Source organism: Sinohyriopsis cumingii, chromosome 17 (genome assembly GCF_028554795.1).
Source record: "Sinohyriopsis cumingii isolate HCF-2022 chromosome 17, ASM2855479v2, whole genome shotgun sequence".
Taxonomy (NCBI): domain Eukaryota; kingdom Metazoa; phylum Mollusca; class Bivalvia; order Unionida; family Unionidae; genus Sinohyriopsis; species Sinohyriopsis cumingii.
The window spans coordinates 84796948-84941126 of NC_142977.1; the positions used below are offsets into that span (position 1 = coordinate 84796948).

At 35.4% G+C, this 144179-nt stretch overlaps 1 long non-coding RNA gene across 1 annotated transcript; it reads left to right on the forward strand.

Moving 5' to 3' along the window:
* The first annotated feature begins 70014 nt into the window (after positions 1 to 70014).
* Positions 70015 to 97672, forward strand: LOC149779350 (uncharacterized). Its single transcript, XR_016415398.1, has 3 exons — positions 70015 to 70458; positions 83112 to 83244; positions 97066 to 97672. It is a non-coding gene; the product is annotated as an uncharacterized LOC149779350 (long non-coding RNA).
* Positions 97673 to 144179: the final 46507 nt, after the last annotated feature.

Consider the following 144179-nt stretch of genomic DNA (forward strand, 5'->3'; position numbering starts at 1 on the left):
GTCATTGTTATGTTGTGTGAGAAAATTTGCTAACAATTTCTGCCTCATGTTTAAAAATGTCTTCTGATAGAATTCGTAATTCAAAGTACTTTGGGTAATGTCAATACGTGTTATATAATATTACGACTTTAGACCGAGTCAGAAACAAAGAAAATATGTCCTTACCTTAGCCATTGCGTTACGGTCAAATTCGCGGCTACTTCAATGAGAACCTGCTGCGGGGTGAACAATTATGTTTATTTTGCCATCAGTAATTGCTGTCACCGGTCGGCTTAGGCTTAGAGACCGGAAACCCGACATTATAACGTAGCATTGCTACTTCCCCATACAGTTTTCAAAGAGACCACTGGTATCGAATCAGAACTAAGATAGTCAAATTTGGGCGGGTTTCTCACGCAGCCAGACCTTCCCTTGTTACATTCATTGTGAAAGAATCGGTGCACGTTTGGACGTGGAATGAGCTGGGTACACTAGACATAACTCCGCGAACAAACTAGGAAATCTTAAAAGAGTGGGAAAAGAGTTCTAGGAACTTCAGACGAGATGTGGAACAAAGGCTTCTGAGGTAAAATATCTTTGCCCTAATCTTTCTCACTTTCCTAACTAGGTGTCGTAAGATTTATACGTTGTTATGTGCATTTAATTTAGTATAAATTTAATTTGCTATGTATAGCGGAATTATCCACATGTAAAAATGTAGGGTATAGCAAATAAGTAATATTCAAGATTAATGTATGAAGTTGTTAGGATAAAATCGAAGTGGATGGTGTAATCTGCTACGATGTATTATCGTGGTGCATAACTGAATTTATTTTAGGGAATAGTATTAGACCTTGAACTTGTTTTTATTTGAATATATATTTGTGCATTGTGCAGAGTTAGGCATTGTTTGCCTTGTGCACGTGTAATTATGCATTTGATAGTTGTAAATACTGTTGATGTTGATAGTGTATTATATAAAGAATTAGGGATATATGCGTGTATGTATCAGAAGTCGTGATATTATTGTCGTTGCTATAGCCATTATTACAGAACAAGCGTGCGTGGAATATTTAGATGTGGGTTTGTCAGTTGACTTAATTGCCATTATGCTGATGAAAAGTCTGTGAGTCTTTTAATTCTCCTATGTTTGAACAAGAAGGCAAAATTGCACGTCCCTTCTAATTCACAGGAAGCTGTCCGGGAGGGATAGGACGCTACCCGAATATTAGAGATTTGTGAAGACATGGAGGGCCAGGAAATAGACAATAGTGCGAAGACCGACAAGTAGGGCCGGGAGACGGAAACAAGGGTACCGGAACTACCGACAATGAGGGCCGGGAAAACGGAAACAAGGGTACCGTGCGTACGGACAAATGAATTCAAGGAGGAAGTTACAGATGAGTAACATAAAAAAAACACCAGAAGGAAACACTATCACCTTTAATTTGACGTGATGGAATAACTGGTAATTTGAACAGGTCTTGTATTGACTGGAAGCAATTGCATTGAAAAATTGTCCTGTAGTTGTTGAATATCATGATATAGTTATTAAATCGTTATATCTTTCACCTTATTATTTTTAAATACTTAATACACCTAGACCGTTGGCTTTGCTGACTGGAGGCTCGGATCTATTTAACCTTTCAATTGTCCATCCTTCTAACGTGTTAGTAATAATTCCGAAGGGGGTATGTGACAGTAACAGAACAGAACAGTGTGAGGCACCGTAACAAAGATTATCTGGACTGGCATGTTTACCATTTACTAAACCAACGTGATTTCGGTGAGTTAGGTATGACTTAAACCATGATAAAGCAGTACCGTGGATGGCAAAAATATGCTGCAGACGATGAAGCAACATTTTATGGTCAGTTATATCAAATGCTGCAGATAAAGTAAAGAGTGTTAGAACTGAAATCTTACCATTATCCGCGGCGAAGAGAAGGTCATTAGTAAAGTTTAGGAGGGCAGTCTCAGCGATGTGATCCGAGCGATATGGCGCCTTGGAATGTTTGAAGAGATTACAAAAATTTAAGTGAGATTCTCTTTAAGACAGAACTACTTTTCTAAGACTTCTGACAAGAATGAGATTAGAGGCAGGGCGATTGTTTTTTTATGTTAATCTTAATCTGATTATAGGATGTTGGAATTTCCCCATGAATAAGCCTGTCGTACCTGATGTTTGTCATGTTTTTATTATAATGTTAGTAATAGACCTTAAATTGTTGACAACATAGAATATTCTAGAAACGAAGTCTTGATCCTCAGGCTACCTCTATTTCCGTTTGTGTGTGAGTTCAAATATAATGTTGTTGACTTGAGAAAGTATTTTGCCTTGCTTTAACATCCTGAATTAGAAAATCAGTCGTATTATTGTGTAAAGTTTTTCAGCTGGATGGAATTATTTATTCAAATACAAAGCCCACATCAGTAATATTCTTGGACCAGAACAATAACTTAGAATCACAGTGAATTCAAACAGTAGCATTTTAAAATTATATTAACGAGATAATCAAACCTACGTTAAGGCGTCACCATACTTCTATCCATTAGCACATTACTACATTGGATACTACAGGCAAGTCAACACATTGAATGTTGGAATTTATTTGGAAATCCACTGGAATGCAATTTCAACTTTACACATCTTGTCTTGTGATAAAATGTTTAGGAATATTTGGGATTTAATTCACGATATTTTAAGCTCTTTTTAAATTTCACATTGTATTCTATCGAAATAAATTATTTGTTGAATTTTACTAATCTTGTTGGTTTTCGCTCTTTTATCTTACTTTAGACCCTAGAATCGTAACCCAAGTCGTTGGGGACAATGGCTGGCTTTTCAAAAGGGGTTTACAATACCCTTTTTAAAAGGAATGGAAAAAGAACACAAGGAGAAAGAAAAATATTATTACGTCAGTACATACAAACACTCAAACAGCAGTGATGTAAGGATTGGATCAAGTTCACATGATTGGGGTACATTTTGTAGGACTATTCACGGAGAAAAAAAAAATGACCCAATTGGATTCGATTTATCTTCACCTTTGAAAGAAAACCTCAAACGGGCTTTGCCTAATTAGACAGTTCTAACAAATACAGCCGGGTAAAGAAAACAAGTAGAACACATTACACCCCGATTGTCTTAGATACATGAGGACGACCATCACATATTGATCACAGAGAAGGATCACTAAGCGGGGAATAAACCAGCCGAATTGTGAAATGCCTGAAGAAGGAAGTACAATCCGTTTTTTTAAATTAAATTTAGGCTTCGGGATGGAACGACTGGAAACCAGGAGCAGCACAAATGGCGAACAGACTAATTTTGGAGCAAGTCGTCTTCGAAAAGTATACTTCAAGCGCAAAGAATAATACAAAATCAATAACGTCAAACCGAAGCCTGTAAATGACCGAGATTTTCTCTAATTGGGTTAGCTCATTTTTCTACTTTATCTTTGTCGTTCGTGTTTTCAAATTTGCTTGTGTGTTTTGTTGCATTTTGGACACATATTTGGTCGCATCCTCTCTGCTGCTGTTTCTTAACCAAACATTGTATCAATATCGCTACCAATGATCATGTACATTTATTGTTATAAATTCGTGTGGGGTAGATTGCTCTTTGGGAAAGAATTTTTGTTTTGAGCTCAATCATATCCATGTCCCATGAACAGTAAGTCTGATGAATATTTCGCAAAGTATGTTTACAACTACATTAAACACGTCTAAAATATTACAGTTATCTCTGATCGCTTTACGTATTTGTGTATATCGCTGAGTAACAAAAATCATGTCTATGTTTTTGTGTCTGCCTCTTTTATAATATATAATCCTCCTTTCATAACTTTACTAATTACTTGTCTGCCAAGATATTTTTCGATTTAATTCTCCAACTCAGTTCTATCAGGATTTTTTCATCATCAGAATGTTTCTTTTGCAGTGGTAACCAAACTTTTTTATGCGGACTATATTATATTATTGCTTCACTTGCAGTTAACAATAATAGCAATTTTCACATAAAGCATATACCGTAATAATACTGATGGTGTCCATAATTTTTCTGAAAAATGTTTGTCAAACCAGACATAACAAGTAAAAAAAAAAGACCTTCGGCAAACTTAAATGATTCGATGCAAGTGAATCCGGTCAGGTCAAAATCTGATAATGTTCCGCTTATAGATAATCTGGTCATCTCGTGCTTTGGATGTCCAAATAGCTCAAAATATTCGAAAACTCTCCCATTCCAAGAAAACTTCCACGCTAACATGCAGCGATATTAACCGATATATCATCCTTATAATCGTGTCTAGTATTCCATAGGCCACCTTGTCCGTATTCCACACAACTGCGTTTTATTTCCTCAAGGTTTCCATGAATTGTCCTTCTGAGCAAAATGAGCAGCAGGTGTCGGACGGGTAAATCAATTACTCAGTAATTGTTCAGTACCGTCATGGATATATTTCACCGCAAGACTTTTCATTTCTTTGTGAAGAGATTCTGTACAATAAATATCTCCATTAGGTCGTACAAATTGATCATAATTTCCATCATGGGAACTTTCAAACAGCCATACAGATAAAAAAAAAATATATCACCGTTATAGAACTTAACAGTTAGATTTCATGGAAATATTGTTATAGCCGATGTCCATGGAGCTCCTTTCAATTTATATTTCAAATGATACAAAATTTATCCGGTTATTGTTTTTACCGTTATTGGAACTTTTAGTGTTGTTTCTAACTTAGCAACATCAATTGTTGCATCATCTTTATCTTTGACTGATTCAGCCCATTTTTTATTTTTTCAGGTCATAGATCTGCTACTTTATTTTAACATATCGCGTTTGAAAAGCATTCTTTAACTTGTTCGGCTGCCCTATTTATTTTCGAAAATTTCATTAGTGTGAGATTATGAACGCTAGGTTTATTATTTATAGGATATATTGCATAAATAGCTGTAGACACACGAAATACTTGTTCATAATACGATTTATGTAGACCAATCCACATTCCTTTCTTGAATTTTTATTTAACGTAACAATAGTTCCAGTCCGAAGATGGACAGAGATATGTTTGTCAATCTAATTATAGTCTTTCGCGATATCTACCGCTACAATAAATTGTATTCTAAAAAATATCTTTGATTCTCGATATAATTATTAATTGTCGCTGCTAGTTGGTCATTCATTATAGAAATAGATAACACTTTCAGTGTTGCGTATGATTATGAATGTTGACCACACATAAGATGCACCATCGTCGCGAAATTCTTTCTTACCATCATGAATACTTTTAATCAGAGTTTTCGTCGGATCAATCAGAGCTCTCCTCGCCATGTCAAGGGTTCTTCTGTCAAGATCGAATCTAGATTCAGAAGGTTCTATTGCAGATAATCTCTCAAACTCTTTCATATTATAATTAAGACAAATATATATTTAAAATGAAATGCAATTAGATAATTCACAAAAATAATAACTGTAAAAGGCTAATGATAGGTGGTTCTACAATTTCTAGTAACAAGGCTTGCGTGAACGAATTTCGTGGATTTCACCTACAAAGCGTGCATCGCGGAAGTCTGGGACCAAAACAGTGTTTGAAGTGTGGTGTTGGGTTAGAGAAGAAATGCCGTTGTTTGTGCAATGAAGTGGTGAAAAATACAGACAGCTGAAATGAATTTATCCTAAACAATAACGCTAATGAATCTCCCATAAAATACGTTAAAGTCTATCTAGCCAGATTTTCAAAATAATTATTTAAACAAACGATATTATTATAGAAAATGGAGAAAAATGAATTTGTTAAACATCCTATCATCAAGAATTATGAAGCGTCTCGAGATGGTGTAATAAGCAATTGTCGACTAAAAAACAGTCACTATTGTCAATAATACTGGTTATCTCTTATTAAAAAAAGAGAGAAATACAATTTATCTTTGTCATAAATTTATATACATGTGCTTCCACGAATTCAACAAAAATGGACTTGTGATTGATCATATCAACGTCAGGAAGCTCTGTCATTCATTGGGTAATTTACGAGGTGTTACACACAGTCAAGATAGCAAATTTGGTGTTATTGGTAAACACTGTACATTTGCAAGGAAGTCGATTAAATCTGAATGTAGAAACTTCTGAAGAAATAATATTGCAATCAATAAATGCAGCTGGAAAATATTTTGATATTTCAATGTGTTCTGTACATTATGTATCAGATAATATTACCAGACAGGTTTCTTCGATGAAATATAAACAAAAAAAAATACATTTCTGTATCTCCCATTTTGATAGATACAAACATATAAAGGGCAATACTTCTGTCAAGCAAAGCTCTCTCTGGCAGAGTAATTCATTAGTTACCCCGCTTATTACTGCGTAATATTATGTGACCGATTATTTATTTTGTCATCATTCAGTACCTAACTTTCAGTGTGTAACTAGCTGTTAGTGGAGTAACTTAATTTTGTAATAGTTCAAATTAGTAGAAGGGTATTTACACCTTTTAATTTTGTCTTCGTCATCGGCAAAGTCAAAACAGACAAACAGTAAACCATAATACAGCTAAGTTAATTTTAGATCTCCTGTATAGCAACATGTGTCTTAACTGTTTATTTTATACGACGTGTTCTGGAAAATGGAAATAAATCCACGCTGCAGTTTACAACAATTATGATTTACTCAGTATAATAATTATCATTTGTAGGAATCCAGCACAGGTAACTTCATAATAATTTCTGAAACACATATCAGCAAGGACGGTCCGTTGGTACAGTGTTAGCGTGGCTGATTCTCATACTCGATGTCTGGCGTTCCAATCCCTGGCTGACAAATGTCGCCGGTGGCTAATATTTCGCGGCTTTTTCATTAAAAACGTGGGGGCTCAAGTCCCAAAGGGATTTCATGTATACCTCTCATCACGTTGAACAACGCTGTGAGTACGTTTTGCGTCCTCCCCGGGGATTGATGGGGGGGGGGTGCATGAGTTTGACAACCCTCTAAATCTCTAAAATTTCGTTTCATTTAGGGACTCGCTGAGAGTATCTATGCAAGAATCTGTGGAGCCTCCAAACACAAACAGTAGCTTGAAGTGAGCTATCAAACTCATTGAACGGTACCCCAAACCACAAATTCTGAGAGAATGTCAGCCAAAAAGAAAAGCTTCGTTGGCTGTCAAGAAAATCACAAAAATGTCTCACCAAAGGACACGTTTGAGAGGCAGAAAGGCAAATATGATGGGACCCCATGGAGTAATAACAGCTCATCATGCTACAGTTATTTTTTGTGTGCTAAAATACATTTAATTATATATTTATTATCTTGCATTATTATTACATAATGAATTTCAAATATGTTAATGCTATTATTTCTTCATTTAAAAAATTACAATAATTGGTCAAGTTTCATAAAAGTATATGATGAACCTAATCGTGAAGAAATCATTTGTGATTTTGAATACTTTGCAAGCAGAATACCGATAAATTAAACTAATTCAATAATCTGTGTTTCTATCCTTGGCGACAGTCAAAGATATAGACGTTGAAATTTCGTTTCTCTCGCACGCGCAATTAAAAAAATTAAATCAGTTATTATCTCACGAATACGAAGTAAAATAGATTATTAATACAAGCGTAAGAAAACTGAGAAAAATTGTTTCAGATCGTGAAACTGAAAGTGCTCTCACCAGTGACCATAGTGATTGTGAGAGTGAAAGTAGTGAAAATGACATAGTTACTAGTAATTGTGAGAAAAAAGTGTTAATACCAAATAATAACACGTGTAATATATTTTCTAGCTATAATATTTATTATGATTCAGATTTTTCTGATAATAATATTTATTCTTATTCAAATGTATTTTTATTCTGATCATAATATTTATTCTGACTCAAATTTGTTTTTCTTTTGATTCTGATTCAAATTTATCTTTATTTTATTCAAGTAATATTTATTCTGATTCAGTCCTATAACCCTTTTTAGTAACATTTACCCAACAAATTATGAAATCAGTCCTATACTTATTATGTTTCGTACCATTACCCCAACAAATTATGAAAACAGTCTTATAATTAAATAAATTTAGTAACATTTACTCCAACAAATTATGAAATCTGAATGATTTTCACAATTTTAACATTGCTGTATCTGAATTTATAACAGAAAGTGATCAGTATTTATAAATAACATCATCATCTCTATATGAACGACAGATTGTCTAAGTAAATCTAAATTTTCCAGCTATAAGTAATACTTCGGATAAAACGTTGTAAAATATTTGTGATATTTGTAAACCAGAATCAACATTCTAAACTTCATCAAACGATGATATGCACGCGCTACATGATTTTAATCAAATTTTAACAATATAACTTCAGATGATTCTTGATGTTCGTTTATCCTTAATGAACTCTCAGTAATACTGAGTTTGACAAATGAAGTTATGTTATTATTTTGATCATTTATTCGTGCGATATCTTGAAATGCGATGAATACATGTCTTGCTATGATGTTATATGCCATCATATGAATAAACCATTAACTGCACTTTGAATGCTACCTGTAGTCATTGTCAACCATGACAATGTTGATTTGCCGCCTTGACCCATGAATGATAACAATCGTTGTTCTTCATTAATGGACTGAGTCATCACTAGCATCCACAATGAACGGTTTGTCAATTTTACTTTACCTTCATCAACTGAACACCAAATTGCATTATTGTCTGTTGCTTTTCTTACAAGTGCAACAGTATATTAACTAACTTTTCTAACATCTCGACAAAATAAAAAATATGAGAGAATGGAATTGCGCATGAAAATCTTCTACGATCACCTTTTAACACTGATTGACAAACTGATAATCCTAAGTTAAAATTAGGATTGTGTCTGATAATTATCGATTCTACATCGGTGTTAGCATTATCTGGTCGTTTTATTTCATACTGTCTGTTATCAGAAAAGTCAGAAGTATCCTTAACAAATATCATTGACGGATCAGCTGGTCTTGATTAATTATCTGAATATCTTGCTAGACCTATTATCATCGTGGCAACGTAGAGTCTTTATGAATTGATTAAATATTTCTTCCGCGATGATATATGTGGCGCCGTCAAACAATGCCATAATGCCATTATTAACAAAACCAATTCTATCAATAGCTCCATAGTCAACATTATCTGTTTTTATAATTTCACCTTCTACTTCAATAAATGCTTTAGCGGGTAATACTGATAATCGCGCATATATTCATCTTTGAGAACTGGCTCATCCATGTCAAAAACTGTATCTTACATACGCTTGAACATTTTATAATAATTGTTATCGTCCAATACGAAGACCACTTCCAGCTATCGGACTAGCAGTTATATTTTTTCTGTTTCACCAGCCAACTCTGCTATTTTTTCACTTGCGGCTTGATTTATTATTTTGCTAACATTTGAAGTCATAACTTCAGTACTGGGCAATATTAGTGGTTATGGTTTTATTCGTATTAATCGTGCTAGTCTATCCTTGATTGATGAGAATGCTTCACTAGCAACATCACCAACAGTATTAATACCTTGTCACGAACAACGTCAATAGCTTTCATTCCCAGTTGTTTTGCACTCGGTATTGCTTTTGGGGCTATCTTTTAAAATAGACCCCGAACAACATCCATCACCGTATAATGCTTCGTATGTTGTTAATCGCGAATTTATCACCCTGACCAATCTAGGTCTAAGTTGATATCATATTACTTGAATACAAAATATTTTACTTGAATAACGTAATATATGCTGAGTTAAAGAAAACATGTCGCGACCCTAAAGGAAATTGGAGTCCCTGTCCCAATTAAATGGTCTGTTCATTACTTCGTGTAAGTAATCTAATGTTTGTAACTAAAGGGATTGATTCCGCTAACACTATGGCTGATACACTGTCTAAAGACATTCTGTTGACATTAGAGAGCTTAGACGTTTTGTCGCTGAAATGTACAATCTATCTACATTATTGATATACTAGGCTGGGATACCTTGAGTGGGATGCCAGTACCCGGGAAGATATTCATCAGAAAGGTCCAGTAAATAAGTACGCTGAATCAACAAATAAGAAAACATGTACTTGACTAGATAAATTACGTAAGAATCAGAAAACAACTTCTCTATCGAAAACCTTAGGATAATTGTATGTCCCACAAAAGGAATGTACTTAATGCATTAACATAAATTACTGAAAAGGCTATTATTTGCTTTGATTGTCCGAAAGTTTCTAAAAGTTGAATTAGGCCCAAATAAAACTCACCATATCCCACTGGCTGCCATGTTTTAATACGTGGTATTTGTCAACCATGTGATTATAGGTTCAAAACATATTCATTTTTGCAATATTCGGAAATAGTTTATTACAAATAATTTTGTATACAAAAGTTAATATTTTTCATTAATTACTTTGTAACGGAGATTGAATTCATGCTTTCATTAAATCCGTTACATGATTACTGGAGAATTTCTGCACATTCATTGATGAGGAAACTACCAAAGTACAGGTCTAGTTGATATGTAGTGTTGTACGTAGAGCGGAAACAAAATATTGCGGTAAATAGATATACATGTACTTCACACATCTAATCGGCGTGCACATTAATTCACTTGCTAGGCAAGCGGAATTTAACATACAAACATATGCCTAAATCTAATTGATTTCTGTTTAGAAATGCAAGGTGCATGCTAGAAAATTATAATTATAAATAACCAATATGTACCAAACAATGGAGGAAGTGCTTATCCGTGGATGCAACATTATACGTCTGGATATATGATTTTGTAAAAGAATTAAAGTAGAATGAATATAAATATATAATTTGTGCCAAACATAAATCGAGCTCGTGAAGCAATGAATTTCATCCACTGGCAATCCTCTAATGGTCATTCATCACTGTAAAAATGGTATGAGGTCGGTGGCAACGACTCAAGATTCACAGGAATTCACTTGCTACGTGAACAGAATTTAGTATTCAGGTGTGTGCAATGGGTTTCTAGTTTGCTTCCATCACGTAAAATAAACTGTGTTGACATTAGACGGCTTGTTGTTAGGAATAGGAAGTTGCACTATTGATATAATAGGCAGTGAAACTTGAGTGAAATGTCAACACCCAGGAGAGAGAGAATTTATGTACAAGAACAACTGCTGTTCTGAAAATCTTCGGATCATTCTGGGTCCTATACAAGATTTCATGTACTTAACATATTAACATAATAATAATGTTTGAATTTATACAAGGGTAATATATTGTCCACAAACAAACAATAATAAAAAATGTTCGTTGAAACGAAGAATGAATATACTTACATGGTAAACGTTATTTCTACCAGCATTCTTCTTAAATAATAGCATAAGCTGCTTTTTATTCTGGTTATTCTTGTTTGTCAACTTCATTAATTTAGGATGAATATCAGCTGTTGTCCAACCTTGTCATTTAAACTTTGGTGACATGATTGCAAATAGTGAAACAAATATTATCTCCGTACAATAATTAATGATGTCGGAGACAATTCTCGTCTGTAAAACTTCTTCATCTATAACTCACTCTGATTATTTCATAAGAATGTTTCTATTTGATCCAAAAACTGTTAGAAACTTTAGATGGTAATACTTGATCGTAATTGAGATGCAAGGTACCAATGAATGCTGACGAACATAAATTGTTTTCGTGATATTATAGTTATAGGTTATTAAAGCATACAATTATATTATATACGTACATGTAATTGGTTTTTATAATATTTGAAATTAATTTGTGTCAAATGCAACTATTTTGCAAACTGAATAAAACCTTTTGCAACTATTTTGTCATGAGGAAATGAAAACCTGCCTAAATGTTTAGCGAGATTACTGGAGATTTCCGTACATTCTTTAATGATGAAACTGTCAAAGTACTGGTATAGTGGATTATATTGAACTTGCAGACTTATTACACACTATCATGAAGCGCAGAAGAATCGGTACGATACAAGACATAATGTTCCAAAATGAGTTTAGTTTGTATTGATATGACTATATATGCATTTAATTACATTACTATAAGGAAGAAATAGCACCTCTACATTATTTGATGTATTTTGTTTGGTTCTTTTCAAGTAAATTCATTTAAGTTAACTAAGCAGGGAAATCCTTGAAACAGTTTAAGATCTGACTGAGCTAAGCTAATGACTGAGTGATTCATTCAAATGCTAGCAATTAAATGTACACCGAGCACTCCTTCTCATTCCCGTTCATTGATGTACAAGGAAACACGGACCACATACTTTTGTCGAACATTCATAGTATACGACTAGAGATCTTCACTTATTGACATTATTTTAAGAACAGCACATACATATACATAGAAGTAATTCAATTGAACGTACATACTAAAAGAAAATTAATTCATCTCCAAACAAACATACGAGCAATAACAAAATTCATTCTTCACATAGACTAAATTATAAAGTAGTTGCAACTAAATTCAGTAGTTAGTTTAAGCGTATGATTTCTAACACAAAGATCGATGGTTTGACACACAAGTTTGCCAAATATTGTGCATATTAAATTTCGCATCAACAAAAACCACAAATCAAAAACATAACAAAACAAGAATAAATATTAAAGTTGCTGCTTAATTGAAGGAACATCATTATTATGTATAACATTAGGAAAAATATTGTCTTGCGCACAAAGTATATGCATTTGGAGTCTCATGACACAATGCAAAACAACCAAACAGACAGCTGAATTAGTCATCATGAACCGGTCAGTCCTAAAACACCAGTAGGAGCTGGTCTTGTGTATGACTCGTATAAAGAGCAGCTTGGAACTAGCAACCGAACATTCTGACGACAAATTATTACAGTGTTAAGATAAATATTTGCAGTAGTATCTTCTGATAGTAAATTATTTATGCTTTGTTTTATAGCGACTGAGATGGGTTTAAGGTACTGAAATGTTTTGGTTTTGTTGAGTTTAACGCCATTTTTTCCGCACATGATAGGTATACATTGGTGGAGGAAGAACCAGCGAGGACACCGGTAGAATTACCGATCCATGGGAAGCTACTGTCAAACTCTCGCACATACCCATATTGGTTGAGACTAGAACTCACACGAATAGAGGTGATATGTGTGAGCTATCTGTTAAGGCAAGCTCCTTAGACCACTAAAATGTTTAGGAAAGTTCCAGACAATGGTCGTCTTACGTCATCGTGACGACAATGCTGGTATTGACTACACGTTTAAGCACACTAGCGACATGAAGATTACATTAATTTCATTTGTTGATGATGAAGCAAAACAAGATGATAGAAGTTCGTCGGCAAAAGAATTTTACATTAGATCAAAACTTTGTACTGATGAACGTGTTCCACTTTGATGTGTTCTGTCACAATTTTAGAGTGACCGAGGAAAGCAAAAATACTTATAAGCCCAATGATACAACGAACGATACACCTGACTTGTTTTTTTTTTACTCTCATATCAGGCGTGTATCATTCATTTGTCCTCCAGACTGTAGCATGGATTAAAGGGGTGCGATGTAGACCTATTTGTAGTTTTTGACGATACTTCGAGACCATGAACCTGTTTCGACCGTACTCGCGCTCCCTCATTTATACTATGTATTATCCTTGACTATGTTAACTCTGGCGTCATTGGTGTGATTGTTCTGGTCTCGGTGAGAATAACAAACAAGGCATCCACTAAATATACATCCATGCAATCGTACATGATCTGTGGGTTTTTTAAATCACAACGATCCGTGCAAGATCAAATCTTCTTTTCTTTCTAGCATTTTATATCTACTTATGGTACCTACAAATTATTTCAATTGTTTTTTCTGTAAATTTACTTAATGTATATTTTACAGACGCTGATGAACTTTCTTCCCAAAAGAACGTTGATATAGGCACCTATAGCATTCTAAAATAAAATAAGTTCTATCTGATTCCCATGTAACAGAAATATAAATAATATGCACATAAATTACGATCACTAAATAGGTTACAACAATATTGTTTAATGTTTTCATATCAAATTAATCAGCAAACCATATTATTAGTTAGATCATTCGATAAAATAATGTTTTGTGACACATTTATGCAACTCATTAGCTAGATGTATTGTCCATTTCGGCTTACGCGCCTTTGTCCGGTTTTTTATTTATCCACCCACGGATCCCATGTTATGTTATTTTTGCTATTATCATTTTGACTATAGTCTTGGCAGTCTCCCCTGGAATTATTTTCTGAGTATGCTGAGTACATTCTGACAACAACTGACTATCGCACTGTCTATACATTATCTGGCCTTTTATCCTATCGTTAATAGTGAGTCTCCGATATACTATTACATTTGTTAATAGGTATACTTTCTGGACTTGGTATCTCATTTACTGGACATTTGCCTTCATAATACATTTATTGGCAATTTTGTTGACCTCGATTTGCCATTTCCGTTTTAATGAGATAGCTCAAAGGCCAACGTCCAATCGAAACTTGGTGCGGTTAGTATTTTTTAAACTTTTGTTTGCCAACTCTCGTTGATTATCATTTTTGATGTTGTGTTAAGCTGTATCCAAATTCCTTGCATTGCATATTATTATAATATATTTTATTAACGTAAAAGGAATTTTAATTCCAAACTCGTTTCGTTCTAATACCAGACCCAGCTTTGATTTCCCAATGATAACAAGACTTGAGGCAGTTAACCCCAATGTACATTAAACAAATCTCGAATTTTTATAATGTTTTTGTTTCAAACGACTTTGTGAACGTCAAAATAAAACCAAAACCCTCCTTGATTAGTTAACTTGGTTTTTCGGGGCTTTTGCAGCTTGAATAAAATCGTACTACATTCATAGGAATTAGAAAACTGCATTGTTTCAGAAATAATTAATCTGTACCGTCATAAAATTGTTTTATCTCCAATACTATTTCTGTTGCTTGATTGCTGGGTGGAAACTGCTACAATATGTTCTTTTCCATACTGTGTTAAATTTGAAAATTTAAACCTGAAACTTAAATTATGATCTTATAACATACCTTTATATAATAATATTCGACTGGCTATCGGATGCAGTCGGAGGTTTTGGCTTTCCACCAGACTCACTATTCATAAGCAAATCTATGACGCCGCTAAGAAGAATGTCACAAATATAGTCCATGCAGCGAAATTAGCCCACTACACTAATAAGATCATGGAAAGTTCCAGCTGCAAAGAGCTCTTCGAGATTACTAACAAGCTAATGTCGAGGAACAAATCTACACCACCTCCAACTACCTTCTCTCCAGTTGACCTTCTGGACATATTTGCAAATTTCTTCCGTGATAAAGTACAAACCATTAGAGATAAGTTTGACATCACAATTTCAATTGACTCGTCGTCACCATACAGTTGGGATACAGAATTTGAGCGGCAACCATTAGCAGTATTTGAACCTGTCTCTATGGATTTCGTATGTACAACCCTGATGAAGAGTGCACCAAAGTCATCTGAACTTGATCTAATTCCAACATCACTGCTGCTTGAGTGCTTAGATCCAGTATTGCATTCACTAACTGATGTTATTAACAGTTCTCTCATCCGGGCAATTCCCATCATTTTTCAAAACTGCCATTTTGAAGCCTCCGCTGAAGAAACCAACAATAGACCATAACGATTTAAAGAACTACCGCCCAGTTTCTAATCTCCCATTCATATAAAAAATCTTAGAAAAGGTTGTTCTATCCCAGCTTGTATCTCATCTAAATTCAAATAGTCTTTTTAGCAATGTACAATCTGCATATCGCCCTTGCCACATTACAGAAACTACACTTCTAAAACTAGTTAATGAAATTCACTGCGTTGGATAGCGGAAAGATTACAGTCCTTACCCTCCTTGATTTGTCTGCAGCATTCGACACAGTAGACCATGATATATTACTTCACCGTCTCCAGCACATATTTGGCATTCATAATAGAGCTTTACTGTGGTTCAAGTCCTACTTGGTCAACAGGACACAAATTGTATCTTCAAATGGAATACACTCCAGCCCAGTTGATCTATAATGTGGTGTTCCACAGGGGTCTGTTCTTGGACCCGTTCTCTTCATGATGTACTCTCAGTCGCTCTCAAGTGTCATAGATCATCATCCAGTGTCTAACCAATTGTACGCTGATGACACCCGAATATACAAATCTAGCCACCCAACTGAAGTTGATGCTACCATCCAAGGTGTATAGAGGTGCATTTCTGATGTGAAATCACGGATGACATGTAACAAGCTGCAGATGAATGATGATAACACTGAGGCCATTCTGATCACAACACAAAGACTTATTCATTTCCATCCTTTACCTCAAACAATAAATATCAGCAACACTAACATTAAATTCACACAATCAGTACGAAACCTAGGTGTTACTATGGAGAGTAATCTCACATTGCACCAACATGTTACTCTGGACAGTAATCTCACATTGTACCAACATGTCATGAACATATGCAAGGCTGCATATCTTGAGCTGAGACGCATCAGCTCAATTCGCAAATATCTTTCAGTTGATGCCACTAAAACACTTGTGTGTTCATTAGTACTTTCAAGACTGGACTATTGTAACTTAATTTTGTCTGGTTCATCTCAATATCAGCTCCAGGAACTTCAAAAAGTTCAAAACACAGCTGCTCGGATCATACTTAGAGTACCAAGATCAGAGCACACCTCCCCGCTGTTCTGTACCCTACACTCGCTATCCATTCGATCCAGAATCAAACACAAAATTTGTTGTCTGTGCTACGTTTCACTGTCGGACTCTAGTCCAACATACCTATCCGACCTCACCCATGTGCACACACCAGCAAGATACTTACGCTCCTCTTCTAACAATCGTATACTCACTATTCCCACTATGAAAACAAAGTGTATGGACAGCGTTCTTTTGCATACCAGGGCCCAGCAACGTGGAATGAATTGCCCACTGAACTTAGACACAAAGACACAGTGATCACATTCAAGAGGGCTCTCAAAACTCACTTATTTCGACTAAAAGAACAAACTTAAAAGACCTAATAGTGTTTCCTACCTTAAATATTCTCAGCATGTTTTTTTTAATGTTTTCTAATTTCATGGTGTTTGGTTTTGTAATCATATCATTATCTTTTTTATGTTATAGGTGTTGTCTAATGATGTAAAGCGCTTAGAGCTTCTAAAGATTAGGCGCTATACAAATTTCTCATTATTATTATCATTATTATTAGATATAATAGACAAACGTACAACAGTATTGTCCAAGCTCCTAATTAATCCACCTGGTCACCATTTCATTTGCTTCTAGACTGACTTCTAATTTCGCAAAATGTATATCATCCCTTTGGAACTGGTTGTCAATGAATTTTTTTTCAAGAGTACTGACATTAATATTGTTACGACTCTATGGTCTTAAACTAAGCAAAAGAAATGATCAAAAACCAATACATTTGGAAAATTCAATAAATAATGTATTTCCAAATAGCACAAAGTGGAGTATTCAGGTAATAATTCTGCTTTTATTTATGTTAGGTATATGTATGCGTCCGCTCTTATGTTCTCTTTTTCCTTTTCCATTTTCCTGTACCATGTTTCTTAATCGCTTTATTATAAGAATAATGAATTATGAATACAAGCATCCGTGACGTCACATACTAGGCGAATAAGTCCTCTCAACTCATTGTGTTGCATTCAGATTCATGTCGCTACACTATTCAACCAGTTCAATCAAAGCCATTTGAAGGTGCACTTTTAGAGATACATCTTTACAAGTTACTGGTTAAGGTAATAAGTACCATGTTTTACTTCCATTACATGCAAACATTACAGTTTACAGTAAGTGCCTTGAGGATGATCTGATAAGTAGTTCAATATTGATACCGTAAATAGCAATGTCTGTGTCATCTTAAATTGAGTTAACGTTCGCGTTATATATATATATATATATATATATATATATATATATATATATATATATATATATATATAAGAACTACAGTTCAGAATATCATTATTATATATAACTGTAGCAATATTGAATCTTATATCATTGCAGATAATACCTAAATAATACTTGTTTTCGCCTTTCTTACAAAACTCAATTTACAGTTAAAACTGAACATATGTATATTTAATTTGTATTGGGTGACTTACCTCTGTCCTTATTTGAGGGTAGGAATTGGGGCTTACCTGACTAATGTCATTTTTTAAAACATGTTTACTTGCTCTTGTGTTCATGACCATCAGTTTAACTTTTTAAATTATATTGTCTGCTTGATTTGTGACATGTGTATAATCTATAGGTTGTTTACTGATATCTGAGTTCAAGGCCAAGCATTATAAAGTTCCGGAATCAAACTTATGAACCTCATCATACTCCTCTTAATATGTCTTAGGTTAATATAAATAAAGTATTAAAAAATATTATTCATTCCTATTTTAATATCTGCTTTCGTGGAATCATTTTTACTTGTGCTCAAATGTAATTAGGAGGGACTTATTAAATTATTCTTTGGAAATTGCAAGATTGCTCATTGAATTTGAATTAATTCACTACTTTGTGAATTCATTCAAGTATAGTTGGGACTGCATCACGAGTATATCAAGAGTTACGTATACCTATATTATGTACAATAATATTGATATAGTGATTATTATGTCATGGGGATTACTTTGGAACTCTCTCGGATTACTCCAGCAAACGGACAAAAAGTAAAGGGAGGAATAGTGCGTCAAATAAGAGTATAATATCATAATTTATGTCCGTTTTAGGTGATCAAGTAAATTATTATCTATGGTATATTTTGCAATTACAACATTAAACTAATATTTATTTTAAAATAAAGAAAAAGAAAAATCTGATAATCTTTTAGTCACACAGATGGCCAAATCGAAAGTGTTAGCGAAGTAGCTCGCTAAAGCTGGAAAAGAAAGGCCAAACAGGCAGCCGATGCTGTTAAACGGTTGGCTAAGTTATCTAAATTTATGGAAAGACCTCTTAGATGGGCAACGTACAACCCATACTGAAAATGCCACAAACATATCATTCCTGAACCTCTAAAACATGTTTATAGATGCGTTATTTTAAAGATAGATTGCCATTAAAACACTTGAAAGATATTATTTGAGAGGCTATTCCAGACATTAACTATAGTACACATCGTGTTCTAATACAATTAATCAGAATCCATGTGAAATATATTGGTTTTTTTTACTGAAGTTTTATTTGGATAATTTTCTTTAATATTGTTCTTTTTTTTTTTTGTTCCCTCACATACGCTTCTTAGAGGCAGTTGGTTATTCTGTCCTGTTATTCAACTCATGTTCATACATTTACTGTGTGTACATGTTACCTTACCTATTATACAACTAAGAACACAATGATGGTTGTCATAAAGATATCAAATTAAAATCATTCATGGAGCAGAATATATTTGGAGAGAAAATCATGATGTGAAATAGCACTGGCAGAATTCTAGGAAATATTATATATATATATATATATATATATATATATATATATATATATATATATATATATATATATATATATATATATATATATATATCGTTTCCATTGGACATTTCACTACACTTCCATTAAATTTCAGTTTTCCACTTTAAGAAGTAAATCGCTCAAAGATTATAGATAGTTTTACTTACATTTTAGATATTTTGCATAAGGTGTTAAGACAGCACTCGTTAGGCGAAGTCAAACAACTTAATTTTCATTTATAAATGCGATCTTCTTACATATTTATAAAGAGTATCCTGGTTAGCTAAATGTGCTTTGACAAGATTATGTTTATAACAAACCTGCACATTCTTTACGTTGCATGAGATTGTGCCGGATGTTTATGAACACTTGCCAAATATTGACTGAATCCTTGCGTGGAGGAAGTCGTGACAACGTTGTTAGCATTACCGGTGCATATCATTAGACACAACCAAAAAAGTAAACTTCACTGATAACGCCTGAAAAAAGTTTCTGTAAAATGCAGTACTATATAATACAGTTACAGACCGTGCCACAATAGCTCAGCGTGGAACTTTAACCAGAGAAGATGAAAGGGGCCTTGCTGATAATTTGGGTTCTGCTGCTAGCATCAATGGGTATGTTTGCGAATTTATTGCGTAAGGGGATGTTCACACATTATCTGACTTCAATTTAAAATTAATTTTGTAATTTCGTCCACAAAATAGGTTTCATAATGAAATAACTAGTGACCTTGTCTCCACTTGTATGTTTATACTTCCCATTTGCATCGATGATTGTATTTTAAAATCCCAAAATATTTTAGTAACAGGAGGACTTTTAGGTCTTGTGTAGTATATAGTATTATGATTCTTGTTGCAAATATTGTCTATTCATTAATAATAATAATAATAATAATAATAATAATAATAATAATAATGATAATAATAATAATAATAATAATAATAAAAAATAAATAAATAAATTATTATTATTATTATCCGAATAAGCATACTCTCATTGCTTTGATATCAATTTCCAGCGTCTGAGAGACTCATATTTTTAGAAATATCAAACAGTTTTCTAGTGTTTCTTTATAATGACTCTCGATCGCTAGATCGATCAATCATCGAATTTACAGCAACAATTTAGACTGGATTAAAAAAAATCGCACACAGTTTCATAATATCTTTAAAATGACACCTAAAGATTATTTATACTGACTTCATTACATCGACCTATAATGTAAATCTTGTTAATATAAGGTATTTTGATGTCTTAACAGCGGGTTGACCTTTCTCTTGTTTAGATTTAAGAAATACCACTACTACTAATAATAATAATAAAAATAATAATAAAAGTAATAATTATAAATAACGTGCGCGTGGTATCATATGTATACCAGTTTATCGCCGTATTTGTTCTGGTGGTACGTGCGTTTTACTTTAATAGTGTTTCGTTTGTTTCTTAAAATATACTGAAATTACCGATGCTTTTTTACGAATTTTATCAGCGTATTTGTCAATCGTTTCATAAAATAATTTTATAAAGTAAAAATTTTGACATTTTTTTTCATAAACGAATTTAGAATGGTAGTGAAATATGTGCATTTATGAACCCTTAACCAGATGCTTCATATGTGTCTCATATGAAAACATGGCAGCTGACTGCGATGTTGCGAATGAAATTCAGGCAATATCCAGGTTTTGGAATGAAAATCAACTATTATCTTTTTTCAGTGATTTGCTAACTTGTGTTAATGTGACATATTCATGCACTCCTTGATTGGACAGTTTCTTAAACGTATTTTGTCAGGAACGCATTTGTTTCGGAGTTTCAGTGTTATGTAATATCCCTAGTGCACTAATTAGTTTGTTGTTGGTCAAGTTAGAATCATTGTTTTATGTTTACTGGTTCTCTCTGATAAATAGCTTGCCTGGGTGCTGGCTCCCCACTAAAGTTCGTCTGTCCGTTAAATCAATAATGTAGCGAGGAGATTCTAGACTTCATTTGTCAGTACTTCCCATTTTGATCAACACTCTGTCTGACATCAGAACAATGTCTCTAACGGGATGTGAGCTATTGTATAAGCTGAATCATCCCATATACCTACCTTGTTTAAATGACAATATAAGCAACAACTGAAATATACTCAGCAAAAATTCATCTAACAGAAGGTATTGGCCATTTAAGTGTGGTTAACTAATTTGGGGTGGCGGTAGGTTCTCCGATTTCCATTATAGCCGGGATATTTTTTTTCTTCATCAAGAAAACAAGTTAATATTGTTTTTCATTTTTTTCAAGTAAGGATCTAAATAAACATAACAAGGTTTATTTTTGTTAGTGTTTTTTTTTTTTTTTTGCTTGAAATTAAAACAAGACTATTAGAAAGCTCTTTTAGGGCTGGAAACTGAAAAGCCAACAATAAGATACTTCCTTTAACAATTAAATATTTTAATCCCTCCGATAATAAGAATATGCTGTTGTATTACCCCGGTATGTTCAGAGACACGTGGGATGTTGAGGTACAGAATTTATCATATTACCCAACTATGATAATAATTCTAACGAGGTTTGCTCAGTTACAACACAAAAGTATCTGCCTCCCTGGTGTAGAAAATAAAATAGGTTAACTACTTCACAAGCTAACAAGTAAGTGCTATATCCTTATGCAACTCCGAACATATCTATAAGGTTTAAAGAAAAACATAGCTCAACATGCCCAAGAGAAAAGCTGTTAAAAGGAACATGACTTTAATTGATGTAATGAATTATAGAAAGTATTCAAAATCTTTTGCTTGAAGACTTGCACAAAAGTGGCTAATATAACTGGACGAATTCCACATCGTTTCTCCATAATATTAATACTACATATAAATTGTTCAGCATGTAGTTTTGGAAACTTCATATGGACATGACAGGTTGACCTTAAAGCAAATCTTGCTTATTGTTTCTAAAGGACTCTTAGGGACAGTTTTCCCATATTGTCAAACAATGGTAACTAGAGGTGTTTCTTAAACTTAGCAATAGCATTTGTCTCATATATACAGCTAGGTAATAAGTTTATCCCATTTAAAATTACTTTTTAAAATCACCATTCAAAGATTTTCGTCCATGTGACAACCATGTTGCTCTTTGTAAAAGTGTGAGAATGGATTACATTATGCTGAGGGGAAAGAAATGCGTTTTAACATCACAAGAGGTAGTGTTAGTGGGTGTGTGTGTGTGTGAGCGTGTTCATTATTAGTATTAAATGTCGATAACTTAATAGCATTCGTGTATTTTTCGATGTTGGACTTCGTGTCTTGAGTGACTATCGCCTGTCCGAAATACTCACCCTCTCCTATCTTAGTTTAAGCCATGTTTATTTGAGCAGCTTTATAAAATGCAGCATATGATTTGGGGGATTCAGTAGAAAGTACTTTTTGGCACTGTCGTCCTAACGAGAATAAAAAAGAAAATATGATATCAAAGATCTCGATGCCGGTACCAAAGGTGTTACAGAAAATAAGCACACACTTGCATACATACCCAAACAATCAATAAAAATAATTAATTATGATTCAAATTATTGTGAGTCCAGTCATTTAATTAAATCTCTTGCTCATCATAATATAATTTTGCACATATATGCAAATCACGACCAGCTTTTTGTGGGAATATTTGGACTTACGAATTTAATATAAACAAGTGTCTAAAGTGTCCTTGAGAAAAATTATAAACCTTATAGAGAGATAAATAAATGGTAATAAGAGGCAATAAGAAACACCGAATTAATAAAAACCCTCTTGGGCAACATTTTCTCATATTGTACAGTCATTATCACTGGTATCAAATTCAAGTCTATAACAGACCTTCCGATTAAAATGAATGAAATATGTAACAAACATATCCAAACTTTCGGCTTCTGTCTGTTATCAAGTCTGGATGTATTTACGACACTAGCATTACATAGAAAGTATTTAAGATAACATTGGCGATTGTTCTACGCAAGATAAAGCAGTGGGTGATTGGTGCGATTCAGAGAGTTGCGTCAGTGAGAATATTGCTGTAAATTGTGTGCTGATACAAACCGTAAGGCTAAAGTTGACCATCAATGCCGGTACTGCTGCCCATGTTGTGGCTCGAATAACTGTTTTTCCTTCATGGTGATTATCACCCCATTCCACACCCAGGTTTCTTTCATTTTTCCATCTTTTTTTCAGAATTCTTGCTTGTTTGGCGATCGTAGAGCATGTTTGTCAAGTCCTCATTTAAGTACACCTTAGATGACAGATTGACCGTGCTTTCATCATTTTCAGGATTTTATAATAGTTTAAGAACTTAAACAAAGTTGGTCTGTTATTTTGACTGGATGGCCCTACTCGATGATGCATGTTTATATCGTCTATTGTCAGTTGTATTCCGGTATCCTTTGCAAGTTTAGGTACAATTAAGTCTGTATTTTCTATTTCATTTGCTCTTTTCGGGTTGCTCTCTTTTGCTTAACTGGCATCGTTATCATCGCAGTCCTCATGTACATCACATATTGGGTCAGGGTTGATGCTTTAATACCGAGTAGATTCGTGCACACCATATATGCGAAAACTCTGCCCTCGTGAGTAGTGATGTATGTCATCAAACTTTCTGAAGCGGCTCGATCTTTTCATTCTTTTTTTAGTCTCTGCATGAACTTTAGCAACTGAAACTTTCAATCTCTGAATTTCACTTGAAAATTCTTTAATTTTTTTTATCCACCTCAATCCTCCTCACAGCTTTTGCAATAGATGCGGCAACAATTTTTGGTGTCTGAAGGAATGATAAAAAATAGTAACAAAATTAACTAAGAAAGTTCACTTAAAACTATGTATGACGCCATTTTATTGGTGATGCAGTCAGTGGCGGATTCAAGGAAATCGGAGTAAAAGTAAAAGGAATTTTTACTTGCCTTATTCGCTTGGCCTTTCATAAGGCTACTCGAACTTTTAAGGTCCTTTTCCTTCTTGTCATGAATGTATAAATGTTTGAACAGAATAACATCCATGCACGACCGCACACAATAACATAGCAAACCAGGCACCTTAAATACTTCAATTCTTTTAAGTTTCTTCACTCAATAAATACTTCAAAGGTATTCCTCAGATATTCATGGAAACATTTTGATGAATGTAGTTAAAAACATCCAGCTAGATGATGCTAGAAAATTCAATTTATACCAGAGTACACACCTAGCCACCAGTCATGCCAGCCGCCAAATCTAACCACCAATCATACCAGCAGCCGTCGCCTATCTACCGTCGACTAGGTGTAGGAGACTTCGTGACAATATATACAAATATTTGCACCATGCATCGTAAAACATTTTTGAAAGATATAGTATTTACAATACCTTTTCAATGATTCGATGATAGAGTATTAAGGAAATTGTCATCATGACAATTGCAAATCTCTTTGTATTTCATAATTTTGGTTAATATTCAATTTAGCCACATATTTGGTAATGCATGAGGAGAGTTTATGTATTGCTAACACTTGTACACAAACTTGTGATATATTCTAGTTGTCCTGTGCAGATATGTCCACTAATGTTTAACTTTTCTTTGTGAGTTTCGTTGGTCTGTCTATGATCTGAGTGCACCTGATAAACTTCATACAATCCAACCACTTCTGAGGCGGTGTATTGAAGACGTCTTCTTTACAATCAGCATTTGTATTGTTTCATAATCATGAACTTTTATTCAAAATGCTACAATCCATTTGGTTTATCACTGTGTGTCTTCTCTTCATTGGATGCTATATAGGTCTTAGCGGATAATAATTATATTAATGTATGCAGTAACCTCATTAAAGTGCAATATAAATTAGAGTGTTTGTTTTATTTATACGAAGGTAGTATAATTTCCTAAGAAGTGATGCTGCAAAACTAACATGCTCTTTCGCTTGTGAGCCGATTTGGAAACATACCAAGCACTGGCATATTTCTTATTTGGTGTGCATTTCTTTATTTACCAAATAGCTACTCTTCGCATCATAGTCGAGCAATCGTTGGAGTGGAATTCTTCGCTCTACATCAACTTTGTTGATTATGAGATGGCATTCGACAGAGTGGATCGAGAGACACTCTGGAAACTTATTCGCAACTATGGCATCCCAACAAGCTGGTGAACCTGATCTAGAACACTTATAATGGAATGTCCTGCAGATTCGTTCATACAGGACATCACGCCTACAGGTTCCTAGTGCGGACGGCGTGAAGCAGGGCTGCTTGTTGTCGTCGTTTCTCTTCCTTCTCGCCATCGACTGGATTATGAAGACATCGACCAATGGGCGGATAAATCGGATCAAGTGGACACTGTGGAATCTACTTGAGGCCCTGGACTTTGCCGATGACCTATGGCTCTTGTCCCATAGACACCATCAGCAACACCAACATTTGGCAGAGAACGAACCAGCTTCCAGGACAGGACGAGATCAAGAAGACGAGGTGGTATTGGATAGGACACACGCTACGTAAGCCGCTAACCAACATTACCAGACAGGCATTGAGGTGGAACCCTCAATGCAAGCGGAGAAGGGACCGACCAAGAAACACTTGGCGACGCGATCTTGAGGTGGACATCACTAAGTTGGGTCACACCTAGAGTCAACTCGACGGGATGGCACAGGACAGAGGCCACTGGTGATCTCTTGTGAACGGCCTATACCCAGGTATGGGTGACGGGCAAAACTGAAATGAACTGGCCTCTTTATTTTTCCCCCGCCCCCTCTTTGGTGATTTTACTTTTAAAGGATTTGAAATTGCCTTGCTCTTGTGACAAATACGAATCGTAATCGCAAGATCATATCATATTTTGCTTTTGTATTGGAAATATTTGAGAGGTTTTATGAGCTCATTAAAATATTTGAGAGGAGCGTCTTCCTAGTCCCTCATCGTTTTCAAATGTATTATTTGTATCGACCTACACATATACTTTTCACGCCGAAATGTACCGTGTTTGTCCTGAAAGATAAATTAGGCTAATATTCATAAGCACTGTTGTATGACCCTATTGACGTTATCCGAGTTATGGCCTTAATAAAAATGGATACATTGCTATATGTGATTAACCTTGTCTGATCTGCCTGGCATCAAGAAACTTCGTACAACTTTTGATTTGTCAGCACTCGCGCATATTGTGTATGAAAATGTGACTAATAAAATCTATGTTAGTGTTTGTATCGAGAAGCAAATCTGAGTCAAGTGGTTATAGTATTGGTCTCCCCATGAGGCTCCAACATATTTTGATTTTCGTACCCAATTAGTCCATTCAAATTAAAAAACACTGCAGTTTTGCAACATAGTTAGCCCATTTAACTCGCACAGCGTTTACCATGAACTGTAATTGCCTCAAGTTTTGTATATAGATCATCCGGTCTCGTACTGTTGTATAAGTATCTAAAAAAATGAACTCAGTAGAATCTAACTATATATGCTCCTCTTTGAAGAAAAAATCAAGAAAAGAGGAAACATTTATAATTATTACGTATTGTAAGTATTGCACCATGATCGCGTCGCGCAACGTACTATTTGTTGAAAACACTACACATTAATACAATTATCTTAATGAGGGTAGGTACAATTATTTCCTAACATATTTTATAAAGGTCATCAGGATTTATTCTTGTTCATGACAGTTTTTATAATTCTATTAACGAAAGTCTACCTAAATCAGAAAACGAGAAAAAGAGTATATATATATATATATATATATATATATATATATATATATATATATATATATATATATATATATATATATATATATATATAATTCGATCTTTCTTCGTCATATACGGATTCTTTCAAATTCTGCACATAACCAAATCATTATATATTTTTTTTTATCCTCATATCAGATTTGCCACAAGCAGAAGCAGGTTTTGGTTGTAATGGACCCAACCATCACAATCCATATCAGTGCAATAAGCATTGCAAAAGCAACGGATTTACTGGCGGTTACTGCAACGGATGGTATTTGTGGTACCGGTGTGATTGCTATAAGTAATAGGCTAATAGCAATGTAAGTAATGTTTTACCACTGAAAAAGTTTACTCTGAAAGTTTATTGAAAATACTTGGTCATGCTGCTTAAGTTACCAATCCAATCATTTTTTTTCTTTCACTGGAAAAGAGATTTTCATTTAGTCATTGATGACGTATTTTGTTTGCACATATTCAAAAGAAACGCGGAAATGTTATTGAAGGACCTGTTGGTGAAAATATATGGCGTAATGGCACTTCGCCGAATGCATGTAACAATGCTTTTTGTGCTCACATTGAATCAGAACTGTTTAGATTTATAACCTAGGGAGTACAAGCATGTCGTTCAGGCAAGTACATTGTGACTTAGGAGACGGTAGATGTGCAATATCTAACCATGTTAAATGGACTGTCACTAAACGGAAGTCAATTAGCAAAAGCGATAGCATTAATAAGAACGGTCGATAGGATAGATGATTGATCCATATTAGGATTTGTTTGCATGCATTTGTGTGTTCAACCGTGAGCATGGATGGATGGATGGACTTAATAAATGTTTCCACGTATGTTACTAACATTAAATGAATTGACTTTTTTCAATTTATTTTTAGGTTTCAATCAGATGGGCTGCTGAAACTGCTATAAAAAGACTTCATCCAAGTTGTCACCTTGAACTAATGACACCGTTCCACCTATTTGTATAATTAATAAAGGTGACTATGCGTGTTCATAAGTGTTTCTTATGCTTGGAAAGTAAATATGGGACATGAGAATGATCCTCATTTGTAACTGATAGTTTTAGTTTTATTTAAAGCATGTTTAAACATTGGCAATAACAATATTCTCTGCATAACGGTTGACAACCGTAACTGATCACTAAACGGCTTCTTCGTCATATTTGTTCTTTATAGGATAAACTAAATAGACCCATCTTGTGATGGAAACTTGAAGACAATGGCGTTCATGTCGAATTTTCCAAACAAAAGATTGAGGAAATACAGATTTATTTGATGTTGAAAAGTTTATCTTGTGATAAACATTAATATGATTCAATTAATTTGAAATAAAAATGACAGTACCATTTTTGTCCAGCCGACAATCCAGTCTGAACCGAAAGTTCATCTCTTTAGTCTGCAAATTTGTCACATCTATACATTGTGAATGGTCTGAATGCACGTTCAGTTCTGGTAATGCACGCAACTTTGGAGGCTGCAGCTATGCTCGTTTCAGTGGAAAGATACCATAGTAAGGCGAAATAGTATTGCATGAATCTATCTATAATATTTTACCATTCCTTGTAGCACAATTCAGACTGCTTACTAATGCATCATCAAACGCATAAATCCAGAAGTTATTAGTTTATTACATCAGAAAAGATCTACCTTCATCACGATTTTCCAGATTTATATATTTAGCCGGATAACCATATAAAGGGTAACAGTGACCGATTCTTATCACGTGTCAGTAAATTCTGAAAACGTCATTTTCAGACTGTTGGTTTCAAGGTCGTGAAATGACCTGTTTAGTGTAAACTAGCGATTGTTTTATTACATTGATATTCAATTACTTTTATATATCACATACCCTAAGTATGCTACAATAACTGCATACATACATAATGACTGTCAGACATATGCATAAAAATACGTTCACTGCGTTCACGCACACCGTTTGGCACTCCTTACCTGTGGAGGAGACGCAACACAGTTGGTGTGGCGTCCAAGCTGCAATCCATTGGAAACCTACACATGCAAGCCTTTGTTTGTGTCTGGGAAAGGCAGTTAGCTAATATTTACTTAGCAGGATATAGCGAATAATATTGTTAAAGTACCGCTATTACCAACTAAAGGTCTGTATATATTCATATTCAGTTTTTTTCCGACTTTTCAACCTTATATATTCTGTCTACGATATAGGGACTAGATTAGTCTTCGGTCAGCTAAAATTACGTTGGTAGGTATGTGAAGGATTTAAGGATCGTCAGAGCAGATAAATGGAAACACGCTCTACAATATCCTTGGTAACCGTATTCAACTTTTGTTCCTCCTGCTAGAGTATGATAAGCATAGGGACAAAGCCAGTTCTGTTTGACCTCATTCTCATTGCATAACTTTTAGTAATTTATAATTCGCTATGTATCATTAAAACACCCCGTGTATTCAGTTTTGTTTCATTTTTTTTCATTAGATATCGACCTAACATTGCATATTCCATCTGCAATTCTTGAATTGAAAATCATCAACTTAACACAAAAAGAAGCAAGCTTAAAGCAAAGTGTTGCATATCTAGCTACCGACATAGATACATATGCCTAGACACATATACATGGAGTTTGAACCCATGCGCTTCTGATGGACGCTATAAGAATTATACAGGTCAAAAAGTTAATAATAGAGTTATTCATTTCAAAGACGAGTTTGAAGAATGTCCATATTATGTTCAACATGACAGTTGTGATCCATGAGAATGTGACACTCTCACTTCACTAAATCTTAGACAGCAACGATGTTTCAATCAAGTTTCTTTAAGTCATTTTTATGAGGAACATTTGACGTCAGCTTTGCAAACTGGTCGTTAAAGCATTCTTGGGCAAGATGAATAGTTTCGTGTGTTCTGAACATTTTAAGAACATCCAGTTATTAAATAGTATTTTTGATTGCTTGCAGGGATATATTATGAGAATTGATCGTTCGTGAAACAATATATGTACTGTATGCAAAAACATGCAGTATAAATAGTATGCATTACGTCCAAAGATTCTAGCAAAGTATAATTGAGGCTTGGACGAAAATTAGAAAGTATAGTTGTCGATTTTCATTTCAATACAATTTTTGCGATTGAAATTAAGATAAAATTTCTATAGATTTTTCGCAATATCTGTGGACTGAGTCGTATACATGAAGCACTTGGAGGCGAATCTACCATATATCTCGTTGTGTGGTATATTTGTGGAGGAGGTGACAATGTTTCGAAAATGATGGTTGTATAGTACAGAGGGAAGAATAACTATAATGAATGAAATTTGCGGTAAAGTATTATATGCGTGAATGTAATTTAACAAACATGTTGTATGCATGTCATATATATACGAAATTGCTGTATGCATTTCAGTATATGCACAAAACCGTATAAAACCGTATGTACATCAGTAGATACGTATGTACGTGTGTGTAAGTATGTACGTATGTCTGTTTTCGTATGTATGTGTGTGTATGTATGTATGTATGTATTGTATGTATGTATGTATGTATGTATGTATGTATGTATGTATGTATGTATGTATGCATGTGTATGATCTTTCAAGAGTCCAGTCTTAGACCTCGTTCCAAAGGAAGAGTTGGTCGATATAATAGCATTAGAGAACACTGTAATAAGCATATGATATTATATTTACTGGAGTAAAATTACAGTTTGATGTAAATCATATCTATTCAAGGGAATATACGAAACATTTTTATGAACGGACAATGTTATTAATTCATTACGAACAATACGCCAAAAAATATTTTTTGTGGATTTATCAAACTCGGTGATACTTTTTAAAATTATAGGGACGAGAACTGATTTTAGTAATTTCGGTGACGAGTACAGAGAAATCCGTTTCTTTCTTCTTTTTTAATGTCCATTACTTCCTATATTTTTTTTAATTCATTGCAATGTTTTGTTTATATAGTGCTCTTTCCTCACAGGGGACCTCATGGTGTGTCAAAGGACCAACAAATAGTCGAAAACTTTATTTCGAGTAATCTATCAACTTCTACTTTGTTAAAGGAAATTGATAGAAAAATGTCGCGAATATTTCTCTGCAGTCCCGACAAGGTTTGTAAATGCCTTAAATTGCCTTAATATATTTGTAATTGTCTTGTAAATGAAAAGTTTCGCAGACGGAGTCTCAATCTAATTTATTTTTAAGAGCAATAAAGTGTTCTTTGCAAATTTTGAATATCTCTTCAAACAGATGGTCTAGAAAATGATGATCCGGGTCAGGGTCAAATTATATCAAAAACAATAAACGTAACTTAATAAGATATTTATTTATATTGTCATTAACAAAAAGGTTAAATCTAATGCAAAACTAGAGCGCATAAAATCCAACAACGGATTTAACGAAACTATCAGCACTGACTTAAAATAGTGATATACTATAAGCAATTCTTTTAATAGCTTCATAAGATAATGATCACAGTAATTCTCTTTTTACTACTTATTCTCTTAATTATAATCAGGGTGATAAAAGACAATCTCTAGTTGTCAAAAAGGATCATGATCATGAGATCTGGTTGTTTCAAAGGACTGGTAGCGAACTATTAGCCACACAAGTATCAGCTTGTTACTGTGTGAAGAAATAGAATTTATATGTGGTACGCGCTGTTGTTGAGTGGTCAGTAAGCTCTCAAATTGTTCCTAAGAAATATTGTTGCATCTATATGGTCACATACTTAAATAACATAATAGAGACAAAACCACCCAGTTTTATCAAACTTGACAAACAATTTAATTATCAAAGTTATACATGAAAAATGTGAAGGAACTAACGTTATTATTTAGCGAATCCATACTAGTCCTTATAAAGGTATATGAAAGTTCGAAATGAATAAACAGTTCCTTATAAATTTCAATACCGGAAATGTACTGGTCCTCCAAGAACCTTGACGTTGTCAAGATGGCGTTGTCCAGACTTCCTTCAAATAATATAGAACAGCTCCAGAATAATAATATCGTCCAAACAATGATTATTTTCTATTTCCACTGAAGCGTCCAAGAAAATGTTGTTCCTCTCGAAAAATATCTAAGTACAACAGAAAACACGTCTGCAGACTTGCATCAAGAACACAATAAGTGTAACGACTCCCAAAATCGGAATGAATCTGATTTCTTAAACATCTCCTTATATACACCGTATATTGTGAATGTAATTGACAGCATACACTATTGATTTTGCAACGAAAGAAGCGAATTCACCAATAGGAAGCTACACAATTATTTTCAAAACATCGATATCCCACCAGGCACTGAGAAACTATGCCATATGCGCCATTTTAGTCTTATTATTAAGAATATTATCAATAATTTTCAACACTTACGTAAACATCTAGTTATAGAACTATCCAGTATTATACTCTCAACAGATTAAAGTCACGTAAGCCACACTTAACGAAACATATTTCATACACATTACAGCCAGAAATACGAATTATAAAAGTGAGATTAAATCATGTACCAGTAGTTACAAAAGTATAGACATACATAACGCCGCCCCTCATAAGGAAAAGAAAGTTATACTCAATAAAGCTTTCTTTCTCCGTATTAGTCAATTACAGACATGATAAAATTTCAAAGGATGAGGCATAATGTGTACACAAAATAAAACAATATTAAACTTTTATACACGTGAAAGTGCATCTGCGATTAAATTTTCTTTTCCCTTGATGTGCAGAATGTTGATGCTGTATTCTTGCCACATCAAAATCCATCTTAATCTCTGGATTTTTTCTCTTATTTTAATGATGAAACAAGGGTGTTGTGATCACTAAATACAATGATTGGAGGAAGACCGGAAACACTCCTCGATAGTGGAATAATTTCTCTGACGCTTATTAACTTGTTTGAAAAATAGCACACTGGATGATTCACGCCATCTTTATCTTCCTCAATTAATACGCCAACAACGTGTACATCTCATGCATCAATAAACACAATAAATGGTTATTGCAGTCTGGAGCTGATAGGATTGGTGTACTCTTAAATATGGCCTTTCATTTATAGAACGCTTCCTCACATTTGCCAGACCAATTAAAACGTAGTCCTCTTCCTTAATACATTGATCAGGGGCTCAGAAATGATGGGAACATTTACGGGAAATTTACGATAAAATAGAGCCATAACGCAAAATCGCTTCATTTGCCTTTAACTGATAGGCACAGGTAATTCAGAGATAGCTTAAACTTTAGGTTATGCAAGACGAATTTGTCCATGGCTCACAATATGTCTTAAAATTTGACACAAGCTCGGCAAAATCAACTTTTATTTTGATTAGCTGTCAAGTTTTCCCCGTAAACCGAACAAAGAATTTCAATTTCAACATCGTCAATGTATGCATCTCAGTCATTTATAGCAGATTTTACAATGTAGTGGGAGATCTGAAGAGTCCATCTGGATTTGCGAAAACGAAATTTCTTTTGCTCTATCCGTAAGTGGAATCTGCCAGAATCCTTTTGATAGGTCAAAATTGGTGACATATTTTGCATTTCCAATCATGTCGATACAGTCATCAATTCTCGGTATTGGACAAGAGTCTGTTTTTGTGACACTGTTCACGGTTCTATAGTCAGTACACATATGGATATAATTATCTGGTTCTGGCAACAGAATACACGGCCAACTCCAGTTACTTTTGTTTGGTTCCATAAAGTCATTATTCAACAATTATTGAATTTCCTTCTTCAAACATTCTTGCTTCAGAGGATTAATCATGTAAGGGTGATGTTTTACAGGTTTAGACAGGTTTAGAATCTAACCATTTTACAGTCATGGTAGAATTTGTTTGTTTGAGTTGGAACATATGTGTTTCTTTATAATGACTCTTTCTTTATCGATCGATCGATCGATCGATCGATCGATCAGTCATCAAATTTACAGTTTCTGTTTAGACTGGAATAACATTTCACACAGTTTCATAATATATTTGAAATGATACCAAAAGATTATTTATACTGAGTTCATTACATTGACATATAATGTAAATCATGTTCAAATAAGGTATTTTGATGTCTTAACAGCGGGTTGACATTTCTCTTGTTTAGATTTACTAAATAATAATAATAATAATAATAATAATAATAATAATTATAAATAACGTGCCCGTGGTATCACAGATGTACCCGTTTATTTGTTCTAGTGGTTCGTGCTTTCTACTTTATTAATAGTGTTTCGTTTGTTTCTAAAAAATATACTGAAATTACCGATGCTTTTGTACGAATTTTATCAGCGCATTTGTCAATCGTTTCATAAAATAATTTTATAAAGTATAAATTTTGACATATTTGTCATAAACAAATTTCGAATGGTACTGAAATATTTGCATGTATGAAGCCTTAACCAGATGCTTCATATGTGTCTCATATGAAAACATGACAGCTGACTGCGATGTTGTGAATGAAATTCAGGCAATATCCAGGTTTTGGAATGAAAATCAACTATTATCCTTTTTCAGTGATTTACTGACTTGTGTTAATGTGTTATGTTCGTGCACTCCATGATTGGAAAGTTTCTTAAACTTACTTTTTCCAGGAGAGCATTTGTTTCGGAGTTTCAGTGTTACGTAATATCCACAGTGCACTAATTATTGTGTTGATGGTTAGGTTAGAATCATTTTTTATGTTTACTGGTCCTGTTTGATAAATAGCTTGCCTGGTTGTTGGCTTCCCACTAAAGTTCATCTGTCTCTTCATCTGACTGTTAAATCAGCAATGTAGTGAGGAGATTCTAGACTTCTTTTGTCAGTACTTCTCATTTTGATCAACACTCTGTCTGACGTCAGAACAATGTCTCTAACGGGATGTGAGCTATTGTGTAAGCTGAATCATCCCATATACCTACTTTGTTTAAATGACAATATAAGCAACAACTGACATATACTCAGCAAAAATTCATCTAACAGAAGGTATTGGCCATTTAAGTGTGGTCAACTAATTTGGGGTGGCCGTAGGTACTTCAATTTACATTATAGCCGGGATATATTTTTTTTTTCATCAAGAAAACAAGTTAATTTTCTATTTCCTTTTTTCAAGTAAGGAATTAAACAAACATAACAAGGTTTATTTTTGTTACTGTATTTTTTCTGGCTTTAAATTAGAGAAGACTATTAGAAATCTCTTTTAGGGATGGAACTGAAAATAATCAATAAGAAACCTCCTATGACAATTAAATGGTTGATCCCTCCAATAATAAGGATATGCTGTGGTATTACCACGGTATGTCTCACCAACTGTACGTTGATGACACCCAAATATACAAATCTAGCCACCCAACTGAAGCTGATGCTACCATCCAAGGTGAAGAGAGGTGCATTTCTGATGTGAAATCATGGATAACATGTAACAAGCTGCAGATGAATGATGATAAAACTGAGGCCATTTTGATCACAACAAAAAGACTTTCCCTTCACATACTTTACCTCAAACAATAAATATCAGCAACGCCAACATTAAATTCACACAATCAATACGAAACCTAGGTGCTACTCTGGACAGTACTCTCACATTACACCAACATGTCATGAACATATGCAAGGCTGCATATCTTGAGCTGGGACGCATCAGTTCAATTCGCAAATATCTCTCAGCTGATGCCACTAAAACACTTGTGTGTTCATTAGTACTTTCAAGACTGGACTATTGTAACTCTATTCTGTCTGGTTCATCTCAATATCTACTCCAGAAACTTCAAAAAGTTCAAAACACAGCTGCTCGGATCATACTTAGAGTACCAAGATCAGAGCACACCTCCCCGCTGCTCTGTACCCTACACTGGCTATCCATTCGATCCAGAATCAAACACAAAATTTGTTGTCTGTGCTACGTTTCACTGTCGGACTCTAGTCCAACATACCTATCTGACCTCACCCATGTGTACACACCAGCAAGATACTTACGCTCCTCTTCTAACAATCGTCTACTCATTATTCCCACTATGAAGACAAAGTCATATGGACTGCGTCCTTTGGCATACCAGGGCCCAGCAACATGGAATGAATTGCCCACTGAACTTAGACACAAAGGCACAGTGATCACATTCAAGAGGGCTCTCAAATCTCACTTATTTCGACTGCAAGAACAAACTTAAAGACCTAATAATGTTTCCTACCTGATATATTCTCAGCATGTTTCTTATTTCTTCTCGTTTTTCTAATTTCATGGTGTTTATTTTTGTAATAATATTATTATATTTTTTTTTATCTTATAGGTGTTGTCTAATGTTGTAAAGCGCTTAGAGCTTCTAAAGATTAGGCGCTATACAAAGTCCGCATTATTATTATTATTATTATTATTATTATTATGTCGAGATACAAAATGTATCATAGTACCCTACTATGATAATAATTCTATCGTGGTTTGCTCCACTAGAGCACAAAAGTATCTGCCTCCCTGGTGTAGAAAATAAAATAGTTTAACTATTTAACAAGCTAAGAAGTAAGTGTAATAGCTTTATTCAACTCCGAACATATCTATCAGGTTTAAATAAAATATAGGTCAACATGCCCAAGAGAAAACAGCTGTAAAAAGGAATATGACTTTAATTGATGTAATGAATCATGGAAAGTCTTTTGCTTAAAGACTTGCACAAAAGTGGCTAATATAACTGAACGAATTCCACAACGTTGCTCCATAATATTAATACTACATATAAATTGTTCAGTATTTATTTTTGTAAATTTCATATGGACATGTGAGGTTGACCGTAAAGCATATCTTGCTTATTGTTTCTAATGGACTCTTAGGGACCGTTTCCCCATATTGTCAAACAATGGTAACTAGAGGTATTTCTTAAATTTACTTAGCAATATCATTTAATTTGTTTCAACAGCCAGTCAAAAAGTTTATCCCATTTAAAATTACTTGTTAAAATCACTATTCAAAGATGTTCGTCCTTGTGACACATTGCTTTTCTTTGTAAAAGTGTGAGAATGGATTACATTATGCTGAGAGGAAATAAATGCGTTTTATCATCACGAGAGGTAGTGTTAGTGGGGGTGTGTGAGCGTGTGCATTATTAGTGTTACATGTCAATAAATGTAACAGTATTCGTGTATTTTTCGCTGTTGGTCTTCGCCTCTTGAGTGACTATCGCCTGTCATAAATTTTCATTCTCCCCTATCTTAGTTTAAGCCACATTTATTTGAGAAACTTTATAAAATGCAACAGATGATGAGGAAGATTCAGTAGAAAGCAATTTCTGGCACTGTCTCCCCAACAAGAACAAAAAAGAAAATAATGATATTAAAGATCTCCATGCTGGTACCGGAGGTGTTACAGAAAATATGCACACACTAGCATACATACCCCAACAATGAGGAAAAAATAATTAATTACGATCCAGATGGTTGTGATTTGAGTCATTTAATTACATCTCTTACTTATCATAACATAATTGTGCACATATATGTAAATCACAACCGGTTTTTTGCGGGAATATTTAGACTTATAAATGAGAACTTAACTAAGTGCGCTGCATTTTTAAACAAGCATACATGGACAGTGTCCTTGAGAAAATTGCTAAACATTATATATAGATAAACAAATGGAAATAAGAGACAATAAGAAACACCGAATTGACAAAACCCTTTTGGGCAACATTTTCTCATGTTATACAGTTATTATCACTGGGATCGAATTCAAGTCTATAGCAGACATCCCTATTAAAATAAATGAAATATGTAACAAACATATTCATACTTTCAGCTTCTGTCTTTCATCAAGTCTGGATGTATTTACGACACAAGTATTACATAGAAAGCATTTAAGTTAACATGGACGATTGTTCTTCGTAAGATGAGTCAGCGGGTGATTATTGTGATTCATAACGTTTTGTCAATGAGGATATTGTTGTAGATTGTGTGCTGATACGAACTGTAAGGCTAAAGTTGACCATCAATGCCAGTGCTGCTGGCCCAAGTTGTGGCTCGAGTAACCGTTTCGTTCTTCATGGTGATTATCACATCATCCCACACGAGGTGTCTTTGATATTACCGCCTTTTTCAGAATTCTTGCTTGTTTGGCAATCTTAGCGCTTGTTTTTCAAGTCCACGTTCACGTACACCTTAGATGGCAGTTTGACAGTACATTCATAATTTTCAGGTTTTTTATGACTGTTTAAGAACTTAAACAAAATTGATATGTGTTTTTGACTGGATGGTCCTACTCGACGACTCCTGTTTATATCATCTCTTGTCAGTTTTACCCCAATATCCATTTTCAAGTTTAAGTATAACTATAGTTCTATTTCTTATTTCATTTGCTATTGTTCGCTTGCTCTGTTTCGCTTAATTTGATTCGGTATATTCGCAAGGCCTCGTGTACATCTCTTGAGCTGAGACGCATCAGCTCCATTCGCAAATATATTTCAGCTGATGCCACTAAAACACTTGTGTGTTCATTATTAATTTCAAGACTGGACTATTGTAACTCTATTCTGTCTGGTTCATCTCAATATCTACTCCAGAAACTTCAGAAGTTCAAAACACAGTTTCTCGGATCATACTTAGAGTACCACGATCAGAGCACACCGCCCCGTTGCTCTGTATCCTACACTGGCTATCCATTCGATCCAGAATCAAACACAAAATTTGTTCTCTGTGCTCCGTTTCACTGGCAGACTCCAGTCTAACATACCTATCCAACCTCACCCACGTATACACACCAGGAAGATTATCTTATGCTCCTCTTCTGACAATCGTCTACTCATTATTCCCACTATGAAAACAAAGTCATATGGACAACGTTTTTTTGCATACCAGGGCCCAGAAACGTGTAATGAATTGCCCACTGAACTTAGACCCAAAGACACAGTGATCCCATTCAAGAGTGCACTTAAAACTCACTTACTTCGACTGCAAGAACAAATTTAAAGACCTAATAATGGTATTTTTTTCTGTAATCATATCATTAAATATGTTTTTTATGTTACAGGTGTTGTCTAATGTTGTAATGCGCTTAGAGCTTTTAAAGATTAGGCGCTATACAAAATCCTCGTTATTTTTATTATTATTATTATTATTACAAATGAACCCCTCTCGTACTGTTATACGAAAATCAAAAAAATGAACTCAGTAGAATCTAGTTATATCTGCCTCTCCTAGAAACGAAACAAAAAGCAAGAAGAAAGGAAAAAACAGTTATAATTATTGCGTTTTGTAAGTATGGCACCATGATCATCTCGAGCCAAGTGTTATTGTTTGTAAACATTACACAATAATACGATCGTCTTAATGACGGTAAGTACAATTGTTCCCTACATTTTTATAAAGGTCATCTGGTCATCCGATCTCATTCTGTTTCATGATAATCTATATAATTATATTAGCGAAAGTCTACCTAAATGCCCGGTCTTAAAACAGAAAGCAAGAAGAAACGTGTATTCGATCTTTCTTCGTCATATATGGAATCTTTCAAGCTCTGCATATAACCAAACCATCATATTTTTTTTTCTTATATCAGATTTGCCACAAGCAGAAGCAGGTTTTGGTTGTTATGGACCTTTCAGTCATAATCCATATCAATGCAATATGCATTCCAGAGGCAACGGATTTACGGGCGGTTACTGCAACGGATGGTTTGGCTAGTACAGATGTGATTGCTATAAGTAATGGGCTAATAACAATGTAAGTAATAAGTTACCACTGAAAAAATGTTTCCTTTAAAGGTACATCTAACATAATCGTTCATGCTGATTAAGTGGCCAATCCAATTGTTTTTTCTCTTTCAATGGAAAACAATTTTCATTTGGTCATTGATTACGTATTTTATTTACGCATGTTCAAAAGAAATTGTATATTTTATTAAAGGAAGCCGTTGGCGACAATATAGCATAGTGTATCTTCACATAATGCATGCTACGATCCTTTATGTGGACTTCTCATTGAATCAGAACTGTTGAGTTCTATAACCCAGGGAGTACTAACAAGTCGTTCAGGCAAGTACATTGTGACTTAGGAGACGGTAGATGTGCAATATCTAATCATGTTAAATGGAGTGTCACTAAACGGAAGTCAATTACCATAAAGCGGTGGCATTAACAAGAACGGTCTATTAAATAGTTGATTGATCAATATTAAAATTTGTATGTACGCATATGTGGAGAACCGTGAGCGATGGATCGATATATTGATGTATGTATGTATGTATGTATGGAGTTATAAATGTTTCCACGTATGTTAATTAGGCATTAAATAAACTGAAAGATTTTTTTATTTGCTTTTAGGTTCCGAAAAGATGGGCGGCTGAAACTACTATAAAATGTCTTCAACCTTGTTGTCACCTTGAAATAATGACACTGACCCACCTCTTTGTATAATAAATAAAGGTGATTATGCGTGATCATAATTATTTATTATGATTGGGAATTTAATATGGGACATGAGAATAAATAATCCTCAGTTGTAGCTGATAGTTTTATTTAAAGCATGTTTAAACATTTGCAAAAAGAAATACTCCACATTACAGTTGACAACCTTAACTGAGCACTAAATGGTTTCCTCGACACATCGATTATTTAAAGAATAAACTAAATATAAATAGTGGAAGTATGGACACAATGCCGTTACGAGTACATAAATCTCATATGTCGAACTTTCCATTCTAGGGATTGACATAATGTATAAAAACATAGTTACTGATTGTTAAAAAGTTTATTTTATGCTAAACATTAGACATAATTTAATTAATAAATAAAAACAATGCCCGTGCCATTTTTGACCAGCCGACAATCCTGTTTGAATCGAAAGTTCATATTTTGTGTCTGAAAAATTATCGTCTGCATACATTGATTGTGATTGATCTGAATGTAACTTAGTCCAAGTTATGCGCACCACTTTGGTGGCTTCGGCTCTGTTCTTTTCAATAGAAAGGTACCATCGTCTGGTAAAATATTATTGCATGTTTCTAATTATAATATTTTACCATTCCTTGTAACAATCTTTCAGATTGCTTAATAACGCATCATAAAACGCAGAAATCCAGACGTTATGAGTTCATAACATCAGAAAGGATATTCCTTCATCGCGATTTTGCAAATATATATATTTAGCCCGATTGTTATTTAAAGGTTAACGGTGACCGATACTTTTTAGCACGGGCCATTTAGTTCTAGAGAAGTTCTTTTAGAATGTTGGTTTCAAAATTTACAAAATGACCTATTTTGTGCAAACTCGAGCGGTTGTTTCATTGCAGTGATATCACAATTATTTGTATATACCACATACTCTAGGTGTGTTGCAATAAGTGTATACATACATTAAGACTAGCAGACATGTACTAAGATAACGTTCAAATACGTTCACGCACACTATATGGAACTTCGTACTTGTAGCGGAGCCGCAGTCCAGTTGTTGGAGCGTCCGACTCGTAATCTGCTAAAACCTACCCAAGACAGCCTTGGTTTGTACCTGGGAAAGGCAGTTAGCTGACATTTTACCAGTAGGATATAGCCAATAGTATGTTAAAAGTGCCAACTATACCTCTGTAAGGATTCATACGCACATTTTACCGAATTTTCTACCATATCTGTTCTATTTAAAGTAAAGGAACTGGTTTAGTCTTGGGTCAGCTAAAATTACGTTAGTTGGTATGTGAAGGTTTAATGATTGTCATAAAAGCTAAATGGGAGAACACTGTATAATATCCTTGGTGGCTGTAAGCAACGTTTGCACCTCCTGATAAGATTATGATAAATATAGGGAAAAAGCCAGGTCTATGACACCCGACTCGTTGCATTACTTGTAATAATTTATTATTCACTATGTATCATTTAAAAACCAGTGTATTAAATTTCATTTAATTATTTCCATTAGCTATGGAACTAGCTTTGCGTACTCACTATGTAACTAAAGAATTGCTGATCACCAACTTCTTAAAAGAAACATGCCAGCTATCTACTTGGACATATATACATGGGAGTTGAACCATGCGCTTCTGATGGAAGGTATACTAATTCTACAGGTCAAAATGTCAAAAGGTCAATGATAAAATCTCTTCATTTCAAGGACGAGTCTCAAGGATGTCCATATTACGTTCTACATGACAGTTGTGATCCATGAGAACGTGACCCTCTCACTTCACTAAATCTTACAAATCAACAATGTTACACTCAAGTTTCTTGAAGTCATTTTTTATGAGAAACGTTTTACGTCTTATTTTACGTGTTTAGGCTCGAATAAACAGTAACACAAGAAAGAGTGAAAACAATAAGCTTTGAAAAAATACAATAATATATTTCCCTGGAAAACATCTGTAAAAATGAAACAAAAATGTGAACTTACGGTTCTATAGAATGGAATCCAAAATTAATCCAAGAATAATCCAAGAATACAATTTAGTAGTTCTAATAACAAAATGATCTACTGATTTCAAGTTCGAATCCCGACGAAGAATCCAAGATGGAAGGCGATGACGTATGGTGAAATATGTACTGTTGAATTATACAGTTCCTTGTAGAAACAAGAGTTATCACTCCGGTTTTTGATAGCTAAATAAATTTTTATAAAAGAACTATCCTTGTTCATCAATTTCACATGAGTACACGTATTTTCCACGAAAATAACAGAATTAATCCTTTTGAATCCAAATAATTTGAAATAATTCCAATCCAGGTAATTTGAAGTAACTCCAAACAGCCCAACATACATCTTCCAGTTTAACATCCCAGCTTCTACTGGGAATAACTCTCAAGAAAGAGAGGTTATATCGTATCCTAAAACGTAAACAAGGGGTCACGTGATCATCTTCTGTAAGTTTTTAGAAGCTAAGTACTTGTAAAAACTCACGTCTTCCCAGTATGACCCTGACGAAAACCAATCTTTTTACGCTAAGAAATAATAAATAAAAAAATTGTTTACATCTTAAACCCGAAATCCCATTATGATCTCGACAACAACCAATCGTTTTAAAATAAAATAGAACTTGTTTATGTGGATGCTATAAATATTGAAACAAGGTCAGGATTTAGATCAACACCTGGTGTTTATAAACTAACAGTCAAGGTCAAACTATTTTTTAAAAAAATATCATCTCTAGTGAATAAATTTACATTACATTATCATGTAATGAACAATAAAAATAAAATAAAACTGACAAACTATTAAATTGAAATAAATGTATGTTAAATCAGATATAATTAAATCAAATATACATAACATACGTCAGCTATGCAAGCTGGTGGGGAAAACATTCTTAGACGCGATGAATAATTTCATGTGTTTTGAACATTTCAGGTTCATCCAGTTATTAAATAGCAATTTGCCTTGAAGGGATATATTATGTGAATGGATCGTTTATGAAACAAACTATGTAATGCATCCAAAGCAAGCAATATAAATAGTATGTATTTTATACAAAGAATCTGGCAAACTGTTATTGAGGCTCGGGCGAAAATTGACAAAAATAGTAAATTTATCGATTTTAATTTTCAAAACAGTTCTTAGCAATTGTATTTAAGACCGAATTATTTTGGGGTTTCTTCTTAGGGTTTATTCACTATGTACATATATCACAATTATATCACAAATATCAACATGTGCAGGCGTGCACTCAATACATAAAATACAATATGCAAAGAAAAGACAGACTCATGTGAGAGAATTAATGGATACACATACTTGAGTTATGAGATTTACACTGTCAACAACGAAAGCGATCTGAGCTGTAAATGAAAGTTATTCAATACCACCCTGGCATTCAATCATGACATCAACTGTGATACGTACAGTATGATATATCCTCTAACATGCAACTGAAACAAGGACAATAGGAAAATATGAATATGTATTTGAAGGCACAGTGTGCTTAGTGAAGGCTGATATCTATCTGTAATTCAAAGTTTTACAAGGAGCAGAAGAGTCTAGCAAGGCATCATTTATCAATGAAAATCGAGGTCGAGTCGGGAGAAATTAGTCCTGATTCGACATTTTTTTCTTACACATTAAGAACAGTAAAGTGTTCTTTGCAAATTTTGGATATATCTTCAAACTGATGGTCTAGAAAATGTTATAATATGCTGTTGAAATGGTTTGAACAAGATTTAGATTCTTGTGTGAAATTGATTTGGTAAAGTATTTTCCATTTAACATATTGTTATTAGCATTTAAATTGAAGTAATGATAAAAAATGATTTTAAACAATGATCATCTGATCCTTGAGGTGTGTGTGTGTGTGTGTGTGTGTGTGTGTGTGTGTGTGTGTGTGTGTTCGACAAGCCATATATTTCAACTCGTAATTGTATCTCTATATTTCGTCAAGCACAGAGTTCCTTAGATACTTATCTGTGTACATTTTGAAGAGAAATACACTGTCACCTATGAGAGCTTAATATTGATACAGATATATCTCAAAACATATCTGGCTGTTAGAGAAATTTAAGCAAAAACAAGTATCAGCTTCTTATTTTGTGAAGAAATGGAGTTTATCTGTGGTATACGCTGTTGTTGAGTGGTCAGTAACCTATCAAAATTGTTGGTCCTCAGAAATATCGATAAGAAATTCTTAGTTTAGCCCAGGAAACTCCGTTGTTTGGTCATTTAGGAGATTTCTTATAAAATATGAACTCATTTTTATTGGCCAAAAATTTGAAACTGTTGGTTGCAAATACAACAGATCTTGTCATACTTGTCAAATAATAGGGAACCCTATACGAAGGTACCTAAGATGTATCTGCGACCTATTTCGGCCTTTGAAGAACCATATAGTAGAATAATGGTACATTTAGTCAGTCCATTTCCTAAGACCAAGTTAGAATACCAATACTTGTTGACCGTAATGTGTGCGTCTACTTGATTTCCAGAGGCTTTTCCTTTGAGGAGTATAAAAACTAAAACCATAGTAAAAGCTATGATAAAAGTTCCACACTTTGTGTCATTCCAAATCTTTCCAGTCTGGTTAATTTCCTTCTCTTCCTGGTAACTTTGCATTTGGATCTAGATTAGCTGTTTTCTTTACCTCTCTTATTTCGGCAATTGCATTTTCTTCCACTTTCCCCTTTCTGAAACTGCAGTTCTTTTTCGTCTTTCTGCAGTAACATATATGTTCTCTCCCTTTCAGGAGTTGAAGCTTTCTTAACTCTATTTCAATCTTGTTTTGTTTTTTTTTTAAATTTAAATTCTATACCTTAAATTTCAGAGCCAGAAAGAAACTTACTAACCAAACCCATTGCACTTTTATCCAAAAAATTATTTTCCACCATATTGGACCAAAATATTTTTTTTCTTGCTTCGCTAAAGAAGCCTTCATCACAGAAAGATCATATTGTTTGGTAAGCTGGAGCATTTAATCCTTTCTAAATGACTCTAAACCTTCCTGAGTAGGATTTAAAATAAAGTTCTCCACTTTAAATGACATTATGAAAGTTTGGTAGTTTCTATACAGATTTCTCAAAATATGAAAGTAATATTATTGAGTAATTTATAATTCCAATGAATAATAATTTCAGAAAGGTAATGCAACCAAATTAAAAACTTAATGTAACAATATGACTAATTCTGCATCAGACGTTAGGTCTCCAGTAAACAAGAACATATATCCCTCTAATTGACCTACGAAGAAAGTACCATTTTCTGAAAATACTCTGTCAACTTAATAAGAAATTTCCATTCGGAAAGTTTCTAACTTCAGAAAAAAGTCTGTATCTTTAAATCAAACTGAAGTAAACAAATTTACTAATAATAATAACAATGATCTGAAAATTTAATCTATTGTAATATATAATTATTAGTTTTGAACTGTGTTGTTTAAAAGAAAAATGTCAATGGACAGGTATACCATTAATTTCACTTTGATCAAAGGTAAACCATACTGTAAGTTATTTTTTATTCTTTGATTTTATATTTTAAGGTAATGTATTTTTAATTGTAGAAAGACTTGTTGGTTTCGCTTTTTCTGTTACATATTTTAAAACCATAGACTTGTAACACAATACATTGAAGACTAATGTCATATCAAAATTTTCAAGACTAATAGTGTATCAGGATGGACATTCAATGCTACTGAAATTCATTGGGAACATTCTATATTCTTGGACATTGTGATAGAACATTCTGAATATTAGTGACTGAGTTCACAAAATTGTAAGTGTCTTTTAAGTTTTCACTTTGTATTCTAGAGAAAATAAAATTGAGTGTTTATTAAAGTCTTGGTTCCATTTCTTTCCATTACATATTTTAAGACCTAGAGTAGTAAAATATACTTCTTTCATAATATGCGAACTAAACTAACTAAATGAAAATGAGCAGTATATATCTTGGGCACAAGTATTCAGAACAGCCTCGTCTATATTCTGATGAATCTGGAGTACATTTGATTCTCATAAAGGAATGCAATATTTCCCTAGCGGCTAACATAGCTCCTCGGAAACGACAAGGGATGTAGATAACACCGCTAACGTAAACAATGCACGGAAGAATAAAGAGCTACGATCAAATACGCATGGACATAACTTGAAGTGGACTCGTAAGTTAGGTATTAAATATTATAAGTGTATGTAAATTTTAAAATGAATAAAAAAGTGGAACATGTGTTAATTCAGGGATGGAAGTGGAAACATAACCACGCTTTACACATGGCTTCATGACCGTGTTTATTCCGGTTAATATCAGGAATAACACATTTAATATTTATATTTGTAGGAGTAACACATATTACAAAATAGAAAACAGCTCGCCGTTACATTACTATATAGGGCATATGAATAAATCAAAACCACCAACACCCGTGGCTGCAGAAGCACAAACAAATACCACAACAGGAGAAATAAATGAAATAATAAACAGGATTGAAGCAATTCCAGTTTCTGATCCTGATAAAATACAAAAGGTAAAAAAGGCAATAGACATAATTTCTAATTTGAAAGACGCTTCAGCCTTTCTTTAGTATAAACATGCATAATATGTCACAGCTATGAGGCGGCATGGAATATAAATGTCATACCGCATAAGAAAATCTGACATAACTGAATTATTGAGACACATTATTGCACTGAATCAACAACTGTAACCATCCGCTGTCACTGCTGCTGTAGCAGCAGCAGTAAATGAGCAACGGTAAGACAACTAAGGCAATTTGCAGGTGAGCATAATATCCGAATAACAAAGGTGCAAGAAAAGCCGACATCTTTGCTGTATTAGACGAGTATGAACAAAACCGTCGTCGTCGTCGTAGCGCATCTGCTATCGCAAATGAAGCGGCTGAGCATGTTCGTGAAAAAACACAACAATCACAAATGCCCGAATTCAAACATCAAAAGCGTAGTGGTTGGTTGGAAAATCACGAAGCCATTATCTCACACACTTACACACCAGGTAAAGACGGTCGACAACTATTGACAACTATGAGTCCTGGTGTGCTAATGTTGTTACTAAAATTTGGTCACGCTGGGGTTAAAGCAACGTTGTCCTTAGCGCGCATCTAGTTATGTCGCTTACTCATAACAATGATGGATTTAGAACTACTACACCGTGTCTAGACGCGAATTGTTGGGTCATGATGCAACCACGTCCGTTTTGTGGATTTCAGTGGATTGATCATGCGTACATTTTGATCTTCAAAAACACGTGTACTATCACAACATCAAAAGTGGCCACGTATATATCTTTGAATTTGATCTAGAATATCCTGAACTTGATCACGTATTTACAAGAGGCAAACAACGATTATCAGCTTGGTGCTGTCGGTGTCAGATACATAGTTGCCCCGCTTATCAGTGCTCAATCGTCGATGAATCCGAACACAAGTACACCGAATGCACCAAACTGTTACCAAGTCGTCAAATCAAACAGTTCTGTACTGCATATGTGATATCTACACTTGTGTTTGCTATTGAGTATACGTGTAACCAAGATTCATCGTATGCTTCAATTTTGTCAGCCAGTTTGGATGACCCCGTACATTCAGATGAATACTAACCTACGCACAAAGGCCACCAATAATTTTGAGAAGGAGTTTTTCAATCTCATAAACAATCGATCTTGTTCGTGATAGTCAACAAGACAAATTTCGAAGTCTCATCGTTGACCCGGTCTTTGAATCCAGAAAATTCTTTGATGGTGGACTTATTGCCGTTCACAGTGAAAAATAAAAACTCAGACTAACAAAACCAATCTATGTGGGTCCGTCCGTGTTTGACTTGTCAAAGCTGCTCGTGTACGAATTTTATTATGACAAGATCAAACCGGTTTATTTGAACTGGGTCAAATTGCTGATGCATTTCACTCGATGATGCTTACGCGGACGCGGCACAATCAAGTTTGGTCAACGAGTTTGGTAGCAGTGAGTATCCGAAAGAACATCCGTTGTTCAGTAACGCCAAAGGTTGTTGGCAAGATCAAAGACGAATGCTCTGTAAACTAATTGAAGAAAATGTGGGACTGTGACTCAAAATGTACTTGATTATGATAAGAACATTAAAAAGTCAAAGGTTTTCCAAAGGTAATTGTGCAAGGAAATCTCAAACACGAAGTGTATTTGTAATGTCTTCGAGAATCAATCAATGAATGAATTTGACGAAGAAATTCCGTTTTGACTTGGCAAGGACTCTAGAATCATAAACACATGTGGTTGCCATTGCACGGTCGTCAACAATATCTGTTTTAGGTAGGTCTGGCCACATTCCAGATGTGAAACGATGTTTTCGTGCTTAAAATCAAATTGCGCCTAACATTGTGAGACTTACTGCAACAAGACAAGAAAATTTAACTTGTGACTTAATCAGTGTTTAGCCATGAAAACAGGTCTGAAACGACAGGTGTAGAATACATCATTATATTCCGTCTGAGTTTTCAACAACCATGGAAACAGATGACATGGTGTTGATTACACAAGTAGCACCTATGTATCTTCCACGCCGTAATGATCGACTCACCATGCACGTTTTCACTTGTGGATCAAGGCGGTCACGTGATTGATCTGAGCGGAGAAGCATTTATGATGCAACCGTATATTAGAGATCGATCTGACATTTAATAATAACAACATTAACAGTCGTGCTGATATATGGGAAACTCATTCGCGTAGTTAATGCTATAAAACCCATGTATGTGACATCTTACGAACTGGGATCGGTGATGTTCTTCGTAGATTATTTTCGCATACACCAAAAGCACACACAGCCTTTTTATCGCAATTTGCAATGCGAGTTGTAGATGGAATTTTAAGTGCCTCTGTCGATTGGTTAAAACAACTGGTCTCGCAGGCAGTTCAGTGGCTTCGAGCTTGAATACGGCGATTGGTAATAGGAGCATCATCAAAGATTGTTTCAGTGACAATACCATCGACAGGCTCATTGTCACCTGAAGTTAGCAAATCCAATAACGAGGCCGCTCAGCAGCGATAATCAAATTCAGCGTTTGCAAATATTGCAATGAGGAGTGGATTTGGATTGTAAGTGGTATTAAAGAAAATCAATAATGTATACTTTTTGCAAAGGCACAGTTCAAAGATGTATTTGATCCAACATTTGACATGGGAACACCTGTATTAGTGGGTCAACGCAAGAGAGGTTTTCAGTATTATTATTACTATGCTAAAGAACTAGAGACCCCAATGAATTAAAAATAGAATTGCAAGTGCAAGACACATCTAGATGTTTCTTTCATTCTGGAAGTGGAGGAAAAAACTGGAACATACTTGTTTATCATAACAGGAACAAAAGACACGTGGGTTCGAATGTGAATGCTGATAAATGATAAGCGGTATTAGGATGCTGATTGTGTACCAGGAATATCACGAATTACCAGGCCGGACAATGATATTTTAAATTTGTATACAGCTGCATTATCAGTATCATTAGTTGCTGCAGATGAAATTCAGTTTGAAGAGCTGAAAGTTTATAGCGACCGATTGTTAGCAGTCTTTGAGGTTTGTGTTTAAAATTAGATTTGTATCACTATTGTATACGTAATAGATTCTGACCGCGGTGATGAATTTGCAGAAGTTACAGACGGGTGTTGAACCAATTGATAGAGGATGTTAACATCGATTAAAAAAAACTGTTTCACTTGTTGATGAATATCTGAGTCAAAATGGTGTTACCAAACCAACGAATGAACTGTTATATAATTTAGTTAAGGGCCAAGTAGAAATTGCAATTTGGAATCACAATGATATACAACAACCAACTCTAAGTCTGCATGGAATCATCGCACGTGCACGTGTAAACGCGTAAGCATTAACTGCAGCAGCAGATGCAAAACCTCTACGGGATTGTTTTCTCGACGATGATGTCTCATTCATTAATGTATCAAACCCAGTTACTTCCCCTGTTAATTATGTTAGGCCAACATTGACTCTGCTAACAGCAAAAGACAAACCTGGTAGGATGAACTTCAACAAGGACGCACTACTTTGGATAACAGTTATTGGGCAAAGACGATTGTTAGGTGTAAGAGGTTCTGGCATAATCGGCGTGTTTGCAGGTGAAGAAAGTGTTGTTTTTTATAGTTGCATACAATTGTTCCAGTAAAATTAGTAGTTTGTTAGAAATCAATGTGCGTTTTCCTGTGCGCGTGATGACGAGACCTGACAAGGTGTGCCTGTTGTGCATTCAAAATACGCGATTCTATTATTAATATAAAAACTATGACGGACCATCAGTCTCAATGACGTGAAAAAATAATCGAAAAGGAACAACAGTTGCAAAATGAAATAACTAATGGAAATGCATTTTTAGTATTGTTCGTTGGTGCTATTTGCGGTCTTGCTGCGTCAGCAACTGTTTGGTGCGACAGGAATCACAGACTAATCAACTATCGTAGATGTATCTATGGGTATTATTGTCGGACATATATAGATAGTAACTGGTGTTTATGGTGGTGCTAGGAAATTTATTTCATTGTGACTATATAAATAAGCACACATTTCGATTTGCTTGCCGCCTAACAAAGCAGCATCATTTTGATCAGAAAATAGTATGCAGATGCAGTCTAAGATAAAATATTCAGTGCGGCTGAGTTTGAGATTGTGTTCGAAGAAATGGAAAATCACAAACGATTACAAGTAAACATAAGAAAGAAGGCGAATTAACAAACAGAGGAAACCAAATAATATTCACACATGCAACTGCTTATCGATCAAAAGCACTGTGTATCGATCGCTACCATAGTATTGCCTGAATAAGTACACTCTGGGGGATTGTGTTTCGAAAATAATTCTTTTGGAAACCCTATGGTGCACTTCCGTCAGGACGAGACTCTACCCTTATTTGCATGTCTGCGCTGTGCAAACACCACGAGGACAAACTAAAAGTGAACAATAGTCAACGCTCGGGTGAAATGGCCCCTAAGGGGATACAAATGGCGAAACCCGTACTTTCACACTACTGTTTCCAAGAAAATTTCGTTGTATTTTAATAATACAGTTAGACTTGACACTATTAGTGCCCATGTTGTGGTGCAATCTACGGCCAGAGAACCTAAAGTAATCGGTATACAAACTGCAAGTATTTTTCTCTCATAGCATCAGGTGACGTGACCCCTGTAATTGGAAAAAAAGACGTAAAAAAACACCCCCTGATATCGGTGCGCGTGGTAACGTAACAGGAGTACACTTTCGTTCATATATAAACCACTGACATTAGGTATGCAGAGCTCCTTTACAATAAGAACCCTGCATAATTGAGGATGAAATATTTATGTCACTAAATCTCAGAATATTAAACATATTTAATATGAATTATATAGGTTGGTCTAGAAACTTATTAAGTGTTCAGAAAAATGTTTGAAAATATGAATATTGAAGGAAGGGATATGATATCTATTGGCAATGGTGTATAAACATAAATGTTTGCATTGAAAGAATGAAAACTAATTTAATTAACAATGAAATATTCCAAAATATTATAAGAAAAAACACTTTTCTGTAGTATTATTAGAAGGAAAAAAGTTCGTGCAAAGTAAATATTACTTTGAAATTTATTTTCGCATTTGTGTCTTTATATAGCAACTAAACGCTAATTCAGCTATTTGGGACGTTTTTCAACACATTCCATTGAAATGTCTGCGATTACTGATTTAAGCTGGGTTTCATTCTTGCACAATCGACACACGCTCCAGCTTATGTTCTCATTTAAGACATGATTAGTATCATATTTGCTAATTTTTGGATCAGTTTCAGCACCAATAACATCTGACATTTACCACCAACCTTTGACTCTTTACCCAATAATCTTCGACCTTCATCCTCGGCCCCTAACCCACATGTTTTCATAAATAATGCACGGAAGAGCAGTTGTGACTCATCAGTAAGGACCTTAACTACTGGTTCTTTTGAAATTTGACCTTTGTTTATTCTTAATCTCTAACCTTCAAGAAAATGCACTGGTCCTCAACCTTTTTCATTATAACGTGAAAGACAGTTCTGGCTCAATTGTTAAAATCCCAACTACTGGCTAGTTTCACATTTGACCTAGCCTACTAAATTCTGAAATTCGCTCTGTGCCACATGTCCGCAAAGTGTTATTCAGACTCTATGTCATTGCTCCTCATGGTAACGTAACTTCTGGCTCAGTGCCACTACGATATTTTCGCAGAAAACCCAGACTAACTATCCCCTACTACCAACTAACCAAAAGAGAAATAGTTGCTCTAACAGCAGAGCCCTAGTGCAATGGTCTACAAATTGTTCTCGAAAGGGAATTTCTCTTCAATCTTCATCAACTGATTGTGAACGCAACGTTTGGTTCAGTGGCCATCACATTTTATTATGCGTATCCTTGCTCAGTGTTCGGCAAAGAAGTTCTTATAATAAGGCCATCCATGTCAGAAGATTTGCGATAAAAAGCCGGTGCCGATCTCCACAATCACCCTGCCACCTCCAGCCCCACCCCATTTTAGCTAAATGCATAATTAAGTATATATAATATCTGCATTCTGGAGTCCATATTTAGAAATAATCAACTATCATACCCATCTCCTGCAACTCAGTTGAACATACTCTTACCATAGAACTTATTAAGATATATAGCATGATAATGTGATAAATACATTTGATCATTTTGAACACCAGCCACCATACATTTGTTTTAATATTTAGGATTTAGGGTTTGACAATGATGATTCATAATAGGTAATCAACACCCTGTGATACTAAATTCTGGCAAAGTCAATTAAACTGTGCAGTACAGATTGCACCATCTAGATATAGAATATCTCGGTGGCATTTATATGATACTTGTATTGCTATTAGTAACATCAATATATCGGTTCCATTCCTTTTTTCAGCTAATAAAGCTGCTGTTTGACTGTTCTGTACCATTACGTTACGATCAGGAATTTAATACAACAAACAAATGTTTACATCAGCTAAATGTGAATTAAATTGCAGTAACTTAATATTACACAACATTCACGATCTGAGATATGTTAGTGACAAAATACATATCCTAATGATAATATGTCTATATAACACACACAATTGTACAAATGCAGTTAACTGTTTTATAATTGCAGGTGCATCAGTTGATAAATGTATGGAATATTTCCATTTGTTAGAACATAGCCATATGATCAGACCAGTTGCGTTTTTGTTATAAACTGTAGGGAGAACTACATTGTACTAACTTCTATAAATACAGCCACGTGCAAAGTAATTTAAGCACTGCACTGGAGAGCATAAACGCTGCATGCCTTTAAAACGGTGGGTTTATATTTTATTTTGAAAGTTTGAATAAATCGATTTGAAAGAATCAAATAACACATCTTTGCAGTGCTTCTGAATATAAATAAATCTTTCTTTAAATAGATTTGAAAGAAAGCTCGGAAACTCAAAATCTGCGAAGAATGACATTTGGGTTACAGCACTTTCATTGCTGCTTGTTACAAATAAATTTGAAACTATAGGTAAATGGATATATGGATTGAGAAGAGAGGGAGTTGGTCAAAGACTAACATTATAACAATTGGACTCTGATCGTTACGATGTGGGGGTGGGTTGGAGATAAACCCGCTCTTCTATTATCGTAAGTGTCATGGTCGATGTCTTGCACTATTTGACTATTGGACCCCCATCACTATAACCATTTAGCAATATTCTTAATTTCATTTGTAAGTAGCCCATGAAGGTAGCTTAAACTGTTAATTAACATGAAACTAGATTTAAAGAAACGAAAAGTGGTTGCTCTGGACAATGGGCCAAATCACAATGAACTTGTGAAAACATCAAATCAAAGTGTCATTCGTTTGTCAAACAAAACAACACAACCTTTGTTTTGAACATTGAACACAGATGACATATGCCAATTTTTATAACATATTAAGACCATGCTGTGAAATGTTCAGAATCTTATATCACTTAACATTGGTATAATTTGTTTGATGCGGATGTAGGTATTACGTTACAGACGGAAAATCCCATGTTCATAAATGGCTACGTCCTCAACAAGAGTTCATAGGCTTAAAAATGCTCTAAAACTGATAGGAAATATCTTAAAACAAATCAATAATGAAATATAATTATAACGTATTGCAATTACAAGACTTTAATATTGATTTTTATCTTCTGAGTTTATATGGTATAAACTGTCAGTTGCAGACGACACCTACTTACATAACGCCATTTTTTGCTGTGATTCGGCAACTGACAGTTCCTACCACGATAAACTCAGGAAAGCAACATTAAACTCTTAAGCAAACACCTTTAGGATTACGGAGGTTGAATATCTGAATACTGGAGAAATATATATTAGTTGAAGAAATTATTTAAATAAACTCATTTAAATAGACTCATCCACAAAAGCAAAAGGATGGACATATGCATTTCTTCTACATAGCAACGGACAACAAAATAAAGAAATAATGCATCTAAAATAGAGTACAGGATCATAAGTAATTTTTGTTTTAGGTACTCGAGTAAACTATCTAATCTACTGAACAGTATGCAATCAAAACTACACTCCAATATTCATTACAAAATAATGAGAGAAAAAAGATAACGTGTTAGCCGAGGTGTTAGCAAAGCAGGTGGCCGAGACTGCTGAAAGGTTGGCTGTTAGCTAAATTTATGGAAAATGCTCTTAAATAGGCATCAAATCTTTAATTTTTATAATCAATATAGCTTCAAGCCCCTTAAAATGCAATTCAAAATGTAACATATGGCACAACTCGTATTTTAAATACCATAAACATATCATCCCTTGACCTCTAAAATGCCGTTAGATTAAAATGTTGGAGTCATACTTGTACTATTGTGGTAGAAAAAATATAATGCATAAAGGAAGGAGGGATAAAATGGATTTTGTTACCTTCATGGTATGTATGTTCGTTATAATATTCCAGATACAATTAAAGTTTTACAGACTTTAGATCAAAATGTAATCTTGATATCAATATGATGTATGCATTTGAGAAGTATAGTGTCGCAATGACCGAGCAAGATTTGAATCCCTAACACGCTTCTGATAGTGAGCATGTAATTTAAGAATAATTGTAGAACGTTTCAGATGTCATGACAAGTAATTGTTCTAATAATGTAACTAAGAATCTATATGAATTATTTTGCTTTTCTAATTGAATATTTATTTGGATATTTTACTTTAGTGTAGTTGTTTCATTGTTTCATCACTCGCGCTCCTCAGAGAGAATTGATTATCCTGTTTACGTTATTCCACAGGCTTTCATATATTCTTTGTGAGAAAATGTTAACTTACCTATTATACAACTAAACAAACAACGAGGGTTGTCAAAAAGATATCAAATTAAAATTATTCATAGAGCAGAACAAGTATGAAGAAAAGCGTGGTTGAAATAGCACTGGCGGAGATCAGGGAAACATTTTACTATGTCACAAGATGAAGCCGGGTTGGGACTGGATTAGTGAAGACACTCAAAGCAGCTGCGTTAATAAGATGTTTATTTATAAATGCAAATTAAATATTAACAAATCTGACAACATTATCAACAAACAGATAAGGAAAATTATAAAGTTCTTAACATGGAACTATCAACAACAACTAACTCAACGAGAAAACTCAAACATGAATTTAACGAATGGGATTTTAAACAAACGTGAATTAAGTCCTATCACCGATCAACAAATAAAACTATATGATCTACACTCCAATATAAACAAGGTCTTATTAAACACCAAGGGATTTAGGAATATGTATGAATTTATGACTATATCGTTCATATAACGATATTGAAATGGGAATGCATGAAATTATGAATCTATCGCTCGTTCATAGAACGATATTGAAAAGGGAATGCATGTAATTTTGCTCAGATAACAATAGTGGAAATAACTGACATGGAACACGTACACACATGCACACACACACACACACACACACACACACACACACACACACATATATATATATATATATATATATATATATATATATATATATATATATATATATAGAGAGAGAGAGAGAGAGAGAGAGAGAGAGAGAGAGAGAGAACTATCGTGGCGCCCATTTGACGTCCAAGATGTATTTCCGGTTCCACTCGCTCTAGTCAATGGTCAAAGAAACGCCCACGCATGGTCCGCCCCTCTCAGTCTGTTGAAGGATCCCTCGAGAGCGCTCACATTCAACACAGACCCGATGGTCGCGAAGCCTTGGTCCCTCGCATCGAGAACACCAGTACACTCTTCCGAACCAACGTCACCAGACACAGCATACACGTAACAAGAAACCACACAAGAGTTCTGTGACTCCACATCACCAAACCATATATAAGGCAGCTACAATTATAACAACTAAACCGTGTAGTTCATGTGACACGGTTAAGTACTTCTGCATTAATTTATGTTGCGCATGCGCGCACATGAATTCGTTACCCATTACATTAATTGTTCAATGCATGCAGCGTTTAATTAAATTCAATTTGTCTGTTCAGTTACAACAAATAGCTAACTCGAACCGGACTATAGTATTTCTAATATCATGGCGTTGTATAACCTAGGTATTGACTCTCTGTAGAATTTAGAACAAATTCTAAAACATCTAATATATGAAAAATTATGTCATATAAAACGAATAGTAATAAAGAATACTTAAATTTCATCACCTCTACTGCTTGGGATTTGCTCCCGTAAAGAGGTAGGCTTCCTGACAAGACTCGTCGTAGTGTAATTTGTTTATAGAGAATTTGCTCTAAATGTATACTAGCTGTGACAGATATGCGCAGCTAGGTACTTAGGTTTTCGCTGCAGTCAATTTGCACATGCAGCATGGTTGAGTTGCGCTCAGTATTTCGAAATAACTAGAGCCGAAATAATATACCACCATTGGGTGACGCTGTACGCGGCAACGAAACCTGAATACATTTTTGATCACATATACATATTGATATAAATTATACACAACTCCGTGAAATTACCTCCCCCTTAAATAAAGTGGAAACACTTTTAAAAAAAACCACGGAATTGAGCCAAAAATACAAACTGAAACGTTATTTACATTATCAGAATAACATGGCAAGAGAAAAAAAAAAAAAAAACTGCAAATCACACTCTGCTGAAGTAATCGGCCCCTACGTTTTCCGACCCTCTGATTGATTTGATCCGGAAACGATATGGCGGCAGAGTCAATGCCCAACGCATCAATCTTGTGTTGGCAACTTTTGCCTTGTTCAAAAATATGAGAGGCTGATGGTCCATTTCAAGGACAAATTCCCTTCCGAAAAGGTAATTGTGGAATTTACCTATACCCAACACCAGTGCCAAACACTCTTTTTCGATCATGGAGTAATTTTTCTCCCTAGGCAGTAATTTCTTACTAGCATAAGCCATGGGTAATGTTACCCCCTCTTGCTCTTGTAACAAAACTGCTCCTAATCCTGTATTGGAAGCATCAGTTCTCAATATGAACGATTTATTTAATTCTGGCAACTTTAGGATCGGTACACTGATCAATCTTCCCTTAAGAGCGTTAAAAGCTCTTTCTTGGCATGAACCCCAAGAAACTTTATCGGGCTGCCCTTTTAAATAGGGTATCTATCCGAGGCATTTTACCTAAAGATACTCTGGTATTGCTTCCCTTCGACACCGTCTTCTGGCAAACGTCGCACGACCGACAGAATCGTGCTACGTGACTATTTACACCAGGCCAATAAAACTCTGCTAATACTCTGTCGGTTGTTTTTCTCATGCCTAAATGACCCGCCACACTGGACTCGTGTGCCACTCTCAGTATATGTCGCCTGAATTTCTGATGGACAACCAGTTGGAAATACTTTCTACCGTCCGACATTGTAAATTCTCTATACATTGAACCTTTGGTACGTAAGAATTTAGAGCTTCCACCGCCCTTACACGATCATCTCCGCAGTCGCGCTTAAGGACGCATCATGCCTTTGCTCACGCGTGAATTCATCGCGCGAGATATCAGTCACGGCTTCCGGAACTTTCAACTTACGTAGTGGCTTTTTATCCGCCTACATTTTCGCCCTAGTTTCGACCACCTGTACAATGGGAAACCGGAAATCAGAAAGTGTTGGGAGTCTGGATCCATCGACATTTCCGATAGATAGGTCGTATATGGGGTTTTCCATGCACAGTGCTTCCACGGTTCCCATCAGAAAAGGTGTATCGATTTCTATTCTCGCGACGGGAACGCGATCAATCGTTTGATCCAATAACATGCACGGGGATTTCCATCCAAGCATATGGTCATCCCTAACGAGACTCCGCTTTACTACTACGCCTGTGCACCCGGTGACGCGTAAGACCGTGACTTCTTGTCCGTTGACGGTACCAGTAGCAGCCGGTACCCTCGCCTCGGGAAAAAGACGAGTGCCGATCGACTGAATAACATTCTGACCGATCTGCACAGGCGCTGCAGACTCGAATACCTTATTCGCGTTATTAGATGCCGAATTATCACGTGGAAAATCATCGCGCTTACCGCGTCCTGACCATGCTCTGCTTTCAATAGCAACCGCGACCCTCTGGACAAACCCCTCCTTTTCAGACAATTAGGCATGATGTGACCCTATTCCTTACAGGTGAAGCATTCTCAATCCCTACGATGTGTACCCTCCCCAAATTTAAAGTTTCCACCTTTATTTGTACCAAGTTTCTCGGGTTCTCTGGGTCTCTGATCTTTATCTTGATTACCTCCCTTGTTATCCATTGAGATCACATTCTGGGTACCTCCCCGAGCTTCGGCAAAATGGTCTGCCTGAGTAGCCATATCAGAGATATTATTGAGGGACCTTTCCCTCAGGAATAAATATAATTCATTACCACAATTGTTTAATAGCTGGTCCCTAGGTAAAAAAAATCGGTAAGGCCCTCGAATGTTTTTCGTATCTTGTCACATTCATCCCACCGCTGGAAAAAATTTCCCGTCCTACTGATGAACTGGGTAAATGTTTCGCCTTTCTCGGCTTTACTATATTCAAACGTTTTGCGGAACCCTTGCTCTGTCAACTCGTATCTCTTAAGGAGTGCCTCTCTTAACGCATCATAGTTCAATGCGTCGTTTATGGGTAGACGCGAATATACATCTAGCGCTTTACCTTTAAGTAACGTGCTGAGATGGAGCGACCAATCATCTTTTTTCCACTTCTGGATGGTGGCATATCGATCAAGCCTATTTAAATAACTATCCAAGTTATCTTTGTCATCTTCAAAAGGTGGTAATTTAGGTCATCTTAACTTTGACTTTTGTTGCCCATCCTTCTTAGCCTCTAATAATTCAAATTTCCTTTTATCTTCTTTTTCCATATTCCTGTCTTCTAACTCGATGGTGTCTAACTTTGCTCGTTTGTCCCTCTCTAACTTGCTTTCCTCAAGTTCTCTTACCTGCTCTATTCTTTCTCTTTCTGCTTCCCTTTCCCACCCTATCCTTTCCTTCTCTGCCTGCTTCTCCAACTCTATCTTCTTCTCAAATACCATCTTCTCCCTTTCGAATGCTATCTTTCTTTCCTCAACCTGCTTTTTCTAGTTCTGACTTTTCCCTCTCCATATCTCTCTCCTTTACCCTTTGATGCCTTATTGCTCTTCTGGTGGACGCTACACTTAAAACAAATTTCAGTTTTTGACTTCAAGAAGTAAATTTTTCATAGATTATACGTAATTGTAATTCCACTTTAAATACGCTGCATTAGATACAAAGACAGTGCTCAGTAGGCGAAGTCAAATAATCGAATTTTCATTTGTAAATGTCATCTTGTTACATATTGATACAGAACAACTTGCCCGTATGTGAGGCCCGCATAATAAAATTCAAAGGGACTAACAAGCTAGTCTAAACAGCAAATCCCATAGTATGCTCTCAACTGCTACATTTATTCCTTCACGTCACATTTTTCCTGAAATGTTTAACCAGATACACCCCTTTCAGTGGTAGGAACGCATTTTGTACATCATCGTGTTTAAAAACAGGAAAAACGGAAGAAATGAAATAAGAAAGAATAAAGCATAACAGTTAGGACTCATCGATGCATGAATTCTAGCAATAAAGACATTTGCCCGTGTATCCTCACTGATCGATGTTCACAAACTAATCTACTCAAAAAGTGGTTTCACATACCTTCGAATGTTATATACCATCATTATTCTTGGTGTGGATTAAAATTATCATTTTTAAGATGTGGCTTTTGACCCTGTGATTTTCATGTATGTGTTGCCACGAAGATATAAAACAGTTCCACTTAGTTTGATGCTATCAAAAGACGTGGTTCTTCTTCAGTACTATCAATTACATCAATATTGCCTACATTTCTTTCTCATATGTCATTTCAACCAGTATATATGATTTAACAGGTCTGTGCATTCTCGCCTGAAATATCTGAGCCCTCTATTTCAAGGGTATAATTTTATCCCGCATTTTTTCAATAATGCATTTTGCGTTTCATTTGTTTTGTTTCTGTTGAATTGAGCTGAATGCTCATACTTTCTTCTGCTATTAAACTGGTTGTTTTGTCTTTACAAAAAAATCAACTGATATCAGAAAACCTGGTAAATTTTAATTACCAGCTGTAACCTGTGCACATATCGTTTAATTTGTGTTCATGCAATTGACAGTCTGTCTCATTGCTAATATAATTATTTCCAGCATCGTTATGGCAACTATTTACAATGTTTGAGAAACTGATATAAATTTAGATATTACTTACTTTTTCTAGTTTTTCTTGATAATGACGAGAGAGAGAGAGAGAGAATGTGTTGTTGCTTACAATGGGATACAAACTGCAGAAAGTTTCATAATATATTTTAAATGTCACCCAAAGATTATTTATAATGAGTTCATTATATTGACGGATACTATACACCCTGCTAAAATAAGGCTCCTTGATGGCTTAAGATCGGTTTTAGATTTTTTCGTGTAGATTTAAGAAACCTTCAGCTAGCTTTTAATATTACTACTGCTACTACTACTACTACTACTACCACTTATTATTATTATTATTATTATTATTATTTTATTAAGACGCACAGTATCATCTGTCATTTCGACAGTATGATCTTAATCTAATAACAGAAAAAGTGAGAAGCAGCAAGCTTTGTCAAATTCAACACATTACTTATTTATCTAGAATACAAAGCTATAAAACCTAAAAAGAATGTAAGGTATTGCGAATTAAATCCCAGAAAAATCTAGAAATGCTAAAACCAGTCCTAATAATTACAGCTCTGATTGAAGGTTAGTGGTATTTCGAAATAAATCAAATGCTGAAAGTGAAAATGTGACTGATGTGGCCTTTGTGGTGGTGATGTGCTAACATTATTATGTGCGATCATAATAATACAATCCGCTATAAATCAAAGTTCCTATTTCCAAGAACGTTTTTATGGTCAATTTTTACTTCAAGTGAACAAATATTTTGAATAAATAAATTCCAACCCAAACAAAATATTGGACACAACAATGATTCTGCTTCAAGTTCTTATAGAATAAATAAAAAAAATTTTATAGATAAACACGACTGCATAGTCCTCTAAATGGTCTCATGTCACAATTAGCATTTTATAAGAAGAACTATTACCTAATGGAAAATTTCAATAAAGAAGACGATAAACACTATGTCCGTGACTCTGGGCATGATAAAGATCTTAATAGGTAACCCATACTTATTGAAAAAAATGTTTGTTGAAAACAGTTGTTTACATAATTAACATAAATCAATGAGTCAGGTCAGGTAGAAATGAATTTGATTTTTGAATAAGGTCAAGTCCAAAATATATCCATAAGATATAACGAAATAAAAACTAAATAAAAAATAGTGCAAATTAAATATACTTAACACCATTATACCGGTTTATCGCGGTATTACTTATGTTGGTACGTTCTATGTTACTGTCCTCAATACCATAACTGTTTTGGTTTGCGTAGGAATGTACGAAAATTTCCGAGTATTAATATTACGAATTTCATCAGACATGTGTTAATATTTTTATGATTAAATAATTCAAAGAGTGCAATTACGTCTGACATACTTTCATAAACTGATTTCAAATCTTGAATAAATAATGATATTTATGAATGTTTAATCACCTGCTTCTTCCGTCGCATAGGCAAACATGCCAACTGATTGTGATAATGCAAACGGTATTGGGTTTTATCCAGCTTTTGGGAATATTTCGATGAACAAAGCTCTCTGACGTCAGCACAATGTCTTTTAAAGGTATGATCTATACTTACCGTCAGTAGATGACAACTTACGCAATAATTAAAATACGCTTATCAAAATTCGTCTACCATAAGGTACTGACTATTTACGTTTGATTAATTGGAGGTAGGAACATAGATTTTCATTCTAGCTGGGATATTTTGCTTTTTATGTTCCTCAAGAAAACTAAACAAGTTTGTTTACTTTTTAAAGCAAGTAATGAAATAGACAAAACACATTTTGTTTCTGTTATTCATGTTTGTATGCTGTAAATTAGAACAGGAATATTTCAAAGCTATTTTAGCGGTGCAAATTTAAAACTGAAGGCTAGCTCAGTTAGGACACAGATGTATATGTCTGCCCTGTACAGAAAAAAGAATAGTTTAACTATTTAACAAGCTAACAAGTAAGTTTTATATCTTTACAAAAGTCTGAACATATCTCTCAGTTTTAAACAAAAGTATAGGTCAGCTTGCATAAGATAAAAAGAATAAAACGTAACATGACTTGTACAAAATACATAATGAATTCTGGAAGCATTCAAAATCATGTTGGTAAGAGTCTTGAACAGAAGTGACTAATATTATTGTACTTGACTTTGGAAATTTCTCATGGACATGTGAGGTTGACCTAAAACATGTCCTGTTTATTTTTTCTCCAGTGACTAATTAGGGCAGTTTTCCCATATTGTCACGCAATAGTAATTGCTGACCGAATGAAGACACTACATTACAATAGTATAGCTTATATGGAGAGGTCTTTCTTAAATTTACTTTGCGATATCGTTTTACATGTCGCATACGTTCAGATAGTTTCCACCTAAAATTACTTTCAAAGATCACAGTTTAAAGATTTTCGTTCTTAACATTTTCAATGGGTTGAGCGTTTATTTTCAAATTTACAAGTTATAGAGGCGGAATGCTTCTTAGATTAGGTTATTACCATACATTATATCCATTGTATTTTGTTTTGACCACATTTCAACATTTCTTATACTGGAATCAAGCTATCTTTCTACATTAATTAAATCTGCACCTAAAGCAGGAATATCTACGCATATATTTTGGTGTGCTGTAACCATGCCATGTAACGGATTTATTTTATACTTGTATTGCATTAGCATAACATGTTTAGCATTTGGAATTTAGATGAAAAGGACATCATGATCAATCAAATCAAAAGTCTTCTCAAAGGCTAGACATAATACAGCTGTTAAGTTCGTTGTGTCCCTTTCCTATTATACGAACTTAGTTAAAGCTTATTATCACGAATGATCCTTACGACAATCTTGATGTTCTTGTAAAGGAGCTAGAATTGATTTCATCCTATAGAAGAATAGACAAGTTTTGCAGTTTTTGGGATCCTACTTCGAACGATATGGATGTGTTAAGGTTTTTCCTCCTTGTTTCAGTTATATCGAGAAATACCAGAGTGGTAGCTAATATTAATTAAGGAAGTTAAAGATCACAATGCCACAGACATGGACTTGGAAATTAGCAATTATATAAGTAAATATTTTGTTATTATCAACTATCTCTTTTTTCTCCTTCTTATGATTATTTGCTATGTTGCACAAGTTATAGTTGAATATATCTCCTATTCTTCGTACACTTTTAGATGAGTCGGGGATGTACTAAATTCGTTTAAATATTGCCATGATGTGCCTGTATTGGTAGCGCTCTCAGTAGCTTAATTATACTAAGTTTCCTTAGGTTTATGGATTATACCTCTATATATGTTTCGCCATTTGTTATAGTTTTTCTAGTCCTTAAATTTGTCTTACTTATCTATGTTGTGCCATGCCTCCTGTATCTCTTTGATTATCTATTTTGGGCGAAGTTGTTGTTCAAAACGTTTTATATTATAAGTGGTACACTTGTCTAATACGTGGACAAATTGTTGCATCATGCATCTAAAGCAGCATAGACAGATCAATTATTTCCGATATCTTTGCAAGAATTCACTGATAGATTACTACGGAAATTATCTTCGTGACAATTTCAAAAATGTCTGGATTATATTTCACGATTTTGATTAATATTATTATTAACACATGTCTGGTGATGCTTGAAGTTCATGAACTTTTATTTCTAACACAGGTAGACAAACTTCCGCTACAATTTCTAATTTCTAGCTTTATTATGTATATATGGCAACTTAATGTAAAATGTTCTTGGGCTGTATATGACTTGAGTGAAAGTGTTGGATTACTACGTTAAAGTGCCAATATTATTATTTTATAATCATAATTGTATACTCATAAACATCTTCACACTTCATTTGAATTTTATCTTGTTAAATCCATTCGATTTATCCGGGGTTATTGACCTTCTTCTCTTTATTGCATGCGTACATTTCTTAGCAGTCCATTTCTACTACTATTTACACTAACTTGATAAAAGTGTAACATAAATTATAGTATTTGCTTTCTATTATACAAACAGGTAGTAACATATGTATTATAACTGATGTTGAAAAGCTGTGACGAAATCAAGAGAGAGAGAGAGAGAGAGGGAGAGGGAGGGAGGGAGGGAGGGTTATTCAGTGTCTAATACGCGCTATTTTAACATAATGTCGCTAAGACCGTGTCAATGCCGAATTGATACAGCCTTTACAGTGCTATGGAATAGATTGTATTTGTTTTAGAAACGGGATTCAACTGTTTTATAGGCTGAAGGTGCTGCATTGATAGCGTATGTGTGTCCTCTTTTCTGATCAAGCATCACTGTTGACGGAGTTGGTTGGCTGACCGAGTTGGTCTTTGCCACGTAGATTAGCTGAACAAGATCTTCAGTATGATCACAACCTTGTCAGACATATTTGTTTCAGTATAGCAACAAATAAAATGCCACATGTTTGGTATTATCAAATGCCAGCACTAATCACGTACTGGAGTTGATTTGACTTTTTAAAAAACTGTGAGCACCACCTGTTTCTTATAATGGATAAGAAATTCTTATCGATCTACCACAAGATAATAAAGTCTATGCAACTTCAAAATGATTGCATCCCATCGCATGATCAACACCACGAATAATTGTTTCACTCTTTCACACCGCTCCAGGTTACCTTTTACAAAGGAGGATAGAGGTAGGTCTTATCTAGTTGTCTTAATACCTAACAACTTCAAGCCTAACCCCACCCACGTTTTTCTCTCCTACTCTTTCTCTCTCTCTCTCTCTCTCTCTCCCGCTTTTAAACTTTTTTTTATCACTCTCTCTCTCTCTCTCTCTCTCTCTCTCTCTCTGACACACATACACACACTTGACCATCTTTCATTTGTCTGTAACTAATTTTATATAAATATAGTATCATATTTTCTTGGTAAACAAGAAGAAGCGTCGGTTAGTTTTGCTTATTATTGCATCCTTTTATATTTCCCATTGGCGATATATTAGTGTGGGCTTACATTAGATGCCTTTACCTTACAATGCGTGAAAGAGACGTTAACATGTGGATATAAATACAATATGCATAAATAATAAGGTGATAGGCAAGCAGAGATTTGATTAAAATCAGAAAAAACCGAAATATGTTCATCTATATCATGGGCCTTTATGGGTATTTTAATTCTGTAACAGTTTGTTAATAAAACGCAACTAGAACGTATTATTAGTCTTAAATAAACTGACAATGCTGCTGTTTGGAAGGTGCGATTGGCGTCACGTTAGAAAAAAAAAACAATACTTTTCGTCTTTACAATAGAACTTTACGGGAAAAACGCAACAATCCCGTGTACGGGTAACTTGTATCTATTTGGTGCACACAGCTGAACGTTGAACTTGTGAATGCAGAGTTTTCGTGTCACCTCAGAATTTTTTTTATCTCTTTGTTTACTATTGAATCTTACAGTAAATTCACACAGTTCGGAATGTAACCCTATATGCAAACAATCCATGCATAGAACAGTGGGTGAAACTCTGTTTAGGTTCTCTCTGTCAAATAAGTATAAAATATGATTTTCAAAATAGGATGCATAAACTAAACTGATTTATTTTGTAAGATACCATAATGCTGCCGATCCATGCCTGCCTGCTTTCAACGAATGTCAGATGTCAGTGAGCACCTACTCATAATGGATACCTGTTTAGAGTTAACCCAATGGGACAACAGACACGACAATTGAAGACGAATAAAAAATAGTGTTATTTTTCATCACCTGATAATAACATATTTTCCTTCTAGTTATTATACATACAATTGCAAACACGTCATCATTTTCCACACACATCGATACAACTAACAATGAGATGTATATTGAAGAAGTTTGCACTTTAAATAAATTAATGATGAAGACTTTTATGTTTGATCTAACGGTGGAACAGCAAGCTAAAGAAAATTAAATCCTGTTTAATAAGCTTTCTATCAAGAAAGTAATAGATACATTAAAATCAGTATATTTTAAACAGAATTATCACTAAAAAAAGTGATTCATTTAAGAAAAATTCAAAAGAATACAGACTTCGCAGCAGTAGCAGTCAAGTTTTTAGGAATTTTTTCATTGACGTTAACCATATTTAAAAATATCATCGTCCGGAAAATTATAAAAATTCTGCAAGACCGAAGGATCATGCTTATGAAGAAATAAAACAGAAAAGTAGAAATAGATGAGCTCAGTCATTTTTAGCAATGCAAAATACATACAAATACAATGAACCAAACATTAAATAGTAATATCAGGGACCTTTTACATAGCTGGTTAAAAAAAAAGAAAAAACTATATGGGTGCAAAAAAGTGCTGAATAGTTAACTATACTCATATTAAGGAATTAACCGTTCAAATTAAACTCATATATAGATTTGTCTAATGGGGTTAAAAAGAAAATTAAAAATATTGCAATCTGTGCAAGTAAATGCGAACGTCAAAATGCTTCAAAGCCAGTTTTTTAAACTCAAAATAAACATAGACTACATGAAGACAAATAAGATTGATACAGTCACCGGTTTAATAAGTGAATACAAATAATATTTAAGGTGCTGTCAGGAATTCCTGCGCAATTAAGGTTTCCGTCTCCAATATTGAAACAAAATGCATACCGAATTCGACTGATTGACGAAAATAAAATACGGCAATCCTTACCATGTGAAAAGAATCACCTGTCACCAGAATATTGTGTTCAAAATAATATTAAGTTTTGAACACTGGAAATACTACCCCCGTGTTTACCTGACTCGCGATATGTCGGACTATTCTGCGCAAAGCTTGGAAAAGATGTAATGTTTATTAGTCGGACTATATAAATTAAATGCATTACGTTTAAATGTTTCTGTCAGTAGTTCAGTCGAGTAATCAGGTCAGATTTATAGCTAGTTTTACAAAATTCAATTTAAAAATGCCAATAAATGGCAATATATATTAAGCAAACTAAACCGATCTTGTAGACACGTTAGTAAAATCCAACATTTTATTTACAAAAATAAGTTATTATGTGGAAGAGAAACAACAATGAATATGATGTAATGTGTTTACAATGACTTGCTGATTGGAATAATTACTAAAGAATTTAGAAACAGACTATACGCCGGGGAAATTCTTGAAAATTTATGTTCAAGCGGCAAATTTACACGTTGGTTAGCAGACGATCTTGTACGTGTGGGACAGCTTCTTGCAAAGATGGAAACTTGTATTAAAATGCAGTATTGTTATAAGGTATACATTTCCTTTTTTTCTATAATTTATTTATTCGTATGATTCTAAAAGATACATAGTAAATCTGATTCTCTGAGTTACCGGTTCAAGAAGGTCATGGAGAGGGTCTTCAAGTTGACATTTAAAAATCGCATTTCCATATGCATTTAGAGTCGAAATGTGGGATATGTTTGTACACTCTAAGAATATCACTTTTCTTACTTAGAGTACAGCCGTTCTTTCTTGATACACATTGGATTTTTGAACAATAACAACACGCGATCCAATGATTACAGAAATGACGTATCGTTGTACAGAATTACCCGACGCGCAAAATCGGCAGACATGGTGGTATATATATATATATATATATATATATATATATATATATATATATATATATATATATATATATATATATATATATATATATATTAAAAATAACAAGGCATTTAAAGTGATGGTATAAAACAATTTGATATACTAATACTATCGGTGGAATATCAAATTTTGACCAGCCCATGGCGCAATAACATGCTTATATAAAGAGTCTCATGAGCGTCTTTATTCCTTTAGTCGATTCTAGATCAATGATCAATTTACACACATTAATCATTAGTGGCGTTAGAAAATAACGATGAAAAATATTAATAATCCCCGTTTTTTAAATTACTTTAATATGGTACACATTTTCATCACAATCCTTTCTGCTTTCTCTTCCCCTCTTTCCCTTCTCATGCATAACGGACAAACTGCGCAGAAATGTGGAGTGAGAGAGAAAAGGAATTTTACCCTGGATTAAAACCTTGAATAAGACATTACACCAAGTAAACTACAAGATTATAGTTCGTCGTAACGATACGTGTGCACTTTCCTTGCGATCTATCTACAGTGGTTATCAATGATATCAAGTTGCAAACCAGGTCGATATTATACGGTAAATTTCTCGCTTAGGTGGTATACATACTGTGATGAATTTAACATTTTGTTGCTGTTGTTTCTTAAACATACTGTAACGTTCTACAATTCGATTATTATTTATTAAATATGAAAATGTCCAACGGCCTGCCTCTCTCTCTCTCTCTCTCTCTCGACCATCGTAGCAAGTTACAGATTAAAATCTATGAAATGACGAGCGTAGAGAATTTTCATTTGTGTCATCCTACGATGTCTCCGGACTTAGTATTTATGGTACAAGTTAAGACAAACCAACAAGAGGATGTGTGTGTGTGTGTGTGACAGAGAGAGAGAGAGAGAGACTTTAAAAGTCAAACCTACCAATGAGAGAGAGAGAGATGGAAAGAGATTTTAAAGTCAAACCGACTAGAGAGAGCTTTAATGTCAAACCGATCGATCGATCGATCGATCTATCGAGAGAGAGAGAGAGAGAGAGAGAGAGAGAGAGAGAGAGAGTGAGTTTTTTGGCAGGTGGGTACAGTTCCTAAAGCAGAATAATATCTTAGATCACTTGTAAATATATTAAAATATTTAATAGCCCATTTCATGCAGACTTCGGTGAACTTCGTAATTTGCTCGGAATTTTGATCACGTGGCAGATGGTCAGCTGACCGTAATAGCCACTCGATAGGTGGTGGGCAAAATATGGCTAATGCTACAGCATCAACTTCTGTAACTACTTCAATATCGTTTATCGAGTTGAAAAATGCGTATTCAAAGCGATGCTGCCGCAGATATTGACGGAATTTAATATTGGAACCATCCTGTCTTATTTTCTGGAAACCAGGGCGGATTTCAAACCCATACGAGAGAGTAGCTTGGAGCTGTTTACATCTGGATATGTACATGGAAGTAAGGAAGCGGTGTCGAAGTAAACAAATTTAATCCTGACAAATTGCGGACGCTTCAGCATCAGCATCAACTTCTGTAACTACTTCAACATCGTTTATCGAGTTGAAAAATGCATATTCAACAGCGATGCGGCCGCAGATATTGACGAAATTTAATATTGGAACCATCCTGTCTTATTTTCTGGAAACCAGGGCGGATTTCAAACCCATACGAGAGAGTAGCATTGAGCTGTTTACATCTGGACACGTACACGTAAGTAAGGAAACGGTGTCGAAGTAAATTTAATCCTGACAATCAAAGAGCAAGTTGTTCAAACTATTTCTGTGCATCCGAAACGTCACTATAATAAAATGCGTTTCATATGAGTTTATCAGATTTGTTTTTGAAAGTCTGTGGATAATTTACATATAAATTTCAATCATTTAATTAATTTTATTTCTGAAATATTTCTAAACAACAATGGACGCCATTTTGTTATGTACATGTACCCACCAGTGTTTGATTAGCTGGAGTATAAAGTAACTCGGGAGGTTATTCGGATAATTGACCTATCGCCAGTTGTCAATCATTCTGCTCGATTGACCAATCAGCGAGCGCTATTATACACACCTCCAGACACTGTTTAAGTCCGCCATTTTCCTCCGACAAGCTGCTTCTGTCGATATCGACTCGGCTATTGTATATATTTACAAATTTCGCAACGGTTCTGAGAAGTCGCCCCACTTCGTCTGGAGAAGTCGCCCCAATGATGATATATAGTAATTCTGAAATATAGCCACATGGTTAAGGCTTTATTTATTGTTGTTTTTCTTCAACTTAATAGCTTATTAAATCTTTAAAATTTGCAATTTTTCAACTTTTCCATTTGATCAACTCCGCTTCTGTACTTAGCGAAAAATAAGTGTTATCTGTCCCTTTTGCTCTGCTCTTCCAATCATTAGATGCATTTTAATAATATTTGTAGAGATAGTGTTATCAATATTTTTTATTACATTTACATCTAAAAATGAAACATGCGTACTAGATGCAGTATAGGTAAATTTAATCGTCGGGTGGAAATGATTTAGGCGATCAATCATTATTTTTTTCAGTTCTTCACTTGAATGCTTCCAGATCATAAATATGTTATCTAAAAATCTGAACCAAAGAGATGGATTAAACTTTTCGTTTTGAATAAAATTCTTTTCTAATTCACCCATGAAAGGGAAGAGTATATATGAGCCATATTAATACCCATTATCTGTATGTAATTCGTATTATTAAATTGAAATTAATTATTTTCCAAGATAAGTTTTTATTTTTTTGCAAATATCTTTCCTAGATTGTGTGCTATTATTAGGATTGTTATCAAGAAAATATCTGCACGCTTTAATACCATCTGCATGCGGAATGTTGGTATATAGTGATGTTACATCTAATGATACCAGGATTTAAATTATCAGATAGATGTGGAATATACTTCGACTTTTTAATCAAAGTAATTGTATCTTTAATGTATGAAGGAAGTGATTTCATTAAAGTTTGTAAACACTATCAATAAATTTGGATAGGTTATCAGTATATGAATTACAACCTGATATAATGGGTCGTCCTGGAAAATTTAAAGGTAAATTATGGTCAGGATTTTTATGAGTTTTGGGTAATATGTAGAATTGAGGTGTACGTATGTTAAGAGGGATAGTATCAAATTCCTCATATACGGAATTATTATTTTGAGGTGTACGTATGTTAAGAGGGAAAGTATCAAATTCCTCACTTACGGAATTATTATTTTTAGCGATCTCATTAATGCATGTTGAAATTTTTTATTTAATTTCTAACTGATGTTCAACTTCTTTAACATAATCATCTTGATTCACAATAATAATAGTGTTTGACTTATCCTTTTTAATCACTATACTGTCATCATTCATTAGATTATATACAGACTTAATTTCGTCCTTATAAATATTACTATGATATTGCTTTAATTTAGTGAATATCTCTTGTGTGATCGCGTGTATATATATATATATATATATATATATATATATATATATATATATGAATCACGTAAAAGATGACTTAATTGTGTTATTAAAAGGTTATTTGGGTGACAAGCTTTGGGATGACTTCTCCAACCAACTGGGCGACTTCTCCAACCATTCTGGGGCGACTTCTCCAGATACGTGGGGGCGAGTTCTTCGCATACCGATGTAACTTAGAGAAGTGCAAGCGATGGATAAATGCTCTCGCTTTCTGTCTCTGTCTCAATGTTGCTTCATATGGCAAATATTGCTCACCAATATCATCTGGTATATCTTTTAATGTTATCACGCACGCCATTTTCACAGAACGTTTGTCGGAGGTTAAGACGTTGTCAAGTCACGTGTTCGGTAGGCGGAGCGATCTACCTTCTGGCGTAAGCTCAGTTACGGAGCAACTCGGTTAAATTTGATATGAAATGGGCTATTACCTCTTCTTGGTTCATAATTTCGCTTAGTTTATAGTCCATGCGCCAGTACCTGATGGCGAACGTTCATGTGAATGGCGTAACTAAACAAAAGTTGGTAGTGCCCTACTTTCATCATTAAAACCATCTTTCACGTTTAAATCGTAAGTGTGTATTATATTTTTTAATCAATGTCAGGACAAATAGAAACTAAAAAAGAAAACAATCAACTTATCAATATGCAAAGGTGATTGTGAATATCCACAAAAGGCATAGAACTACATTTTGTAGCGGACACATTCGGGTGATGTGACGAGTTCATTCACTCAGTCAATACACAACACCTTGTAGTAAATCTTACCTCCGTTCAAAGAGCAAATTTATGTAATTGTGTGCGATATAAATAAACATTGTGTATATTATGTAAGCAGTATCAATGATATGTCACTCGTTGTATAAATTTTTCATGAAAAGGAAACTCGGCAATCTTCGTTTCCTTTAAATGAAAAATTTATAAATCTCGTGACATATCATTGATATTGGTATATCAAATTGTGATCCGTCCTTGGCGCAATAATGCGCATATATAAACATTCTGTCTCTGTCTGTCTGTCTGTCTCTCTCTCTCTCTCTCTCTCTCTCTCTATATATATATATATATATATATATATAGACTTGTTCAACATGGCAGCTCTGACATATTCTGCTATATTAACAGTGGTTTTGTGGCGAAGAAGCAAAGACAGAAGATCACATATTATCTCAAGAGAATGGATCACGCATATTTTGGAATGAAGTTTAGTGATCAAGACAAATAATGGGCTCCATATGCAGTTTGTCAAACTTGTTTTGAGGTTTTGAGAAACTGAAGATCGCCCTGAACTTTGGAATACCCATGAAATTGCTTTTGTGAGAAAAGACATTTTTGGACTAGAACTGATAGAATATAGTACTCTTGGATGTAATTGTTTAGTACATAATGTGAATATATCTTACTTATTTTTGTGAAACTAAACCTGACGAGAAACGTGAAAATGGTTGCAAAATTTTAAATCAGGATGTCAAAACATATGTATGATCACTTAATAGAAAGAAAACATCTCATCAATTTCCTTGTGTTTTTATTCGGTTTTTTTTCTTCTGCTTTTTGATAATTTTGGTACAACCAATTTAAAGGAAATGAGCTAATATTTCTGAAATTTCTCTTGTGACAACGGACAGGTATCGACGTAAACATATGGACTTCTACCTTAATAAGTAGAGCTTCTGATTAATTAAACTAGACATTAGTGGAACGTTATAAATAGATATTATTGAAAAATAATTATACCTACCATTATTTTGTAAACGTATAGTCCATTATCTGTATCTTGGTCAATACGGCTAGATCCAATCATTAAAAAATGCCTTTTTTTGTAAAAATAATTTTTGAACGGAATACTATTTTGTGTGTAGCTTGCGAATTCTTGGCAAATTATCAAAATATCTTGACACACACTTCATAGAAGAAATATGTATATGTCAAAATAGAAGCAAATGTACAGTTAACGCAGTATCTACATGTATATTATACGCACTTAAACATATAAATAAACTTGAAGAATCTTGCAAGGTAAATTTATAAATAATAATTTAATCGTTTGACACAGTGCCTACATTGCCATGTAAAGACCTCCCTATCTACTACTAAACATTGGGGATACAAATGAAAATAAATCGACACGAAAATCGATAGAATTATATATCTTAAATAACATCACTACCTAAATTAGAGGAAGAGTGTGTATACAGATAAACACATAGAAACCTTTTCTGAATAGGTGACCTACTGCACAGGAAAAATCGTCTTCCTGTCAGATACAATTTCTCTTTTCAATACAAATGTGTTTTAACTCAAATTAGGAGAAAAAAAGCCGTTAAACCTGGATAAAAACGTATATTGTGTAAAATTGATAGAGGTTGGATGTGCTATTTTTATATGCGTCTTTTGGCAATGAACGGCATGAAAACAAGCAAAAGGAAACTCTGTAAAATTTCGATAGTTTGGGCGAACAGATTTGACAAATTTTGTAAATATTACCTAACAGTATTCTTAATGGCTGTGCCACAGGGTGTGTGCGACTCGTTTAGCTCAGTATTGCAGTTGTAGATAGTGCTTGCACTTTCTGTTTCAAGCTGCCTCCGCTGGCTAGCCTCTAACTTCCATTGGCGAAAAGGAGAGCCGGTGCGTAAGCCTCCCCAAGCTAATACATAGCCCCTCCATCACCAAGACTCCTGCAGTGCCTACTCGTGGCAACACGGACACCAGGCTGAACTAAAGGGGATCTTGGAGTAGCAGTGGACTCCATAGGTGTGGCTTACAGGACCCTCAGGTGCGTGGACACATTCTGGCGTCACACAGACTATTACCCTACCTATGGGTTAAATATAGGGACCTGCCTATCCTTCCAAGTAAAGTCTGTTCCGGCATCGATGAGGCTCATTAGAAGTCTTTGCCATCCATTGAAGCCAACAAATTATCCAGCCGTAGCGATTCATCGTACCATAGGGAACTGACTCCCGTGGTTGAGATGATGGGATTGCCCCTGTGCAAAAACTTTCCCACTTTAAACGCTCTCCCGCACAGGTTTTGTTGTGGAACCGATAAGTGAATATACTAGTACTTTTTGAAATACGTGCGGCGATGAGGGACTGGCGAAGCGACATGTGTAGGCGACTACTGGCAGTCATAGTCACAAGCCTGCATCCTTTGGACAAGTGGTCGCTCACTTCTGTATCCAGGGCATGAGAGGAGTCAAGAAGCATACGGGGTGACTGAGCAGCTCATCTTAGGACAACACTGCTCACCCTATACAGGGAAGGGTATAGAAGTGGTGACCTAAACCTTGTCTGCCTGTATAGTCTTCCCAGTTTATCGCGACTGGCAGAAACTAGCAGACCAAAGTTACCGAGTAAAAAGAAACTTGTCATAGGAACATGGAATGTCCGTACTCTCATGGATAGTCACACGGGGGCAAGACTCAAAAGACGAACAGCCTTTATTGCCAGAGAAGGATACAATATCGGTTTTGCAGCACTCAGCGAGATCCGACATGCTGTGGAAGGAAACATAGAAGATTAGGACAGGACCCATGTAGTGGGATCTACCATTAGGACAACTGAGCCACCTCCAGACCTACCAACGTACATCAACTAGAGACACGTGAAACTCCGCCTCCCTTTGAGCGCCTATGCTCCGAACATGACATGCTCAGATGAAGCCAAGAACGAGTTGTATACCGACTTGGACTCTATCCTCTGGTATGTTTCGGCCAATGACAAACTGTTTTGCTGGGTGATTTCAATGACAGAGTTGGCATGTACCAGTCTCAGAGGAGATGTGTGATTGGGAAACGTGGAGTTGGCATTGACCAATCTCAGTGGAGTGGTGTGATCGGGAAACATAGTGTTGGCAAAATGAACATCAACTCAACGGTCTTCTTCTACTGAGCAAATATGCTGAATACAGCTTTGTGATCTCCAATACCATATTTAGACAAGCGGACAAGTACAAGACAACGTGGATGCAAAAATGATCTAAGCACTGGCGCCTCATATCCAAAGAACTACTGACTGGAGGCTCAAGAGAAAAATTTACCCAATTCAAAGAGATGGTGACGGAATCAGCAAAGACAGTCCTGGGTCATATAACAAGCGTCCACCATGACTGGCTCCATGAATATGACGAGGACATCAAGATCTGATTGAAGAAAACAGCAAGACATTCTCTAAGTGGCAGAAAGACCTAACTTCAATCTTTAGCAGAGACAAGCGCAAGCACCTTCAGGCAAAAGCTCAACGGGAACTCGGCAAAATGCAGGATCGATGGCGGGAAATTAATGCTAAGGAAATCCAGCAATATGCTGATATGAATAAATCCAAAATGTTCTTTAGAGCCATTAAAGCTGCTTATGACATTCCCAGATCAGGATCCAGCCATTTGCTCTCCAAAGATGGCTACTCAACCATCAAAGAAATGATATAGATAAAGGCAAGATCGAATAAGCATTTGAGCAAGCTCATCAATCGCACATCCAATGTCGGTATAGGAACCCTACAACAAAATCCATCAAAGAGCTCGACTTCTCCCCATCTGCGAATTAAGTGTGGAAGGCCATTGGACACATGTAATGCGACATAGCACCAGGTAAAGATGGAAAACCTGCAGAGGTATTCAAGGCTCTTGGCACAAAAGTATTTCCAGCTTTCCATAACATTCCCACTAGCATCTGGGAGGAGGAGGAGATGCCTGCAGATCTACTAGACACCACCATCACCTCACTATATAACAAAAAAGGCTAGAACTGAGCGCAACACCTAGAGAGAAATTTCTCTGCTCTCCTTTTCAAGGAAGATTCTTTCCCGCACCATCCTGAATAGACTTGTCGCAACCATACAGAGGAACCGCCTTCTGAATAACAGTGTAGATTCCTTTCATGCTGCAGCACAGTCGACACGATCTTCACTGTGATGCCAATACAGGATCGATCCATGGAACATAACATGATTCTCTATACAGTGTTCATCAACCTAACAAAGGCTTTTGACTCTAAAAACAGAGAAACCCTATGGTTCATCCTTGGAAAACATGGCTGCCCCAGAAAGGTCACCACCCTTATTAAGTTGTTCCATGACGACATGACAGCAACGACAACAGAGGTCTTCACAAATGGGGGTACTCAGATCAATGTGGCGTCTCGACCGGATTGAAGCAGGGATGTGTGCTCGCACCTGCGCTATTCAACATCTTCTTCACGCAAGTCATAATCCATGCAGTGAAGGATCTGTACATTGGAGTCTACATCAAGTATCGCCTTGATGGATAATTGTTTGACTTGCGTCGGCTCTCTGCAAGAACACTGACACAAGATAGACTTCCCGAAACTCTGTTTGCAGACGATGTGCAGTTATGGCACACAAGGTATACCACTTACAGACCATTGTGATACACAAGGTATACCACTTACAGACCATTGTGATACACAAGGTATACCACTTACAGACCATTGTGATACACAAGGTATACCACTTACAGACCATTGTGATACACAAGGTATACCACTTACAGACCATTGTGATACACAAGGTATACCACTTACAGACCATTGTGATACACAAGGTATCCCACTTACAGACCATTGTGATACACAAGGTATACCACTTACAGACCATTGTGATAAAGTTTTCTGAGGCATCAGGTGTGTTTGGTCTGACAATAAACGTGGATAATATAGAGTTACACCTTCAATCATCTCCTTACACGAACCCACCACAATCACTATCAATATCTAGTGGAGAGATGGATAACGTGGAGAGCTTTACAAACCTGGCAAGCACAACGTCTTCATATGGGTCGCTGGACAATGAAATTACAAACAGGACCCGAAAGGCAGGCCATACCCTAGGAACCCTTAGTGTCAGAGTCCTTCAGCAAAAAGACATTCGGATGCCCACTAAGATCAAGGTATATAAAGCTGTCGCCCTGCTCTATTGCTGTCAAACCTGGATTGAATAATTCAGGCATGAGAAACAGCGCTAGCAATTCCACATGCACTCACTGTGGTCAATCATGCACATTAGAAGGCAAGACAGCGTGTTCAGCTTAGATGTCCTCGATAGGGTCGGTGTTCCTAGAATTGAGGCACTGCTGCTGGGATGGTCTGGCCACGTCAGTTGGATAGAGAAGACCAGATTACCGAGACAGTTCGTCTATGGTAAACTCAAGCAGGGAATGCCGAAACGAGGGTGCACCTGGAAAAGGTACAAAGTCAGTTTTACGTGTAACCTGAAATGGTGCGGAATCCAACACAGCGACCTGGAAGACTCGGCGAAGGAATGGTCTACATGGCGCACACTCATCACAAAGAATGTTAAGTAGTGGAGGGTGAAAGCTTCCAACGATTCGCAGCCCTGTGAGAAAAACGGCACATAGCAGCATCCCAGACAATCACCTGTACAGACTTCCCATGCCAGACCTGTAACATCCTGTGTGCCTCAAGCTTCCAGCTCAGGAGCCGCATGCGCAGTCACTGTGGCCAACACATCTAGCGTCATCATCGGATAAGATCGACAGCCGAAAATTTAATCAACGGAAGATGCAATCACAAAAAGGGAGGAAAGACAGTAGCATGTATTGTAAATATATACTTAGTCTTTGAGACATCATGTAATTGCGGCAAAATGATCGTCCGAAACGTACGTTTTTGGTTGTAGACATATATTTTGTTTTACGTGCAGATACGTACTTGTGTTTGCAACAAATGCATTTATTATCCGAATTTTACTGTGCTTACCCATAAATATGCCTTTACATCAGTACAACATACCTGTAAGGAAATATGTTGTACTTCGTGATTTGTTTTCTATAATTTTAATCAGTGTTTTGCGTAATCCTGTTGGTCGTTTCTAAATGATACCAAAAACCGCCCATTTCCATAGTTGAATGATTTGATTGTATAATGAAAAATAAGTAAAGACACAAATGCACATATAAATTAAAATAATCGCAATTATTTACCTTAACTCCTTAATTACACGTGTACACTGCGTACAGAAATTTAAGCAATGAGTCATATATCACAAGAACAAAATCATCAGAAACAAATAATCGCTTTATCACAAACAAGAGCAACATTTTCTTTATTATGAATATGGTGAAGATAAAGTTATGTACCATATATGTTCCACTTAGTCTGCGACAATACAAGATATGTAAATCTTGCCAAAGGAACTAACCAGCAAATCTTAGGATCGCGATAGATGTTTAGCTACCCGGAAAGAAAACCTTCATACTTACTGTAATCAAGCAAACATTATTCTTGCTTAGAAGACAACTATTTGATACAAGATAAGAATGGTAAATGGTGTTCAATCGACATTATTAGAGCAGACGATAAAATGGAAAACAACTGCTGAATGATTGAGCGGAGCGTAAAACGGACTTGCAATGTTCTTCATTCTGATCAAAGAGAATGCAAACGTCTTGGTAAGAGGCCTCTATTCATTGTTTCTTTTATTGTAAAACTAAATAATTGTATGCAGCACAAGAATATATATATATATATATATATATATATATATATATATATATATATATATATATATATATATATATATATATATATATATAATAAGGGGTTGATATGATACAAATTGTGAGCAGCTAAATGTCAAATAATATTCAAGCAGCCAAATTCACCAAATTTCCGTAATTGCTGTATAAATACAACAGCTTTTAAACCCATACTGCTTGTATACTCATCTACCCACATACTTGTAATACTCATATTATAATTTATGACTTTGCCAATTAATAACCCGGAGTTAAGATTTACTACAGGCAGCTGTTTATTGACTGAGTGAATCAGCTCCTCACATTAGCCGAGTGTGTCCGCTAAGAAATGTGTAGCTCTATGCCTTTTGTAGCTATTCACAATCACTTTTGCAGATTGATAAGTTGATTGCTTTCTTTTTTTAGTTTCTATTTTCTTGACATTGATAAAATCCATATAATAAACACTTATGATTTAAGCATGAAAGATGGTTTTAACGATGTAAGTAGAGCACTACCAACGCTTGGTTAGCTACACCAGTTACATGAACGCTTAGCCATCACGTACCGGCACATGGAAATTAATGTGGACTAGAAATTAAGCAAAATGACGAAACAAGAACAGGTAATTAAAATATATAAATATATTTACAGTTGATCTGCTAAGTCATTATTCTGCTTTGGTAATATTACCACCTGCCTTAAATTCCTTCTCTCTCTCTCTCTCTCTCTCTTTGGAAATTTTCATATCTAATTAATAATAATCGATTTTTAGAACGTTATAGTATGTTTAAGAAACAACAATAACAGCAAAATATTAAATACATGTTTCAAGGTTTTAATCCAGGGCAAATTCCTGTTTTCTCTCACTCCAAATTTATGCGCAGTTTGTCCGTTATGCATGAGAGGGTGGGGGAACACATATCAGACAGGATTGTGATGGAAATGTGTACCATATTAAATACATTTAGAAAACTGGAATTATCGATACTTTTAATCGTTATTTTCATACGTCACTAGTGATTAATATGTGGAAAGTGATCATTGGTCTAGAATCAACTACAGACGCTCGCGATAATGTTTAAATATGCGTATTATTGCGCCATGGGCGGATCACAATTTGACATACCAATAGTATCGGTATATCAAACTGATATATATATATATATATATATATATATATATATATATATATATATATATATATATATATATATATATATATATATATATATATATATATATATATATCTGTGTGTGTGTGTGTGTGTGTGTACGATGTATCATTGATATACCACGAGATGTATAAATTTTCCATTAAAAGGAAACGAGGTTTGCCCGAGTTTCATTTTAAAGAAAATTTTTTACAACGAGTGGTATATCATTAATACAGCGTACATATTATAAATATATTTTATTTATACCACATACAAGTTTACATTTTATATGGGAGATAAATCTGACGGCCATAAACTGTGCACTTTAGGGGAGTGAACTCTTCACAACCCCTTGCACGTATATACACACTCAAATAAGACGCTCTGTAGTGATTCATAATGTCCAGTACACGTCATTCATATTAATTGTTTTGTTTTTTTAGCAATATTAAATGAAATGAAAACACAAGGCTGACAGTTAACATCAAAATTTGTTTAATAATGTGCATGCACATGAATTTGCAGCGTTTTTTGTCATGAACAGTAACATGGCGGCCATTTGCATCTATAGCCACACTGCGATTCGAGCCAGAAACAGCAAAATAACGGAAGAACAAGAGATAATTAAACAATTTAACCCTAACTACGTTTCATTGATATTGTTTATGTCCATATTTCGCTATTGCTCCTGACTGCTAGTATCACTTTCAATAATTTTCCTACGTTTCCGCTGTGTGGGCCCTGTTTGAAAATTCGCCTGTTGAAAGAAGTTGTCTAAATTAGGGATCTCGTTCACGTTTTGCGGGAGGTTCGTAACAAACATATTTTGTATGGCGATGTTTGATCCGCAGGATGGGTTACTGACAATCTAATTTTTTTGAATATTACACGTTATGAATTTGATATAATACAGTCTGTTTCTGTGAAGTTTGACATTTTATTGTTGTGGGGATGGGGGTTGACAGCATCATTACTCGGATGGCCGGTGTTGCTCAGGTAATTGAAGTACGTCTGTTGTTGATTGTCACTAATGTTTGAGTAGCTGTTTATAGACTGCACATTTTTGTGTCCTGAAATTTGCATGATATCAGTTGGGGGAATGTTTTTGTCTCTTAACTTCTGACATAGGTACTTTTGGTTACTAGTGTTTGGTAATTTCTTTCTATCTGTAATATTTGCCTTTTCTTTCATTTTATTCGTGATGCATCCAAGTTTGTTAATTCCAATGACTTATTTTTTAAACCATTTTGGGTTTGTCGCTGAGATTGGGATAGTGTTGGGCGCAATACAGAAAGGATCATCACGTTGACAAAAATCTGCTGGTCTTATCTCAGCATACCCTTGGTAGGTAGGAAATGGATCTCTCTCTTTGTTGTTTTTGTTTTTTTAATACATCTCAGGATTAATATCCTTGATGTCCTTGACATTGTCTCCTGTTCTTGTTTTTGTCTGCCTTTCATTGAGTTCAAGATACTAGAGACCATTCTCATCTTTCTTTAGTGTAACATCCCTCCCATGTCAGATTGTTATGTTCAGTCACTCCCCTCAAACCAAAATGCACAGAGTTGTTAAACCACAATGTGTTAACAATGGCTTCAGGTGATTCCATCTCCAATAGTTTTTTGCTATACAAGGTATTTATTTCTTTGTCTGTGATCGGTTGACTCCAAGTGGGTTCATTTCGTTTTCCTTTAGATTTTAAATCTTTTTGCTTAGACCGAAGAGCTTCTCTTTTTAATGCAAAATTTGAGTCTGTTCCTCTCATGGATGTACTTGCAAATGTCTTGATTTTAAGGTAGCAAGCAATGGAACTGATGACGCTTCTTAAGCTGTGTTCGGTTCAAATTCAGATCCATCTTTTCTCCTAAAACTGAGTATAAACCCAGTCAGGTGCTGATCCAATTCAGATGGGTGTATCTTGTGTAAATTTCTGAATTCATTTGTTTACTGCAAGAATTCTCTCACTGGCCTTACATCAAAAAGTGTAATGTTTAAGGTGTTTGCATTCTGCTTACTTTCTATAAATTTCAGTATTTCATCAGGCTCATGGTGTACAAATCTATCTTCCCTATAAAGCTCACATTTGGACACAGAATGATCATTTTCATTTACAAATGTCTCAGCCATGTCTCTATCAATTTCTCCATATAACTCACAGTTTAGCAGATTAAATTTTGCTTGATTATTTTGCTCCTTATTTGATGTCATTATTTTCCTCTTTCCACAGAGTTGCAGTGTTTGACGTGTGCCTGAGGGAGAAACGAAACAGCAGTGTTGACAGATATGACAGCAGATGACACAGGGTGGAGCTTAATATCAATTCTTTCCTGAACTGAGTATGGTTGTCTTTGTATAAAAAGGTTAGTTTCTATAAAATAGTTTACATGCAAATTATTTTCTTGTTATTTTCTCCTTTTTGATAGAAATTCATATCCATGTTTAGAGAGTATAATAGCTATACAAACATGATCATTATGCGTATTCATATGCCATTGGTAAATCACAATTTTATATACCAATACTATTGGTATATCAAATAGCTTTATACCAACACTTCAAAATGCCACGTTATTTTTAATGTAAGATATATATATATATATATAGTTTTAATTCACTTATTATAGCACTGTCTTGCACCCTTTTTGTTCCTTTTGTTTCTAACCAACTATATAAGAAGGTCATTGACATTACTCTTTATCATATGTTTCGTTGTATTCGTATGTCTTCTGCATTGGTGCACTGACACCATGAACGAGAGAGACATGGAAGAGCGAGTACCGCTGTCAAATACAGGGTGACTCAGATTACTGTTGATTTGAGCAAACGGATAATACTCAAACTGGACGGTTCTCGGCTGTACAACTGGACAAGAACTAGCAGACAAATACTGAGCGCAAGTGGGACACGTTCACTGCTGAATATAAGAAGCTGACATGAAAGAATGTTACTTTTGAATTCCTTGAATTTGTGATGGAAGAGAATGCAAAAATTTAATATCGGTAAGTGAAATTAAATATTTTTACTTGAACGTCAACTAGGCGAGAGAAGGGAGAAAGAGTGAAGGGAACGGCGAATAGCCAATAATCCCGTGAATGACTTCAGTTGCCCGTCGGACGTATGCAGTGTTTGTTGCGAAAGGGAAATTACTCTGAAAATTTGACAACTAAGACAACCTGAACGAGAGAGACCTGGTAGAGCGATTCATTGTACTTGAACGTCAAGCAAAGTATCAGAGTCTAAAGTGAAGGTAACGGCACAAAGAGCCGATTATCCCGTGCAGGATTTCAAATCCTATTGCGACGTATCCAGAAAACTGCTGACTGGAAGACTTAATGACAAAATAAACTTTATGAACTAAGGAATACTATTCAGTAGTACGACCAGTATAAAGTTTCGACCCTATGCCCATTAAGATACGTCTTAACATCACTATGGACACAGTTCCAGAACTCTTCAAATAATATGAGTTGCCTGACATTTTTGTAATCTTTATTAACCTTTCGAGAAGAGCGCCACCTATCAAATTATTGTGCATTTTTACATGCAAATTCAAGAAAGGGCTGGTCAGTTGATTTTCTAGAATTCCTAAAACCTTGTCGATATGCCTCGGGTACCAACTCATAACCCTTCAAGATATATTCCTTAACCACATCATAATGATCACTCTGCTGTAGTGACAATGAACTGTAAGTAATTTAAAATCCTGAATAAAATTCAGGAAAAGTCAAGAACATAATTTAAAGCTGAAGTCGATGACGTGTCTGTAATATGTATTGAAGTGTTGATATATCTATAGTCTTTTGTTGACTCGCGGAAATATAATTCTGGATTTGAATTCAGTATAAATTTCAGTGAATGGTTTTATCCAAGAAGTTGATCAGAGCACCTTTGCATTTCCAGAGAATATAATCAATTCAGTTCATTAATTTGAAGAAAATAAAATTCAGTCCAAAATGGTCACATCATAATACAGCTTGAAAGTGCTGGATGTTAAAGCACGAATGGTAAAATCCTCACAGTTACAATCTATATATATATATATATATATATATATATATATATATATATATATATATATATATAGTGTTCTCTACTTGACTAAAGGTTACAATTAGCATTTTCTAAGAAAGCCATTGCCTATTGGAAAATAACCTTACAGAATGATCCAATGATCCTTGTTTACTTACGTCACAATAACCTGTAAAATTCACTTAGGCAATTCTAAATACTAGACCCAAATAAACATATTTATTCCTTCTTGTTTAACTGAATAAAAGTCCTGTTATTAAGTTCATACTCATATATACTAATGAAGATATTATTAGGATAAATAAAATAACGAATTCAGTCAGGTCAATCAGAAATGAACTCAGTTGTGGATACGGTAAAGTCAAGCCAATGATGTTACTTTACAATAGCATGTAATGAAATAAAAACACTTTAAACTAACTAACAAAGAATTACATTAAATATAAATAACACTTCCCATCATAAGTAGAAAGATTTACGCAACAAAAGCTTTATTTTTACTATACGTCAAATATACATGCAGTTAAAATAGACATAAGATGAGATCTACTGAATGACACAAAGTAGACATGAAACAATATATTTATATGCATGTGAAAGTATATATGCTATCAATGTGTCTTTTTCAGTGATGTGTCTGATGTCAGTATTATATTTCTGCAACAACAAAATCCACTGTAATATCTCTGATTTTTGTTATTCATATTGCCGATGAAAGTAAGAGGGTCGTGATCACTAAACAGAATAATCTAGAAGCTGAACTAATATAAATTTCAAAGCGTTGTAACGCCAACATTAAAGCTAAACATACCTCCCCGATAATGGAATAACTTCCCTGGTGTTTATTTAATTTCTTAGAAAAAGAGCACACTGGATGACAACACCATATTTGTTTTCTTGAATCGAAAACTTGAACTTGCATCAACATATAATTGAAATGATTGACTTAAATTTGGAGCTGTAAGAATTGACGCATTCCTAAATATGGCCTCTAACTTATCAAAAGCCTCCTGAAACTTTTCAGACCAATGAAACTTTGTTTTCTCGCGCGGAACATTTGATGAGGGCTTATCAATTACCGAAAAATTGGAACAAAATGTCCGATAGTATCAAGCTATACCCAACAATCACATCCGTTGTTTTTTACTGATAGGCAAAGGGAATTCAGAGATAGCCTTGATCTTAGCATCTAGATGTTGAATTTGTCTATATCCCATTATATGTCCTAGAAATGTTACCACATCACGGCAAAACTCACTTGTTGATAAATTAATTTTCAAATTTGCATCAGTGAGTCTGTCTAAGAATTTCAAGCCTGTTTATAATGATCTTTCCATGTGTTATTGTAGATGATAACATCAACGATGTAAGCTTCACAATTATCTAGACCAGATGTACTCATGTTCATTAAATGTTGAAAAGTTCTAGGCGAACATCTCATCCTATAGGGCATCACTTTGTATTGATAAAATCCATCTGGAATTAAAAAGGCCGAAATTCCCTTTGCTCTTTCCGTCAATGGAATTTGCCAAGATCCATTCAGAAGATAAAATTTGGTGGTATGTTTTTGCATTTTCAATTTTTTCAGTGCAGTCATAGATTATTGGTAACGGAAATGAATCTATTTTAGTCACACTGTTCACCTTTCTATAATCCTTGCACATGTGGAAAATATTTTCTGCTCTCGGAACAAGTATACAGGGTGAACTACAGTCACTTTTACTCGGCTCTTTGGAATCATTCTCCAGCAAATACTTTTTTTACAAACATTCTCTACTTAACCTCAGGTCACAATTAGCTAGTATTAGTTGTTTACATCAAATGAAATTAAACAAATAATGAACTCAGCTTTGGACAAAGCCAAGTCCAGCATACAATGTTACATTACAATAGCATGCAATGAAATAAAAAATTAAACTAAGAAACAAAGAATTAAAATAAACAAGATATGTGTTTATAAATTTACTAGAAATCGATGATAGCAAGTTCCCCTTAATAGTCAGACATTTAGATGAATCACCAATTGTTGGGAAATTTGAATCTCTTTTAGAGGTTATAAAGTCCTTGAAATAGAGTTGGGTGCTTACTGTTTAAATTGGAATTAAATAGTTCATAAGTATAAAGTTTCCTAGTAATTTCCTATTTAATATATTTATGTTTTGAAATTCTGATACACATGAATAGTTCCAAAAGGATAGATGGCTTTGTTCTGGATTATATAATTTAGATTTGTGCATTTTGATATGTAAATAAGAGTTAGATAAAAGGTCTGCAACTAAAACAAACATACCCTAACGTTAGCTCATGAAAAGGTGTTCAGGGAATGTTTTCTCTGAAGTCCACTGGGATTGTTTATAAGTTAGGGTTCAAACATAGTGAATGGTCTTTACACTCAGATTAAGGGTCAGATTTTGTTGGGTGATGACTTCCTTCCCATATATCGAGTAGAGACGTACATGGTCTAATGGACGCACCCTCCTTACTTTAAGATCAATCAATCAATATAGCAGAATGAAGAACTGGAGGTATTAGGATTACATTAAATGTAAAAAAGAAAAACCTTCTTCTTTGTGAATAATTCCGTTTAGCTCAGTTAGGCGCGACTAAAAGAGTTTTTCCGAGGGTAGACAGCAATAAATGTTGGTCATTTCATCTGATGACGGTGTGTCAGTTACAGATAAGAGATGACGTTGCGCCAGCTACAAATACGTTTGATAAATCGTAGGAATGTAGGATTGAAGGTGTAGATTTAAAATTGAGATATGAAGAATGTGATTAAAGAAATAAATGGCAGAATCACCAAACTACTTGTAAGAAGCATGCCTTGGCGAGAAACTGCATAGGCTAAGTATCAATATATCACAGTGTTGTGACTGATCTACTAAGCAAGAAATGGACTTTCCTCTGCAAAAACGTATATTCGGAAACATTGCTATTGATATTTGTTGACAGTATTTGCTGCTAGAATTGTAAAGTACGCCGTTGTTCCAATATATGTGTTAGTTGAACTGAACAACGTTATCCAGGTAACATTGTCAGCCAGTGGTTCTAATCGCCAGTTATAAATTCTACCATCACCAGAATTTAATCGACCTCGCAAATGAAACTGCCAGATCGAAACCGCGATGGGACATTTAATCTTTAAACAAACATTACTTGTTTTACCTTTGGTTTTCCATTCCTGTCCACCATACTCTATAAAACTGAAAAAAAGCATTATTTGGATTCTATCCTTTATACTGCGTGGACGCACTTGCAACAAATACAACTCGGTTATCAGATGTTTCAACGAATGGTGGAATATACCCAGCGTTGTTTTAGTTCGCTTAACGCCACCGACCGAAACAAGGTCAACATAAGCTTTATTTGCCAAATCGGCTGGATTAGTCGGAGAATAATTTGTTGTTATTTTATTATCGCCTATGTCAACGGAGCCTGATATTACGTATCCGGTCTAATTAATGTATTCGGCATCAGCTTCAGCAAATACAGCTGTGATCGCTGATGTTTTACTTTCGTCAACATATACTTATTTGTTAAGTCAGATGGATTAAATGGAGTATATCTTGACTTTTTTTTAACTTTCGTGCCAGACATTGTATCACCGGATAACCTTACGAAATTGTTTTTTTTTTTATTTTATACAAATCTAACATTAGCCAGCAAATCATCATTGTCCAACGTTGTATTGTCAAGTTGTGTTGTTTGAATTAACTTACCGCCCATATATATTGACCCTGTCATTGTTCCGCCAGAAAATTGTAAATACTCTGTCGGTGGACCTTTTAACAAAGCATAAATTATTGCGTCAGTATTATCAACCGGCGATTAATTAATTGATAGACCAGTCACTTTAGCACTATTGCCCATTGACAGTTTTTTTTTTGCCATTGTGTCGCCATCATTCTTTACACAAGCATCATAAACTAATTTTAGTTGATTAAAACTTGGTACTTGGATTGTGTTAGCGTTTTCCATTGTAAAATCTACCTCCAACCCGATTATCGTTTTTCCTGACATATTAACATTGCCAGTCATGACTCCGCCAATCATTGAAAGTTTAATATCGTCAACGTATTTCCACTGCAAATAAGGGTCCCCAAGTGGCCGAGTGGTCTAAAGCACTCACCGTTCTGGATCACTGCCATCTCACCTCTGTCTGCGTGGGTTCGAGTCCAAGGCTCGGCTAGCGCTGGTACGTGGGAAAGCCTGTCAGTAGCTTCTCGTGGGTCGGTGTTTCTTCCCTGGGTTTTCCAGGGTTCTTCCTCCACCAGTTATACTGGCCGCCATGTATAGCATATCTTGTGCTGAAAAATGGCGTTGAAGCCTAGAACAACAACAACAACCACTGAAAATAACTTAAAGCTTGTCTTTGATTTAGATTCAGCGGTGAATATGCAGTTTCTAAATTTATAATTTTTTGACCTGACATATTAATTTGTCCGCCATTGTTCCACCTTAGTTTATCTAGTTTGTTGTTGTCAAATGCTTTCAATTGCGCGTAACATACAATTTGAGTCGAGTTAACGTTTAACCACTGTTTCTAGATCTAGTACGCGCTGGCATGACATTGACAAGTTACCGGTCATTGCACCTCCGGATTTGTTAAGATATCCCGATAAGTCCACGCTTCCGTTTTGTCGTCACCGTATCTGCCGAAGCTGATCTGGTTAATGCTGTTCCGACTTTTGTGTAATAAGTCATTGTTTATTTCTTACTGGTAGATTAATTTTGTGTCAGACATTAAGTATAAATCGAACATGTCAGTAGTAAACTTTGACAACGAGCGATTGATCGGGCACAAACATAACAACGAACTTCCAGATTTTCATTATCTTATCGTTGACAGGACAGGATCTGGTAAATGCACTTGATATTGAATTTACTTCTCAACAATAACTTTCATTACGACCGTGTATATATTTACACATTAATCCACAACAGAAAAAGTATGATTTATTAAACGATTACAATGAGATACTACGCGACGAAATAAGTAATGGCGATGATACGTTTTATTTGTGATCAAACAAACGGAAAATTGAATTCAGGTGACCGAGTTTTATTCTTCCGAAGAAAACAAAATATTTTATTTGAAGATATTCCGTTGAATAATAGCGACATGAATAAAATACGATCTTACTTTTCACTGTCACGAAATCGAAAATGTAATGCGGTATATCTTGCACAAGGATTTTATAACGTTGACAGATTTATTCGACGAATACATGATGTTTTATACTACTTTCGGGACTTGACAACGTTGATGAGCGGAATATCGCAAACGAACAATGTGGAGACGTAGCTAAATATAGATTTATCGAGTTGTTTCATAGAGCCACATGTGGCTCCGCAACCAGCGACAAATACAACTTTTTCGTATTTAATAAACTTGCACGAGATCCAGAAAAAATGTTTAGATGTTGCATTGAAAGATTTTTGTGAGCAATTTTGTGCTGCGATGTAGAATACATGGACAAGAAAAAGATTGCTTTACTAAAATGTTTGCATCAACGAGAGAGGCGTTCAAAAGGAAAGTTCAAGAAGAACGACAAGGACAATTTCAAGCAGCTGAAGAAACTGCTAAACTTTTTAAACCTTTACATCAACTCTATCCGCTGATAAATTAAAATAGATACAAGAAAAAGGTTTGTTAGGATTAGGCAAGGAAAAACAGGTCGCTGAGATAGAACAAATTACTGACAAAAAATAATGATAAATTCGAAACAGAAAAGTATTAGCAGAATTATTTCAACAACAGCAAGAAAAGATAATTGATCCAACTAAACCTTCCTTGGAAGACAATAAAGCAATAAAAGAAAAAAAATTGAAAATATGTTAGAACACACAAAATAACAATAAGTCAAAAGGAATATGTATAATTCATCAACAATTTTTTGTCGAAAAATATACCTGATGACCTTGATAATATCCGAAAACAGAATACCGACAAATACACAGTTTAACGAATTACCACGAAATATTATTAGAGTTTGATCTGACGAAGGCAGTAATATCGAGTATGACGATAATATTACTGATGTGTCAAAAAGATATAATAGAATGCGTAATGCTGTAATAGCTCTTGTTATATCTCAAACAGCCGATAGATATAGAAAGACCTAAAGGTTATGGCAAAACTGAGGATTTTGTAGGGTACTTAAAATATTTGATTTAAATTGTGATGCAATTGCTTCAAACGATAGACTGGGATATGGTGTGTTAGAATCTTTACGTGGACGAGAGAAATAGTTGACCGGTTGGTGCTGTTGATATCGTCAAAGGAAGTTGGCAATGCCAGTACGGAAATCGACAACGAGATCTTAGATATATTAGATCATATTCGCATATACGGATCATTGACCACAGCGGAATATGCAATTTTACATCGCGATCTTATTTAAGTTTTATATCGCTTTTGGTGGTGCTCAGGTCATTATTCGCAGTAGTCGATTGAGCCTCTTGTAATCACAGTTGAAGCATCCAATCCAACGTAACATTCCTTATGCTATTAACGACTCGCATTGCAACCTTTTTAGAGATTTTGTGCAACTCGCGAGACCAGAGAACTTAGCAATTTTGGTGCGCCTGTGAAAAATTCGCGAACAACGTCACAGAGTTCTGTTCCATAATATGTCGCACAAACGGTTACGTACGACTGTTATTATATTTAAATATAAGGTCGATCTTCTCGATAGAGTTCTATCGTCAATGGTTGCAATCGAACATTATGCCAACTGTAATACATTCGAGAGTACGATATCGAGTGCAATAGAATGAAATGTTCCAATTTAATTTCAGATCCAAAAATATACTGGTCCGCCGACCTCCTGACGTGTCAGAATGGCGTTGTCAAGAACTCCGTCGAATAATTCGCAATAGTCCCAAATTATTATTGATTTACAATGAGCACTTTCTATTTTCACTGCATAATCCGAACAAATGTTACCTTCCAAATAAATATCTAAGCAAAACATGAAAATATGTATACAGACTCGATCATAAAAGAAGAACACAATAAAAAGAATAAGAACAATCATCCAAGGAAAATTATTGATATAAAGGCGAAAGAGTAAAACAAGCATTTCCCCGACATATTTTTTCTTTGTGTGCTTTACAATTGAAGATATATTTTACAATAGGACGCGGAAAGCAAATTAAGCTATTATAAACCGTAATGTTAATCATCGGTCAAATTTATACTTATGTCAATGATATGCTCCGAGGTTCATTTTTAGAAAATACCCGTTATAAATTTCAGTTAAAAACACACGTTGCAGTGAGATCTCCCCGTTTGAGTCTATTAGTACATTTGAATCGAGAGCGATAAACTGAAAATGGTTTTATTTGCATGTCTGCTATAGTGCACAATTTATCCATACGTCGACGTCTTTTCAAACAATTCGCTATTTTTCGCTGTTATCTATTTTCAGCCAATCGCATGCCTTATTTATTTTGATACGGTGTTTAATGTACCATGACGTGTATTGCTGCTTCCGTAGTTCATACAATACTCTCTTTTATGTATATAACATTGGACAGGTTGGGTCTTAGAATAATTAAGTTATTTCTCATTGGATATATTAGGTAATGTTTGGTGCAATGTGACACGTAAAAGTTACTAGCAACATGCGTTTTCACCTCTTTCGCTTGTATTTAAGAACCTAAGGCTGAATAATTTTTTCATTTTTATTTTTGTGTGTTTTTATTGTAACATCAAGATGTATTTTATATTGTATTTACATATTATTTACGAGGAAACATTTGTTTGGTTATTCAGTACAAAAAGAAACTGCTCATATGTTTGGATTATTCAGTGGAATTAGAAAGTGTTCATTGGACTACAATATTTGTCTGGGACTGTTTTGAGTTATTCAAATGAGTTATGGACAATACTATTTTGAATTTTCAAGATTATTGGCGGACCAGTACATTCAGCGATATGAAATTTATGTATAAAAGTTTATTCCTTTGGACTTCAATATAACTTTTTAGTATTAATTTGAATTCGATTCATTACACACTAAGTTTCCCTTAAATTGTAATTTTACAAATTTAATAATTAAATATTTGTTACGTTTTACAAAACTTGTTGAGCTTGCTTCTTTTTTTTTTCTTAGTTTATGACCACAGAGTCGTTACACTTAGCTGGCTGCTATCGTAATGTCCCCGTTTTTCTCATGGCTTGGAGATATGCCTTCGTCATCCAAACAAAAGGTTTCTTTCTGATGCATTTGGTTTCAGTGAAATTAATACCAGCCGCATACGTTGAATACTTTCAATATGAGCATAATTATGCGACATTTCGCAATAAAGGCAAGGTAATTTGTAAAGTTTTTCTCTATTTTAAGAAATATCGCGATACAAAGTCTAATATTAATACACATACTTCATAGACGGGTACTCACATGTTCCTGTACGTATAAATGGTTCAGTTTTTCAGCATACTGTCATAATGTTTGAAGATATTGCATACATTGAACAAATCAACTAGTTTTCTTATTTAATACCAGTATTGCGGAATGTCTCGTCAGAAACACGAGTACAAGAGCGTTTATAATCTTTAGTGACGCCTTATTTTTAAAGGGGTATACAATGCTGAGTACCGTATTTTTGCAACAGCGCTATTAATAATATGTGTCGATGAAGAAAAGATGAGTTCCAAAATTATCTTCCCTCTTTTATGGCAGTCATTCTAACTCCACATTTGTCATATATGTCGCTTTTAAAGAAGAAAGTGATATGGTAACAATTTTACGTAAACACGTCTGAGTTATGTTTATGTTTGTAGAAACGCTAAATCTTTAATATTTTGTATCGAATGGAAACCTATGTAACGATTTAAGATTACGCTATATATCCACATATGAATCATGATACCTCATTTAGCGATTTCAGTAAGTATTAAAGTGGGAACTTTAATTCTACATTGAAAACTGCATCAGTTGATCATCACAAAATGAAACAAATTGCAAAACACTACGAAACAACTTCGCTTCTGCTCAAAGTTTGAAAGAAAATATTATTGATTTTGAATAATTTTTATGAAAACAAAGTTGATTATTGGATAACAGGCAACCAAGTGTTCCTGAACTGCGTAACAACGTTATGGTGGTGGTATATTAAATACCTTATTTGAATGAATGAATATAGCTGATTAGCTGACACTAATTGCCAGAAAGAAGTTAACGTTTTTCTTCATAAACCCTTGGCACGGATAAATTGTTCAGAACAGTAGTCTTGAACCCAAAATCCATTTTCATTTTATCTCTGTATTCGCATATATACAAATGGATGTAACCAAGGAGATTTAACCTGACAAGAATTCAATGATGGATGCATACAGCAGAATATATCTAAAAAGAACAATTGAAACAGTATGACATGTTCGTTGTTAACTTAACTGTTGTACTTCACTTTTGTCAGGTTCATTTCAATATATACCATAAAAACTTCCAAAAGATCCAAACACGGCTGTTCGGATTATCCTTAGAGTACCAGGAACATAATGCAAATTCTACCTCTTTGTAACATCCACTGGCTACCTGTTTGATCCAGAATCAAGAACAAAATCTGTTCATTATTCTACATTTAGTCGACTCGCTCTAATCCAATATGCATCTGAACTCACCCATGTGTACACCGAATCTAGAAAGGTACACTCCTCTTCTGGTACTCGTATTTTCATTGTTGTCATTCCTATAACGAAGTCATACGGGCAACGGTTTTTTTTTTTTTCGTACCAGGTCCCAGCTACATGGAACTAATTTCCCAATGATCTTAGACACAACGATACATTGGTCTCATTAAAGAGTGGCCTTCAAACCCACCTATTTCGGCTACAAGAACATATTTAAAGAGTTAATATGTTATTTCCTTAATTATTGTCAGCTAGTTTTTAATTTATAAATTCATGGTGTTTGCTTTTATAATATTGTCGTTTTATATGATTTTATGTGTTATCGAATACTGTAAAGCACTTAAAGCTCCTTAAGACTGGGTAATGTATTAAGTTAACAATATTATTATTATTATTATGATTATTATTATTAAATGTATCCTATTGTATAGAGTGTTCATTTTGTCATTTGTACCAGGAAAGTAGTGTATTTTTATCACGCAATAACATTACAGTCTGTTTGAATTGTATTATTTGTCTGCGCCCATTCACTACTTCTTCATAGGCAAGAGTATCTGGACGTACCTACCTCATTTAAATGCACTAACGTCTGTTTTATATATGCTTTCAACGCATTTTAAAGTAAGCATTTATTATGCCGCCGGGAAACAACTACACTTTGCATTGCAAATTCCTTAGAATCCCTTCTAGTGTTATTATCTGCAGTGCTCCGCAGCTACAGGAAGAGTCAGTGGCCTGGCGCCATCGAACAATGTTGACTGCACAACGCCACTGTCATGTCCGGAAACGGTTCAGCGTGGTCCACATATGTCGTGGATTGTTTGAAGCCAGGATTAAAACAATATTTCTCCACATAATTTTAATGGCATGTCATGTGCTAGTGCATTAGATGATCCTAAATATCCAAGTATCCGATCATCGATTATAGGACATAGAAAAATCTTCTATTACGAAAACAGCCGCTGTTTTCTTTACAGGTAGAATAACGGAATCCTTACTCTCAGCTTCATTCTGAGGATTAAAATTATTTCATTACATTTTCTTTAATCATGCGAAACTATTTTATAAGCAAAAGGAACAAACCAAGCACAATAGGCCTACATACCAATGACATGGATTACCAAATCTGAATCACAGCACCGAGCAGAATCAAGTTATAGCACTCTCATCCGAGACTTATGTTCCATATGTATGGAAACAAGAACATTGCTGTTTATTATTTTGCAGTTTAATACACACCAAATGTTAAATTTGAAATCTTAAAATATGCAATATCAGTGCCTATATCTTCTCAGGAGACCATTTTGGATTTTATTAAATGAACAAGATACATGTGTAAAGGGTCTGAGCTCAATGGTGGGTGCTACATGATTAACGGCTTAAGTTAGTCGAACAAATTTGAATGTTTTTAACTGAAACCATGTTAGAACAATGCCATTATTAACACGTCATTAACTTGAGTCCCATTAGTTGCTACTAATAATAGCTCTAAATGTATAACACACTAATTTGATTAAATCAGTAAAATTCTTTTAAATAATTTTATTTTAGATAAATAGAAAGCTGATTTGTCAACATAGGATATGTTTCCTATATGTAAACATTAACTAGTACAGCAAATTATCGTGATATTATATGTAAACATTAACTAGTACAGCAAATTATCGTGATATTGTATGGCATCATCAACTATATGTATATCGTTATACGTGTCGTATACGTGTCGTAGACGACCATATCGTCACAACCCTTTTTAAATTGTTCATTTGTATCATCATTAACATTATCATCACATTTATTATTGTCGTTAAGCTTGTTATAATTGGATCAAATATATGATTATAAAAACGTTGATAATTATTATTTAGCATTGCTATTATTATTGTTATTATTATTATTATTATTATTATTATTATTGTCGATGGCGAAAATAAAGATGATGTTGGTCATTGCCGCTTTCAATAATAATAATAATAATAGTAGTAGGAGTAGGAGTAATGGTAGTATCCCAACGCATTAGTGTCAAAGGTATTGCTATACTATACACCATTTTCGTCTTATATGCGTACAACGTTACCTAGTGCGGATAATTGTTTTTCTAGTTAGGTGAATGAGCTAGCATGCATCTCATCGTAGATCGCATGCGGTGAAAGACACAAAAAGCACGGTATGCACGGATATTTTACTCTTGCTAATATTCATTTTCCTGTAGATTTAAGGCCTGTTTCTGTTCTAACCGACACATTGGTCTTTTGGGAACTTGTCAAGGAGTTTATGGTCTCCATTTCATTCTACAGCCATAGGGGTAAGTGTTACATTTTTTGTTGCAAATATGTGATGGATATTCAGATTTAATGACGTAGCGTGAAATATTTCTTTATCACTATGCGAATTTGCAACGTTATGAACTTTTGAACTGTTACAAGTTGTTATTAAGAATTTAGTTTAGTAGCTTGTATGTATAGATTTTAATTCCATACCTATTATTACGACCAGCGTTGTTTTATTTTAGCACTGTGTGTGCGGGTGTATTAGGCTGTCGGTCTGGTTGTTTGTACGTCAATCGGTATGGGGATGAAGCATGTGCGACCATCAAGGCCCTACAAGAACGGAAGTGCTGATCTGTAAATCTGTGCGCATGGTGGATCCATCAAGGGGGTATGTGGTCAATACAAGTGTGGGCTAATCAAAGAATTCAGGAGACGTGAGGTTTGACAATGGAAATGTGAACCAGGTCAAAATTTCTCGTTTACAAGGTTTACAAGTATTTAAATGAGACATACGTTGTTATGACTCGTATGTGCTGTACAAATGCCTATACGAGTCATGCGTCGTGTTAGATGCAGTTGTTATATTTATTACAATTGATAATGTTTGTTTCGATTGATTATATCGTATCAATGGAGTACATGAGACGTATGTTGTGTTCAATTGAGTACATTTGAGTTACATCTATTTGCACGAGATTATACGAATAGTACCTTTATTACACAAGATTAATGAATCACACCTTGGTTTTACTGTATCGTGTGTGCAGTGTTTGAATATGTGAACCACATTTTTGCTTCCCCATTTCCGAATGATTGTATGAATTGTTTTCTTTTTTGTCATAAGGTTTCATAAAGTCCAAAATTCATTCGCATATAACAAACGTTTGTGTGAAGTAATTTGAATGAGTCGTATGTTTAGAGCTTGATAGAATCGATTGCACTGTACATGTTGTAGAGAATATACATATAAAGATATTAATTCATTTCATAAACTTCCATCTTTCATCACATTGTGTTTATGTTATTTAATCCAGGCATCCATTCAGGTAAACTCCTGTTACATATGTAAAATACATAATTTTCTATTATCAACGAAAGATGTAGGGGAAACCTGTTTTGCCTTACCCTTTGACATACTTTTGATGATAGAACAGTCACTTTCACCTTGATTGAATCTGGAAGTGAGCTATAACATGAATTCGAGTGTAGGAACGAGTTTTTCTACATGTTTCGAGTCTGGCATTAAGTCCATTACAATAATTTTTGTCTCTTCGTATGCAGTAGTTGTATTAAATATGAATGTGCTTTTATTATGCGTGCTTTTGTTTATTCTGACATTTTCGTCGTTCGATTTTATTTTATACTTGGTACCGTATCTATGAGAACGATTTGTGAATTAAATGGCCGGCAAAATCAAAATTGAACCTGTTTGTCTCGTTGAATGGACAGTAATAGAAACGGGGATCGTTTACGGAGAGAGTTTGTGTATATAGAAGTATGTACGCATGTAATGGATGGATAAATAGATGGAAGACTTCATGTATTTTATGTTCCGAGTCTATGGTCTTTAGGTAACTAAAAAGAAAATTAACAAGTTTAGAAAAAAATTAGATACAAATGTTATTCCCCCAGAATACAAATTGAAAATTTAAAAACTTGTGGCATTGTGATGAAATCCCAAATAGTCATTAAGTTCTATTACAAGTCAAAAAATGTACTGAGTATTCCGAATGATTTCCAAACTTGAATCTACCGATGTACCATTTGCCTAGGTTTTGTTACAATACATACAGCCAGACATAGGAACATGCATATATTATTACATACATTATGGTATTCTTTGGTTGACATGTAGCAATTTATAAAGGATTATAATGATTGTTATAATAAGTACGTGAAAATTCGCTTGAGATGATCTCGGTGGCTTCTCCTATCACTGCTCTGTATGCACCTATTCATGTGTCTAGATAAGACTTATCTTAAATATTTCATAATTAGGGCAAATACTATTAGATGTCACACTCATCTCATAAATAATTGTATCAAATATATTTATCAAATTCCTTTTGAAATATGGATCATGGCATATGAACTAACATTAAAAGAAACACAGCTATACGTTTCTACCTACGTACATGTATACATATTAGTCATATTAATATACGGCAACGCATCAACGTAGTTTCAAAAAATGGATGCCATTAGAGCGCAAAATTTAAATCGAATCTCTCCCTCTCTCATTCTGCTAAAATATTGTTATAAGTAGTAATGTCAGGTTTTGAAGACAAAAATGCAAGAGTCTTTGTTAAGTCACGGAGCAGCAACGTTTTTGGTAGAAACCGTGCTTTTTTGGAGAGTGGGTACAGGCATGTCTTTGATGTTATGGTAGCATATTTTCTGCTGGGTGACTGTCACCATCACGCGTATTAGAGACTTGAGGGATCGGTTGGATAGCATCAGTATTCGTGCAGATCTGGAAGCTTATGCAGGACGACAGCGTAGAGGAGTCATCTAGTGATGAAGATATTACCTTTGCTTGTGACGATTATCCTGAAGAATTTGAGAAATATATACCACTAATCAACACATTTTTGTGACGTTGTATTTAGTTGCCACCAACTTCTACCTGACATTGTCCGAAAACTAAATGTTTATTTTCAGAATACTTTTGGCTTCAATAACCATACAGCTCATTGTGCACCCATTTGTCTATGTTGTTGAGGTTTCAGATGAAGATGTTTCATACCACATAGTGCTCTTAAATCCTAATGAACCAGATACACCTAGTAAAATGCTTCCTGAGATTGGAAACTTCCTTGGATATAGACTTGTTTCCCTCTTGAACTGATATTAATTAAATTAGTTTGTTTTACAACCGGATGGAAAGTAACCAATTTCAACCACACAAATACCCATGTAAAGGTAACTTACACGATCCATTGAATTCTCAGCTTGTATCAGTCATGCGCAATCTTGGCAAAATATGAGAAAATTCTATTCATTCACTGAGTTAACTACTTGTGTGACTATACGATTTTAACAGAACAAAATTGATGATTCATATGTGATATTGCTTATACTTATAGAGAGCATTCACATTCTAATTAGCCTTCTAAATCACATAACTGAAAATGCTTCATACTGACTTAGTTTATTCCCTAAAAATTCACAATTACATTAGTAGTTGTTTGAGGCAATTGGGCCTCAAATGAGTTTACATAATTAAAATATCCTACAAAGTTGTAGCCTCGTACGTTACATTTGAATGCCTCTATAATCTAACGGGAAATCCTATGTTAAAGTAAACCATAAGTTCAACATGACACTTGGGGGTCAGGCGATACCAGTGTTACAAGTGACTGATCTGAGTTGGGGCTATATATATGTTAGAAGCGGCTGACCTCAGATGGAACACATGTTATATAGTAGGCCGTGTGTATTATCTACCTGTTACATAACGACTATATTCTCGTATCAGAAATATTTTATATAAAGCATTACCTAGACCTCAAATTATGTGTGAGTTGTTCGTAAATCTGCATAAGTGTAATGAAATTTTTAAAAAAATAAGCTATATAAGTTCGTATGCATTTATAGCTATTAGCTTACAGATTACGCGGGTCAAGGATAAAGTTGCACCCAGTCAATTATCAGCGTGTATAAAGGTGGAGTAAGGGTAACAGTATATATGCGATGGCAAACATCTTTGCGTAATATCGATGATACCGTACTTGTACAGAAATATAAACATCTCGAATGAGGGTGTGAGATATAAACAATCCAAGTTTACAAATAATATTCGACTGACTAATAATCGTCAGTTATTATTAGTATTAGTAGTAAACATAGGAACAATAGTAGTATTGTTATGAAAAGAATTTTCATTCACATGTTAAGATGTGTGTTTCGGCCCCATCATTACTGGATATGAAATATTTTGACTTACACACGTGGTTAGAGAGTGAGTTCACGCTCCCTTAAAAAAGGTGGTGGCACCCTTAATAGTGTAGATTTGCATCATGGGGAGAGAGGTATGGGTTCGCTGTAAGAACATTTTAAAACATTAAACTTCCGTCTTTCCTAGAGAAACTCTTACAAATACAGACCAAATTTACTTTCAAACGTAATGTATGCAACACAATTGCACGTTCTTCATTATTGATGAGAATGTGTGGGCTCAACTATCAAACATTGATCAAGTATACACCCAATCTCTTTGTTGAGAAAGTCCTTCCAATATTGATAGTACTGTCTGTACACATCAAAGCTGGCATGAACATGACATTTACTGATAACCTTTCAGAATATTTTTCTATAAAAACAGGGTGATATTATGCATAGTCATAGCCTGTACCACAACAGTTTAGCGCTGACCATTGAGCAGCAAAGATGAAACTAACAGTGATGGTAGTTCTGGTTCTGATGCTTTCCGTAATGGGTATGTTTGTGAATTTGTCTTGTAAGACGAGATGTATTCCTCGCCGTATTTTAGTTTAATATTCAGTCTTGTAAAATGCATGGAAGATAGGTTTCAGAATGTGATAACATTGACAATAGTTTTGGTTAATATTTGATAACACCCATATGAATCAATAAATTTACTTTAAAATCCCAAACTGACTATTGTCTATATCGTCTATAAATTATTATTATTATTATTATTATTATTATTATTATTATTATCGTGTCTGCTTTTGGTGATGCAACGAATGTAGCATGTCTATTCTATCATGTTCTGATTGAGCAAATATCTTTTTTTGCAGTCGTTTTGCCAGATGTTATCATCTAATATTTTCTCATTGCATGTTATATGCGCATGACACTTGATGCTACAAGTAAACAAAGTGTTCGAACGTTCTCAAGCGAACACCTGTATATAAACACCACCTGCTTATAGAGATTTCTGGTAGACGAATTCATTTACAACAGATCGATGTAGTGTTATCCGTATTTAAGGCCCATCCCTAGGAAAAGAACCATCCAGAAAGTACGTTGTGTGGTGTGCACAACCATATATTTGACTGCATTCGTTTCTGTGATATTAGACACGTAAAAGGGTTTTTAAATTCTGCATTAATCAGTCACTTGTTCATAAACATGTATTGGGAAAGGGAATAATATGTATAATAATAATATGTCGCTGAGGTTTTCCCAGCTCTTAAATTACCCCATATACAGCCCTATTGGAAGCGTTGAACGAGCATGGACTGTCATCAAATGGACGAATATACTCTCAGCTGCTACATTCCTTCCTTATCTTGACATGTTTATGTACCCAGATGCACTGTTTCGCGTGGTCGAAACGCATTACTTGTCAATGTATTATCGTTTTTTAAAACCTCAGAAAATCTGCTGAAGGAGAAACAGTTAAAGCATACCAGCATGAATTGTGGACACAAGGTGTTCTCGCAATACATTTAAATGAATCCAAATTCCTTGCTCCTGAATATTTAAAACTAAATCTAAATTGTTCAGTATTTAGTTTTTCAAAGTTCATGTGAGGTCGATCATAAAGCATTTGGCCCATGAATTGCATCAGTTCTCCAATGTACTTAGTTACATTGAAATGTAAACATGCGTAATTAATTAAAGCTTTGAAAATGACTATTAGTTCTCTGTCAAGATCTCAACATTTCGTATACTGAAATCTAGCAAAGGGTTTAGAGTAATTACATCACTGCCTGAAACTGTTATAGTATCATTATCTGCAAATAAGAAGAAAATCGTTGATGACGATTGGCAGAACAAAAAGCACGCTCGGTAACATCATGCTTATTATTCATGGATCTAGATTGAATTAGTTCATTTCAAGTAAAGTTGTCTAGTGCCTTGAGTTCTGTCACACAGGTACGATGAGAACGAGTTTAGTCCATTCCTAATTTTAAACTTAGATCATGGAACAAAAATCTTCCATAGGTTTAAAATTAATTGGCGTTTTAAGTGCCCCTTGTCCGTTTCACACGTCGCATAATCTTTGCATTTAGTGACAGCTGTTTGGCATGACAAATCCTTGGTTTTCGTGAAAGAATGGGACTATTTTAAACTAATCACACACTTGGTTTGTGATGTGTTTTCGATATTATTAAATAACGCAGAATGAATAGGAATTTATTTATATTTTATAGCTCTTACTGCAATGCATTTGTATGCATTGTGGTTACTGTTGCTTGTTTCAATTTGTCTTGAAAAACACCAGATTGGATACATTATCAGGTCTGTGTCATAACAGTACAGTATACATATTTACTTATATTAACAATATAACATAAAAAAGGATAAGTTGGAAGTTTTGTATTTACATAACTGATGAATGTATTCTAGTCACAGATCCCTTTGTTCTCCTAGATATACCTTATTCTACTTATTTGTTATGATCATGAAGTAATAATCGATGATATCTGCTATTCGACGTTTGCGTGAAGTTCTGCCTCTATTAATTGCCTAATGCGTGGACATACGTTTGTACACTACATCAAATGCAGTATTTACATCTGAAATATTTAGAATGTCTTGATAAGGGTTCACACGCATTTTACTGACGAAATATGTTCATAATTATGGTACAAATCTGTTTCATTGAGATGGTTAATATTTTGGTAATACAACATGATGGCGATAAAGTACTACTAACACAGGTACAGGCATATATTTTAAATGTTTAGTTTATTGTCGTTTGTGAGTATTCTTGCGGTGTTCATATCCTGATTAAAATGAACAGATTGCAGACAATCGAGCCACTTCTGATGCGTTTGTTAGAGATCTACCATATAGTCACCACTTAATAGTTTTTCATAATCATGAACATCATTTTGTATTTAATTTTCAAAGCCTACAATGAATTTGATTGATCTACTCGCATTGAAAATCGTCTCTTCGTTGAGTACCCACAGTTTGCAGCAGAGTTAAATTATGCTAATTTATGAACGTTCCTGATAGTAATTTATTATAAATTAGAGTATTTGTTTTAATTTATAAAAACTTTGTTAAAGGAGTGCTGTTGAATGGTGTTGCAGATACATGTACTACATTGTGTGCTTGAATCTTTACCTAGAGGCCAATTGAAAGAACCACATTGTCTTCCATATTTCTTATACGGTGTTCGTCTTTGAACCTTTTCCTCAATTTTGAGATTAAAATTTATTTCGAGAAAGATCGAAAGTGCTCTGTACTGCTGATAAAAATAAATCTTACGGCAAGATAACGTCTTTTTGTTTATATTTTGGCATTTATATGAACTCATTATATTTCATATCAGCGTATTCCTCCTCTTATAAGCGATATTCTCATCCTGCTTGAACATACAATGTTTCCTAACCCTATAATACACACTTTTTTCACAGCACAACGAATTCCTGTTTTCGCCAAAGATAAATTGCCATACTATTTAGAAGCAATGTTCTCATGATCCCCATGTCGTCATATAGTATGTCGGATTTTGTCTTCGGTCTCCTTTTCCTATTGATCCACGTAATAAGTATAAACGAATATATGAATTACATTATGCACTCAATACGAAATTTATATGGCTAAAATTGATTAAAAATAACCTTTCTTCTTAGACATTCAATTGGCTGAGGCAGGCCATGGTTGCCCTACTGCTGAAGGAGAATGTAACTATTATTGTGTACATACTCTTGGTGGAGGTCGTACATCAGGCAAATGCGAGGGTTTTCTGTATTTCACCTGTGTTTGTTATTATACAGTAATTGATAATGTTCATGAATGTACATGATCGATAAATGCTAAATATGTTTTGTTTTATTGTGTTTGTACTCAAGTACGTTAGCTCACCAGTGGCGTGAGTATTTGTTACATCCTTCATAGAAAATGATTGAATAGTTTTAGAGATTGAATCTTAATAAAATACCAGCCCTTTTAAGGTTCAGTGTTGGTTATTAGGAAGTCATTTCATAAAGAAATCTTCTAATCAAGCTTGTTAATTTATCCAGATGGATTGTCCTTGTTCTCTTAGCACATCAATGTATATTTAATTATCTCCATATATTGGTCTACTTAGCTACCTCAATATATAAAGGTCAATGTTCGTATAAACATTGTTTGAGCTGCAGCCATGTATCATGTTGACACAATTCTGTTTGAACTGATTAGCGTACTCGTGACATATTTTCAAATGGATGTACTCGTGATGCACCGCATTTAGGGTTATGTGCAAATCACATGGGTCAAAAAATAGAGTGCACAAAATCAAAGTTTGCTCAGATTTTAATAAGCTATGCTTTAACATATTAACACAAAGAAGACACCAAGCCTGAATTAATATTTGTTTTCTCATTGCATGGATCTAAACCTTAAGCAGCGGATGGCATAAATGTTGTGTCACGTCAGGAAATTTAACATCTTTATCGTTGCTATAAAATATTAGCGGATATATATATTGCATACAACTTAATACTAAAACAAGCACAATCTATGCATAGAGCAGTGAGTGGAACTCTAGTCGGATAATTACTTCTCTGACAACTAATAACTAAAGGCGATAATGAAACTATCATAGCACAAATTAAACTAATTTCTTTAATATAATCATAGTGTTCTTGACACATGATCACAACAGACATCTGATATGAGTGAACATCCATTCATAAAGGACACATATTTAGAATAAAAACAAATGATTTCAGCGGGAATTATCAAATATACATTGAAAGGCTAGTTATCTTGTTACTAAACTGATAACAGACAGTAACTCAAACTTTGTAAGAAAACGTTCAGTGACATTAAGCCATACCTAAACATATCATTATTCGAAAAGTACACAATTTCAGATAGATTGAGCTATCAGACCTATGAAGAATAGCAGCAGAGAGGGCGAACAGACCATAGAATTCCGACAAACAAATAAAACAAACAAAAAAAATAAACACGTAGAAAGGTCCAGATTTTCACAAATAAACGTTTCCTTGAGATGATTTTATTTTTTGTTGAAACCAACCCAATCAATAAAACCCTATCGAAAAGGTGGCTGAAAAATAAAGTACTCTACGTGTTTATTTATTTTTTTTGTTTAATTACTGGACGACCAACATTGGTAGGTGCCCTCTCTGCTGCTATTAATTTTAAAAATCAGAAACGCTAAAAAATTTTATCAAGACCCACACGATATCTTGTTCTTGGATCATGTAAATTTATTGTTATAAATCCATGCGGAGTAGCTTGCGCTCGTGAGAAGAAATTTCTGAATTTAATTATATCCATGTCACCACCACACCAGGTTTGATGAATATTTCGCAGCGTGTGTGTGTCTACACCATTAAACACAACTAAAATGTTGCAGTTGTCTCTAATCACCTTCGGAATTTGTGTATATCGTTGAGTAACATAGATCACATCTGTATTTTTATGTCTACCTCGGGAAAATATTCTAGCTGGATTTGATTGTTTATCTAGCATCACATCGTCGTATACAACTAAATTATTGATAAATGCCTCTAAAACATCTGCGGACGGTGCTTCATCAATATCGGTTATAAACTCTATAACATCATTATCTTCGTCCAGTAATCGCGCGTTTTCACTAAAATCTTTAAGTACATCATAACATCGTTGATCATCAGCGGATGGTGCTACTAAATACAATTTATCCCATTTCAACCATCTCATTATCAAATTAAGTAATAATTGCGTCTTACCCGATCCAGATGGTCCTATGATAATCATTCTGATGGAGTTCGGTAGCGCAGGATGATGTTTAACTGGCTCTCGTCGCCGAGTTGCTGAGAAATCAATTATATCCATATATATTATATCATGAGTTTATATTGTTTACGCTGTAGATTTAAAACTCCAACTGTTGATTTAGCTACGGTTACAACAAAAAATAAAAAAATAGCTTATGGTGAAAAATGTTCTGTGTGCGGTAGAAAGAAATTTTCGTTTTTACCTAATAAGCGCGGTGGTGATATTACTAATTTGATGTCAAAGTTTCCAGGTGCTCCATGGGCTAAATACAGCGGAGAAAAACATCTACCAGGATATAATTATTGCGGTCCTGGTACCAGACTTGATATCAGGCTCGATAATCAAGATCAACCAAAACCAGGCGAGGAACCAATAAACGCTATTGATCGAGCTTGTCACGCTCATGATGTTGCGTATAAAAGTAAAAATCTACAAGATAGACATATTGCGGATGTGAAATTAATTCACGCGCTAGATTCTATAAAAAATAAAAATATCAAAGAAAAATTAGCTAATTGGTTAGTAAGATCCGCGATGAAAAGTAAATTAGCGCTTGGTGCTGGTAATATATAAATGGAATCGATTTATTATTCACCGAGAGGATATTGGAGAGGTAAAGCAGCAATTGGTAAACTCGCTGTTGCAGCAGCGGTTAAACATTCTACTGCTAAAACGTGGTTATCTAAACAAGCAATATGGCAAATTTATCTACCACGTCCTAAACAAATTCAGTACGCGTATTTCGATGTCAGTGTTCCCAATGAAGTTCATCAAGCTGATATTCTGTTTTTACCGCATGATTCTGTGCGTAGAAAAACGTACAAGTACGCGTTAACCGTAGTTGATGTTGCAAGTAGATATAAAGAAGCAGATCCGTTATCGACGAAAACATCATCTGAAGTAGCCGATGCGTTTGAGCGAATTTATCAACGAGGTGGTGGACCACGAGGTGGTCTACGATGGCCACAGCTACTACAGGTTGATCCTGGTAAGGAATTTCTTGGCCCAGTATCATCGTTGATGAAACAACATAATACCAAAATACGACGAGGACATATTGCAATTCACCGTGATCAGGCAATTGTTGAGCGATTTAATCGAACACTTGCCGAGCGGTTATTTGGATATCAATACGCGAGGGAATTTATTCAGGATAAAAGATCTCGCGAATGGGTTGCAAGATTACCAAATGTGATAGCTGCATTAAATAATGAGATCACACGAACAACCAACATGAAACCCATTAATGCAATTACGAAAAAAAATATACCAACACAACGAAAAGATGTTGAAAAACAGAAAATAATGGGTGATGTCACAGTCAGATATTTATGAGCCCGGTGAACTTGAAGGTGGTAGCGCGAGAGCGACTGATCCTATTTGGAGTGTTACCACACACAAGATATCCATCGTGACAAGATCGCCAGGTAGACCTGCAATCTACAGATTAGATTCGGCTGCTCCTCAACATGGATTTACACGTGAACAACTACAAATAATCCTCACGGATACACAACTACCACCGCGATCACTTAACTAGCACTAGCGCCAAGGGTGCCTGCACCGCGACGCCGATTACATTCGAGGCCGGTCAACATGGTATTTTCTCGTGTATGACCGCGACTATTATCTTTTCTATCTACGGCAAATTGTCTTGAATCATTACTCGAATACCGCCATAACATTATACAATTGCAACTTGTGCAATGATTATTCTGCTGCTGTTTTAACTCAATAATAAATTCAACATCAAGATCAAAATCGCGTTTATTTTTTTTATCAGATTGTTTATATCCGATTAATTTTTTTCTTATTATATCATCATCGATGATGTTAAATTTATCGACGATTTCAGGAATTATAATTCTACGTAATTGAGATATTTTTCTGACCCTCGATACCGCTAAATAGACTAAATTTGACCACTCGATGTGATCGTCTACAATCCAGACTCGTGTGTCAGAAATGGTTAATCCCTGAGACGAGTGGATCGTCATAGCGTATCCCAGCACCCATGGAGATTTGTCAGCGGATAATGCATCTTCGATCACACTGATATCAACGGCGACAATATCATTTAATACGAGATTCTGTTTTTCAGTCTGCCCTGGAATATCAACATTAATATTTTGTTTTCGTGTATCTGATGGTCTATAACACAACGGTACGGGTAATTCTGAATATTTTTTCTTTATGTAGTTGAAATAACTGCTGATGTAAATCGTCTCTGATTATTTTTCTGCTTGCTACGATCAAGTCGTTGGGTCTCCATAAATTTAAAAAATCGCTCATTGAGGTCTCTGAGATTACTCCGCGTATTATTTCACACTGAATTTTGTTTGATTGTAATCTGATTAATTTTTTAAATTCCTTTAAATTTGCATCAAGAGCTCTATGATCATCATCTATTTCTTCGTAATAATCAACGAAATTTTTTAACCAATCATGTGGAGATGGTCCAACAAAAGGCGGCGGTTGACCATGATCGCCACACATTATTATAGCGGTATTTTTCGTCAACAACCAATCAAGAAACGTTTTTAATGTATCTAATGACACCGTACATATCTCATCCGAAATAATTATTTTAGGTATATATTTTTCTCCCATTCGTTCAGGAGTCCATGTATCCCCGCGCCACCGAAAGAAACTATGATACGTGCACGATTGTACTTGCCGTTGTTTCATCTCGCGTGCAAGTCTATGTGTGGGTGTCAGCACGATCATATCTGAATTTCTAAAAACATTAATTGCTCGAGTCGTTTTGCCGCATCCACCAGGTCCATTGAGATATGCTGTCTTATATCTGGTTATTGGATCACTCACCGGCGGCGCTTTCGACATTTCTGATATTTTATTACCCTCACGATAAAAATCTCTCATTGGAACATCTGCTGATTCTGTGTAATTGTGTAATATTTCTTTTTGTATTCTCCACGAACCCCATCGTTCATCATTACTTGTAAATTTCATAACAGATTCTAAATATTTACTCGAAATATAAAACGAATCTGTTGAAACTCTGACTGCGGTCTTGGGAAATCTATTAATCATCGATAATAAATTTATAGAAACATAAGCCAACATGGAAGATCTTAGATGAGTATACTGTGGGGATACGTCATTTATGTAACTAACGATCATGCTCAATTTTGTTCCATCGGATAAATAAACATTTTCTCGATTTACAAATATATTTCTCGCTGTTATATCAGCGATTATAAAATCGTACTCGGCATCATCTAAAATTAATCGTGTGTGATGTCTTTTATGATCATATGCACCACCTTGAGTAAATTTACCTATAATTTTTCTACCGAGATCTTTTGCGGTTTTAAGTTTAATCTCGAGAATTTTAGGAGCTTCTTTAATAATATCATCTTCGGAAACATCAGGACATTTTTCCTTAAACTCGGTAATAACTTCATCGAGATTGATATAATCTGGCATGGGTAACCAAACTTCGGTCTGTGCATGATATGATATAATTGCCTCACTGACCACCAACGATGTCAGTGCCGCACAATCTAGCATATATCGTAACAAAACTATAGGCGCCCAACGTTTTTCACAAAAATGTCTGCCAAACCAAACATAACAAATCTTGTGAAGATTTTTGTTAAACTCGAATGATTCAATACAGGCGAATCCAGTCAGATCAAAATCAGGTAATGGTCCGTTAATTGCCACTCGAGTCATCTCGTTTGCAGGGTGACCAAATCTTTCAAAGTATACGGAACAATCTCCGTATCCTAGAAAACTTCCCGGATAACATGCAACCATATCAACCGAAATAACATCATTGTAATTATATTTGGTATTCCATAGTCCGCCATGTCCGTATTCGAAGCAACTTGCGCGTACGTCCTCGAGTAAATCAAATCGTGTTGGTTTCGAGGAATTTCGTTCTCTGGCGAAATGAGCCGCAAAAGATGGAACGGTAAAACAATTAGTTAGTAATTTGTCAGTATTTTCCGCGAAAAACTTATCCGCGAGATTTTCATCTCGTCATGGAGAGATTCTGTTCGATATATTTCACCATTTGGTCTAACAAACTGATCAAATTCACCTTCCTCATTACTTTTAAATAACCATACTGATACAGGATCATTTTTACTTATTTCGTTGATAAAATCAAACATACTGTCTGCCCCCATATCTGAGGGGTAAAATCTAACAGTTCGATCACGTGGAAATATTGTTACTGCGCTAGTCCATGCATGCGCGTTGTGATCAATAATAATTATTGAAGCTCCTTTTGATTTATATTTTGATTCGTACAGTACTTCTCCCGTTATTGTTGATACTGCTATTGGAAATTTTAATATTTTTCCTAATTCAGCAACATCTTTTATTGTAGCACGTTTATCCTTAACTGAATCAGCCCACGAGTTTATTGTTTTACGTCTTAAATCAGTTAATCCATTTCCACGCATCGCGTTTGTAAAGTGTTCTATTACTCGTTCGGCTACACAATTTAACCTTGAAAATTTCATGGGTGCCAGTTTATCAACGTTGGGTTTTTTATTTATCTCATAAATTCCATAAATAACCGCTGTTACAGGATACGCTCGCTCATAATACGGTTTATCAATACCAGTCAATAGACCCGGTCTGGAATTTTTACTTAATATGACAGTTTTATTATTGCCAAGTACAGGATCATATTTGTCACGGATAATCCAACTACCTGTTTCTGTTAATACAATAAATTTTACTCTGAAGAAATATTTTTGATTGCCCTCATACTCAGCGATGTAGTTAATGATAGTTGCCGCTCGCTTGTCATTCATTGTGGCGTCCTTGACAGCTTCCTTGACGGAGTCGAGGCGAATAATCTTGAACCTTGACCATGTGTGAGATGCACCATCTGTGTAAAATTCCTTCTTGGCGTCGTGAATTTTCGAGATCAGACTTTTATTTTTCGGATCAACCAGATCTCGTACTGGCAAGTCAGAAGATAATCTGTCGAGGTTGAATTTATACTTAACAGGCCTAGCTTGGGATAATTTCTCAAACTCGTTCATATAATTAAAACAAATATTTAAATAAAAAATATTATATATACTATGTCTCAATGCAGATGGTTGATGATCGGTTCAGTAAATCGATGCAATAAATCCTGTAGGGGTGAATTTTGTTGGATGCACTCACAAAGTATACGGCGAGGAAGTCTAGGACCAATACCGTGTCTGCGGTGTGGTGTTCGAGTGCGAGGAAAAACAAAATTATGTGGAAAGTGCGGGGGAAAACGGTTCAGAGAGCTTAAAAGATATTATGACAAAAAAAATAATAATGGTGAAAATGCTATAAAATCCGTGGAGGATTATATATCAAGATTTCAGACAAACAATGATTTAAACAAATAATATTATTATAATGGAGCAAAATATATTTGTCCCACATCCCACAATAACAAACTATGAATCAGATATTAATGGTGTGATCAGAAATTGCAGGTTGAAGAGACCAGTTGGTTATATTACTAATGCTGGTTATCTAATGTTCACATGCAATGGAGAAAAGAAACATTATCCATGTCATAGATTTACGTACGAGTGTTTCTTCGGAGTGATCAATGACGGTCTTCTGATCGATCACATTGACGGGAACACTCAAAACAATAATTTATCCAATTTACAAGCTATCTCACACAGCGAGAATAATACACGTGGTAATACTGGAAGATGTAAGACAGTTTCTAGAAGGGCGGTAAATTCCACAAACACAGAAACTGGCAAAGTAATTATATTTCGTTCGATGTGTGCTGCTGCGAAATATTTTGATATTCACTCACGTTCAGTACAAAAAGTAGCAGAAAATATATATAAAACCGCCTTCTCAAAGAAATATAAGCAGAAAATCATCTTTCAGTATCAATAATTATCATCACCACATTATTAACTATCATCACCACATTAAATTAATTTTTTTAATTTATGTCACAGTATGTCCTCCATACACTACTGAATTTTTGATTATATAAGGGGGAGATTGCTTTGTAATATATAGTTTTCTTCGTAGATTTTTGATTTTTCATGATCGTAATTGGTCAGTTTAACTAATTACGTCGTAATTAATTACTCGTAGAAGCATATTTATGGTTTTTAAATATTTCCCATCATACAACATTAGGAGAAATCAGGGCAATTTTACAACCGCTGTTATTGATCCGCAGGTAGCTATATACAATCAGCTTAGAAACCGTTGTTAGTGTACAGGTGTATTTCACAATCCGTTTTTGATTTCGCAGGTTTTGCAGTCTGCATAATACAGATATATTCAGAAACCGCTGTTATAATTCAGAAACCGTTATTTTAATGCAGGGTAGTTATTTAAATGTAGAAATTATTATTATTATTCAGAAACCGCTATTTCAGTGTAAATATATTTGAAATTAGTTCCTTAGTTATATATTAACTTTCGAAACATATGTTTCTAACAAGATTTGATAGCTCAATCGGTATCGTATTGGACTGTGACGATCGCGGTCCAGGATCGAATCCCATGACTGACAATTGGTCGGGTGGTTAAGCATATTAGCGATTTTTATAATTAATTGGGGCACCGCCAGCCCCTCTCCGCGAGAACACCATCCTATCATGTCAAACGTGGTAGATACATGTTTTTGTATTTCCCACGGGTTGATTATTGTGGGGGGTGTTCTCGCGGAGAAAATGGCCTCATTACATTACATCTCATTTCGTTCATTCATTCATTACATCTCATTACATATATTTCATCTCATTATATATATTTCATTACATACTTAATGAACCTGCTAAAAGACTCGAATAGAGGTTTCATTTCATAATATATGTTTGTGCCGTCATTCATTGCATAAACCTGCTAAAAGACTCGAATAGAGGTTCCATTTCATAATATATGTTTGTGCCGTCATTCATTCATTCATTGCATAATGAACCTGCTAAAAGACTCGAATAAAGGTTCTTCATTCATTAAATGTTCTGTGTGCCTGGTGAACTTGGTAGAATGCGATGGCAATCTGCGAGTTCTTGGCTGTACTGTCCATGCATAATCTGAACTCGCTAAAGACTCGAATAGAGGTTCTTCATTCATTAAATGTTCTGTGTGCCTGGTGAACTTGGTAGAATGCGATGGCAATCTGCGAGTTCTTGGCTGTACTGTCCTTGAAACATCCCGACGAACTCGCTAAAGACTCGATAGGGGTTCTAGGGATAATTTTTTTTTATTTTAAAGATTTATATATTATATAATGAACCACGAAAATATCAATGACATTATTTCTGCTATCAAAAACCTAGAAAAAAACGGAATTAATATATCTGATGAACTAAATCCTGAAAAAATAATATCTGATTTTGAAACGTTGGAAGAGCTTAAGAACGAAAATAAGCACGTTCTATCATCTCAATATAAGCTCATAATGCGGATTCAGGCAGCTATGTTTCAGTCACTGGCTATGGTGAGCGATGATCAAGTAAATAAATTTGTTCCTCTTTCTGTCGCAGTAGAAAAGGTCAGATCGCTGTTATCACACGAGTACGAAACGAATAAAACAATCAGTACCCGCATAAGATACTTAAGAAAAATTATGTCAGCGGGTAACGACCAAAGCACCCCTGTCTGAATTAATTATTTATTTATTCTGGGATTATATTTATTCTGAAATATTTTATTTATTCTGAGATTATATTCTGAAATATTATATTTATTCTGAGATTATATTTATTCTGAAATATTATATTTATTCTGAGATTATATTTATTCTGAAATATTATATTTATTCTGAGATTATATTTATTCTGAAATATTATATTTATTCTGAGATTATATTTATTCTGAAATATTATATTTATTCTGAGATTATATTTATTCTGAAATATTATATTTATTCTGAGATTATATTTATTCTGAAATATTATATTTATTCTGAAATATTATATTTATTCTGAAATATTATATTCTGAAATATTATATTTATTCTGAAATATTATATTTATTCTGAAATATTATATTCTGAAATATTATATTCTGAAAGATTATATTTATTCTGAAATTGATGGGCTGGTTGGTACTCAGGATCATGCAAACCAATCAATTTCGTAATTTTGATGGGTTAGTTGGTACTCTGAATCATGCAAACCAATCAATTTCGTAATTTTGATGGGTTAGTTGGTACTCTGAATCATGCAAACCAATCAATTTCGTAATTTTGATGGGTTAGTTGGTAGTCAAATTTATTATTTATTTTATTTTTTCTGAATTATTTTATTTATTCTGAATTATTATTTATTCTGATATTATATTTATTCTGAGATTATATTTATTCTGAAATATTTTATTTATTCTGAATTATTATTTATTTATTCTGAGATTATATTCTGAAATATTATTTATTCTGAAATATTATATTTATTTTGTAATTTTGATGGGTTAGTTGGTACTCTGAATCATGCAAACCAATCAATTTCGTAATTTTGATGGGTTAGTTGATACTCGGATTTATGTAAAATGATCAAATTTGCAATTTTGATGGGTTAGTTGGTACTCAGATTTATTATTTATTTTATTTTCTGAATTATCCATCAGATCGTGGGGGGGGGGTAAGTTGCTTGATTCTCTAATTGATTTCAATTGAATAAAATACCAAAACCAACAAAAATTAGAAAAAATCAGTAAAATTAGCTCAAATATCAGTAAAATTAGCTCAAATATTTCTCCACGCATCAAGTATTTTAGGATAAAACTCATCAATGACATCATTGACAGATTTTCTTAATTTATCCGGATTATAATCAGGAAACTTAAAGGAGACTAGAAATCAAAATTTTCCTTTTACATATGTAATTCTCTACAGATTGTAATTCGACTGCAATGTTTATAAATTAAATATCGTAAGCGGGCAGTGATTATATTGCGTGGAAGATACCAAGATTCCGTAAATTGCCGAGTTTTTCCGAGTTTTAATGAGACGACAGATCACGTGGTACCGTGACGCAATACTAGCCAGTCCTCGAATACAAACATAAACATTGGCGAGCGAGGCAGACAGGAGACCACATTTTGGTAATATCTCTCAATCTGGCGCAGCGAAGTCCCGATTATTACATTATGTCTGTCAATTTTCATTTGTCAGAAGAAAAAAACCCAACCCCAAACCATTTTTAAATATAACGTATGCAATCCACAGTCTAAACTGCCACACTACTGACATCGTAGCGATATGATTGAAAAATTGTTAAAGCTACGTTAAAAATTAAAATCACACACGTCTAAATCCGGCACTGGACGAAATAATTAATATCATACAACAGTTTTTTTCTTCTTTTTTTCTTCTTCAGTAAATAGAACGTGAAAATTAAACATTATTCAAGTAAATTTCAGATTTTTTAAACAACTACAACAGTACTATAGTAAAAAAAAAAAAATAATTAAAAGAATAAAATTGTCACCAATTAGCTTAAATGAATGATCACGTTGAAATTTTCTCTGCAAACAGAATCGCATCTCCATTTCCGCCAAAGAAATTCGGCCAGTTAACACCTGACATTCCTCTACCGTATATGAAAAGTTTAATTACCATGATTAAATTACAAGGAATAAAACAAAATATACCATGCAATATATGTGGCCCTAAAGAACTAATTCTGAATAAATATTTTAATCAGCAAACAGTGTTACATGCATTAAGACTTAAACCTAAGGAAATAAGGTGGGGCATAAAACTTGAGAAAAACAGTTGCCACATGTACGGTAACTTGTGACTGCAGATTTGAACTGTTAAAATGAAGTCCATGGCATCGTAAGTAACAACAAAATAGGCATCGTTTATTTGGTAATCAATTGCTGGTGCTTACACATACACACACTGTCGAACATGGTTTCTTTGAAGTATGTCCGAAGGGCAGTCCTTTTCACAAGATCAATGCAAGGATAAGGATTCTGTTCATTAGTCACACCGGCTTTATTGTTTGCGTACTTAAATCAAAACTTTAGCTATTTTTCAGTTTAGCCAGAACTGACCAGAATATGCAAAAGGGACTTGTCATGGGGGAATAATAAGGCGTATCACAGCGAGAAAAGGCACGTCAAATGGGCGGTCGCACATTGGGGCAAGAGGGGGGGGGTCAATAGCCCCCCCCCACCCCACCCCCCCGTTCTATTGTCAGACAGTTAATGTGAAACTTTGACCTTTTTTTTTAATAGCTGCTTTTTAAACTGCCCAAGGAATAGTTTTATATCAGTTCCAATTAATACAGATTACCGTTTATGCATAATGCATGTATACAATGCATTTTTTTTTTAAATTAATTTTTATAAGATTACTGAAAATTGTGTTTTCTCGAAACACGACAGGTTTAGAATCTTATTTTTAGCAAAGCTTCCATTTGATTAAAATCAAATCTAAATTTCACCTAGGACAGTGGTGATTTGATTTAAATTGTGCCGTGTTAAGGCATGTATGTCAACATCTTGAAAATACATTTACTCATTTCACCAGCGCGATCAAAGTTTCCTCAGGCAAACCATTTTTGTTTCGACAAGCCTGACGGGCACCTCACTTTGAATACAGGATGGGCCGGAACTAAAACCAGAAGGGGCCCAGGGTGTCGGGCTATCAGATTTGTTTTTAGCACTGCTGTTTTAGATAAAAGATATGTGGATTGATTGTTGCATTTTGTGGTCACTTACTCGTCCTTCTGCCTATTTTCGTAACTCACACGTTTAACTCTTTTCCCAGGATTTAAAATGTCCAAAGGTTTGTCTGGAACAGCGCCAACTTTAGTCTAGGCCTAGCATTTGCGTATCTTTGAGCTGCTATTTTTTCATGATCCCTTTCGTAACATTCCTTTGAGAAATGTAACGAGCACATAGTACTGTATGGTGTTGCTTTGAAATCAACTCGTTTGTAATAATGTACCCATTCTTTCATGATGCCTTTATCTTTCGGGAAAGAAAAAAATATTATGTCCACAGGCTTTCTTTAATGTTCTATTACACCCTTAAGCAACGCAAAACGGTATTGTCTTTTACTCTGGCAACTCCCACTTGGGCTGCTGGAGTCGCTACTATGACGTCAGATCCCGAAAGTAACCGAATAGGCGCGGAAATTTTGCATATGAGGTCACGGAAATTCAGCTCCTAGAAGATAGACCAATATTTAAATATTGGCATTACGGTCGCAGATGATACTTCAGAATAAGGTTTTCTGCTATAGTACTTTTATTATTATTCTATATTTCCATTGGTTTCTGGTCTCCTTTAAACGTTACAATGTCAGCTTCGGATATTTTGTATTTGGTTGCGAAAAATCTTTTATGATCGCCCGATGATTCAAAAACCAGGTTTATGATTCTATTATGAAAATATTCAATAGTATCAGCTATATTATTTAAAATTTCTACTCGTTTAATAATTTCTTCACGCGTAGATGTCAAATCAGACAAATATTCCCGAAAACTATTACGTAAATTGGCTAGTTGTTCTTCGTGATCTGAATTTACGATATGAATGACATTATTGATATTCAAATCGTAAAACGAATTACCGCCATCAACGTTGTGTAAGATCCAGTAGTATTCACCGGTTTTATCAACACGAAATTGATCCCATTTATCCCATACACGTTTTTCTATGTTCCACCAGAAACTTGTATAATTCATTTTAATACTATGATGAAAACTTTTCGATGATGTAAAATCAGCTCGTTTTGGTTCTGGTGGTCCTTCATACACCGGGGGAATTTCAGGCCAACGTAGTACGGATCTTATCGTGGATTGATAAATATCAACGACGTAATCAGGAGAATGTATCTCAACCGTCGAAGATAGCGTCGGTTCATGAACGTTAATTGATATTTTTGCTTCTTTTCCGGTTATTGATTTTATTCTACGCTGAAATTCCTCATTGATATCTTCAATCTCATAACTACCAGTGGGTATTCCAACATCTATCCAGTCAGGAGTACCATCTGGTTTGTTCTTGTTAGCAAATACAAGCAAATTATTTGCTGGTGTACCATTAAATGATTTTGATCTGATATTTGGCCAGCTGTAATATACCCGTAATTGAGCTAACGCTATTTCTTTTACTGGAATTGCAGTAGGAAAATTAATACTAAATTCAGAATCAGATGAACTTACCGAGATCATCGTTATCTTTGGCGGAGTTGTGTTAGTCACGATCTGCTGGAGTAATTCTGTCATTATTAATATTTGCTTCTTCAATACCGATACCTTCGTCGTATATTTTAGTCATCATTGAAAACTCGAAATCGGATATAATTCCATCACTGAGACTCGCTGATAACAACGAGGATAATTTCGAGTATGCTACCGTCGCTGTGTGTAATTTTATCATACAATCGGATAATTTTTCGTTCGTGCAAGCACATATTTTTTTTGCGATGATATTGAGCACACCTGCAATCGTCGTTGCCGCTGAAATACAAATAGTTACAGCTACTGGTGCCATCATTGTCACCGCTGATAATATAACACCCGTTCCAGCAACAACAGCGGATACTGAATAAACAATCACGTCGACGATAACTAATCGTCGTCGATATTTTTTTACTTTTACTGTATATTGTTCGACTTGATCTTTCAACGCCGCCTGCCATTCACGCGCTTGATTGTACCTGTATTGTGCACCGTCCATATATTTTTATGCAGTAACCAATTGAGGTGTTTCAGCTACAAATTCCAAACACCACCAGTAAGATGTTGCGGTTAATTTCTTATCAGTTGCTTCCAGGATAAATATTTCTTCTGTTCCGCTATTTAATATAACAGATACAACCCCGGAAAACCTGTCGGTGGAATGACGCCATGGAAACGTTGTGAAGATCTCAAATCGCGCAGCACTGAACACGGACAGCCTGTACACGCCAGTGACTGTTGCGGTATATTTGATATTATTATTTTGCTGCGATCATGTTGCAAATCCCGATGATACTGTGTATACGATGTTTGTGATATGTCCGGGAGTTATTCCGGCTGAAATTTTAATCAGACCGGTTTTGTTAACGATCTCAGGAATCCCCGCTACGATGTTTTGCTGCGTTTGTTTAATCGTGTCAATGTTGGTCTTGATATCTTGCTGTATTTGTTTGATCGTGTCAATGTTGGTTTTGATATCAACGAGTTTTATGTCAACGACAAACGGAGTTCCGAAGAATTCTTCTGTGGTTTTTTGATGGTTATTGCGAAATCTTCCAAAAGCGCCCACGTGAACGTCATACTCAGCCCGTAACGTGGATAATTTATTATCTACGGTACCATAGCTAACGTCAACATACTTTTTCGTTGCAGCATCTTCGTCGGATGTTGGATCTCTTAAGACTACTAATTTGTTTCCGTTCATGCTGAGTTCACCCGTCATTGTGTCGCCGGTGTTTTTCACGCGATTAGCAACGCTTCTTCCAATTTCATCTCTAATGGTTTTAAACGATATACTCGAATCTTTGATTCTACCACCGTCAGTGAACACAGGAATATTATCTGTAACTACACCGAGTACTCGTCGAACTATATCATTCCATTTAATATTGCTCGTTTTTAGTTTACCATATCGATCTTGAAAAATAACAACTTCATCTGGGTCAACTCCAGCCAGGTTCATAATATCAGCGAGGTCATCCTTAGTCGCATACTTCGACAGATCAACATCGCCGGTTTTGTTCTTAACGCGTGAAGATCTTCTTCCGTAAATATCAACCATTATAATAAGATATGTTGTTTAAAACGCTTTACGCGAAACGAATCTGTTACTTGTATAATCATGCACGACCTTATGTGGTGGTTTGGATGATTTTGATATAGCGTCGAGTACATTAATTACTTCACGGCCACATATTGGCGGATCTGTCATTGTTTGTGTGGGTAGCGTTGAATACCAAACTCTGGAACCAGAGGTTCTTGCGTGAAGTGGTGCGACATACTTGATAAATTCAGCAGGTGGAGCTAACCCGTACGAATCAAAATAAACGATTCCACGTGGATCAACCGCGTACGATACCCAATGAGTACCGGGTCCAGAACATTCGTCTAGATTAATAATACCTGTTTCGAGTTTGTTTGGTTGTTTTGGTAATTGATCTCACATAAAAACACCTCTAAAGGCTTTTATTTTTAATTTTTTAGCAGCATCAAGTAAATCAAAATTTGATGATGTAGTATCTAACGTGGAAGCCTCAGACCTCTCCCCCAACGAGATCCCGGTAATCTTAGACCGCGTCCTTTTTTTTTGTATCCACTTCCAGTTGCTTTCTTTAGAGCCATTCCAGCAGCTGTTCCAACAGCACCTAACACGGCTGCTTTTGCTACGGCTGGAGCAGCAGCAGCTATTAACGCTGGTATAGCCGCAAGAAGTGGAAATATACCACCCGTTTTAAATATGTCTTTGATGGCGCTCGGGGAAAGATGAAATTGAACTCCAGTTTTTGATTCCAGGGCTTTATTAAAATGTTTAATCTGATTATTTGTCAGCGATAATTTGTTTGGACCACCACCAATTTGATCTCGTTTTAGTGATATTTTAGTTCCGCATTTGTTGGCGGTTTTTGATTGAAGCTTTTTTACCTGACCAGGAGTCAGAGTAACATTAACATGACCATACGACATTTTTATATAAAATATATTTTTCTAAATAACATGATTAAAGATTTTCCACCGGTGCATCAACGACCCTCATTCGACCACTACCGCCTTCAAGTAACATGGCCTTATCGCTAAGTACGACCGCGATTGCTCTGTAGAAGGCACCAGCACCTGGTGGGTTAGTAACATGAGCTCGAAAGTGTATATCAACAACAGATTGTTTGGATAAATCAAGATGTTCTAGTGAAAAATAATAAATTGGATATAGACCTGTAAAATCTAATTGTGATATTTGCAAACCAGTATCTATATTTTGATCACGTCCCATGAATGACATTAAGCGATGATATGCGCGCGCTACATGATTTTGATCAAAATTTAACAATATATCCTCGGCTGGTTCTTGATGTCCATTTATCCGTAAGAAAACTTCATTAACTCCAAGATTGTCAAATATCATATGTGAATGTTCTTGATTATTCGTCCGGTCATTATTTTGCAGCGCAATGAAAATATGTCGTGGTGCAGAAACACCCTGTTGTGATGCTATATGCCATGTAAATAAACCATTAACATTACTTTGAATAACATCTGTGGTTACTGTTAACCATGATAGTAATGATTTACCGCCTTGATCCATAAAAGAAAGTAATTTTTGTTCCTCAGTAATAGATGGAGTCATTACTGGCATCCACAGTGAAAGTTTTGATATATTTACTTTACCATCAGCAACACCAGCACCTCGCCAGATTGCATCATTATCATCACCTTTTCTTACGAGCACAATTGTGTGTTTAGCTCCAAAGATGACCTTTCTAACATTTCTGCAAAAACCAAAGATGTGAGATAATGGAATTGCACATGAAAAATTTCTACTATCTCCCGACAGCGCTGCTCGGCGCGTTGCAAATCCTAGGTTGTAAGTCGCATTAACATTTTTTATAATATCAAAATCAGCACCTGGTCTGTCTGCGTGCTCAAAATCAACTGGTTGTGGATTAACTGCAGTATTTTGTGGTGCCAGTAATTTAGTATACTGAACATGATCAGCGTTGTTGGTAATATCCTTAGCAAACATCATTGTTGGACCAGCCGATCTTGTAAAGTCGTCAGAATATCTCGCTAGAACAATTATTGTTGTGGCAACATCAACATCCTTCTGAATTGATTCAATATTTTTTCCGTCAATCATGTATGTGGCGCTATCAAACAACGCCATAATCCCGTTGTTGACAAAACCAACACGCAAATTGGCACCATATGGCGTATTAGCTACAACATTCGTTACAAGTCTACCTTCTACTTCAATAAACGCTTCAGCGGGCAAGAAATATCTACTTGTATCATGAACCTGTAATTCGATTCTCCCCCGCTGATTTGGTTGTCTTGCGTCATAAGAATAAAACTGATAATCACGTATAGATTCGTACTTAAGGACAGGTGCTTCCATATCAAATGCTGGGTCTGATTCGCGCCTGAACATTTTTATTATAGTTACCATTTTTCAAATGATGATCATCGTCGACGAAGACCGCTTCCTGCTATTAAATTTGCTGTTATATTTTTTCTGCTTCTTCAGATATCGCCGCTAGTTTTTGATTTGCAGCCTGATTTATTATTTTACTTACATCTGCGGGCATCACCTCAGTACTTGCCAGTTTCACCGGTGATTGTTGTTTTCGTCGCAATAATCGTGCTAGTCTTTCTTTGATCGCCGAGAATGCCTTACCAGCAACATTGACAATTGCTCCAGGAGCTTTATCACGAACAATATAAATAGCTTTCATCGGTAATTGTTTTGCAACAGGTATTGCTTTTGGAGCTATCCTTGTGAATAATCCCCGCACAACATCACCAAGTCCATCTCCGTAAGTAGTTCTGTAGATTGGTAATCGTGAGTTCACCGCTCTGACCTGTACAGGTTTACGATGATTATTATGTATGATCATCTTTTTTAATTTACCATTTATCTAACAACTAGTCATCAGCAAGTTCATCGATAAGTTCTCGGTAAACTCCGATATCCATGATACCACTTTGAAATAATCGCCGACAAATATCAGATGCTTCATTGGTTATTTCTGGTGAATTATTTCCGGCACGTTTTCCCCCCATGAGAACCTCTAACCGTGACACATCATTAATGATATTATCAGGACAAACAAAATTATCTCCCAGACCACTGCCAGTAGCTCCTTCGTCTGATTTCTTAAATAGTCTTAAGGGTGATCTTTCCTCTGCTGATTTTCCAGGTAGCTCTTTAGACCTTTTAAGTTCCGGATTCAACCTTTGCTGCGACGAAGAATATTGTTGTTGTTCTATATGTTGCAGAGGTGGAGGAAGTTGATACTGGGAAAATTCTTCTTGTTCTAGTTGTTTTATTTGCTCTCCATAAAGTCTTCTTATTTCTTGATGAAGACTTATATATTCAAAATCATCCTTTCTAACTTGTTTTTTATTTCTATATACACGATATATCCATTTAATAAGATCATCATCACTTACTTTTTCATAACCAGGTTTTAAAATTATAGATTTATTTAATATACTAATTAATATTTTTTCAGGTAGATTTTCTCTTTTAGTATTTCTAATATCTTCGATAATACCTTCATTAAATCTTGCAATCAATTCTACGTTTTCTTTTTTTGGTTTTGGTTCAGGTGTATGTTTTTTTTGCACGTCGGCGACTTCAGCACGAAGTTTTCCAATACTTTCAAGTATTTCCTCACCAACAGGTGGAGGTTGAGCCGCAGCTATTTCCCTGGCTATGCCAGGTGGAAGATCTCGTAAAATCTTCTTTGTCTGTTTAGTTCTTCTTGCTATTTTTTCGGTTTGTTCTGCTGTTTGTTTTGATACCGGAAGAAGATCCTCTTTGATGACTGTTGTAACTTGTTCAGTAGCTGCAGTGACGGGCTTAAACAGTTTTTTAGTGTCTTCTTCGAACTCAACTTGTGCTTCTTGTTGCGCTTGTAGATTTTTTTCTAAATGAATCTCGCACGGGAAGAAATTTTTTAATTGCTTCTAATCGTTCTCGTGCTGTTCTTGCAGTATGAGATTCTGGATGTACCATTATTTTTAATATAACAATCTTTTAATTAATAGCAGCAGAGAGGGCGCCTACCAATGTTGGTCGTTCAGTAATTAAATAAAAGAAATAAATAAACACGTAGAGTACTTTATTTTTCAGCCACCTTTTCGATAGGGTTTTATTGATGGGGTTGGTTTCAACAAAAAATAAAATCATCTCAAGGAAACGTTTATTTGTGAAAATCTGGACCTTTCTACGTGTTTATTTTTTTGTTTGTTTTATTTGTTTGTCGGAATTCTATGGTATGTTCGCCCTCTCTGCTGCTAGAATACACCAAGGAAGAGAGAAAATTTAGTACAGTACATTTTTTGGCAAAAGAAGACCTATGAACACAATGAGCAGAGATGCAATAAATAATGTCATATAACGTTTAGTTTACATTATACGCACAACAAGTGGACGGAAAATATACACCCCACAAGTAAACGGAAAATATATTAAACTGCAAGATGTATGTTAGACAGGATTGAATATATAACGTGCCCGTAAATAGATACCAGGCGTTCAAAAGAAACCTTTGCATACATTTGCCTGAAACAAGCAAGCGATACAAAATTTAAAACGATTTTTTTATATCGAGCCAGTTTAAACACTGCCTCCTTAAATACTCACAAACATCCAAAATACAATTTTGATGGATACTGTCAGGGAGGTAATACGTGCCCTGTGCAAATTAAAATGACTAATATTTTACAGATATTTATATGCATCTGTAAATGTTTACTTGGAATGGACAGTGCATTTAATATAAACTACATTCATCTGGTAAGTAGAACTGTCATATAAAGGGTTAAGCATGTTGGCATACTGATAATATTTGATTTAAGCGTTGTTCTACTTTAGGTCTACCTCAGCTAAGTTGACAGGACGTACCATTACGTTGTGCAAAGATACGTATCCAATGTTGTGCCATAGCAATTAAACACGTCAGATGAAAGAAATATATCCGTTGGCAATTGTTGAATTCTAGTTGTTGGTCAGAATTTTGTTTTTCGGAACACAAAATACAATGTTTATGTGTAATCATGTCGATTGGTGTAATGCCTAAAATGGACCTTTTGTAAATTTTAAAATTAGCAGAGTCAATTAAAAGTTCCTTTTAGTGCTTATTGTCATTTTGAATGTATTATTGTAGTGCATGCATAGTTTCAATGTATTAGAGTTACGCCGCTGTCAAATATATTCTGGACGTAGTGCTCTCTTTGAAAACAAATAACAACTTAGGAAAGTCGTTGCAAAGGCAACATGTCCATATGGAACACCAGCAAATCGTGACAATACAAAGATTTAAACTCATTCCATCAGGCTCATATAATTTCGTTAATGGAATGTTAGATTTTGGTGCAAGTAAACATACACTTCTGAAATAGTATTTGTATGACGACGAGTACTTCGATAATTTCGATATATTCAATGACACAACAGATATTTATAATACTTTAGGATTCAAGCATATCGGATGATCATTACCAGTATGTACATGATATAATGTCGTACCGCAACCAGAACACACACATTGACCTTCACCACCAATACGTGATGAAATATATTTGATGATATCTAATATATTCGAAGAATTTAGGAATCTATGTATAGACAACTATACGTTATTAGAGCACACAAGGACTAGCTCATGATGAAAGTTAACAGATAGCTGATGATCAGTTAAAACGTTTGTCAGACTATAAACATGCCTTTATTAGTTGAAGGTGAAATTCTTAATGGAATTATTTGGTACCATATCGATGTCCCAAAAATAATAAGGAGTATTAATTGGACATATATATATGGCAACATAAGAAATACTAGTGGATTTTAAAAGATTTGGTTTGGTTTCGGTTGCTATTATCGGGTTAAGCACATATTAATATATACATGGCGGCCAGAATTATAATTTTTTGGTTGAGGAACAATCCGATAAGATAACCTGGACCACGGATGCTAATTTCAGTTGTGCTAACATATCCACTTCTGTCAAGCCGATAGTCGAATTTATTCAAGTAATGTAATTAAACAATGATTCACGTGGCACGGCTTTACGTCAATACATGGCTGTTGATTATATCATTTATGCGGATGACTAAACACTTAGATGGCTCGAAGAAAAGATGTTACACGCACTCTTGACAATAGTAAGACTCTATTACACCTTTATAATCATCTTAAGTACATCCCGTTGCTCCAGATAAACAAATTCCGGTATCTTCTGCAAAAGAAACTAATAAATGATTACAAGGTTATAAACAAGAATGTATTAAAGCTATCATGTATACTGGATAATAAAGAGAAACAGTTGATACATTGCCTAAAACTGAAACTTTACATGTAATTAGGATTAAAAACGGTGGTATTGTTTGAACAGCAACCTTGACTAAAATCCTACATACAGTGCAGTGCAAGTTTGAACAAAAGCAATAAATGTATTCAAAAAGGATTGTATCCCAAATGCTAAAATAACTGTATTGTTTGTCTAAATTCGTGAAGTGTACACTTCCCTGCCAGTGCAACAAAATATCGACAATGCTTAGGAATTGTAGAAGAAACTGGACAAATCCACATTAATTTTCAAGATAATAGGATCAACGTTTTGATAGGTGGTGCTCTGACAAGAAAATTGATCAAGATTACAATAATTCATGCAGCTCATGGTAAATGAAGAATTGCATCTATAGCGATGACAAGAACTATTTTTATGAGAAGAAGGTAAAATATTTGGAATATACTGTTCTTGTTTCTGTCCATTGTTCTTTCCTCACAGCTTTTCTTTCCAGGTACAAAATCATATCAGTCCCACACGAGTACTTCCATATCTCAATTTGGTACAACCTTTGGGATCCACCCTTGTTCACAAAACCTCATCTAGTCCTATTTGTTCTTATTGTAGGAAAGATACCAACAGATTGAAAACCAAACAACAGAATAACGACAAAAGCTATTCTAACTCTGTTGATTTCAGAGGGCAAGGTCGTGATTATTATTGAAAGCAGTATATGGGTTTGTACAACAATCCCCAATCTGATTCGAATAGGGAGAATTATAAACCATTTCTGTCGAAAAGTTCTATATCTCTTATTGTTGTGTCTACAAACACTATTACTGTTAGATTATTAAGGAGCACATGAACATTTCAGAGTCTTGTATTATCTAGTAATATGTCTTTTTCTGAGAGATCTTGTTCTAGGGAAGTTTTGTTTTATTTCGGAAGTAGAGTGCAGCATTTTATCTTTCGTTGTGTCAATTTGACATGATACTTTAGTGTCATCACTGCCATTCGGATAAATGGCTTCTTTAGCTATTGAAAGTAATCTTTTATTCAGTGTTTCTCAAACTTTTTTGTCTTCCGGCGCACCAAAAAGATCTAACAATTTTCACGGCACACCTGAAAAGATTTAACAATTTTTTTGTTGAAGAACTTATTTATTTTACATTTATATTTATTTTTAAATTTAATGTTACGGATGAGCCTGCGTTCGAGAGCAAATTAGATTGAAGCGAGGCTCCAAAGTCGACAATCAAGCGCGCATTTCATCGTCGATTTTAATAAGTCTCTCTCTTTTTTTCGATTTAATTTCAGTCAATGCTGAAAATCCAAACTCACAAAACCACGAAGACACAAATGGCAGAATTACATTGATTGCTTTTGAACTGATTGCAGGATATGACTTCTTGACTGAGATCCAAAACTCATCCAGGTCCTTTTCGGGAAATGTTGACTGAAAAAATTACCGTTTTTTTTAAATCAATGAGCTGTTCGTCTACTTCGGTCGTAGGATTTGTAGTTTCGTTGTTCCCGAATGGATTGATCACCCATCCATATTCATCGCTCGTATGTGATGGGAAGTAATGCTGCAGTGTCGATTGTAGGTTTTTCAGTGTGTCCAGAATTTTTGGGGTGATTATCTTGTTTGAATGAGATTCGTTGACAGTAGGAAAGCAGTCGAGGACTCAATTCGAGTCATTACTTTGCCACAGCGGCAACCTTTCATCAAATGACTTCAGTTTTGATGTTGCAGTGATGATGTCCTTGAAGACTTAAATTCAGCGAATTTAATTTGTCGAATAAATCAGAGAGAAATTGAACCTTCAGCCACCAGATGTCGTCATGAAGAGAGAATCCAAAGTCTGTTTTTTCAACCTCCAAGAACAAAATCACTTCAGTCTTGAGATGGACGAGACGCTTTAACACTTTTCCCCTTGAAAGCCAACGAACTTCGGTATGGTACAGCAGACATTTGTAGTCTGAATCCATCGTTTCACAAAGTTAAGAGAAAAGTCGAGATTGAAGCGGTCGAGATTTGATGAAGTTTACAACTTGAATAACTTGGTTCAGAACAGACACCAAATCTTTCGGCAAAGATCTGGGGGCGAGAGCTTCTCTGTGGATCTTGCAGCGAACAACTTACACGTTTTGATTTTCTTGGCGCACTAGAGTGACGAATCCTTTCTTTCCTCCCTGCATTGAAGGACATCCATCGGTGCAAACGCGGACACAGTTTTTCCACTGTAGGCTGAATAACAAAATGTTTTCGTTCACCAAATGGAAAATGTCTTCGCCTCTCGTCGTAGTTTCCAAATCTTTGCCAAATAAGTACTCGTTCACAAATTGTCCATCCCTTTATGAATCGAATAAAAGCCTGCAGCTGAGCTTTGCCACTAACGTCTGTAGATTCATCAAGTTGAAGAGACCATAGCAGACACAACTCATCGTCAGGCGCTTCGAAATGTTCGCAAATTTGATCCTTTAAATCTGACGATAAGTCTTCCATTCTGCGCGAAATCGTGTCATTTGACAAAGGAACTTTCTTTACTTTTTCGGCGGAATCGGTTCCAAGGATAGTTTCAACGACAATTGCTAATGCTGACACAATGACTGATTCGGCCTCTGTATGCGCTTTCTTGCGTTTTTCAAACAAGTGAGCGACCTTATCACTTGCAATCAATCCCTTTTCGGGCAGCTTCATATAGTTCGTAAGTTTCTTAGCTTGTTTATTTTGTTGAGCCACGAGATTTTTGAAGTATTCCTTTGGTTTGTCCTTTACAGCTGGATGTTTTGTTTCCAAGTGTCTCTTCAATTTGCTGGGAACAAGCGCCTCGTTCGACAAAACTGCATTACAGATCAGACAGAATGGCAATTGAGCATCTTCAGATCCCGAAGCGATGAAACAATATTCGATGTAATCTTCTTTGTATTTTCGCTTGCTTCCTTACTTTTCATTTTAAAGTTTCTCTTTCAGAGTTCCAGACTTGATTAAGTATTTTTCCATGGCTAAACAATGAACAAACTTTATTTATAGGCATCAAATTGGAATGGAACGGTCTGATTTGTTACGTCGTGTATTTGTTATTTTAGCGTGGAAAATACTAGAACATTGTATAGCTGCCACCCCTAGCGGTTAAATGTAGCGGTCTCATTGTATAATGGGCTGCATGTATTTATTATTAGACTATTATTATAATTTGAGCGATCGAGTTCTCTCGAGATCTCGCACAAGTCTCGCGTTACGAAAGGAACCAATGAATGACAAACTGACAGAGATTGCGTTTTTATATATGTTACTTTTTTAACTTTTGTGACATTGATTTACCATTTAATTTTTCGATATGTTCAAGGTTTCAAAACGCTAGCAAATTTAAATATTTTTCAAACCTCTTACGGCACACCTGCAAATCTTTTGCGGCACACTAGTGTGCCGCGGCACCCAGTTTGATAATAAAATTTTATTACTAGTTAGCTTGTGCTTACTCCATTTGAACTGACTAATCATGCCTTGATCAGAAGGTTGATCCTACTGAAAATAAAAACCATGATTTATATCCAGTTTGTGCAATTGCCGGAGCTATGACAAAAGAGCTCTTGAGAGTGTTGTTGATCAAGAAATTCATCCCTTGGCTGGCACTTTTATTGGTCATCCTTTTGATGAGGTCAATTTGTACCGTCAGTATTGATCAATCAAGAGGTATTAGTCTGCCTCACGAAACTCACATAGCTGATCAATTAGTAGTAAGACTTATCTCAAGATTTTGAATAAATTTTTTCGATAAAAATTAAAAGTGACGTTTCTAAATACACCAGGTAGTTTTACACTTGTCAAATGGCTTACAAAACGTAAAAAATATAAACAATTCTCATATAAAACATAGTCTTGCATTAGACAAACCGTTTAGTACAATAATGGTAGTCTAAATTTGTATCTGATCTGAGACCAAGGCCGGCAACCAATACGTGTTGACCATAATATGTGCATCCACGAAAATTCCAGTATGAATGCCTTTGAAAACAATTGAAATTAAAACCATAGTAAAAGCTTTGAACATTGTTATTTGCACTTTTTAACCTTTCCAAATCCGTCAAGTCTAATTAAGGGTCAAATTTTAGTTTTGAATTTTCCTACAAGTCATGTATAAATTAGATTTCCAATAGCATAACTTTTCTTCCTGTTTCCCTGAAATTCGCGTGTTTGTCACTTTTTCAAGAATATGATTCCTTCGTATTGTGTTAATGCAGCAAGAGATATTATGAAGGTAGTTATTTGATTTTGTTTATTTGATGTTTTGTAATCAATTAAAAATTATTATGCTTTAGTCCTTTTTAGCTGGACTTTGAGCATATTTTCTTGGACCATTGAAGTCATTAATGGACAGACTTCTTTCACATGATGATTCAGCTGTTATTTTTAAGTATATTATTAATAGCCATGGAAGGTGAAAACAGAAACATATAGGGAAAGATAGACTTGTTAATCATTCAATCAATTTAACTCTACCTGTCCTACACAGTGAGGATTTTAATGACGGCATGCAATCTGACAACAGTCTCTTTAGTTTAAACAATGTTCGGAGTTCAGAAAAATGACACAGTCTAGTCTACATCCACAAGAAAAAAGGGAATAAAACAGACGTGATGTTAAAATGAACATTTGTTTCAAGATGTTGCGATACAAAGACGTAAAATCTACTATGACATTGAAATTGCAGATGCTTTAACTGTGAAACAACGTCTTTACTGGATGAATCCTCTCAAGCAGTAATGTTTAAAAATAAAAATTCACTATTTTCTGGAGACTGATTTCATTGAGCCATGTAAAGATAACCGGTGTTCACCATCTGTTCTTTTCCAAGGCCTAGTATCAGTGCCTGATTAAAACTGAAATTGAAAATGCAAAATACGTCAACAAGTGTGACCTTTTGAAAGGAGTTTGGATTTGGCTATTCCACTCATGAAAAGAGCAGACCAATCTCAACATTTGCAAACTTGATATGAAGTTTATCAGGATTTCTACGAATCTATGGTCGTAAACTAAATAACATAAAGAAGCGAAATCAACTAGTGTTATAAAACTTAACATATACTTAACTATCATTGTTATAAAACAAAATGTGACTGCAATTAAAATGTTAGAGGAACTTACAGTAGTATGAGGTGAATCTAGAATTATCCAGATAAAGTTCACTGAAAATCCTAAAGAATAATAAGTTCCGTATAAATTTCAGAGACAGAAATGTACTGGTCAGCGAAGAGTCCTGATGTTTTCAAGATGGTAAGGTTTGGAATTCCTTTGAATAATTCACAACAGTTCCATAATAATATAGTACGTCAAGATTCCAGTTTTTAACAGGACAACAGTGACGCTTAAATCATGACGGCATCCTCTGCAAGCACGCCTGTTAGGATCACTTGCGAACCAGTTGGAAATTCTTAGACTCATTAATGCAAATCTTAAAATTAATTTAAGTAAAAGTGAGTGTTGCCATGCTTGTGTTACGTTTTTAGGACATAATGTGTGACACTGTCAGATTAAACCTGTAGAAGATAAAGTTAACGGTATCTCTGAATGTCCAGTGCCTGTTAATCAAATGCAACCGATACTATTGTTTAGTATGGCTTATATGAACGGAAATTTTGATAAATTAAACGTGATATATACGTGATATATAAATGTGTGAATGTATTTTTATCTGCAAAGTTTAGCCAATCATTTATAGTGACTGTTGATGCACGTGGTGTATGGGTTGGTGGAATATTGATTCAAGAAAACAAAAATTGTGTAGGAAATGTTTTTTTGTTATTGAAGAATGACCGCAGAAGGTGTTCTATACCATTTATTAAATACAATACATCAGTACAGTTAGGAAGGGGAGAAAACATTGCCTTTTCGAAGTCTCAGTTCTCCAAAGGTCAAATTTGGAAATTGAAATTAAGTCATTTTAACTCTGATAATTTCAGTCTTGTATTTACCACTGCCACCATGTGATGTTATTTGTTATTGACGAATAAATGCAGAACGCATTCTATTCTATTTATTAAATGTAAGACACCAGAAGAGTTAGGAAAGGAAAAAAAGACTGCCTTGAAAGATTTTTTTTACCATGGAACTTAAACCCCAGTGAACATATAACACAAAGCAGATGTTGGTGTATATCAGTTATAATCCAGTGTGGAATATCGTATTACTTTCACTGTCATATTTCAAAGCTAATTAGATTCGGGCTTGCACAACAGTGTCGATCATCTAGCGTGTTCTTTGTATAAAAATAAACACCCACCAGAAAAATAATTCCTAAATCGAGAATAAATGTTTGGCTTTGATGTTGTACTAATAACAATGCTAAGAAGTTTTTCTGTGCTATCTATTGAATCTTGCACATGTAATGTAGCTTGGAAATGACTAGAGTATCCCCTTCCATGATTCTGTCAAACAGCTACTACAACAGCAACAGGAACCTCAAGGTATAGTTCAAGTGGAATTTACTCAAGGTACAGAACAGTTATTTAAACCAATTGTCGAACCAATCCCAAAATTTTTACAGCAGCTGAGACAAGGAGCAAGCTCTTGAGACATTAACTGTAGATATTGCTTGTCGTCTTTAACCCAATCAGCCACTACCACAGCAACCGCAGCCCGAAGATCAACCACAGTCACCAGGAAAAGTTAGCAATAATATAATAGATAAATTTGCTGACGAAGGTATTGTCGCCATCAAAGATTTAGAACAAATGCTTAATAATGCCTCGTTTGGATGGGATTGTAGAGATCAATATGTAAAACACTAACATCTTGGCAGTCTAAAATGTTCCTATTACTTTAAAGATGTTGCTTTTTATATTCAGCAAATCAGATATAATGAGGATAAAAAAATCGTAAGCTCTTTAACCAAGCAGTAGATGAATATGTTGAAGAAGTACAGCGGGAAAAGGAAAAAGGAAGGGAAGAAATCAATAGTCAACCTGAAAGAGAAGCAGACTGAAAGAGAAAATCAGGTATGAAAACGAGATCTGAAGCAAGGAAGATAAACGAAATTTTGCGTCAAAGGCGCTTCTGCAATCAGATTTGCTTTAAGACTCGTCACCTGAAGAAAAAAAAGGAGAGGTGTTAACCCATGATGTGCTTGCAAAAAGCAAAATGCGATCCCTGAATCGCCGGTGGTTCATGATAAGCATTGTTCAAATAACATCCTCGTTGGTGTTGATAGACTGGAAATTTTGATTGATGGAAGACGAGCAGGTAATAAGTCCCCTGAAATCATCACTCAAGCAGGTGCTACTTGCCAGCGTTTATGTACAGGTGGCGTCATGGACATAAACGTCTATCGAGCCCTTATCGATCAAATTACCGATTATAACAATGACGATTAATTACGTAGATATACGATAGCAAAATAGCATGATTATATACATTGTTCAACGTGTACCTGATATGGCCAGGGTGATAAAATCAATATTACCAGTAAATAACTTTATCTACGGAGATCTGATTGGTGATGCTATTCAACATGTATACAGAAGGATAGCCCCTAAAGAAATCTAATGTGCAAACAGTTAGGCACCAAAGTCATCGAAGTTGTTCGTGATAAAGCTATTGACACTGTTGGTGATGCCGGTAGTAAAACGTTCTCATCTGGCAAGGACAGAACGACGCAGCCAGTAAAACTGACCATCACGGAAGTGATTTCAGCAAGCGTCAGGAAAATTAAATCAAGCTGCAAATGAACGGTTGTAAGAGATTGATGGCGTACCCACACTGACAACAGAATTACCAACCTAGGGAGAACATATATAACCGTTAGTCTGAGAGCGGAAAGTGTCCTGTCTTGAAGAGGTTTTAAACAAGCGTGTATCTGATTCCACATTTGACATGTACACGCCAGTCCTCAAAGATGAATTTGTGCGCGATTATCAGTATTATTCTTATGATGCACGTGTATCTGGCGCACGTGCACGAATAGAGGTACAATGACAAGATACAAGCAGATTTTCCTGCCTACTAAGGCATTCGTTGAGATTGAAGGAAAATTTTGAAAGCAGATGATGCATTAAATAAATTTAGAAATCGAGTTGGTTTTGTTAACAATTGTGTGATGACGTAATTCAACAGTTCCGCGTATACGATGTATAAATACAAATTGAATCATGTCTCGAAAACATTGACGTTGCTACCGAGATACTGGGTCTCTCACGATTATCCGATGATTATTCGAGGTCAGCTATTCCGTCAGTGATGTTCACGAAGGATACCACTGATCATCTGGAGAAGTACAACGCGAGAAAGAACGCCGCTGCAACGGACGTCGCATCGATGGATGAAGGTTTCATCCAAGGATTTCAGCACGTTCATAAATATGAAACGATGAAGAAGAATTTCATGCGCGATTCTACTTTCGCATATATTTTTGCAGAAATTAGAAAAGCTATTTTTGGTGTAAAAAGCACGATTGTACATGCTTAAATCGCCATCGGCAACGACTCAATCTGGCACAACGCTGGGGTTGACCCTGGCAATTGAAACTGACAAAACTTTTGTTGTGGATAAAAACGATGACGCCATCACTCGTTGGAGAACAGCTGTTGATCTTTTTGATGTAAAGCGGTGGAAAATCAACATTGACCACGAATAATATTCAGCATGCGCATTGCAGATAGCATCAGCGACCGATTCATAGCGTTTCAAGATAACATCCGAGTAGGTTCACAACAGCGGAAACCAGTATTGTTTGACAGGCTCGGGGTTAGTGAAGTTTTTGTGAGAATAAATGAACATCAAAAGCCCTCCGAAGAAGTATTATTTAATTTTAAAACCAATCATGGTACGTATGCATATCATCGTATGATGACATTCATAGGGCATGATCATAATATTGATTCTAAGTTGCAGATATCTCAGCAGGAATTTACATCGTTATACCCGATCTATTAATTCTCAATGGAACATCTAAATTTGTTGAGGCAATTAGTCATTGATATCAAATTCTGAGCTCGTGTAATATCATCAGCTATTATTGCTAATTACAGAGTTATTGCAGTTATATTATCATATAAAACAATGCTGCTTGAAGGTGTTGTTGGACAAATGAGAATCGTTGAGGCAACCGTGGAAAATACGTAAATCACAAAGTGATCTCCGTAATTGAATCAGCACCTCAATGTCACCCTAACACCCGGTCAGATTGCTAAGCTTCAGTCGGCAACAAAGAAGAATTACGGAAAAATGATGTCTCTAAAATCAACGGCGTTGCAAAGCCCAATTAAATGTGGCTCGGCTGAGAGTCGTCAATGACTCCCAGAAATCAAAGAATGTCGTTCGACTTCATCAGCAGAGACTGGTACTAAATTTCCACTTCTTACGGAGATATCATCACTGATTGCAGCTAAGCTCCAGCTGTTGAAAAAACAGCCGCACGTTTTGCTGATGGAACAACTGTCGGCATGAGAAACGCATGAGGAAACAGAGTGACCCAGCAGGGTCTAAAAGCTTCAAAAAGGACGGGTCTTAGGTTACCATAAACGTTCTACGGTCAAAGTCTGAAAATGCCTGGAACATTTCACTGAAACTCCCCATGTCCAGTTTTGATTTACTTGATGATACTCGTCAATTCAACATCAAAATCTGCAGATGAGTTAATATGTTTGGTCAGTTACAGGAGCAACCAAACTGCGCTAAACTAATCATTAATCTCGATGAAAGTTCTGGTCCAGGTACTCACTGGGTTGCATACGCGATTGAACCGACTAGTGTGGTTTATTCTGATTATATGAATTGCGCCAACAAAAAGAATTTTTTTAAAATATATCAGTGGAATCGCTGGCAGAGTGCGAAGCACTAAGATCTGGTATCCAACATTACTACGCAGACATTAACAGATGCGAATTTGTGAGGTCAAGAACTACTTGCTCTACTTGCCACTGTGTCAACGTCATCGCTTATTAAACCGGAGCTGATGGAACGGGTCATAAAGTCCACTACTGGGGAGTCGTATGCATGTCAACAGGATCAGATCAAATCGAACAAATCAATGAAGAACATTGGCGTGGACACAAATCTATAACAGGAAAAGAAGCAAAGATCTTTCTCGAAGTACACGAGCCAACCCCGTGTGCCGCCATCGAGGTATCAACGGCCGATTACGCCTTTGATATATATATCAGTTGTCTAACATAACTGTGATGGGATGGCCGTTGGTAGTACCAATTTATGCTGGAAAATACAACTACATCCACAATGATCTGGTTATTCACCGACAGACCTTGGTTTAATTAGAAATCTGGAGTACTGGATACTCATCTGTAAATTATTCTATATGGATAAACACATCATACGAGGGTGTTTGCGGCGTTGGGGATGGGGTAGACAGAGAAATATGCAGAGCGTGTAGTGGCAATTCTTCAAGCAGAAGACATAGCTTATGGAATAGAGCAGGAACATGCAAATACACAGCAGAATCTGCAAACGCTGTTTGAATAGTATGTGTTTAAATATCCTAATGATGCTCTTAAACAACAGTTGATAAATATAATAAAACATCTGAGGACGGTGAATGACAATGCTGAATATTTAACAAGAAAGGTTGTCGAAATATCCCGTAGTGATCCTGGTTATGGAACGATAATTCTTGATCATAATAGATCACCGAAGCCCAATTGCCTACATTCAAGCTAGGGATGGATATCGATAAAACGAAGAAGGATCTCGATGTCATAATTGACGAATATTGTCCCAAGAACAATCCAGTCTGGAAGAGAAAAAGACCCTTAAATTAATCTCAGATCGCCTAACATTGTTTATTTTAAGTCGACTATTTCTGGAAATGTTGTTTGTGAGGCAGTGGGTTGTAGTTATACCGCGTCTATACAACAGGTTGGGATGCAATTATTGCAGGGATATGTTCTTTACAGCTTCGAATTTGATAATGCTCGATGATGCTTGGCAGGTGCATGATCTTGTGTTGCTGAAAAGTGAACCACGTTCATATTGTAGGAAAATGTATCATTTATAATCATGAGTTTATATTGCGTTCGATGCAAAGCGGTCACTTATGCTATTGGATTAAGAGCATCAACGAATAAGATTAACAGCCTACCACTTACAGACACGTGTGTAAATGCGGCACAAAAATATCTGTTTGTGAGCATTCGTAGTGGGAAAAACCTGGGTGGTGATATTGCTGCGGCACCCGGTAGATTACCAGGAACTCTATAGGGTAAGTATACGGGTGAAACATATCTTTCAGGATATAATTATTGTGGTCCTGTAACCCGACTTGATATGATAATTAACAAAGAAATCAACAACTAACAGTCAAATGTAGAGTAAATGTGATTCATCAATGTTGTCATGTTCATTATATCGCGTACACAAATAAAGATTTGCAAAAACGACATGAGCGAATCGCTCGTCATCTGATTGATACGATCGGCTATGAGTGGTAGGTTAGCCATAAGGCTCAACTCCTCTTGGCGGGCAATTAGTAGTCCTATAATTGCACAATTGGAGTCGATTTATTAGAGTCCAAGCGGATACTGTAAAGGTACATCAGTGATTTGCAAACTCGCCAATGTAGCATAACCCTCGCGTATTGTTGTGGAGATTGCTTGGCCCGACAGGAAAGATGACAGATTTATCTTTCGCCACCTAAAACATTTAAACATGGACGTTCATCACGCAGATATATTGATTTTAACCACAAGGCACTATCACTGGCACATCACGTAAACGTGAACAGACTATCACATACAAATAAGCGTTGACGGTCGTCGACGTTGAAAGAAGAAACCGCTACCGACTAACACAGCAACTGAAGTTGCATCCAGGTTTGAACAAATTTATTAGCGTGGACCTTTTACGATGGCCGTGAATGATGCAGGTTAATCTTGGCAAAAAATGTCTTGGTGCAGTATCATCACTGATTCATCAATATAATGTTGAAATCGAACGCGGATATGCCCCCTACATCATGATCAGGCAATCGTTGAACGATTTAATCGAACAATTACTGAGCGATTGTTAGGACACCTGTACGCCAGGAATTACTGAGCAAGGACAGATATAATGTTGCATGACAACGGCGCGTGATAAATAATGAAGTCACGCATGAAATTGCCACGAAACCCATCTATATAATCGCGAAGAAAAACATCCGAGTAAAGCGGCGCGACCTGGCAGCGAGAACAGTTACGCATCAACGTAAAAGTAGGTATTTATACAAACCCGATGAACTTGAATAGTAAAGAGCATTGATCCTAAAAGTACGAACGTAGTAAGATCTACTGGCAGGCCTGCAATTTGCAGACAAGATTATGCGGCTCCTCAACGTGGAATTGTCCGTGAAAAATTACAGGTAATTCCTGAAAATACACAATTACCACCAGCATAGATTTGCCAGCAAAGCACTATATCCTCGACAACACTTACATTCAAGAAATGTCAGCGTTACGTTCTCGCGTATGTGGTCCATATTACTATCGATTTTGTCCAAGGTCATTTGCCGTTGGTCATTAGGAAAGCATTGCCACATGCCACAACATTATTGTATTACAGCGTTTATTTTTATTTGTCTCCCTGCTGATAGGCAGCTAATTATTTCTTTATCGTACATGTCAGCAATGTACCGCGAATTGGCACGCAGGTTACATCTTCTGGTTTATTATAAACCATCCTGTGCAGATGAAATAATTTTGTAACTCTCGATACTGCCAAATATATTAACTTGGACCATAAGACGCGATTATCGACAATGCCAATATTGGTATCTGAGATTGTTAATCCTTGCAATGAGTGAATCGTTATAGTACATCCTAGAGTCGAGAATGATGAATGTGTCAGCGTCTGCTTAAAAACCTAATCGATCGGGAACATTAACTGTATCACAAAGAATATGTTTTTGCTGGGTCGCCATTGCCGTTATCTCAACGTCGACGGGTATCCACTGGAAGATAACGTAGTGGAACTGGCAACGTCGGAAATCTTTCCTTATGAAGCTAAAATAATCTACGCTGAAGTGATTGCGACTATTTTCCTGGATGCATGTATCAATTCATAAGGGCGCCGTAAGGTCCATCAATGAACCATCAATCGCCGTTTCCTAAATTACAGTGCCCATGATTTCACATTGAGTCGTCTCAGGTTGAAGTCTAATTAACGCTTTTCGTTTTCGCAGCGATTCATCGCCAAACCTGTGGTTTTCTAGCATCTATTTGTTAACGTTGACACATTTTGTAGTTACTTGTGTGACGATTCTCCTGTAAACGGAGGTGGTAGTCTTTGATAGCCGCACATGGTAACCACCGTTGATGTCGTCGACAGCCAATCGAGAAACATTCTAACGTGTCTTCGGACACCGTTCAAATTTTGTCCCAAATGATGATTTTAGAAATATATTTCTCACCCATTTGCTCGGGAGTCCACAAAACACTGCGCACTCGAAAGAAACTGTGATGAGTATTGTCCCTAACAGCCCTCTGTTTCATCTCCCTGGTAGCCAGTAATATGGGATCACATTATCATATCTGAATCTCTAAATAATTATGTGGCACGTGCTGTTTTACTAGATGCAACATAATCATTAAGCTAAACCATCTTACTTCGTGAAATGGGTTCATTTACTAATGGCGCCATTGACGGCTGTGATGATTTATCGTTGCAGTAATACACACCAAGAAGTTTATAACCTGCAAATTTAGAATAATTATGTGTTTATGTAACCTAAAAACAAAAGAAAATTCTTAATAAATCCACTTTTTAATACATTTTTTATCTTTCATTATAAACTGCACTAAATTTTTTAAACATCTCTTAAGTTCATGAATATTGCAATTTTATGAATGAAACAAAGTAAACACCAGTCATTCATTTTCACTATTTTCACTTAATAATACGAATTATTCCACTCATGGGACTGAGGACTATTATATATGTAATTTACATTAATTGTAACATCTGGCAAATTTTGCATCAGACAAAATTTCAACATCTTAATGACTATGTAGATTCTATCCAAAGTTAGACTAATATAAGGTGAACTGCTTCTGCCTGGACATTATGAGAGGCTGCGATGGGGATTTGCCATGGGGTTGACATCGAAATTTTTGACATTTTACAATTAGAAAGTAAAGTATTGGAACTTGATGATACCAATATGTTACAGAGAACTTTGTTAGTTTCCTTTTGCCTTTTTCCTGTCGAGTGCGGCTACGACAGTAAAATGAACTTTTGTGGAGTTGAAAACAGGAAACATTAAAGGAGTAGTAGTTTCGGCCTTATCTTAAAACACGGTATTACAGAATTAGAAAACATCAGTATCGTTTTCGTAGACTTAAGAACCAAGGTTTACATTATGCTCTTGCGTGAGCACAAAATAATATGCATAAAACAGAACTGAACACCTTTCTCAAGGTCATATTTCGCGTTGGTCATCAAGAACAATGAAAACACGGCATTGGATCAAAAAAGGTGAATTTATGATATCCAGCATTACACAACCAGTAAATGTCACAGAATGTCACACACATATATAAATATATCTATGTGGTGTGGATAGTGGGAAGGTTAAATAGGTCGATAGAGCTGGAATTTGAAACAAAGCTCTTTATGATAAACTCCCAGTGAGGCACTTTTATAAGTTTCTCGTATGACTCAGCCGGGGTTCGAAGCCGCGACCTCCCGCAGTACCATGCTTTCAGATAAGGCCTAAACTACTATTCATTTAAGATTTCCTGATTTCAACTCCACAAAAGTTACAGGATCTGAAAATTCAGTGTTCGATATCATGAATCAGCCTTGGAGTGCAGTTGTCGATCCGTCAAGTATTCCTTCTTTCCATTGGACTTCTTAATCTGTAATGCTTGACCAAATGACCTTAAACTCACCAACACATATATAACATGGACAAATAAATTGACCTAATCCTGTGTCATTTTCAAACTATGCGCGCTTTTTACTAGACTATATATTTCCTGCATCATATATGCTCCTTCTATGCCTGTTATAACAATGTGTTAACCTTTCTGGTGACATATGAGCAGTTTGCATTGAAATTACAACCGTTTCGGCGTCATAGGTTAGCGCGCTCTTTACATTTGTGGTGCTTGTAAATTGCAGAATAAAGGTCGACGTTCATCATCTAATTGTTACAGCACTCGATGGCACTTTGGCGTTGATGATTTATTCATCTTGCGACAACTACTACCCTGAGAGAGAGAGAGAGAGAGAGAGAGAGAGAGTCTACACATTCAAGCAGAATTACACTTATCGATGACAAGTTCTACGAGGAAAAGCTGCATAAGTTGGATATTATTCTATGTCGATTGTTTTGAGACTTAATGCGCCCCTGTACCTATGTTCTAATTTATTACATACAATACGTGACTCTCGTAAACGACGCTAACCCATAACTCACTTTTTGCATGCTGCAGGTCTCACGATCTTGCAGATAACCTGATTTATGTCGCACCTATCATTGTTTGAATTCACATGTCGGCAAGCTTAGACAAATACACTTGAAAAGAAATTTTGAAACATTAGTAAGCGCTCGTGAAATATTTAGATCACGAACGAGACTGGTTTGTTCAGACATATGGGATTCATAGTACCTCAAGGAAGCGAAACGCTGTAAGAAAGCTTAAAACTACCGCAACAAACTCTTAGTAATATTCTGAGAATTAATCATGAAAAGAGAAGCAAAGCAAGGAACTCGTGAACTAAGTTAACAACTAGCGATCTCGATAACAAACTAACTAAAGCTAACTTACTCGTTACAATTACATATTTTCGTAACCGATTAGATTCGTTTTTATTTGTAGTAGTATGCTTTACTTTAACATTCGCAATAAAAATTTCACAAAGCGTTACCAAGGTGTCCACTGACCTTATTCTCCATATGTTTAAGGATCTTTATTTACAAAATATAAATCTCAAACAATATCATCTTCTGTTGAATGGTGTCGTTCGTTTAAAAAAACATCAAACAATCTGCAGCGCAGTCCTTATATACATGGCACATTTACTTATGGAAATAAAATTATACATGCAAACGTTCCCGATTATGAATCTACACACACACACACACACACACACACACACACACACACACACACACATACATAAAGCGCTCATCGTTACGGATCACTGCCATCTCACCTCTGTCTGCCTGTGTTCGAGTCCAAGGCTCGGCTAGCGTGGGTACGTGGGAAAGCCTGCCAGTAGCTTCTCGTGGGTCGGTGGTTTTTCCCTGGGTTTTCCAGGGTTCTTCCTCCACCAATTATACTGGCCGCCATGTATAGCCTATCTTGTGCTAAAAAATGGCATTAAACCCTACAACAACAACAACAATATACACACACACACACACATACATACATACATACATATATATGTGGTCTATATATATGTGGTCTATATATATATATATATATATATATATATATATATATATGTGGTCTATATATATATATATATATATATATATATATATATATATATATATATATATATATATATATATCCTCCAAAAAATGCCCCGTACGGCTTGCGTCTCTGACTGCCTCTGTCAATTAAAATCCAGCTCGTGGTCTTCGCGAGTGGCTTAGATTTCAAGCCCGGCAGACCATGTTTCCTACTAACAGGAGAAGGGGTGAAGGCGGCCCACTGGCGCCTTAAAACCAGTTGCTTCGGATAGATGGGACTCGTAAACCTTGGATGGTAGCTCATCTAGGAGAAGGAAAACTCCGATTCCAAACCTCTGCTGCCTTGTGGCTATACCCACTCATGGGAAAGACTAAGGGAGTAAACCCCGACAGAAAATCCGGAGATGGAGTCCCTAAGGCGGTCTGACACTGACTTCAACGTCATTCCGGCAACTCCTGCGACGCCGTTGGTGCCAAGCTGTATCGGCATTCGTCGTTCCCTTGGGCACACCAGCTGCGTGGAGAGGGGGATCTGCTGCATGGACAACAGCTGATTCTCCATACCACCCTGCCCAGGCTTCATAGCTCCACCGGAGCGGACACTCCAGCGTCGTCGTACGGCGTCGGCACAACACGAGAAGTAGCAGTTTACCGGTTCTAAATCAAAGCTCGATTGGCGTAGAGTTAGGCGCCAGGGGTTACTTCTGACGGTGGGAGAGATCACCAGGTCTCACTGGACAGCTACCGCCCGCCTCAAGCTGGGCAGCCCCCAGTCAGTAAGGTGCTCTCCGCCATGGCCTGCCTGCTTCACTGGGTGCGTGGAGCTTAGAGAACCAGTGGGCCACAAAACTCTGCACCAGGAAAGACTTAAAGAAGAAATAAGAAGACTCCAACTCTTCGTTTAGTAACCTGGAACATCAGGACCATGTGTCCTGGATTGACCACTGACCTACAGCAGATCGACGATGCACGGAAGACTGCCGTCATTGACAGAGAACTCTCCCGACTGAACATTGACATTGCCTGCCTCCAGGAGACCCGACTGGCTGACAGTGGCACAATCAGGGAAGCCAATTACACGTTCTTTTGGCAGGGGAAGCCCTCAGATGAACCTAGGCAGCATGGTGTAGGCTTTGCCGTAAAGAACACGCTAATCGCCTTCATTGAACCTCCATCATCAGGTACTGAGAGAATCCTTGCCCTCCGGCTGTCAACATCCTTAGGACCGGTCAACATCTTTAGCGTGTACGCCCCAACCCTCTGCTCCACCTACAAGGAGAAAGACAAGTTTTATGAGGCTCTAGATCA